This window comes from Oncorhynchus mykiss, chromosome 8, assembly GCF_013265735.2.
Source record: "Oncorhynchus mykiss isolate Arlee chromosome 8, USDA_OmykA_1.1, whole genome shotgun sequence".
Classification (NCBI taxonomy): Eukaryota; Metazoa; Chordata; class Actinopteri; order Salmoniformes; family Salmonidae; genus Oncorhynchus; species Oncorhynchus mykiss.
The window spans coordinates 18,898,675-19,041,910 of record NC_048572.1 but is presented as its reverse complement, the minus strand read 5'-3'; the positions used below and the strand labels follow the sequence as shown (position 1 = coordinate 19,041,910).

Below are 143,236 nucleotides of genomic sequence, written 5' to 3'. Positions count from 1 at the left end.
TGTTACTGGTTCCCACACTTGACCAGCCGACCGCTGCCGGTCAAGGTTGAATCAGAGGAAATCAACTATCCTGTTAAATGGTTCTTTGTAAGCATATATGGTTTCAGAAGTATTGAGATGTTTCAGAAATTGTATTGAAGATCTCATAATTGAAGGGTCATTTTAGATTTCCAGCAAGCTTCAAGTTTGTGTGTCTGTGAGACCATTATTAACGGCATTATACAAGTGCTTATATAATCTGTCATATAATCTGTGTTTTAAACTCACACAGCAACCTATGAGATGATTAGCCAACTGTACATGAGTTACAGAGTGGGGACTGTTACAATTGAGCCTCTCTAACTTGTCATTCATTTTAGTATATGACACACCACATACATCACTACGGCAGAATACAACACATGCAGGGTAATTTCCGCTTGTCTCCTTCTCTGAAAATGCAGCATATGACACAGAGGATCTCATCAGAATACCCACTCTATGACATGACGTCTTTATCTACAGAGTGTGACCCCAAGGACACCATGTGACCTTCTGACACTGTCCAGTATATTAATAACACAGACTGACCAGGTGCATCTGCAGCAGTACGGTCCTCCCTTATGTGTGTCATAATCCCATTTATTTTCTCCAGGAGAATGGGCAGCAGACAGGGGTTGTGCCGTTTATTTAGAACATACTGTTGCAAGGACAGCTGCCTCCTGGCTGGCTCCCAAAGCCCCAGGGTTAGTATATAAAAAAATGAGTTCTGTTTAGATTCATCCCCTCACAAAGAACTAACTTGTTTTTTTATTGTATTTTTTTACTCGCCATCTTTTGCTGTAATTCGAGGAGTGGTCTCTTTTGCATACATTACACTGTGTAGGATGAATTAACTCACACAAGCTAGTCTTTGATGTATATGATTTGTTAGTGGGTGTGGAGAGGTTAGCTAGATGTTTTTAAGGGTCTCCGCCAGGGTAATGCTTTATAGTCTTATATCTCAGGGTTGACCCCACTGTAAACCTCCCTCCCTGAGCAAAGCTCTGCTCTGGCCTGTCTGTCTGTCATAATTGCAGTTTAGCAAGCTCTTGGGTGGACCTTGAACTGCACAGTTCCCGTGAAAAGAGGAAATACCACCTTTGGGCAGTCCCACTCAAAATGCCTGGCACCTGCAAAAACATACTGTGCAATCTGTTGAGTGCAACACTAGCAGGAGACACCCTGCGAAAAATATCAAAACATTTGAGGACAGACACACACAGTCAGTCCACAGACAAAAACATTTAGTTACACAACAGAGAGCAAAGCCTTCTCTACTTTCACAAATTCACACATATTGTTTGCTTTGCCTGAAATCAAAAAAGCCAAAGTACTGTACCCAAGACCCTCCCTTCTCCCCCTGCCCCAGGCTCTAAAGACAAGGCAGAAGGCTAGGTTAATAAGCTAAATGGAGCTGCATAGGCAAACATCTCTTATGGTGGCCTCTGGACTGCCTTGCCTTTCTGTTAATGCCAACACATCTGCACCTCGGCACCTGACCACACATGTTTCTCAGGCCCAGTCTGCCAACTGCTGCCTGGCCTTCCGGACTGCCCGGCAGGCTCTGTTTAGTTAGAGGCTGTGTCTCATTTACACTGCCTACAGTCACATCATAGACAGAAGAAAACATACATTTAGAGGGATACACAGGAAAATACCAGGATGAATGGAAGAGGTAGTATTTGGAATAACATACTGTAACATGTGGCATGAAATAAAACCTTGTGGACCGATTAACGCTCAACAACTCAACGTGGTCCTTGAGAGCATCTGTTGTTGTTGGTTTTCATCCTTTTTCACACTGAAATGGAAATAATGATCTGTAGTTTGTTAGTCCTGACTGCTGAACTAGGAGGTTTGGGTGTTGTTTTATTCAGATGTTTTCACATTTTTATAGTGTGGAATATGTGATTTATTAGGTGAAACCAGGTGCAAAGATATACATACATAAGCTGTCGATATTTGTTCCTACTTCCTTTATAGAGAGGGGTACTGTATAACCAAGTGTGTTCTTAAAAATGTGAAGTGAAATAGAGCTCGAAGAGAAACAAAATAAATAAGCATTTCAATTACCACTCCCTTGCTTTTATAGTCAAGAATCTCAACATAAAATTAAAACATTACTTTTTCTCATTGATTTGATCATGCTTTGCTTTTCCTTTTTGTTATGTCTTTCTCCTCAGGGCCCACTGTGACCAATTAAGGTCCTTGGATCTGTCTGGTTTTATTTCCAAAGTCTCCTTTTTCTTTTACAGCTGCGATTGGAAAACTCCACACTGATGGCGACATTGCCAAGTAACTTTTCTATTTTACTCCTGGCAGGGGGAGGACTGGAGGAGGCTATGCTCTGATCCGGGCTGGGTGGCAAGAGAGAGAAGCAAACGGATTGAGGTGGGATTCTGGGGGAAGGCGTTCCTCCTCTGAACTCCATGCAGCCCACGCTGCTATGGGACGTTCTCACCCACCCAGAGGAAACCAGTGCCTATACAGTACCAGACCTCCAGAAATGCCTTTGTCCAAATGATCAATCCTGGGGCCGACTTCGTCTCTGACACTTTATCTTGGACCTCTTTCCTGCCAAATAATTTCCCCCTTAGCAACACCTCACAGGGCGGGGCAGCGTAGCTAGCTAATCGTCCCTTTGTGGCAGCTGGTGAGTTTATGGTGTGATAAGTCAACATAGCGTGGCGAGTTGGGAAAAAAGTTGAAAGAGACTAATGTATTTGTGGCATGAATATTGTCATACCCCACGTCACTGAGGAGAAGTTAAAGAGAGGCTGAACTCTTAAGAGGAGTCACACCTTAATATCCATCTGCAGCCCACTAGGTATTGGTTGGGGGCAAACCAAAGTCCAAAATGGCTATAGTTGCTACGGTGACAATACACATTGGCCTTGGTCTACAAAAGATGTGAAAATGGACAATGGAAATTCATCATCACAGCACATCATTATCACTTTGTCACTCCAAAGGAAGTAGGACAATTTATCAGTTGAAACTGGATATGATAATAACATTTCCAGTTGCATTTTGAGGATATAAAGACCCTCTATAAAACATCTATAAAGCTCATTATCCAAAAGCCCTTATGTCCATTCCTCCACTCAAGCGTCCAACATTGTCATATAAAACACTGTACCAAGAGTGATTTCTAATCTCAGCTGCTCCAGTTCCAGAGCATTCCTTCCTGGGCATCCCCAGTGTTTCCCTTTCTCCTGTGTCATCATGACTCTCTGAGAGAGTGGAATGGAGCAGGCTGGAGGCTTCAGACCTGAAGTGTCCCTGAGGGACAGCTACAGTCTGTGCCTGCTGCCTACTGCCTCCTGGAAATTCCTCCCTGGATTAAGAGTTCCCCAGGTCTCCTAAACGGATCAGTCGCTGTCGCCACAGAGTTCAAGTGCGAGAGGTGTTGGAATACCTGTCACTATAGCTGCATTCACACGACAAACAGGACACCTCTCATGGTATCAGCCAAACCAACAGTCCCTCACCGTGCAATCTCAGAACACTCCACAATCAGGCCTGTATGTCCGCATACCGAGCCAGCACAGGAATGCTGAAGTCACCCCGTTCCTGGATAGGAGCAGCAGTGTCAGACTCGAAAACTTTAGCAATTAGAGTAAATGCTTAATGGAACGGCACATTTATGTACCTAATAGTTATCAGCCTGGGGGGGGGGGTAGCTGAAACCATTTACTTATCACACTATTTGAGGTTTTTTGTCTAAAAGATCACATTTTTGGACCATTAGTAACCTGGACTGGTCTAAGGACTTCAAAAGAATAGCGTGACCGGGAGGAATTACACCTGTATATCATCATTTCACACATTGTAAAACCCAACTGTAATGATTATGTCTGTGATGGTATTTCTGAATATCTGCTGTCTGAAAAAGTTACATGTTATGTGTTGTGTAAAGTTATATGTTGTGTAAAGTTATATGTTATGTAAAGTTATATGTTGTGTAAAGTTATATGTTGTGTAAAGTTATATGTTGTGTAAAGTTATATGTTGTGTAAAGTTATATGTTGTGTAAAGTTATATGTTGTGTAAAGTTATATGTTGTGTAAAGTTATATGTTGTGTAAAGTTATATGTTGTGTAAAGTTATATGTTGTGTAAAGTTATATGTTATGTAAAGTTATATGTTGTGTAAAGTTATATGTTATGTAAAGTTATATGTTGTGTAAAGTTATATGTTGTGTAAAGTTATATGTTGTGTAAAGTTATATGCTCATCCGAGGGGCCTCCCGAGTGGCGCAGTGGTTAAGGGCGCTGTACTGCAGCGCCAGCTGCGCCACCAGAGACTCTGGGTTCGCACAGAGGCTCTGTCGCGACCGGGAGGTCCGTGGGGCAACGCACAATTGGCCTAGCGTTGCCCGGGTTAGGGAGGGGTTGGCCGGCAGGGATATCCTTGTCTCATCGCGCACCAGCGACTCCTGTGGCGGGCCGGGCACAGTGCGCGCTAACCAAGGTTGCCAGGTGCACGGTGTTTCCTCAGACACATTGGTGTGGCTGGCTTCCGAGGTTGGATGCGCGCTGTGTTAAGAAGCAGTGCGGCTTGGTTGGGTTGTGTATCGGAGGACGCATGACTTTCAACCTTCATCTCTCCCGAGCACGAGTTGTAGCGATGAGACAAGATAGTAGCTACCAAACAATTGGATACCACGAAATTGGGGAAAAAACGGGGTAAAATTCAACAACAAAAAAATAACAATTTAAAAAATAAAAATAAATTATATGCTCATCCTAATAACAGTCAGCCAAATGGACACAAGGATGTTGAATTCAATGTTATCTTGACCAAGTTAATTGCCGATGATGCTATCTGCAGTTACGTCATCTGTTCTGACTCTAGTCTGTACTGACTTTTTTTTTATCTGTCTGTGTATCTTGTTATTCTTTTTTTGTTTGTCTCTCCACTGGGCCTGAGCCAGTTCTCTGGTAATCTCTGGACTGGTGCCCCACGCCTCCACCCCCGCCCCTCCACTTGGCTGTCTGCACATCTGGGCCTGGTGCCAGCGTGTCTCAGAGGTAGGCTCAGTGCCACGGGCCAGCAGGCCAGCACAGGGCCTCTATCGTCTGCTGGCCACCCCTGGACCTGGGCCTGGGCCCATCCAGCCTGCTGCTTCCACCTGCATGATGCTGGAGTCTGGCATTCAGTGTCCTCTACTGCAGTGTCCTCTACTGCAGGGTCACTTCATCCTCTTATCTAACTTATGAAACTCCTTTGTGTTGATTTCTCTAAGGATTTTAAGCCTATCTTGAGAGGGCGTGCTGGAAAAACTGACTGTGCAAAATTAGAATTGTTTTTGAATAAAACATTTATATAACTGCAAACATTCCATGGTGATGTGTTCCTGCCAGCGTGATGATTGAATGTTCTCCACCACAGTTCTAACCCCTGTGATTAAAGAGCCATTGCAGCATGGCTGTAGAGATACATATCAAATAGAAGAAACAGTCAGAAAAGGACTTGGTGGAGTTGGACTCAAAAGTCCAGTAAAGGCATGCTTTTATCGTATTTGTAGTTATTTCTGAAAGCAATTCTTTAATCGGGATAAATAGCCATAGTAGCTGTGGTCTAATTAGATATTGGCCTGCTTTGGATAGGCTTTTCTTTGATCCAGATCATATGCGAGTGCTTAAACCTGTGTTTATACTGCGGGTGCAGCAGGGCTATCGAGGGCCTAAACTTTCAGAACTAGATTCGTGGGGGCCCGCTGCGTGCCCTTTGACTAACAGGTGATGTCATATACCTTAAGTGATGAACTGCTTCCTGAAACCAAAGCATTTCATTCAACCCTATGGACACATTGGGTGTTATTTAAATACATAAATTGTATCGTTTCCCCGGCCTTGCAAAGAAAATACCTGTGAAATATATGTTGTGGTCAGAAAGTAGGCCAGCCACATAGGACAGGCTCTGTTTTCACACATTCACACACAACGCACAACGCGCCTGTCACACGAGGTCCATTGATTCAATTTACTAGAGGCAAAAAGCGTCCATTTCACGCCTGTCACGTTAGAAAAACAGTGAGGTTGAAACGTGGTTAAAAAAACGACCAGTGGATGGGCCTAGTATCTGTTCCACTTATAGTATGACTTCTCTGAACTAAAACCACATTTTCTCTATAGTCAATGCTGAAATAAAGGAGGCCCTCCGCTCCAATAGTCTGGGTCCCACAGGCTGAACAGAGGAGCTATTGTTAGAGACATGAGGCAGACTGACTGGGGTAGGAATATAACAGACAGGTGACAGACACTCACCATGTGCTGGGCTGTTTTAAGCTCAGACCCCCAAGTGAATCACTTCTAGACAGATGCGTTTCAGTGGTTCATTCATTACCCCAGCCAGACAATAAAACATCCGATCCAGGTCCGTGTCTGCTAGACCCATCAGCCTGCTCCCTCTGTGGTTCTACCCTGCCTGCCAAGGATGTCCAGATTCCAAATAGGACAATGTGTGCTGTTATATAACGGCTATTTTCTTATCACAGATAATGCTGTATAAGCAAACCAAGACATCATGTCCTCTCATTTAAATACCAGAGGAATGTGCAGGAGGTCAGGATGGATTGCATTTGGATGCTGATTTGTAAAACAGTCTGGTTCTCTGTTTTCTCATATGTTTTGAGGTTGCTTTGGCCTAAAAATATTGGAATGGTTTTCACAGTTGATGATGCTGCGGTAATCCCTCATTTGGATGTATTTTTGTAATTCAAAACCATCCTGATGTTCAAATTCATTCCTTTTATCATCCTCAATGGAAGTACCACATGTGCTGTTGTTTAGTGGGGGTGATTTGATTGTACCCACCGCGTTGGGGGAACTTTAAAGTAGAGGTATAGCTATTGTTCCTGTCTCAGCTGATGCGTGTCTATTTACTTATCCAACCATTTCTATGAATGACAAAGGCCTCTAAAGTTACAGACTCATTTTAGAGCTCAACCCGTGCATGAGCTTCCTCTGAATGAGAGTTGAGGGAGAGAGTTATTTTTACAGTTCCTCTGGGATGGAGACAGACAGGGCTGAGGATAGCAGTATTATTTATTGTCTTTGTGTTACTACCGGTGTGGTCTCATGGGTTCTTTATAGTATCCTCCATCACATCACTCCTCCAATTCATTTACATCTGGTTATAACAGCCTCCGAAGACTGGACAGATCCTGTGGACACATTGGGTGTTATTAAAAGGCATTACATTCAGTGTATCCCTGGGATAAAGCCAGGTTGCATCCCAAATGGCACCCTATTCCCTATAGTGCACTTCTTTTGACCATAGCCCTATTGACCAGAACCCCACACGAGCCCCACAACAATTAATTTACATCTGTTTATAACTCCCTCTAAAGACTGCCCAGCTCCCCGGGGACAGAGCCAGCTTGCGTCCCAAATGGCACCTTATTCCCTTTATAGTGCACATCTTTTGACCATGAGCCCTTATGGGCCCTGGTAAAAAGTAGTACTCTTTATAGGGAATAGTGCACCATTTGGGACACTAACAGAGGCTGCCAGTTTACGTCCTCATCAGAGCTACAGAAACTGTATTAGATCATCTGTATCATCTGATCCCCTCACCTGGGATATCCTGCCTGGATGACCTGTCTGGATATCCTGTCTAGATGACCTGTCTGGATATCCTGTCTGGATGACCTGTCTGGATATCCTGTCTAGATGTCCTGTCTGGATATCCTGTCTAGATGTCCTGTCTGGATATCCTGCCTGGATGACCTGTCTGGATATCCTGTCTGGATGACCTGTCTGGATATCCTGACTGGATGACCTGTCTGGATATCCTGCCTGGATGACCTGTCTGGATATCCTGTCTGGATGACCTGTCTGGATATCCTGTCTGGATGGCCAGTCTGGAAATTGTGTCTGGACATTCCTCTGATACAGTATGTTCCAGATATCCCACTGTAATCTAGTCTGCCTGACAACCAATCTTTTTAATAGCCGCTCTCCTCTTTAATGGCAATGTTCTGTGCCCGTCTCACCAACTGCTGGCAGACAAACGTAACAGAAAACATGACATTCTTTAACCCCAAAAGATATATTACAGATGTATACAGGATGTGTTAATCTGAACATTTTGCACAGTTTACACTCATTTTAAGGTGAACCAAGCAGTGAGTTTTTATGACCAAAATGATTTACTATAATTTATCTATGACCCAGTTATATAATGAGCCTTCAGTTATGTGATACACCTCGTTAACATCTGAGAGCATGTCATGCTATTTCAGGCCGTTCGAAAAAGGAACAGTATTTCTCATTTGCATTCTCATCTTTCAAATGGAGCGGAGGAATGTAATAGATATAATTATTCAGGGAGTGGTTATAGCCCTACTCCAGGGTTCAGACATCATTTTCAGCTCAGAATAAATGTAGATTAAATGTCAAATTAATTTGGGTATGAAAATGAAGATAGATGGGGATTTGTTTTGTATGAAATACAGAAACCAGATTCATTCAGTTTTCTGGGTAATTTAGTCTGCTAAATGGAGATAATGGCAGTAGGAACTACTGTTTGCCGCCTTAGGGGGTTTAAGGAATTATCTACAAATCTATACCCATGCCAGAAGAAACGTTCTAAAATAGATCATTATACACAGACGTATGAAAGTCTGTATTCATTTATTTACATTTTTTATTAACAAGGCTTTCATTGCTATGTTATGGCTAACAAAAATAATATTGCTTGAGAAAGAATGAAACAGAAATGTATTTGATGCAACATCCAGAAGTTTCAGACTAAATGTTTTGGTCTGTAGTTTGGATCCTGATCATAGTTCAGAGGAATTTGAGCAAAGTAAATAAAAAAGAGTAGAGTTTCCAAAACACCACTGTCTGTGTCAGTGCTTTAATAATCTACCATTCAGCAGATGGCGATAGGGCTTTGGTTATTCTTATCATTGTTGTGACCTTCTTTTAATGCTGTTGATGGAAACCAGTTTGGCAGTCATAAGATAGCTTAAAACAGGCCTCGATCTTGAACAGATTCTACATCTAACCAGAACGTTGATTGTAATGTAACAAGCACTTTACTACAGAGGATTTATGTCTAACGTAGCACAAAGCCTGTCCCTTCACAGTCGGCCCCGACAGCTGTTAAAAATCATATCTGATGAAAAATTGGAGTGAAACAGTAGTGAATTATTGCCTTAAGTTTGCATGTACAGCCATTTTACAAGATCCAGGTTTACCACATAGTATGAAGCGAAAGGTGCTCCAAAAGAACAGGGGAAAATACTTGAAAACACTTGGACTATTAAGCCACCTCCATTTGGAAAATATAATTGTAAATATCATAAGTAAACTGTGGAGAGCAAATGTCTTTTTTGGGGGGGGGGGTGGATTCAGCTAAATGCACTTATAACGTGTTTCCTTAAAGTCTACTGATTACTGTTTACTGTATCTACGTGTTATTTGGTATTTGGGGTGATGTACATTTTTTACATTCCAAAAATTGAGCTGTTACTCAGACCATCGTGCTTTTCTTTTCCACTACACCTCGCTCTCTTTTTCCAACAGTATTTTGAACAGCACCTGATACCAATAAAATGAAGTGTGTTCCTCTCCACGCTACATCAAAAGGAAGAGCTGGACATTTCACATCCACAGTTCAACCAAGTGAATTGGGAGTAGTCCACACTGGTATGTGGGTCTGGCAACAATTAAAACAATAAAAACAACCCACCTAAACCTCTCAGGCCTTTTCCTATATGGCACTGATTAACTGCATAATGAAAAATAAAGTTTGGCCTTGTAACTTCAGTGATATGCAGTTAAGTTCCGAGAGCAGGGTTGATTTATTTATGCCCCTGAAAAGGGGGGCTATTCTCATTGAAATTCATTGGCATGTTGGAAATCACCAATACCAGTAAATGAAAGCGTAATGTGAACAACTGGGGAAGTTCAATTGGTTCAAAAACCTCAAGGTGCTTGGGTTTTACTCTAAGAGCCAAAGGAATTACTTTAATGAGAAAAGACCACAGCACACAACACAGAAATGTACTTTTGTGGCTTCCGCTCTGGACAGGTCTTTAAGTAAGTTAGTATGTACCAATATCAAGATCGTAAGCCTTAACACTCTTTTTTTAAGTGCAGGGTTGACTACCCCAAGTTATGGAGATCATACTGTATGGGGTGTTTTTTCCATTGGCTTTCACTGACTACTGTTAGTTTCAGAAACTATATTTTCTTAGGTAATATTCATTATTGCAATAATGGCACTTTGGTACTATCACAGGTGTGACAGTCACTTTCTGTGGATGGCATGGGCCACATTCAGTTTCCAAACGTTTTCGAACATTGCAGACAGACATGGCATGAATAGAGCCGACGTGATTCCTTATTCTACATGTCAGAGGGGCCTTCGTGTCCCAACACATTACCGTAAAACTGGGATAACCCCAACATATTATGTTAGATTATTAGCATACTGCCTATGAAGTTGATTACCTTAATATACTGAACAAAAATATAAACGCAACATGCAACTATTTTAATGATTTTACTGAGTTACAGTTCATATAAGGAAATCAGTCAATTGAAATAAATAAATTAGGCCCTAATTTATGAATTTCACATGACTGGGCAGGGGCACAGCCATGGGTAGGACCAGAAGTTACAGTAGTCTGAATGTGGTTGTTCAAGGGTCAGCAGTTTTTTCTCCTAATGTTTGATATTAATGAAAGCTGTGTCTTGCTGAGGTTTGCTAAGCTGTCCTTATTAACCAAGGCTAAGTGACCACATTGAAGGTTTTCATTAACACCCTCCTGGTACCACCTTCAAGACAGTCTGTTTCAGTCTCTCTTCAGAGTCTAAGGCCTCTATGAGACCATCATGTCTCCCATGTCTCGCACACCAGCCTGGTCCCATTGACTAGACCTAACATAGTAAACGTAAAATACTTAAATTAGTATGATATGTTACGTTTGGTATGGTTACATAAGACAGAAGGTTAGTAGGGTGGTTGGTCGGGGTGGCTAGGTGGGCATATAACGTGAACGCCTAGCAACCCAAAGGTTTATGTGTGTTCGAATATCATCACAGACAATTTTAGCTGATTTGCAACTACTTATTACTTTTTCAGCTACTTTTCAACTACTTAGCATGTTAGCTAACCCTTCCTCTAACCCTAACCTTAACACTTGACCATAACTCCTAACCATAACCTTCACCCTAATCTTAACCCTTACCTTAACCCATAACCCTAACCCCTAGCATAGCTAAAGTTAGCCACCTAGCTAACGTTTGCATTAGCCACCTAGCTAACGTTAGCCACAACAATATTGGAATTTGTAACATATCATACTTTTTGCTAATTCGTAACATATTTTAAGATGTGCACATTGTAACATATTGTATGAATTGCAATTCATAACATATCATATTAATTGTAATATAGTAACATATCATACGAAATGGATGGTGGACATCCACAAATTAATACATACCATACGAAATGTAACATATCATACTAATTAATACATACCATACGAAATGTAACATATCATACTAATTAATACATACCATACGAAATGTAACATATCATACTAATTGGAGTGTCCCGGATTAACATTTACTATGTTACGTCTACCCCAGTCCAGGTTGTGCTCACACCGAAACCTCCTGACTCAGCTCCTTTAAACTGGTTCCTGGATTAGTGGTCTGTGAATCACAGAAGTCCAGATGGGTTGGTGTAACTGAAGCAGGTAGATCAAAACTGGTTTGCCCTACATTTAGGTCTTGAGGCTCTGCTGAAAAGCTGGATGGAGGATTGTTTTTCCATCTGCTCCTGATAATCTTACATTGGAGATTTTTGCTCTTGGGTAAAATAAGCAGAGCTGGTTTACTTTGTCTTACCTGACGCATGATGTAATTGTGTTGTCGTGATGACAGCTGTGATTAATTGCAGAAGGCTGGGGAGTCTCAGACGTGTAGTTCCCTGGATCCCCGCCAGGACACTGTATACTGTAGGGCCCTGAATAGAGGCCTAAACCTGCATGGGGCTCAGCCCATGGTCTAAATTCATCCCTCATTTTATCTGAATATTTACGTACATTATTTTATTAACCGGATTTACCCTAATCCAAAACATTTCCACAGAAATCCAACCCTGACCTATCAAAGGCCTATGTAAGGATTAAAGTCCTCCAGCAAATAGACACTTTTGTAACAACTAAATACTGTATAGCTCAATCTGCCTGTGTGTATTGGACACACTTACTGAAGTACAGTCCTTTAATACTGCAAGCAGCTGATTGGCAGGGCATGTCCAGGGGCTCTCAAGTGGCGCAGCAGTCTAAGGAACTGCATCTCAGTGCTAGAGACGTCACTACAGACACCCTGGTTCGGATCCAGGCTGTATCACAACCGGCTGTGATTGGGAGTCCCATAGGGCGGTGCACAATTGGCCCAGTGTCATCTGGGTTTGGCTGGTGTGGGCTGTCATTGTACAGTAAATAAGAACTTGTTCTTAACTGACTTGCCTAGTTAAGTAAAAAAATGTTTTTAAAAATTGGACCACAGACAGTTTGAGATAAACAGGAGGTCAAGTAGCTAGTGCATGATATACACTGTAACACTTTCCATTAGAAGCAGGAACTGTGACCATGAATTCTTATCTAATCCATTGTCTGTATCCACAAGCCAACATGTCTTCCTCTCGAGGTTAAAAACATGATGGAACTTCAGAGAGAGCATGTTACAGCCTGATAAGAGTATCAATAACGTCCTTGTATTGACTCAACAATTACACTCCAATGACCACTGCACATTTCACATTCTCGCTCTCACTAACACAACACAAAGCATATTGCTGCCATTGAGAGTTGTTATAACTGAACTGACAGACTTCCATTCAGTTATAATAACTTTTATAGGGAGGCATAGAAAATAAGTTATTGCCCTCACTTCATTAAATATGTATTAAAAGTGAATATGTCTCATCTCTGCTAAGGGTATACATTCCAATGAGAATACTTATCCAAAGCCCAGTACATCCTAAGTATAAGGGTGAAAGTTCTTAGTCATTGTTGGCCCTACTAAACTCATAAAACATTATGCAGACTGGCTCCCTGAGTAAGTGTTTATGAGAAAGTCTCCAGGCGGTTGGAACTTGACAAACAATTTGAAGCAGCACTATTAATATGTCTGTTAGGTCACACCGAGACCAGCTCCCGTAGGTGGAACTCGAGGTCCAGTCTCCAGACAGAATCGCCTCTCTGTAGCAGAGGTGCAATTGTTCCCTGCTAACCCACAGCCAGGGCATGAGGTCATCCCTCCAATGCCAGGAACTGTGGGGCTGTGACATCACAGTTAGACACCCTGAGGCAGGCCTGTCAGGCAGAGGGTACACACTGTGTTCTACTCCAGGTTTAATGGTGTGTAGTAGTGTTTTGGAGAGAGGATGTAGATGGAGGGAATATGGGCTGGTTGGTGAGACACTGAAACGTCATGAACCAACAGACAAACTGGCTACATCACAATTGACTGGCTATTCCCTTTCTTTCTGAATAATGTTGTCTAGATGAGAAAGCTGTTGATTATTAGATTTTTTTTCCTACTACAGTTAACAATATAGTACATCTCACAAAGTACTATTAGGAAAGGAAAAAGGTCAAATGTGTGTAAATTCTATGAAAATATAGTTATACAAAACATTACATCAAACATCTAATGAATAATAAATCACACTGCTGTTTAAATAACAGCAAATATATGAGATGAGAAAAAAAACATAAGTCAAGGTCCTGAATGTCCTGAATGTCCTTTGGTCCAGCCTGAGACTTGATGGCTGATACAGGAAGGGAAATCCACATACTATTTACAAGATGTATGCAAAGCTTTGCTTTTAAAAGTCTAATGAAAGAAAAACACTCTCGCTTTATTTTAAGTTTGAGGAGAAAGTGAGGTAAAATATGACAGGATGGCAACCTATCACGCAAACCTGTTTGAAAAACGGAAAACTGTAAAGCATGAGTCTAGGTCAAACAAAACCTATTTGACTAACACCAATCTTCATATTCAAAGAGTTTAGCAGGAAGCCAATTAGTGAAGGTAACCACTTGAAAAGGTATGATGAGAAACTTTCATTCCTATTGAACCTGCTCAATGCTGCTTGTCACTGTTAGGACATGAAAGGTGTGTAATTGCTGTTTGATTTCATGGCCTTCTCTCATTTTTAGATTGGGGGAGAATTTGCTGAATAAATGAAAGGAAATGAATGTTCTGTCCTTAGCCACCCTTGTTTACGCAGCCCCACCCCAGACTGAAATTTACACCCGGTCAGACATGAAAGTGAGGGTCTTGTGTTTACCGCTCGCTGCCTGACACTAGCCTGGGAGGATTTGTGGGATTGTGCTCTGGGTGCTAATCCAGCAGCTGAGATTTACGGGTATGAGTACAATCAGGCAGAGCAAAGCCAAGCAAAACTGAATGCTGTTTGATTCCTGGGACCAGGGGAGTCGGACAGGGGCCAATTTGTACCAGTTGTTAGTAGGTCAGTTTGCAGCAGGGCCAGGCAGCCGTCTGGCAAGCATCTCCCTTGTTGTCACAGGAGGTTAAGTCACTGAAGTGTCCTAATGAAACCAGGGCATTGTCTTCCATAACACAATTTGCAGAATATAAACAGCAGCAGCACAATCTCAGTTACTTAACATGAGACAGGGTCAACTGTGTGTGTCAAGGGCTCTGCCATTCTGGGTCAAAATGAGTTTTAGCAATGCTTTTACACATAGAAGTCTATGCTGTGCAGTATACTTGTGATGAACACAATGTCCTCTCCAGTGGTCTGGTGATGACTGGAGTGATTCCACTCATTTCTTTATGTTACAAAAGACCGCTGGTTTCCACTCAAACTTCCTTTTAAGGGAATGTAAGGGAAGCTTGCTGGAAATGGCAGAATGCAATTTAATAACCAGTGCGCAATAGATTTTAAAAAGTACTTGAGGTTTGGTTTCCCTGCCTCACAATGTCTCTAGCAGTTTTCCAACTGGTGGGACAAGGCCAGACTCTTGGCTGATTTCAGCCAGACCAACATCAGAAAGAGCCTGGTTGTATAAACCTGACTTAAAACACAACATCTAGGGAAAACCAACACTTTTTCTGTTGATCTGCATACCTACTTAGTCTGTACCTTGGGTTATTGGAAATATATTCATACAAGTACATGTATTGATTATTCTCATGTATCTTTTCAAACTGTAGTTACTGTATGTTTTGGCATAATTTTTTACATTGGTTGCTCAATGAAAGGCAGCTATTGACTCAATCTTTCCATATTGTACGTTCAGTTAACTGTGCACCAGTTGTGAATGCTTCAGATGGAAACAGCTGGAGTAGTGTTGTGTTCATTCTGCCTCTTAGGTAAAGAAATGGTTTCATCTGATTGGGTCAGTCTGTCTTGCAAGAAGGAGACGTGAGTCATTACTGTAATATTCCTCACTGAGGATAGAGACTCACTGCACCACCAGACCAGATAGGTCCCACAGACAGGACTCTGGTTACTGTATTATCTGGTTAACTCTTTGTTTGCTATTGTTTACCTCAAATTCATAATTCTTCTGCGTTGGTTGTATGTTGTTCACCTCTTGTTCATTTGTTCAGAATCATTCCTTTTAGATATGGTTATGATGTCAAAGGTTTCCCAATTAACATCATGCAGGTTGCCCTATTTAGTATTTTCTATATATGAAGAATGAATCTAGGTATTGAGTTAGTCTGTCAGTTATTGCTCTGACATGGTCTACTGAAGGTCGTTAGACCAAAAGCTTGGCACACACCTCAAATTGAATACTGTCCCGTGTTTATCGAATCATTCTGCGATGACAAATTCACGATATTGTTATTGTCTGGAGCCTAGTCCTTCTTTCTAACCCTATCCCAGTAGGGGGTGTAACCGGCCGGCAATTCTGTTTGTTTTTGTTGATTTGATTAAAGACCACTACTGAGCTGTGTTGTCTCCCACCTCAGCTCGGTTGCCATGGTGAGTGTAATGAGGGCATTCCTGGACTGCTTGTCTTGGCACTGGGTCGCTGGCCAACTGCAATCCCATGAATGAGTGCTTTTCAGGGCCCTCAGTCGTTAGCCTGTACCCACCGGCCACAGGTATCTGTGTGTTTTCTGAACAGTTCCAGGAATGCGAGTGGTGGTGATAAAAATCTAATTCAACTAATAAAGGCTTATTATATAACAGCAGCTGTTGATGGAGATGTAGAAATGGAATCCTCAGTTGGCTGGCTTCAGATTCTTCATCCTACTGCAGGTGGTATTTATTCCCACCAAAGGTATTTCACCAGCTTGCCTACCAAGGCTTTTCTCAAACGTACGCAACATCAGCTGTTTATGTTATCACATTGTATTGTAGACTAACTAATGCACTGTGGTGGGATCATAATCAACTGTAACACTAAGTACTATAATGTATTTGAAAAATATTATGGCAGATTACAGACAGGTCTCTTGTTGTTTTGGCTCTTAACTAAGCCAAGCACTGCTAATGTTCTTATTTACATGCGGTCGTGAGGTAGCGGCTGCCTAGCTGTTAAGCTTATTTTTGGGGCAAACATTCTTTCCCCTCCACACTTGTAAGTTCCAAAACCTCATTGCATAAAAGTAATCATGTTTCAAGTGGGTCTCTCTGCACCACACCCTGGCCTTTGACGACCTTAGTTCCGTTATGAAGTCTGCTATGTAAAGACGGGCAGAGAGGAGAGGGTGACAGATTAATGGACAAAGACCCCCTAATGACCGGAGTCCTGGTCAGGAGACAACAAACAGCAACCAGCATAAAGGGGATCTTCTGTGGAATGTTCCAAAAACTTCTCTGTAAGACAAGAAACATACAGCGGGGGGGGGGGGGGGGGGGGGGGGTGTGGCACTGTGTGGGATGTCTAGGCTTATGTTTGGAACTCTGCAATTTGCACATGAAACTGTTCAAATCATTATCTCTTTGGATTCCAAAAAGTACAGAGGGTTCAATAAATCTTGGACTTCCAGGCCCCCATATGGGATTCCGTTCAGGAAGAATGCTAGGTTTCACAGACATGGGTCAGAGAGAGAGGGAGAGAGATGCAGCAGACCTGGGCTCCTCATTCACTGTCATTACCATGGTAGCCCCCTTGGAAGGCAGTACATCTCTGTGGATGAAATTATTTTCTGCTGTTTGTTGAAAGAAGTTCAGCACCGTGGCGCTTCCCTGGGTTGGCCTTTCTAGTGTAAACAGCCAGTCAGTTTCCACAGCCAAGGCTATTTATAGACAACCTCATCTATCAAACTCATTTCTACTTTCCAGCCCCTCTATATTTCTTTCAGCTTTCAGCTGGATCCTTTATCCCCCAATTCTATTTATTTGTTTCATGCTTTCAAGGACAATTTGATTTAGCCATTCCTAGTCTGTGGGTTTGCTCCGTGACACGAATTATGTAGTAAGGTCCAACAGTCTGCGAGAGTCTGGGCAATGAATTACCTCAGTCAGCCTTGGTATTTCAAAGAGCCAGAAACTATAGCCTTCATAATGAGCTCATTTTTTTAGATCTCTGCCACATGTCCAGTTTAAACAGTGGTGGAGGGACGGTCAGTTTGATGTTTCAAAGCAGGGAACATTCCTGGAGCGCGCTGCCAACTGCCAGCGATGGAATTTTAGTTGGAGATGGTGAGGTGGATATGGATATGAAGGGAAATCATATTTGTTCTTATTTGCTTTAGGGTTCAGTAAGTTTAGTGTATAGTTGTTCCCAGACACTTTTGGATGATCAACCTTTCAACTGAAATAGCATGTCAAAACCTTGTTTATTTAATATCTGATTATTTTAATCATTGATAAGATTTTTCAGAGTGAACAATAATGCTATGTAGGTTGTAAAATGCATAGGCGACGCATACCAGGAAATTATTATTATTATTATTATTATCTTACCTCTGAAAAATTAGGTTAAGAAGAATAACATGTAAACTTTTTTGCTTAATATATGGAATAATCATCAGAATCATCTTGTGTTCTATACTCAATCATATTTTTCACTAAGGTTAGCCCACTGTACACTTGAACTTGTAATATTTAACTCATGTTCATAACTTGCTCATTACCCTTAATCAGTATTATAGTGCTGATGACTCAATCATCCCAACAGAGCTCTGTGTACAGAGTAAGCTGGGTGTTGGAATATTAGACATACAGGCTATAGTCTTTCCATCTGTACATATTGTGTTTATGTTGCTGTTGGTAAAGTGCAACAGCTTCTAGCTACCTGACCACCTAGGAAACTCTATGAGCTGAGCAAGGTCCTACCTTGCCTAAACGGGGAAACTGTAAAATTCAACATTGCCTTTACTATTCCAAATTTAGAAGTAACTGTAGTGGATAATGAATGAATGAAGACGCAATGAGAGGAAATGCTGAGTTAACCTGTGTGTTCAGAGGACAGAGGCACTGTACAGGGCGTACTGTGACATCACCTCACCTCCTCTCCTATAACATGGCCAAGGGCTCCCCATGGAAAACTTTCCCAGTGAGGAAATTCTGTGGAGCGCCTTTGGGGAATTCCTTCGTCACAGGGTCCATTCTGGCCTCTTGTGAGGTCATCATATTCCTTACTGGGAGATGAGCAGAGAGGACGAAGTTGTCTTGAGGCAAATCCCACGAGGAATGCACTGCAACAATCTCACAGGAATGCTATGCTGCTGTGGCTGAAAATACGCCCTCCGTAAAAACCGAAGGGAATCCATCATGGTGCACTCCGCCCTCCAGACAGAGCTAGGGAGACGTTGTCCAACTGGAGGCTCTCTTTCCATGCCCCTACAGTAATACGTTGGTGTCAATTTGCTAATGTGTATATGTCTTTATTGAGTATTATTCCACACAAACATTTCAGCAGAGGAAATAATTGGAATAATACTAGGGAAAGCACAGTGGGGCTATAGCGTGTGACAGTGACCCACGAGTCCCCCCCCCCCCCCCCCCCCCCCCCCCCCCTTCTCTTGAAGACGTATTATGATTACATTAAGCTTGAACTAGGTTTGGTTTCCCGTCAGCAGAAACAGAAGCTCAGTTGTTATATTTTTTACCCTAAAGTAAGTGAAAGCAGATTAGGAGGTGTGTCTTATGAAACTAATCCAAAGAACATCTGGGTATGGTTACTGTATTGATCACATTTTTGCTTTTGAGTTTGAATAAGAAATTACATTTCTGTACCTCTCTTCTACTGTATTGGGCCTATCTATTTTTTGTCCTAATCATGCATTCACTGGGATATTTAGGCTAATATTTATATTAAAGGCCAAAGGAAATACTTCCAAGATGGTAAGAAGCTTTGACTAGTAGGCTGGCTACACGTCACCACATAAGCCTGGTTTTCTGACAAGTTTATGTTTATAATTTATCAAGATCATTTCTGAATACTGTGGAGAGCTGGCACGGCTTGTCAAAGACATTCCATTATTAGAAGGAAATAGTGAATAGTTTCCCACATATCGTTGATAAGACAGTCCAGTCCTGTTAAGTTGACATTCTTCTTTTGCATTTCCAACATAAATTGCATGGAGGCAATATAATTTGCTTCTATCCAATCCCATTTCAATCTTGCATGTTGTGTCTTTTCTGGAAGGACACACATATTGCTATAATAAACCTTCAGACCACGGAAAGTCTAATTCCAACCTAGATTAGGTCTCTGGTTTGGTAAAAATACAATCATCATATACAGGGATTTAGGAAATTATTCGGACCCCTTGACTTCTTCCACATTTTGTTACGTTACAGCCTTATCGATTAAAGGGATTACATTTTTTAAAATCCTCCGCAATCTTCACGCAATACCCCATAATAACTAAGCTAAAAACTGTTTTTTTTTTTTATTTTGCAAATTTATTAAATAATTAAAAACATAAATACCTTATTTACGTAAGTATTCAGACCCTTTGCTATGAGACTCGAAATTGAGCTCAGGTGCATTTTGTTTCCATTGATCGTCCTTGAGATGTTTCTACAACTTGATTGAAGTCCACCTGTGGTAAATTCAATTGATTGGACATGATTTGGAAAGGCACACACCTGTCTATATAAGGTCCCACAGTTGACAGTACATGTCAGAACAAAAACCAAGCTATGAGGTTGAAGACATTGTCCATAGAGCTCCGAGACAGGATTGTTTCGAGGCACAGATCTGGGGAAGGGTACCAAAATATTTCTGCGGCATTGAAGGTCCCCAAGAAGACAGTGGCCTCCATCATTCTTAAATGGAATAAGTTTGGAACTACCAAGACTCGTCCTAGAGCTGGCCGCCTGGCCAAACTGAGCAATCGTGGGAGAAGGGCCTTGGTCAGGGAGGTGAACAAGAACCCTATGGTCAATCTGGCAGAGCTCTAGAGTTCCTCTGTGGAGATGGGAGACCCTTCCAGAAGGACAACCATCTCTGCCAGCACTCCACCAATCAGGCCTTTATGGTAGAGTGGCCAGACAGAAGCCACTCCTCAGTAAAAGGCACATGATAGCCCGCTTTGAGTTTGCCAAATGGCACCTAAAGACTCTCAGACCACGAGAAAGAAGATTCTCTGGCCTGATGGAGCCGAGATTTAACTCTTTGGCCTGAATGCCAAGCATCACGTCTGGAGGAAACCTGGCACCATCCCTACGGTGAAGCATGGTGGTGGCAGCATCATGCTGTGGGGGTGTTTTTCAGCGGCAGGGACTGGGAGACTAGTCAGGATTAAGGCAAAGACGGAAGGAGCAAACTACAGAGAGATCCATGATGAAAACCTGCTCCAGAGCGCTCAGGACCAAGACTGGAGTGAAGCTTCACCTTCCAACAAAACGACCCTAAGCACACAGCCAAGACAATGCAGGAGTGGCTTCAGGACAAGCCTCTGAATGTCCTTGAGTGGCCCGGCCAAAGCCCGGAGTTGAACCTGATCGAACATCTCTGGAGAGACCTGAAAATAGCTGTGCAGCAACACTCCCCATCCAACCTGACAGAGCTGGAGAGGATCTGCAGAGAAGAACGGGAGAAACTCTTCAAATACAGGTGTGCCAAGCTTGTAGCGTCATACACAAGAAGACTTAATGCTGTAATCGCTGACAAAGGTGATTCAACAAAGTACTGAGTAAATGGTCTGAGTACTCATGTAAATTTCAGTTTTTTTTATACATTTGGAATAATTTCTAAAAAACTGTTTTTGCTTTGTCATTATTGGGTATTGTGTGGAGATTGATGAGGGGGGGAAAGTATTTCATCAATTTTAGAATAAGGCTGTAACATAACAAAATGTGGAAAAAGTCAAGGGGTATGAATCCTTTCAGAAGGCACTGTAGATGGAATACCTCAGAGAGAACACTTGCAATTTGAACACAATTATGTAAATGTCAAACAGAAAAGGCCTGTGTCCCAAATGATGCCCTATTCCCTATATAGTGCACTACTATTGACCAGGACCAGCAGCGATCTGGTCAAAAGTAGTGCCATTTGGGACGCACTTGGCAGTGGACATGGAGATAACTGGAATCACACTGCGCAGACAATTACTCCTTGGCAGAAAGTGTATATCTGTTTGTATTTTTTGCTAATGGGAACAACTTAACCACAACACCCTCCTCAGTACAGGTAATGGGAAGGTTAGTAACATGGTCAGGTCTGCCACATCCCACAGTACATATCTGCTGGCTACTTTATTTACACTTTCCATTACGTCAACAGCTCTTGACCTCTGACCCTAGCTAACTGCTCCCTGTCACTCCAACTTTAGCACCCTGTCACTTATTCCAAATTGGACTCGCGGTCAGTGGAATCTCTAAGTCATGATCCCATGGGATATACATACTGTACCTGTCCTCAAGGGGGTACAGACACTAAAGGGGAAAATAGCTGTGCTATTGTCGGCACCCAATGTGGAATGTTGAATTTGGAATACTTGCCATGCTTAAGCTAGAGTTTCAGACCCCTTTTAGCCACCATGGAAAACCAGGGAGCATGACATTAAAGGTTAACAGACCTGAAAGTATTTACCTATGTGCCATGGAGTGAGGAATGTCGTAGGGAAAAGGTGTACAGCAGCAGGCGCTGGCTGAGGGGAGAGGGGGAGAGAGGGGGGTGGGGGACAGAGTGAGAGAGAGGTGGAGGGAGAAAGGGACAGAGAGGGAGAGGTGTGGGGGGGACAGAGAGAGAGAGCACTAATGGAGAGCTCCAGGACAACAGCCTAAGACAGGGAATCTGATGCTAATAGACAGCTAAGTTTTACCTCACACAGAGTGGTTTATTGAACACTGCCCTGCGGAGGGGAGTTCAGTTCATCTAGACACCCAATACTGCAATGGAAAGCCACACCACACTGTTATTGGTTCAGGAAATCGAGCACACAGTCAAATACGCAATAAACTGCTACTATTTTGACACGACGGGGTTAAGGAACTGGCAGCCTCTGCTTGGCCACGAATTAATCTGTATTGACAGACAGGGAACATTACCATGTCACACACTGTCCAGAGATAACTTTTTCAGACAGTACAGCCCCTGAGGAGCTCCTACAGTACTGTGTGCTCAGAGCACTTTGGGAAAAAAAGGGAAAGACAAGCTGCTAGTGAAGATTCCCATATAAGGCCACGCTTCCTCCCAGTCGGTGTGTGCATGCAGTAATAGTATGTCGGCTGGCGCAGCCGCGCATTCCTCCAGCTCCAAGTTCTCTCTGGGAGTTTTTCATTTCCGATTCGGTGGCTGGTGAGGAGCAGGGCTGCCTTTCATGAGACTGAGGTGGAGAGTCTGGGGCTTGTGTGATCCTTTTATCAAAAATATACAAACCCAAGAGTCTAGCCGCTGTCCTGCAATCCTCAAGTCTGAGCAGTGTCTAGAGCCTGATGGAGCAAAATAGGATCCCACACCTGGAATGTGAAACACCTTTGCTTTAAAGTCCATGGACTAAACTTTCTTATTGAGGTGAAAGCACATGGCTATAAAAAAGTATATGATTGAAACCAAAGACTTGAACTTCTGAGAAAGAGTCTGTAAACTAGACGGTTTATACAAACCCCCATTTAAGGACTTGGTTGATTAAATCCCAATACCCCTGATTTATTAGACTTGGATATTGCATAAATCTAATACACTGAGTATACAAATCAAAACATTAAGGACACCTGTTCTTTCCATGACATAGACTGACCAGGTGAATCCAGGTGAAAGCTATGATCCCTTATTGATGTCACCTGAATCCGTGTAGATGAAAGGGGTGAGACAGGTTAAAGAAGGATTTTAAGCCTTGAGACATGTGAGACATGGATTGTGTATGTGTGCCATTCAGAGGGTGAATGGGCAAGACAAAATATTTAAGTACCTTTGAATGGGGTATGATAGTAGGTGCCAGGTGCACCAGTTGGTGTCAAGAACTGCAACGCTGCTGGGTTTTTCACACTCAACAGCTTCCTGTGTGTATCAAGAGTGGCCCACCACCCAACGGACATCCAGACAACTTGACACAACTGTGGGAAGCATTGGAGTCAACATGGGCCAGCATCCCTGTGAAACGCTTTCGACACCTTGTAGAGTCCATGCCTGATGAATTGAGGCTGTCCTCAGGGAAAATGGGGAGGGGGGGAGTAAAACGCAATATTAAGGTGTTAGTAATATTTGGTATACTCAGTGTATATATAAAGGTTAAATAAAAAATGTCATAAATCTGTTGTTTTCTTTCAAATAAAAAACACCCCTGAAAGTGTACAGGGATTTTATAATGGTACCGTTTTGTAACAGTGACTAAATCCAGCCATGAACTACACTACAGCCCATTGTTTGACAATACAATTCACCTGTAAGAATAGGTATTGAAAGTATTTGTAGTCACTAGTGAAGAATCCATGTGTGATGAGCTAGGAGAACAGCAAGGCAGCTATTCCCAATAACAGGGGAGGTTTACAGTCTCTGTGGGATAGAACACAACACGTAAAAAGGAAAGTTGAGGGATAGTGCCAAGACTGCACTTTTATTTTGATATGTGACAGCACTTTGATTTCAGACAGGAGGAATGCGGGATGGGGGGGTCTAGAGAGAGGGGGGCAGGAAACTAGGAAAGAATGCCAAGAATGTCCATGTTTGTCCAGGACTCCATTCAGCCATTGGCACGTCACGGCAGCCCTGGGTGTATAAATGCAGGGAGAGCTCCTAGCTTCAGAAACAGAACAACTCCTCCTCCAAGAGAGAGCAACAAGAGCAGCAACAGATATACTACTGAAGCTAAACTCAACTGAGAAAATAACAAGAACAAGACACTTCTTACAAGATCTACTCGATCCGACGACAAACTCCTTAACTACTCGCAAGAGACTAAGGAAGACTTTTGCAGAACCTGAAAACTTATTTTTGTCTAAGATACTCAGAAAAAAACTAAGAAAAGCAAAATGTCTGCTGGAATGAACATGAGACTGATTTCTTTCTTCTGCCTCACTCTCTCCTACCTGGTAAGACCCTTTTACTGAGACTTAAGTTATATGGAATCTGTATTGCTGTGTCAATGCACCATGTACCAGACAGACCGCAATGAGGTGTCAGCATGTCTAGTCCATTACTTCAGCAGTTGAAATGTAAATAGATATATTGTTAACACAGTTATATAAGGCTTTATATGCTCTAGCTCTTGGGGTTGATGTACTGTAATGTTAGTAGTTGTGACATTGTGATCTGGGTCTAACAGAGCTCCTATCTCTTTGCCCCTCAGGCTGTGGCTCAGGAGTGCAGTGGGCAGTGTAGTTGCCCCGATGTAGCCCCACAGTGCCCTCCTGGTGTGAGCCTGGTACCCGATGCCTGCAGCTGCTGCAGGGTGTGTGCCAAACAGATGGGCGAGTTCTGCACAGAGAGGGACGTGTGTGACCCCCACAAAGGACTCTTCTGTGAATTTGGCTCCCCCATCAACCGCCGCATCGGAGTCTGTACAGGTGAGTCCCTCTCAACAGGCTGCTTTGTAGTTATAGTACATTGACTCATATATGTTTTTTTTCCTCTGCTATTGCTTGTGTGACTGGAGATGTGACGTTCTATTCTTATCCTCCGCCTCCCACAGCTAAGGGTGGCGCCACCTGTGTGATCGGAGGGATGGTGTACAGGAGTGGAGAGTCCTTCCAGAGCAGCTGTAAATACCAGTGCACGTGCCTGGACGGTGCCGTGGGCTGTGTGCCCCTGTGCAGCATGGACATCCGCCTGCCCAGCCCTGACTGCCCCATGCCCCACCGCGTCAAAGTGCCCGGGAAGTGCTGCGAGGAGTGGGTGTGCGATGCCCCCCAACACACAAACAGCTTTGTGGGCTCTGTTCTCGCTGGTGAGTCTCAGTCTTAGACACTTGGACATACAGTTACATTGTAGTGATGTAATCTGGTCAGCTTTTGAGTGTGGGGATAAAGAGTCTAACGTCACTTCCCCTTCTCTGCCTGCAGCTTACAGAGAGGAGGAGACCTACGGGCCTGACCCCTCCATGATGAGGGAGAACTGCCTGGTCCAGACCACTGAGTGGAGCGCCTGCTCTAAGACCTGCGGCCTGGGCATCTCTACCAGAGTCACCAATGACAACCGCGAGTGCCGCCTGGAGAAACAGTCCCGTCTGTGTATGGTCAGGCCCTGCGAGTCCCACATGGAGCAAAGCATTAGGGTAAAGACATCCTTCAACCACGACCCAAACTAGCCTACCCATTCACTACAATATAAACACTTCCTCTAATCAAGAATGAAGGAATGGTCACTAATGTTTGTGTTTTAATTTGCTTTGCTCTTACAGAAGGGAAAGAAATGCATCCGCACACCAAGAGTGTCCAAGCCCATGAAGTTTGAGATCTCTGGCTGCACCACCACCAAGTCCTACCGCCCCAAGTTCTGTGGCGTGTGCACCGATGGTCGCTGCTGCACCCCCCACAGAACCACCACCCTGCCCATGGAGTTCAAGTGCCCCGACGGCCAGGTCATGAAGAAGCAGATGATGTTCATCAAGACTTGTGCGTGCCACTACAACTGCCCCGGCGAGAACGACATCTTCGAGTCCATGTACTACAAGAAGATGCTTGGAGACATGGCGTAAATAATTACATCACCAAAGAAGAAAAACAACCAATGACTCTTAACTTGAATCCAACAGATATCCATCTCATCTCGCAGCACAATATTTGTTTTTCTTTTGGTTTGTTATTTCCTCATTTTCTAATTTTGTATTTTGTACAAGGACAGAAACCTATACGCGTATATTCAATGTATATATGTATGAGTAAATTGATGTATGTTTAGGGCCACTTTCCCTAAAGACAAGGGGGCTGCTCTGCGGCCCCAAGAAAAATACTGCACTATAGTTCTACTATGTGACAACCTATGTTTTTGTCACAAATTGGCTGATGCCATGTTCCCCTCTCCCTAAACTGTGGTGTGGATCCAACTAACTGGGCCGTTTCCAACCTCGGAGCACTTAAAGTAACAAAGGGTGAAAACTTTTAACCCCAGTAGTAGAGACACTTAAATCCTTTACCCACCAGAGTGCTACAGCACCAGAGTGCTAGTTGAATGTGTCCTTGTGTATAGTTCACTGTTTGCAGAGCCTGACTGTTGCAGTGTTAATGACAGGTCATGGTTTATCCCATGCTGAAAAACAACCGTCCTCCCAGACAAGGAGCGTAGTGTGCATGCTTTGAGGGTTTGCCACAGCACTGAGAAAAGAGGTGTTTGACTTTGACTGACTGATTCAGGTTGCAAGGAAGGAATCTGTATTTTGTCAAAAAAAGACTGGAGGATTTGTAGCTTCATTCCTTTTTTAGATATTATTGATGCTGTAAATGTTGTACATATTGTTGTACAGTTGTTGAAGTTAATTTAAAGTTAAAAAGTGTTTGTTTTTTGTTTTTTCTCTTGCTTCAATATGTTTATTGATAGCTTATTTGCTGAGTTTGACTGTTCCTGTGACAGTTTTGATACTATTTTATTGAGAAGTGTGACAAAGAAGTTACATGTTTTCACTTTTGTAGTTTGGAATAAAATATTATATTTTTTATATAAACATGCTGCCTTCCTTCCTTTCTTTGCTCCACTCTTTCAGTGTGTTGTTCCAACTGAGCTTGAAAATGTAGCCTACCCTACACAACTGCTCCCCTCATCATACCCCAATGTTGTCCCAAACTTTAACATATGACTTCAACCACTAATATGTTTTTTACACAGCAGTTATGTGTTAACACTTTCAGTTCAACAACAGCAGTCAGACCACTGAAATTCCACTCATTGGATTGTGTGTGGTCCAGGTCCATGCTTTGTCAGACCACCCAGTCTCTAAGCCTAAAGTGTAGTCTGTCTCACTTTTTAGCCACAACACCAGCAGACGTCCGACACGTTTTTCTAGACTTCTCTATTCTCTGCACGGAGGGAGCGGCAGGCTGCCTGTCCTGCCCGTGTGTTTACACACTAACCAGACAGCAGACTGAGGAAACTGACTCTGGCAGTGTCTGAGGAAAGGAGCAGTCTCAAGCAGACCAATTCTGATCTTTTGCACAATTATTGGAAAAAGAGCTGATCCGGTTGGTCAAAAGATTCATCATTTACATCTTCGTAAATTTGCAAAAATCAGATTTATTTTTCTCAAAACATTTGGCAGAAAAGCTAATCCATGCTTTTGACACTTCTAGATTAGACTACCGCAATGCTCTACTCTCCTGCTACCTGGATGAAGCACTAAATAAACTTCAGTTAGTGCTAATACTGCAGCTAGAATCTTGACAAGAACCAAAATCATATTACTCCTCTCTACACTGGCTTCCTGTTAAGGCTAGGGCTGATGTTTTACAACCTACAAAGCATTACATGGACTTGCACCTACCTACAGTATCTCTCCAATTTGGTCCTGCCGTACATACACTTCACAGGAGGTTGGTGGCACCTTAATTGGGGAGGATGGGCTTGTGGTAATAGCTGAAGTGGACTGGTATCCATGTAATTGATGCCATTCACTCCGTTCTAGACATTATTATGAGCCGTCCTCCCCTCAGCAGCCTCCTGTACTACACGTACGCTACGGTGACAAGACGCAAGCCTCCTTATTGTCCCTAGAATTTCTAAGCAAACAGCTGGAGGCAGCGCTTTCTCCTATAGAGCTCAATTTTTACAGAATGGTCTGCCTATCCATGTGAGAGACGCAGACTCGTTCTCGACATTTAAGTCTTTATTGAAGACTTATCACTTCAGTAGGTCCTATGATTGAGTGTAGACTGGCCCATGGGTGCGAAGGTGAACGGCAAGGCACTGGAGTGACGAACTGCCCTTGCTGTCTCTGCTTGGTGGGCTCCCCTCTCTCCACTGGGATTCTTTGCCTCTGACCCCATTGCAGGGGCTGAGTCACTGGCTTACTGGTGCTCTTCCATGCCGTCCCTAGGAGGGGTGCGTCACGTCGTGCCAGGTTTTTTTCGCTGTACTCGACTTGAGTGGGCTGAGTCACTGACATGATCTTATTGTCCAGTTTTGCACCCCCACGGGCTCGTGTGGTGGAGATCTTTGTGGGCTATACTAAACCTTGTCTCGGGGTAGTAAGTTGGTGGTCAGTTGATATCCCTCTCGTGGTGTCGGGGCTGTGCTTTGGCAAAGTGGGTGGGGTTATATCCTGCCTGGTTGGCCCTGTCCAGGGGTATTGTCAGACAGGGCCACAGTGTCCCCTGACCCCCCCTGTATTGGCCTCCAGTGTCTATGCTGCAATATTCTATGTGCCGAGACGCTAGGGTCAGTCTGTCCTATCTGGTGTACTGTGGGAACTTATGTATGCTCGCTCTAATCTCTCTCTCTCTCGGAGGAGGGCCTGAACACTAGGACCATGCCTCAGGACTACCTGGCCTGATGACTCCTGGCTGTCCCCAGTCCCCCAGTCCACCTGGCCATGCTACTGATACAGTTTCTGCTGTTTTGCATGTGGCTATGGCACCCTGAACTGTTCACCGGATGTGCTACCTTGTCCCAGACCTGCTGTTTTCGACCCCCGTCCCTCTCTCTCTATTGCACCTGCTGTCTCAACCTATGAAAAACCAACTGACATTTACTCCTGAGGTGCTGACCTGTTGCACCCTCTACAATCACTGTGATAGTTATTTGACCCTGCTGGTCATCTACAGTATGAACGTTTGAAGATCTTGAAGAACGATCAGGTACTCTTATAATCTCCACCCAACACAGCCAGAAGAGGATTGGCCACCCCTCAGAGCCTGGTTCCTCTCTAGGTTTCTTCCTGCCTTTCTAGGGAGTTTTTCTTAGTCACCGTGCTTCTACATCTGCATTGCTTGCTGTTTGTGGTTTTTGGCTGGGTTTCTGTATAAGCACTTTGTGACATCTGCTGATGAAAAAAAGGGCTTTATAGATCAATTTGATTTGATTGGATTAATTTGTGGGAAAAGATCAGAATTGGTCTGCCTGCGTAAACGCAGCCTTACTGTCATCCTTCCCACTGGGAACAAACTGGTTGAATCAATGCTGTTTCAACATAATTTGTCAACATATTGTGATGTGGAATCTATGAGGAAAATACTGTACATTGGATTTGCAAAAAGTTGTGAAATTTCAACCACAGAATGATGGTAACCAATTTTCAACACGGACAACCCTTGTATGAAATATGTTAAATTTGTACCTTTGAAACAATGTCAGATCTTCAACGTTATATCCACTATCAGAACAAAAACAATGGGTTGGGCAGCATCTCCTACTGGATTTCCTGATAACTACATAGATTCACTGTTGCTATCGAAGTCATTCCAAAGGGCAGGTTAACAGAGTAGATTAAATGTTACCATACTCTATGTCCTATATGATCAATGGTGTGATGCTATTTCGGCCTATATAGCATTTGCTATATATAGCATTTGCATTTGCACTATGTACTTTTAATGTAATCTCTACAATAACTATAATCCAGGTCGTTTGGTTGCAGTATTTGATGAAGCACAGTGATAACATATTAAACTGTTTTTTAAATACAAAATATCTGACATTGTATTCCCGTTTGAACTTCGCTGTGCTTTTAAATGGTTGAAAATGATTTGAGATGACAACTAAACAAAAACATCTGACATTGTTTTTCCATTGGAATTTGGTTGTGCTTTTAGATGGTTGAAACATAGTGATAAGACATTGGGAATTCAACAAACTTCTGGCTGTCTTTTTGAGTGGGTGAATAAAGGTTGAAAACTCATTGATCAACCTCTCAAACAAAAATGACCCACATTTCCACGTTGAAATGACGTGGCACGCCCAATAGGTTGTGCTTTAACACTCACTATCAGTGTCCCGTCACTGGGGAAACTCACATCACACTGAACTGGTCCTGGGTAAACATCTAAGACAACACAGACACCTATGATGGTGATCGGGAAATGGGACTTACCTCATACCAAAAGATAAGCCACAAAAACATTTACAGTAATTGGCTGATTAACACAAATCCTTTTCCTGTCACTGATTAGCAGGGTCTTTGGTTGTTTTCCAGAAGAAATGAAAGAGCCATTGGGTCTAAAACTTGTAAATCCCCCTCAGACTTTCCACAAAGGGCTCTTTTCATCTACTTATTTGCTTTTAAAAAAGAATCTTGACTGAATTTAGCCTTAGTCTGGCTCGTGTTGTTGTTGGGGGGTGACTAAAGTGTGAGACATTTATATCAACAATATAGTGTGTTATGTTTTATCAATGGTATTGAAAAGGCTTTAACTTTGATAACATAGGCCGTAGGCTAGTTAGATTATCGGATATCACACGTGGAAGATTAAAAAATGGATCAGGCCAGATGTAAACTCAAAAGTAAGTGAAAATATTCAATTCCCTTTAATAGTACCTCATGATTTGAACAAAGTGCTTCATCTGTAGTAAACGTTTTCCCTCCAGAATTCTCTCCCTTGTAGCTCTCTAAACGCTCATGCATTTTACACTTCCTTCATTGCCCCTGGATGCTGGGTTTAAAATGTGCCTGTACTACCTCCCAGTGTCTATTCAAAGACCTGGGGTATTCACCTAGACATGCTAAGTTCTTGAGTTTTTGTCTCTCAGTTGTGATGATGTCAGAGTAAACAAATCAAATCATATCAAATTGTATTGGTCACATACACATATTTAGCGGATGTTATTGTGGGTGAAGTGAAATGCTTGTGTTCCTAGATCCAACAGTTGTAACAGTTGTAATAGAACATCTCAAGGATCTCTTTGAAGCTAAATGTAAATAAGGTAGCAACATTTCACAAGGGAGCTATTTTAAAATCCCATATAGACCCCCTATGAATTATATTTTGCTTGAAGGTAGGCAAATCATATGGAACCACACGGGTAGGCTACAATGACCACAAGGGGTCCCCCTCTGCCCAAACGAGGGTCTAGTATTATGAGGAGGAAGGAACTAGTCTAGGGGAAGTTTGAGGTGCAGGGAAATAAAGTAATGAATGAAATGTGATACAAAACCTATTTATTTGTTGCTCTCAATATGTATATTTTGCAGGAATTACAGGTTGAAATAAAGCACCGTACATTACCAGTTGTTGTGGTGTTTTACTGAGTAAGCCTACCTATCAGTTATTGTGGTGTTTTACTTAGTAAGTCTGCTTACCAGTTGTTGTGATGTTTTACATTGTAAGTCTACTTACCAGTTGTTGTGGTGTTTTACTTAGTAAGTCTACTTACTAAGGGGTGGCAGGGTAGCCTAGTGGTTAGAGCGTTGGACTAGTAGCCGTAAAGGGCTGCAAGTTCAAATCCCTGAGCTGACAAGGTACAAATCTGTCATTCTGCTCCTGAACAGGCAGTTAACCCACTGTTCCTAGGCCGTCATTGAAAATAAGAATTTGTTCGTAACTGACTTGCCTAGTTAAATAAAAAAATTGTTGTTATAGTGTTTTACTTAGTAAGTCTACTTACCAGTTGTTGTGGTGTTTTACCTAGATTTGATAGAAATGACATTAGGTCATGCAATAACAAATCCAAAATGTATAGGCCTACACATATAGACATCTGAAATCTGTAGTGCAATATTACCTAGTCTCATTTTACAGCCACTTGTGCCTACATACAGCTATATCCAAACTTAACCTTCTTAGTCCCAAATGAACCACTATATGGCAGTAGCATTTAGGAACCCAAAACATTGGATGGACTTATTGAATGATTAAATTACATTAGGTTACCAACAGAATCATAGGGCAGCAGGGGAGCAGGGAGCTTAGTGGTTGCAGCATTGGACTGGTAACTCAAAGGTTGGAAGATCAAATCCCCAAGATGACAAGGTAAAGAGTTGTCATTCTGCCCCTGAACAAGGCAGTTAGCTCACAGTTCCTAGGCTGTCATTGAAAATAAGAATGTATTTTTAGCTGACTTTCCTACTTAAATAAACAAAAGAAAAAAGCAGGACAACCTATGCAAAACACACAAATACAGAAGGTATTGATATTATTGAATAGGTGCATATTTATGCATTTTGCATCGGTTGGCCTGCTTCTGTGGGTAACCTAATGTAATTTAATTAGAGCTGTGCTCTCAGGAGTGACATGCTTTGCATGTAGGCCTTAGAAACGGCAGAAGTCAGAAAGTAAAAAACAACAACATTATTTTAAACACCATCCCACCCATTGCAAGTTAAAAATGTGGTTGGTTGATTTCACAGTCACTCCACAACTATGCCCTAATGCAGTTGAATGGGAGATGTTTTCAGTTTAGCTTCTGAGGGCCTAGCCAATGGCTGATTTAGCTAGCTAGATTTTTCTCCCCAGACACCACCAAAGAAAAATATTGATTGGATATTTTTTTTCACTTCAGTGTTAACCCTTCCCTTTCCAACACAAACTGAAGAGATGAAATCAGAATATAATTTTAATTATAGAAAATACTACATTTATATTTAAAGAAAAAACAATAAATCCTTAGGCCTGATCTGAAGGTGTAGAAGGATGTTACGGTTCCCCACTGCTACTATTCTAACTCTCAACAGTAAATTGAGAGCCCAACTCAGTTGGAAATTGATCCACATGCCTACAAAAGGGACCCATCACTGAATTGTAAACTAAGAAGCTTTAGACCAATTTCATGGGACCAAATAAGATTCTCATCAACGGGGCTGTAGTGGAGCAGGTTGAGAACTTCAAGTTCCTTGGTGTCCACATCACCAACAAACGGTCATGGTCAAAACACACCAAGACAGTCATGAAGAGGACACGACAACGCTTATTCCCCCTCAGGAGACTGAAAAGATTTGGCATGGGTCCTTAGATCCTCAAAAGGTAATCGCTGTTCTGATATCCAGAAGCTCTTTTTGGTCATAAGAGACGGTAGCAGCAACATTACGTACAAAATAAGTTACAAACAATGCAAAAAAGCAAACAAAATAGCATAGTTGGTTAGGAGCCCATAAATTGGCAGCCATCCCCTCCGGTGCCATTATGTCAATTTCACTATGCTTCATTTGCTCCCACTGTAAACAACACAGATAAACTATCTTGGGTTAGTTATAAATATCTTTGAAAGTAATCAACTGTGTGGGGATCCCTATGGGTTGTAGCCTCACTGGCGCTGTCCATGCTGTCACAGACACTATAATGGCACAAACATAAAGATGAGTCCTCTATCTATCTCTATGGATCATCTTTGCTCAAGGCTCGAACTGAGTGCGTGTGTGAATGATGTCATGGGTCTTAAAGACACAGCGCACTCTTTTATAAAATACGAGATTGCTTCTTCTATGCAAATGCTGTTGATCGGTACATTAAAATATGTCCCAAATGTAAGGAAAGCATATTGTTTTTCATCTGTAGCCCCATGAAATCAGTCCAAACAAACTCAATAAATATTGAATATGCATTCACCTGTATTGTAAATAGGCCAGACTAAATCTTGATTTAACCAATGTATCAATAGACTACAGATTATCAGTCAAATCAATTATTACCATTATGGTATGTAGTTATATTGGTAAAAAATAAAAATAAAAATAAAAACTGTCAAATTGATTGTGTGATTGTATAATTTATTAATTTAATAATGCATTCATTCACACATGTTTTAAATGTAATGATATTGAGCTCAAAATATATGTCTGGATCAAGTACCATTCTGAGACTTTGGCTAACACACCTTATTTATTGTTTTTTTAATCTTGGTATTGTGTTGGTATTGTTTTGGTATCACTTTGGTATTGAGAATCGTAGTGGTATTGAGTATCGTGATACTAAACCTGGTATCGGTATCGAAGTAAAAATTCTGGTGTAGTGATAACACTAGGACCAAGTGTAATGTTCACGTGCAAATCAAATACTGTAGCCAGCGATTACTGTGATGTATATGAATGACATTCCATGAGAGCAGCAATATTATTTTTTAGATGATTTGAATTTATAATGTGTTTACAAGAACATTGATGGATGATAAGGTAATATACTTGTAGTATTCTAATCAGGACTGTTTTTAAGTAATTTACCTCAAAATCAAGGAGAGTGTTCATTAGTTCAAATTATTGTAAATCTTATTCTTACTGGAAAAATTGCAGACTGTGGCTTTAACGGGGAATACGCGCCAACTGTTCCAAATTTGGTCATGTCACCGCCCGTAAACAACGCTCAACCTCCACCCAGTGTGCGTGTGCTTTTGCAGGGAAGATAATAGTGGAAATAGGGCAGGTTCGGGGACTGGATATAATTGTCTTGTTGGCATGAATTATTCTATGTGCATTATTTCTAAATTATTGCGGTGCTGCACACAACCCTGATCTGCTTCCTAGAACGGTGGATCTACCAACAAGCTCACCGTCGGTTTGTAACCATTGCAACCTGCGCTCGTGCTTAACTTCGGAAACTATGAAGAGTCGATTTCGAGATGCACAAGAATGTTACAATTCAGTGGTAACTGTTCCTTGCCATAGGATTGTTAGCTGTATATGAGTAGCATATGTGTCGTGACTTAACAGTAACACTGATTTTCAATGGTTGTAGTGCCCACTATCTTGGTTTATTACTGCAGATTGCACAATTTCATGCGAAACCAGACATGAATATACAGGAGGTGGATCCATATCACCAGACTGTTTACCTGTGTTGAAATATCTTGCATGCTTTGTGCATAGAATGTATGTGAGGAAACGTGCGTAATGTTGACTTTGGATGTATGGGGATGTCGAGCAACTGAGGATCCATAAGAACACATAAGAGTGATTGTCAACCAAAACCGACATAGAAAAAATGAGTCAAGATGAAGGGATATCATTGTCGGTTCCCTCCTTTGGTCCTGGCTCGGGCCCTGGGGGTGCCTGCGGGGACTCTGCTGGCCCCCGGGAAGACAGCGTGAGCGGTGCCCCCATTCCCGACGCTGGGACATTCTGGCACGACTCGGTGGTCAGCGGAAGCATCATTCCTAATATTCTGAGCTGCCCGAAGGACAGTGGCGGCTTGTTGTCTACGGTGAAATGTAAAAGCAGGGCTGTCACGGTGGCATATGTCGTCAACAGCGAGCTCACTCAGCCGCACACCGCAGAGAACATGGCCCTGCATTGCCTGAAAGACGCGTGCGACTCAGTGGGAAGTAAACTGGAAATCATACACTTTGGAAAGATCGACTTTGGAGAGACGTGTGTGCTTGACCAGTTCTATAATGCAGGTAGGAGGTGGTGGTGACATGCAGCATGTATGTGATGGGCTATTGATTGTGTTGCCCTCAAACTATCAGAATCAAAACAAATATACCTTTGTCATTGTCTATTCTTCTGAATCAAACTCCAACCATCAAACCCCAGCCTACAACACATACCATATATCACCAAAGTAGAACAGGTTCACTACTGTTCTACATCCATTGCAGTGGGTGGGAATGGGCCCATGCACATTAATCCACATGCCACACCAGTTGTCTCTAATGGGGCTTCTATTGTGGTTGCCATGAGCACACAGAAAACTGCACATAAGATTGTGTGACTGGTTTTACAAGTCAATGTTTAGAAGTATTAAATTAACTACTTTCCCCAGCCTACTTCTTTTCACAATGCCTATAGCCTAGCCATTTGTCAACCTGGAATCCATTGAGCACTAGAGAGTCTCAATGGGGGAATGTCTCATTTGCTCCACAAAGTGGGGAAGGGGGATAATTTTCCCACACACATTTTCCTTTACCATTATGTGCCCCTAGAAGTGAGGCTCCCTAGCATCATGGATTGTTTTGCTTAGTTTGGGTAGAGGTTCAAATTTCCATTACACTCCAGAAGTAAACTGAACCTTTTGACTTAAACTAAAGTACATTTCCCTCCTTGCCCATTAGTGATGATTGGGGGGGGGGGGAATTGATAATTACATATTGCAATATTATTTTTGGATGATATTACATCTATGTTTGACTTCAAGTATTGATTTGTAAAATATATATATATATACAGTGGGGAGAACAAGTATTTGATACACTGCCGATTTTGCAGGTTTTCCTACTTACAAAGCATGTAGAGGTCTGTAATTTTTATCATAGGTACACTTCAACTGTGAGAGACGGAATCTAAAACAAAAATCCAGAAAATCACATTGTATGATTTTTTAAAGTAATTAATTTGCATTTTAAGTAATTAATAGGCATTTTATTGCATGGCATAAGTATTTGATACATCTGAAAAGCAGAACTTAATATTTGGTACAGAAACCTTTGTTTGCAATTACAGAGATCATATGTTTCCTGTAGTTCTTGACCAGGTTTACACACACTGCAGCAGGGATTTTGGCCCACTCTTCCATACAGACCTTCTCCAGATCATTCAGGTTTTGGGGCTGTCGCTGGGCAATACGGACTTTCAGCTCCCTCCAAAGATTTTCTATTGGGTTCAGGTCTGGAGACTGGCTAGGCCACTCCAGGACCTTGAGATGCTTCTTACGGAGCCACTCCTTAGTTGCCCTGGCTGTGTGTTTCGGGTTGTTGTCATGCTGGAAGACCCAGCCACAACCTTCTACACCTGCTAGAAGACACCTGCATTGGTGTCTTCTACACCCGCATTGCTTGCTGTTTGGGGTTTTAGGATGGGTTTCTGTACAGCACTTTGAGATATCAGCTGATGTACGAAGGGCTATATAAATACATTTGATTTGATTTGACCCACCTTCAATGCTCTTACTGAGGGAAGGAGGTTGTTGGCCAAGATCTCGCGATACATAGCCTCATCCATCCTCCCCTCAATACGGTGCAGTCGTCCTGTCCCCTTTGCAGAAAAGCATCCCCAAAGAATGATGTTTCCACCTCCATGCTTCACGGTTGGGATGGTGTTCTTGGGGTTGTACTCATCCTTCTTCTTCCTCCAAGCATGGCGAGTGGAGTTTAGACCAAAAAGCTCTATTTTTGTCTCATCAGACCACATGACCTTCTCCCATTCCTCCTCTGGATCATCCAGAAGGTCATTGACAAACTTCAGACGGGCCTGGACATGCGCTGGCTTGAGCAGGGGGACCTTGCGTGCGCTGCAGTATTTTAATCCATGACGGTGTAGTGTGTTACTAATGGTTTTCTTTGCGACTGTGGTCCCAGCTCTCTTCAGGTCATTGACCAGGTCCTGCCATGTAGTTCTGGGCTGAGCCCTCACCTTCCTCATGATCATTGATGCCCCATGAGGTGAGATCTTGCATGGAGCCTCAGACCGAGGTTGGTTGACCGTCATCTTGAACTTCTTCCATTTTCTAATAATTGCGCCAACAGTTGTTGCCTTCTCACCAAGCTGCTTGCCTATTGTCCTGTAGCCCATCCCAGCCTTGTGCAGGTCTACCATTTTATCCCTGATGTCCTTACACAGCTCTCTAGTCTTGGCCATTGTGGAGAGGTTGGAGTCTGTTTGAGTGTGTGGACAGGTGTATTTTATACAGGTAATGAGTTCAAAAAGGTGCAGTTAATACAGGTAATGAGTGGAGAACAGGAGGGCTTCTTCAAGAAAAACTAACAGGTCTGTGAGAGCCGGAATTCTTACAGGTTGGTAGGTGATCAAATACTTATGTCATGCAATAAAATGCAAATTAATTACTTAAAAATCATACAATGTGATTTTCTGGATTTTTGTTTTAGATTCCATCTCTCACAGTTGAAGTGTACCCATGATAAAAATTACAGACCTCTACATGCTTTGTAAGTAGGAAAACCTGCAAAATCGGCAGTATCAAATACTTGTTCTCCCCACTGTGTGTATGTATATAAGTAAATATATATATATATATATATATATATATATATATATATATATATATATATATATATATATATATATATATACACAGTACCAGTCAAAAGTTTAGACATTCAAGGGTGTTTCTTTATTTTATTATTTTCTACCTTGTAGAATAATAGTGAAGACATCAAAACTATAAAATAACACAAATGGAATCATGTAGTAACTAAAAAAAGTGTTAAACAAATCGAAATATATTTTATATTTGAGATTCTTCAAAGTAGCCACCCTTTGCCTTGATGACAGTTTTACACACTCTTGGAGTGACCAAACTTTTGATTGGTACTGTATATTTTTTGCAGCTGTAGGTAGCGTTCGCTAGCGCTAGTTGTCTATGCCTGCGTCAAAACTCGGGTATTTTTCATCCTATCATTTATTATCCATCTTCTTTTTAAATAGTGAGCCAACATGTTTTCAACACTTTTATTAACCTGACTGATCAAACAAGCTCTCTTTTGTCTCTGCAGCAGACAGCCTAGTGAGAAATATGTTTGGAACATCAAATCGCAATAAAATTGCAGTATTGAATCGCAATGCATATAGAATCGTAATACATATCGTATCGGCACCTAAGTATCGTGAGGTCCCTGGCAATTCCCAGCCATATTGCCCATTAGTCGGAAAATTAGTGGGAAACACCATTCTCAAAATTGACCGCAAATGTGATTATGCATGTCATGCTATTATAAAAGGTGCATTTTTATGGTGAAAATTATCTTCCCCAAACTTGAAACTCATGTGTTGCGAATGTATGCCAGTTAGGCTGTACATCCATTGTAAAGTGGATTAATGGGCTTCATTTTAAGAATTTTTTGGGCCATTTAGTTGTAATACAAACCTTATGAAAACAAATAAGCCTATGGGCTAGGTTACATGAGGTGTGCGACTGATTTGTATATGTTTTTTTAAGTCGACATTAGCTGTTTCTTGCCTTACTGCACACAAGCTGGGCATCATTCACAAGTAATAATATATAATTCACAAGTGATAGGCTAATATTGCCACCCATCAGACTGTTTTTGATTTAATATTGTCATTACATATACTAAATAATATGAGTGAAATTTGTTTTGATTTAGAAAGGACCAATATCATGCACCAGCTCGAAACAGGGGCAGGGGGAAAAAATACATGTCATCTATGCAATAGGATCATCAATAGCAAATGGAGGATGCTTTTCCCATTGTTAATTTTCATGCCAGCCAGGTAGGCTATACTCCTGTTGTAAAGAGAAGCAATAGGCTTCTATATAGGCTTAGCCTATAGAAATATAGGCTTAGCCTATAGAAAGTTGATGGGATCCTCCTCTTTTTAATAGAGGCCATCACTCTGTTTTCTCACGCAATTGCATAGCCTATAAAAATGTTGCGCAACACGAGCTCTTGGGCTCTCATGAAGTGTTTGATTAGATTTATGACCACTTTTGCATTGATGTCAGAGTGATTAGAGAGACTATAGAGTGCTGAGTACCAGGCAGTTAGCAAGATTGGTAGGCTACTTATGACCATCAGCAGTATCAGAGCTTGGAGAAACCTAATTACTGTGACTAAACAGTCATGTGGAATTTGACTGCCGTCATGACTTGTGACCCCTGGTGAAGTGGGTTTACGGTCGCCGTAACAGCTCTAGTGATGGACCATTCTTGATACACACAGGAAAATGTTCGAGTGTGAAAAACCTAGCAGCGTTGCAGTTCTTGACACAAACCAGTGTGCTTGGCACCTACTACCATACCCCTTCAAAGGCACTTAAATATTTTGTCTTACCCATTCACCCTCTGAATGGCACACATACACAATCCATGTCTCAAGGCTTAGAAATCATTCTTTAACCTGTGTCCTCCCCTTCAGCTACACTGATTTGAAGTGGATTTAACAAGGGAAATCAATAAGGGATCATAGATCATAGATCATAGATCAATAAGGGAAAGATCAGGTGTTTTGTATACTCCATAATACAATAGGACATTTTCTAGGTGAAGAAATCATAAAACACCTGTGTTGTATAGACTTAGCTGACATCACAGCTTACCCGTTGTTGGTTGTCATAACATAACATTATTGGTTGTGTAAACAGAACTCAATATGTTCCCTTTTTTTGGTTTGGCTATTTTCCACAGGGCCTCTGTGGAATTTTCTGTATACTTCTCACGGGAGCTGGGAAGTGGTTCCCAGAAACCCTTTTTGTATCTGTTCAAAATGTCCACAAGCTTTGTTGAAATGACAGAAGCTCCCTAAAGATTGCCAACGTCTTTATCATGTTCCTACAACAGGACATTTTAGGAGTGGAATCACAAGGAAAGAGAGAGGAAAAAAAACTTTTGTATACAATGAACTAGATGCCTGACCACTTCACTCCTTTTTTGGAAAAGCTGAACTGCCATGAATTCCCACATTTTTAATGACATAAGAAAGGAGCATTCACAGAACATGTAAATATGTGCATCAGGAATGTGCAAGTGGAAACATGTTCACAGTATATCAAATAGCTGTTCGGATCCATGTTTGATATTCACATGTTGTGACCTCACTGAGTAAACGCAGCAGTGGCTATTGACATAACCCAGACATGAGATTTTCTGGTCGCCCTTGGTCAGTTCAGTCTAATGATCGGAGACCTCTATGTTGATAAATGTGTCTGTTTTTCTTAATATGTTTTGTCACAAAGTATATTGTACGGTGCATTCAGAAAGTATTCAGAAAAACATTTTGTTATGTTCCAGCCTTATTCTAAAATGTATTAAATCGTTTTACCACCTCATCAATCTAGACACGATAACCCATAATGACAACTAACTTTGTCATCATGGGTTCTTTGCAACTCTGCCTAGAATGCCAGCATCCCGGAGTCGCCTCTTCACTGTTGACGTTGAGACTGGTGTTTTGCGGGTACTATTTAATGAAGCTGCCAGTTGAGGACTTGTGAGGCATCTGTTTCTCAAACTAGACACTAACATACTTGTCCTCTTGCTCAGTTGTGCACCGGGGCCTCCCACTCCTCTTTCTATTCTGGTTAGGGACAGTTTGCGCTGTTCTGTGAAGGGAGTAGTACACAGCGTTGTACGAGATCTTCAGTTTCTTGGCAATTTCTCGCATGGAATAGCCTTAATATCTCAGAACAAGAATAGACTGACGAGTTTCAGAAGAAAGATCTCTGTTTCTGGCCATTTTGAGCCTGTAATCGAACCCACAAATGCTGGTGCTCCAGATACTCAACTAGTCTAAAGAAGGACAGTTTTATTGCTTCTTTAATCAGAACAACAGTTTCAGCTGTGCTAACATAATTTCAAAAGGTTTTTCTAATGATCAATTAGCCTTTTAAAATGATCAACTTGGATTAGCTAACACAACTTGCCATTGGAACACAGGAGTGACGGTTGCTGATAAAGGGGCCTCTGTACGTCTATGTAGATATTCCATACAAAATCTGCTAGATGGGAGAGGTTGAATGGAGCTGAAGGGTGGGACTAATAACAAGATAACCAATGTAAAACATACGGGGTCTGTAAAATGTATATAGGTTCAGAAATGTTGTGAAATAGCACAGTTACAAATATAAATCAAACTGGATGGACATCAGAAATAGAGGAAGGACTAACAACAAACTAAATATAACTATTGTAAAATAGATTGTGTCTGTAAAATGTATATAAGATATGAAGGTAGAAGCCTAAATGTTTATTGGAAGGGTGGTAGGATTTGCGGGGAATCATAAAGGTACAGTGGGGCAAAAAAGTATTTAGTCAGCCACCAATTGGTCAAGTTCTCCCACTTAAAAAGATGAGAGGCCTGTAATTTTCATCATAGGTACACTTCAACTATGACAGACAAAATGAGGGAAAGAAATCCAGAAAATCACATTGTAGGATTTTTAATTTATTTGCAAATTATGGTGGAAAATAAGTATTTGGTCACCTACAAGCAAGCAAGATTTCTGGCTCTCACAGACCTGTACTTCTTCTTTAAGAGGCTCCTCTGTCCTCCACTCGTTACCTGTATTAATGGCACCTGTTTGAACTTGTTATCAGTATAAAATACACCTGTCCACAACCTCAAACAGTCACACTCCAAACTCCACTATGACCAAGACCAAAGAGCTGTCAAAGGACACCAGAAACAAAATTGGAGACCTGCACCAGGCTGGGAAGACTGCATCTGCAATAGGTAAGCAGCTTGGTTTGAAGAAATTAACTGTGGGAGCAATTATTAGGAAATGGAAGACATACAGGACCACTGATAATCTCCCTCGATCTGGGGCTCCACGCAAGATCTCACCCCGTTGGGTCAAAATGATCACAAGAACGGTGAGCAAAAATCCCAGAAGCACACGGGAGGACCTAGTGAATGACCTGCAGAGAGCTGGGACCAAAGTAACAAAGCCTACCATCAGTAACACACTACACCGCCAGGGACTCAAATCCTGCAGTGCCAGACGTGTCCCCCTGCTTAAGCCAGTACATGTCCAGGCCCATCTGAAGTTTGTTAGAGAGCATTTGGTTGATCCAGAAGAAGATTGGGAGAATGTCATATGGTCAGATGAAACCAAAATATAACTTTTTGGTAAAAACTCAACTCATTGTGTTTGGAGGACAAAGAATGCTGAGTTGCATCCACAGAACACCATACCTACTGTGAAGCATGAGGGTGGAAACCTCAGTGTAAGAAGTCATGATGATCTGTGTAAAGGAAAGAATGAATGGGGCCATGTATCATGAGATTTTGAGTGAAAACCTCCTTCCATCAGCAAGGGCATTGAAGATGAAACGTGGCTGGGTCTTTCAGCATGACAATGATCCCAAACACACCGCCCGGGCAACGAAGGAGTGGCTTCGTAAGAAGCATTTCAAGGTCCTGGAGTGGCCTAGCCAGTATCCAGATCTCAACCCCATAGAAAATCTTTGGAGGGAGTTGAAAGTCCATGTTGCCCAGCAACAGCCCCAAAACATCACTGCTCTAGAGGAGATCTGCATGGAGGAATGGGCCAAAATACCAGCAACAGTGTGTGAAAACCTTGTGAAGACTTACAGAAAACGTTTGACCTCTGTCATTGCCAACAACGGGTATATAACAAAGTATTGAGATTAACTTTTGTTATTGACCAAATACTTATTTTCAATTACATTGATGGAAGCAACATTCTTTCTGTAATATTAAGCTGATCCACCCATTATTTAAAAAAAAAACATTAAAAAAGTTATAGAAACATCTCAAGGATGATCAATGAAACAAGATGCACCTGAGCTTAATTTGATCCCTTTTAGTTTAAAGCTGTAACGTAACAAAATGTGGAAAAAAGGAAGGGGTCTTAATACTTTCCCAATGCACTGTACGTGTCTAATGTATTTCTGCAGGGCTCATCTGTAAAATACACCCTGGTCTCAGTATGACTTCCCTGTCAAAATAAAGGTTAAATAAATCAATCCCATCAATAGATAAAGGTCAAACCACATGTTCAAGCCACATGAGGTGAGACGGTGGTGTAGGCTTCTGTTAAAAAGGTGTAAAGGTTTTAAGGCTTTTTTACTGTATGTTGGTGTCGAGGACAACACTCTTGCGGTGACTGCCACCTGTTACTGTGCTGGGTAGAGGTATTAGTCATGTTAAAAATTATTCTGAGAACAGTATTACCTTGATATAAGTAATTGTTTATCCCCCAACTAAAGTCGCTCCACTGTGAGCTGATCTGAACCATTGACTGACTAACCAAATGTGTTTCTGTACCTCACAGCAGGGGCCCAGTGTGTGTTCCATTCAGTTTAGTTGGTCTGTTTGCCATTTTAAGAGTCTGTATCTATTACATCCCAAATCCTACCATGTAAATCTCTAACAAGAAAGTCTGATGTTTCACCCTCACCCGTCCCCTACTCATTTCAGTTCATCCCAAAAGAAGCACTTCTGGAGTAATGGATTCAAAGGTTATCAGTCACTCTACATTACCATATAGCCTTACACATATCACATTCAGCATTGTTTTGACAGCCAGAGGATTCCTGCACAAGATCCCACATGCACTTTGGTCTGACCTGAAGGTTGGCTGGCGGCTGTCGTCCTCTGCTCCCATTGGTTGTCAACTAAGTTGTTTATCCATGCTCATGTGTATGGTGGCAGTCCATGTGGGCCACAGAGCATCAGGTCAGGATAAATTGTATTACCAGCCGCACTACTGTCCAGGGAATCCAGTCTTTATTGGAAAAATAGAGTGGTGTAGAGTGTTGGTTGATCAAAGTACTCAGTCAGGTTTTATCAGCAGTTTGGGTATGTGGTGTCAGGTGTGCCAGCATAAGTTGGCAGTAGGGCACGGGAAGCAGTTTTTGGCTGTGGACATTGGCAGTGTTTGAGATTGATTCAGATTAATATTAGCATGATTAGGCAGTCAGCAAATAAAATAACAGTCATAACCTTTGTAATACATACATTTTATTGTATTTTTAAGTAAATATATCCAATATACCAAATAGCAGTAGGATAAATGAATGATTATTATAACCAATTGGTTTTACCTTAATCCATCGAACTGTCGCTGTTTCCTTCCTCCAATGTGCGCTCTCTCCTTAAAAAATGTGCGCTCTCCTTAAAAATGTGCTCTCTCCTTAAATGCGATCCCTTTGATGCTGTAACACGATCTGTGTGTGTACTACCTTATGCATAGTGCTCTGGCTATATGTTTTGTCCGGTTTGTAAATATGCAAGAACAATGCTAAAAGCCACCATTTCTATTGAAATGAACTACCAAATCTCATTCTTGGTGAGTGTGGACATTTACAAGTGAATGTGAATCTGAGACAAAGTGATGAAAACTGAAGTTGAAATCAATGCTAGGCTAGCAAATGTAAAATACACTGAGTGGACAAAACATTAAGAACACCTTCCTAATATTGAGTCCCCCCCTTTTGCCCTCAGAACTGCCTCAATTCATCGTGTCGTAAGCGTTCCACAGGGATGCTGGCCCATGATGACTTCAATGCTTCCTACAGATGTGTCAAGTTGGCTCGATGTCCTTTGGGTGATTGACCGTTTTTGATACACACGGAAAATGTTGAATGTGAAAAAGCCAGCAGCGTTGCAGTTCTTGACAAAAACATGTGTGCCTGGCACCTACTATCATACCCTGTTCAAAGGCACTTAAATCTTTTGCTTTGCCCATTCACTTTCAATTCATGTTTCAATTGTCGCAAGCCTTAGAAATCCTTCTTTAACCTGTCTCCTCACCATCATCCACACGGATTGAAGTGGATTTACCTGGTCAGTCTATCATGGAAAGGTGTTCTTAATGTTAAGTAAACTCAGTGTGTGCAACAGCTGCACACTACAAGCAGACAGGGATGAGAGGAGAGCATTGCACACCTTAATAGAGCTATTTGAACAGTTATTGCTTTGACCGTGGATATTTGCCCAACAAATAACCGAACCCCAAAATTCCATGACCATCACAGTTATTGCATGACTTCTCAAATGTGTCTTCTTGGTGCTGTTGCCAGGTGAACTGTTCCTGGTGCTGTTGCCAGATGATGTTTGTGTAATTGAAGGTAAATCGGATTAAGATCATTCATTTGACAGAAAACAAATCCCTCTTGTTAAAATCAAGTTCTCTTGGTTCATTTTTTTCTTTTACAAGATGCCAGTCGGGAAGTGTGAGGCTAGTTGAGGCAACTGGCAACGTAGTAAGCAACTCCCTGTGTGTCAACCTGGATGGGATCAATTCTAATTCTGTTCTTGCACTTTCCCCCTGGGCCATGGTACTCAATCTCTGAAATATGCTAGTGTGAACAGAAACTAAAGTATCAAAAGCCGAGGATTCTTTCTGCCGGATTACTCACATTTCCTGTCGGGTTGGGGGCTTGTCTTCTTCCTCCATATTGCACTCATTTCTAAAAATAAAGTAGTATTTCTTATTTTTGGGCAGGGTTTCCAAACTGCTGAATAACCATTGTGAAAGTACCCTGCATGCTTTCCTATGAGAGTTTATTTATAGAAGCAGGCACGGCACGCTCAACTTAAACACCAATATAGTGTCTTGTTCCCTGGGTTGTTTTAGCAGAACAATACTGAACTTAATTTGGGCACTTAAACCTATTTAAGTGGTTTGGTTTCTTGGGCAAATAAACCTGATCTGAAAATAACATTACACATCTGAGTGCTTGAATTACTTTCTAGAAGCAGCTAGCAACACTTGTTGCTGTGTGAATTGAATATTAGTCCCATTTACTTTTTCTTGACTGATTTGTATGACATCTTGGTGCACTGATAGTTCCCTCTTCAAGTCAGCTTCTACTTGACGCCAGGAAACATAATGGCATGTGAACGGAGCACATTAAAGCAGGAAGCACCAGTGACTCGGTCAGTAATCAGGTGAAGCAGATGCCAAGCTACAGGACTGTTTTGCTAGCACAGACTGGAATATGTTCCGGGATTCTTCTGATGGCATTGAGGAGTACACCACATCAGTCACTGGCTTCATCAATAAGTCCATCGATGATGTCATCCCAACAGTGACAACAGGGTATGTACATACCCCAACCAGAAGCCATTGATTACAGGCAACATCCACACTCAGCTAAAGGGTAGAGCTGCTACTTTCAAGGTGCGGGACTCTAACTGGAAGCTTATACAAAATCCCTCTATGCCCCCCGACAAACCATCAAACAGGCAAGCGTCAATACAGGAATAAGATCGAATCGTACTACACCGGCTCCGATGCTCATCAGATGTGGCAGGGCTTGCAAACTACTACAGACTACAAAGAAAACCACAGCCGCGAGCTGCCCAGTGACACGAGCCTACCAGACGAGCTAAATTACTTTTATGCTCGCTTCGAGACAAGTAACATTGAAACATGCATGAGAGCATCAGCTGTTCCGGATGACTGTGATCGCTCTCTGTAGACAATTTGAGTAAGACCTTTAAACAGGTCAACATTCACAAGGCCGCAGGGCCAGATGGATTACCAGGACGTGTACTCCGAGCATGCGCTGACCAACTGGCAAGTGTCTTTCTTCACTGACGTTTTCAACCTCTCCCTGTCGGAGTCTGTAATACCAACATTTTTCAAGTAGACCACCATAGTCCCAGTGCCCAAGAAAGTGAAGGTAACCTTTCTAAATGACTACTGCTCAGTAGCACTTACGTCGGAAATCATGAATGCATACCGCCCAAACAGATCCAGAGATGACGCATTCTCAATCGCACTCCACACTGCCCGAAGGATATACTGCTTCTCCGAGACCAGGCCCAAATCCCTGTAATTTGCTTGAAGAAAAGACTGAAATACAGAAATATATTACACCTATGTGAGAATGCTCATTGACTACAGCTCAGCTTTCAACACCATAGTGCCCACAAAGCTCATCACTAAGCTAAGGACCCTGGGACTAAACACCTCCCGGGCCACCCCCAGTTGGTAAGGGTAGGTAACAACACATCTGCCACGCTGATCCTCAACACTGGGGCCCCTCATGGGTGCGTGCCTAGTCCCCTCCTGTAATTCCTGTTCACCCACAACTGCATGGCCCAGCACAATTCCAACACCATCATTAAGTTTGCTGACGACACAACAGTGGTAGGCCTGATCACCGATGGGGCTGTAGTGGAGCGGGTCGAGAGTTTTAAGTTCCTTGGTGTCCACCTCACCAACAAACGTTCATGGTCCAAACACACCAAGACAGTCGTGAAAAGGGCACGACAACACCTTTTCCCCCTCAGGAGACTGAAAAGATTTGCCATTGGTCTCCAGATCCTCAAATTTATACAGCTCCACCATCGAGAGCATCCTGACCAGTTGCATCACCGCCTGTTATGGCATCACCGCCTGCTCGGCATCCGACCGTAAGGCACCACAAAGGGTACTGCGTACAGCCCAGCATATCACTGGGGCCAAGCGTCCTGCCATCCATGACCTATATACTAGGCAGTGTTAGAGGAAGGGCCAAAAAATGGTCAAAGACTCAAGTCACCCAAGTCATAAACTGTTCTCTCTGCTACCGCACGATAAGCTGTACCGGGGTGCCAAGTCTAGGTCTTGCTTAATCAACAATTAAACAATTAATCAAATGGCCACCCGGACAATTTACATTGAGGGGAGGACCATCGTTCTTAGTGAATTTTCATAATTCCAAATAATTGATTAAAACACACTGTTTTGCAATGAAGGTCTACGGTAGCTTCAACAGCACTCTGTAGGGTAGCACCATGATGTAGCTGGAGTACAGCTAGTTTCCGCCCTCATCTGGGTACATTGACTTCAATACAAAACCTAGGTTACTCATGGTCCTCCTCCACTTCCATAGACTTATACAGTAATTATGATAACTTCCGGAGGACATCCTCCAACCTATCGGAGCTCTTGCAGCATGAACTGACATGTTGTCCACCCATCAAAGAATCCGAGAATGAATCTTGTACTTAAAGCATAAGCAACTTGCTAGAACTGCAGTGCATAAAATGTGGTGAGAAGTTGACTCAAAGAGAGCAAAAGACAATAGTTGAACAAATGTATTTCTTTAAAAATTAAGGAGAAGCAAGAGAGAGAGAGCGCTATATTTCATAGTATTTTTCCCCACTTTCACTTATCTAGCGAATGCAGCTATCTAGATTAGCCTATTCAAACACCCGGCTCAAACAGAGAGGGATGCTATATTAACTATCTGGCCATGGCTATCCAACACTGGAACTCTTCCAATTCAAGGTAAGCTTGACTTGGAATTTTTGCCACCGGGGCCGTCGGTGTAACTGCTAAACTGCTTGCTGAGTGTACATTGTAGCGGGTTTACTAACCTGATAGTTCTAGTAGCTATGTTGACTAGCTATGACGTTAGCTAATATAATGACAACGATGTAAGCTGTGTGTAGCGGTTATGAAAGGAAGGTTTTGGCTTGGAAAGTTGTTTTTGCCTGGTCACAGATAGAGGTTTTGTGCACTGAAGTTCACAAGCGAAGGGGAAAGGTGAGAGGAGAGCGCGTAGATGCGAGAAGGAATTCTACCACGGGCAAAACGATCATGCTGTTTGTATGTGGCTGCTATGTAAGTGAACTGTGTTTGCATGTGATCAGGGGTGTGGTGTGTTTATTTTGCCAATTCTGTTGAAAAACGTTTCTTAAACGGAAGCAAACAGGGATAAACATACCTGAATTTGTGCAATAGATACTCTCATTTGCAACTGTTGGACTAATGAGTACACCCTAAAAAAAAAATATATATATATATATATATATTTTAACCTTTTATTTAACGAGGCAAGTCAGTGTTTCACAAATACTTATTTACAATGACGACCCTGCTTTGTTCAGGGGCAGAACGACAGATTTTTACCCTGTCAGCTCAGGGATTTAGATCTAGCAACCATTCCGTTACAGGCCTGCCGCCCCAGGTAGCTGGGGGAATAGAAAATAGTCATTCAATATGCTGTAATAGAAATAAGGCCATGCTAATTAAAAAAAATCATCCTCCCTCGTCACCGACCGCCACTGTCTACCACGTTTTCCATATGTCTATATGTTCCTAAATCATAATTAATGTAAGCTAATATTTGCCTTGGCTCAAACCTAATCTTACATAAGGCAGAAGTTTCCAAGGAGAGCGCTGTACATAGCCTACCCCACCCATTTTAAGCCAGGCTGTCTTCGCTGGGACCTTTCTTTGTGTCACTACACAGCAGCAGACACACCACATTAAAATAGATTGCTTATTTGCTTTGATGATCCTTTTGGCATTGGCTGTCTTGTGTGGACGTTTGGTTCTCAGTGAGTGAGACTAGCGTTGGGTCTGTAGTGGACTGGAACCCAGGATATACAGTGAAAAGGCGCTCCATTGGAAGGGATCACAAGCTCTATGTAATGTGTATGTTAACATGGAAGGGGAAACTTGGAAGCACATGAAAGGTGGAGTGGGTCTGTTAAATGTTTTCTTTCTGGAGAACACTGTCATTACAGAACACTGAAGCACCGTTTTAGCCCACTTTTATTTGTGCTGTTATCAGTCAGTGGTACCAGAGGGACTTCTGTAAAAACCACACCCCAACCACACCCCATACTTCTGTAAAAACCACACCCCATACTTAATACCAGACAATGTTATTTTGACCTTTTTCTTTTGGAAGATTTTGTGATGTCACAGTCTGGTCCAAAAATGACAATTTGGGCAAATTGAAGATCCTACTCCAAAACAACTGTACAGGCATCATTGTCCCATCAGGAAGCATCAATCTCATCTTATTTCATTTGACACTTAAACAAATTGGTAAATGTGAAGAAACTATATAGTAGGCTACAATACGTTATAGGCATGACATACTGTATGTTATACTGTAGAATTAGGTACAGTTGTTCAGTGTTAAGCCCACTAACAGGCTCTCTGTCCCTCACAGACATAGCTGTGGTGGAGATGACGGACGCTTTCCGCCAGCCCTCCCTGTTCTACCACCTGGGTGTGAGGGAGAGCTTCAGTATGGCCAACAACATCATCCTGTACTGTGACACCAACTCTGACTCGCTTCAGTCCCTGCAGGTAAGCTGTGTGGTTCACACGCGCTCTCGCACACACTCAGGCATGCACACATGCCTTACATAAACATATCTGCAGCCTGTCCTCCTTTTTTCCTCATCACTTTGTCCATACTTTAATCAATTTAATGTTTCTACAATGGATGTAATGTAATGCGGTTCATCAGGGTTAATGACAAAGTCTATATTTAGAATCTGAGTGGGGGACCTGTAATAGCTGTCATTGCTGTTGTAGTGCCAGTTCAACACATTAGTTATTTGTTTGAAGGGAGATGCATTTACACCTAGACAGGAAATGGTGTGTTTCATGAAAAGGAAAGGAGACATTAGGCCTTATGTAAAGTAACATCTGACAGAGGAATAACAATCAACACACAATTTGGTTTAATATTTTACCCCTTTATATCCATTTAGCCGTCTAGTCTTGTAAAAGAGCATTTCGTAGACAGGGAAATGTCATTAATAGACTGACTCATTTCCTTGCATTTGCAGAAGAGGTTTGCATGTGTATCACTTTTGGTGTTGTCTGTGCCCTTGGGCTGGAGTCCTCAGGTGATGTACAGTTGAATAAACATCAGCCTAAACTGGTTTGCAAAGTGAGAGAGCCCTTGCAGCTGCAATGGAATCCCCTAACAAATCCCACCAACAACAACACACAGGCTTGCAAATTAGAGAATGGGGGAGGGGAGACTATGGTTTCCTGTGCATACAGTGCCTTCAAAAAGTATTCACACCCCTTGACCTTTTCCACATTTTGTTGTGATACAGCATGAATTTAAAATAGATTAAATTGAGATTTTGTGTCTCTGGCCTACACAAAATACCCCAAAATGTCAAAGTGGAATGATGTTTTTAGAAATGAATACAAAATGAAAAGTAAATAAGCATTCAACCACTTTGTTATGGCAAGCCTAAATATGTTCAAGAGTAGAAATTTGCTTAATATGTCAAATAAAAAGTTGCATGGACTCACTCTGTGTACAATAATAGTGTTTTTTTTTTTTTTTTTTTAATATATTTTTTTACCCCGTTTTCTCCCCAATTTCGTGGTATTCGTGGTATTTCGTAGTAGCTACTATCTTGTCTCATCGCTACAACTCCCGTACGGGCTCGGGAGAGACGAAGGTTGAAAGTCATGCGTCCTCCGATACACAACCCAACCAAGCCACACTGCTTCTTAACACAGCGCGCATCCAACCCGGAAGCCAGCCGCACCGATGTGTCGGAGGAAACACCGTGCACCTGGCAACCTTGGTTAGCGTGCACTGCGCCCAGCCCGCCACAGGAGTCGCTGGTGCGCGATGAGACAAGGATATCCCTATCGGTCAACCCCTCCCTAACCCGGGCGACGCTAGGCCAATTGTGCGTCGCGCCACGGACCTCCCGGAGTCTCTGGCACAGCTGGCGCTGAGGTACAGCGCCCTTAACCACTGCGCCACCCGGGAGATCTACAATAATAGTGTTTAACATTTATTTTTGAATTACTACCTCACCTCTGTACCCCACAAATACAGATAATTGTAAGGTCCCTCAGTCAAGCAGTGCATTTCAAACACAGATTCAACCACAAAGACCAGGGAAGTTTTCCAATGTCTTGCAAAGAAGGGAACCTATTGGTACAGTGGCAGTCGGTACAGTTTAAGATGGACGATCATTATTTTTTGGAGAATGGACTTATTTCTATTACACCAAATTGGATGACTGTCATTCAATGTAACATCGATAGGTTTAGGCTACTAAATGATACTCAAATTTTCCCTATACCTATCATGAGGTTGCTACAACCTAGCCAATGAATTAAAGTTTACAACGTAGGTGCACACAGGTCGAGGGGAAAATTTGAGGGGATGGACAGACAATGACACATTCAATACCGCCTTGCACAGTCTTGCCTGCATCTAGCTTACCTAGGGTGTAATCATTAGTCCAACAGTTGAATACAAGAGTTTCTATAGGACAAATTCAGGTATGTTTAAAAAAGGTTTTTCAAAAGAATCGGTGGAATGAATACACCCCTGATCACGCGCCACATGTAAACATTAATTCTCTGATCCTTTGATTGGGTGGACAACATGTCAGTTCATGCTGCAAAAGCTCTGACAGGTTGAAGGATGTCCTCCGGATGTTGTCATAATTAATGCGTAAGTCAATGGAATGCGGTGAGAACCATGAGCCTCCTAGATTTTGTATTGAAGTCAATGTACCCAGAGGAGGACAGAAGCTAGCTGTCCTCCGGCTACAACATGATGCTATCCTACAGTGCTGTTGAGACAACTGTAGACCTTTATTGCAAAACCGTGTGTTTTAATAAATTATTTGGTGAGGTGAATATATTTTGTTTAGTTTTATCTAAAAAGCATAATAATAACATTTGAAATGTTTCACTATTTTTATGAAATTCACTGAGGAGGATGGTCCTCCCCTTCATCCTCTGAGGAGCCTCCACTAGTACACTGAACAACAATTTGAACACAACATTTAAAGTGTTGGTCCCCTGTTTCATGACCTGAAATAAAAGATCCCAGACATTTTCCATACGCACAAAAAGCGGTTTGCTGATGTCAACGTTGTGAACAGAGTGCCCCATAGTGGCGGTGGGGTTATGGTATGGGCAGGCATAAGCAACGGACATCAAACACAATTGCATTTTATCATTGGCAATTTGAAAGCACAGAGATACAGTAACGAGATCCTGAGGCACATTGTCGTGTCATTCATCCGCCACCATCACCTCATGTTTTAGCATAATAATGCATGGCTGCATGTCGTAAGGATCTATGCACAATTCCTGGTAGCTGAAAATTGTCCAGTTCTTCCATGTCCTGCATACTCACCATACAGGTCACCAATTGAGCATGTTTGGGATGCTCTGGATCAACGTGTACGACAGCGTGTTCCAATTCTGCCAATATCCAGCAGCTACGCACAGCCATTGAAGAGGAGTAGGACAACATTCCACAGGCCACAACCAACAGCCTGATCAACTCTATGCGAAGGAGGTGTGTCACACAGCATGAGGCAAATGGTGGTCACACCAGATACTGACTGGTTTTCTGATCCACGTCCCTACATTTTTTAAGGTATCTTTGACCAACTGAAATTAACACGAGGGGGACAGAGAGCTGGTTTCAAGCGCAGGGCGCAGCAGGTGTTTTATTGTTCAAGGACCACAGGAGGAGGCAGGTAGCTGGGTCCAGGGCAGGCAGCAAGTCACACACAGGGGGTCCAAAAGGTAACAGTACAGGCAGGGTAAAGGCTAGTAACGTCATCCGGGAGATCAGGAAATAAGTGAATAACAGGAAATCCGATAGGCTAAAGTACAGGCAGGGAATAGGAAAAAGGCGTTGTTAGTTTTTGCTGGCCTGCCTATCATACACAGGAGGAGTAATGCCGGGAAAAACAGAGCTCCAAAGAGAACTGTGTCAAAAACAAACAATACTTCACAAAGATGTGGTGCAAAGAACTGAACTAAATAGTGTGTGTAAATGACATACAGGTGTGGGAACAGGTGATCAGAATTCAGGTGATTGGGATCTGGAGCGTGAGCTGCGTTCAGGGGATCTATGTGTGTGGGTGCCAGCTGGAAAGTGAGCTGCGTTCAGGGGATCTACGTGTATGAGAGTGTGAGTTGGAAGCAGACATTACACCAAAGATGCATATCTATATTCCCAGTCTTGTTAAATCCATTGATTAGGGCCTAATGAAGTACCATGAGACCAATGGTGACTTTAAAACGGTTACAGAGTTTAATGGCTGTGATGGGGGAAAAATGTGGATGGATCAACAACATTGTAGTTACTCCACAATACCAACTAAAATGACAGAGTGAAAAGAAAGAAGCCTGTGGAGAATACAAATATTCTAAAACATGCATCCTGTTTGCAATAAGGCACTAAAGTAAAACTGCAAAACAAACACAACACATCATTATTCATATTATTCACAAGTACCACTATTCATATGTTCAAGCATAGGATAAAAATAAACAGAATAGAGCTAAGCACATCCTAGAGGAAAACCTGGTTTAGTCTGCTTTCCAACAGACTCTTGGAGACAAATTCACCTTTAAGCAGGACAATAACCTAAAACACAAGGTCATATATACACTGGAGTTGCTTACCAAGACGACCTTGAATGTTCCTGAGTGGCCTAGTTACAGTTTTGACTAAAATCTGCTTGAAAATCAATGGCAAGACTTGAAAATGGCTGCCTAGTAATGATCAACAACCAATTTGATAGTTCTTGAAGAATTTTCAAAAGAATAATGTGTAAATATTGCATAATCCAGGTGTACAAAGCTCTCAGAGACTTACCCAGAAAGACTCACAGCTGTAATCGCTGCCAAAGGTGATTCTAGCATGTATTGACTCAGGGGTGTGAATACTTATGTAAATTTGATATTTCTGTATTTCACTTTCACTAAATTTACAACATTTTCAAAAAAACTTGTTTTCACTGTAATTATGAAGTGTCATGACGTTGGCCTGGGGGAAGCTTTATGACAGTCATAAATACCTCTTCCCCCCTTTTTCCTCTCTCTACCCTACTAATGTGACATTTGAAAATCCCTTGGTTAAGATAGAGATTCTGGGAACATCAGAAGGTGGGGGGAAATGAACTATATTCTGGTAATCCAACCAATTGAATATATGCGGTGGTACTTAATGAATATGATGTCAGTTCGGTTGTCATCTCAGACATTCTCATCAATGATAGGATGACATAAACTCTACAGTGGAAAGTCTGCACATTGTAGTTATCGAATTCACATGGAATTGTTGTTCAATTTAAATGTTTGATTATAAAATTATTGGTAAAGAGATTAAATGTAATTTTAGCTTCCAAATGAGAGATTTGGATTTTCTGCTCAATCAGTGGCCCGCCCCTGTGAAGAGACATGGTTTATAAAACTTTTCGCTCCACTATATTAAGCCTTGACGAAAATGTAACCTCCTGTTCCAAGTACGTGAGGTCTGCAGCCTCTGCGTTAAAAGGACTAACATATCAACTACAGAACTAAGCCAACCTCAGCGTGAGCTTTGGTTGCGAATGGTATGAACTTTGAACTCTTATTCACTACAGAAGTGATACCTCCTAGCCGTTGAGTTAGCAACAGCAGCTGCAAACGTGGGCTAGGGAAGAACAGACAGAGTAACCCGTCTACCGCACAACAACGTTACTACAACGTATCCAATTTACCAACAGAGACATTTTTCAAAGGACTCTGTTGGGCAACACGGCCTTCCATCTACCACCAACCTAATTTGTAATCAAGGTATAATTCATTCTGTGTATATGTAATTCTGTGTGATTAGTTAGGTATTTAGTAAATAAATAATTCAACCCAATTTTGTATTGCTGATTCAACTTGTTAGCCAGGGTTCGTGAAGATAACCAAGAATTTACAACTTTCAGATGAGACTGAATTAAGGTGACAATTAATATTGACTGCTATTGATGTAAAATATTTCATTGTCTTTAAGAGTTTATTCAGAAGATAACAGCTCTATAAATATAATTTAGTGGTGCCCCGACTCTCTAGTTAATTACATTTACATGATTTGCTTAATCAGGTAATATTAATTACGGAGAAAGGATTTTATAGAATAGCATGTCATATCACTTAATCCGGCATAGCCAAAGACATGACAGGAGTATTGTGTGTAGATGGGTGATACAAATGTTTTCCATTTTGAATCCAGGCTGTAACACAACAAAATGTGGAATAAGTCAAGCATTATGAATACTTTCTGGAGGCACTGCAGAAATCAAGATACACCACACACACTCTTATAACCTGCAATGCTCTGCCATTGCCATTGCCATAAAAAAAAGCATTATTTTGAAATGGTCGTAGAATCCTCAAAGAATAACCTCTTCAATGAATAGGTAATCAAATAAGCAAAGTGTACCTTTTTTAAAATAAATATTATGTCTGCAATCTTAACGAACTGCCCTCCATCTCCACCTGCCTACACTTTGACTCCCTGCTGTAAAAAAAAATGACGTTCTGTAGTGGTTTTACCAGATTGCTATCAACCTCCCTTATTGAAGGTTAAGAGTAACAATGGCTGTTAACCTTTTATAGAATGTTTAGAATAGCTCCTTAAGAGCCTGAGGTTCAACCTCTTTTGAATTAAAGTGCCTTTTCCCACATATAACATTTCCATGGTTGTTTGCTGGCACTTACACTAGCCTACAGTATGACACTGCAAAAATAAGTGCTAGTGAGACTGTATCAGCATTTCTACTGGTTCTGTTTACAACTACAGGTGTCCATTTATAGCAGGAGTCCATTTATGATGGAAAGATGGCGCTAGTCCATAAACCATGACCAGTGTAATGTTTCAATGATTTTCTACATCAGCTTTGCAAACTCACTTTCTCACCACAATACAGTATTGACATTTCTCTTTTTCTTTTGCAGGATATTATTTGCCAGAAGAACACTGTAAGTGCACAAACTTCTCTCTCTATTTCAAAGCTGTTAGAAGCAAACCTCTCGTTTATTTCTTGCACCTTTCCTGTGTGAAAGTAAGTGCAATAAACAGTTGGTTTTTTTCACGGCAGCATTCAGCAACACAGCATTGTCTGCCACCTTCAGTCCATTTTAATTATCCAATTCAGTATCCCTCTAGTTTGGCTTTGTGCATTCTGCTTTGTGTACAGTAAACTAAAGCATTTTCCCTTACTCAGAGATTATTCCAGGATAGCTTTACTTGGTTGACAGGCAGCCTTATTATCAGGGTGACTGGGGAATGTGATGTGGAAAGCAGCGAGAGAATGAGTTCACTTTCAATTTCACCTCTCATTTTCGATTTCCTGTGTCTGTGCTGTGCCGACACAGCAGTGGTTTAAGCTCCCCCGTCTGTAACACAGTGTCTGCCACTCCTGCCCAGTGATAGCTAGGGCAGACAAGGAGACAACACACAGTCTGGCTGGCTTTCTTATACAGAATAATAGGATATGGTGACATTGATGCACTGTGACATGAGGGGGGAAAAACTGTAAGGTGTTGAAGCAAAGGCATGGACAGGGAGCCTCCTGAGCAGCTGGCCTAAGTGGCTTTATGGAGTGGAATAAGGTGGGTTGTGCTCTAGGAAGGAGGTTGATGGCTGATCTGTGTGTGGCGACAGAGCTTCGGGAGGAGGACTGATTACTGTATTAGAGTGAGAATGCTCTACTGCACTCCATGACTGACTATCTCTCTCCATCTGAATCTACACACCACTTTCCTCTCCTTTGCTCTGAGAAAACCAACACACTCTGCCACAGACAGATATGACACATTAGTGGCACTCTGACCTCGTCTCACACACACACACACACACACACACACACACACACACACACACACACACACACACACACACACACACACACACACACACTACTCAGTCCCGTCTACCCCTCCCCCTTTAAATGAATGGGTTCATCCCATGCTGCCTGACTAGGAGATATAACTCCTTAATTACTGTAACATGCAAACACCCTGGCTTCATCCCAAATGGCACCTTATCTATTCCCTTTATAGTGCACTACTTTTGACTGCAGCCTTATGTAGGGCAATGGTGTGATGTAGGACATATCCCTAGTGTTCTGTCCCTGTGCTCCTTTTGTTGTTTTTGGGACCTGTGTGTCGCCTACCCTCAGAGACTTGCTGCTGAGGTGAGAAGCATCCAGCTACAGATTATGTGCACTAACGTGGCCTGGTCTGCGAACCTCAGTGCGCATATGTGTGCATCTTAGATGGTATTTGTGTGTCTCAGATTGTATGTGCGCGCACAACCTGTAGATGCTTGTTGGTCACCTGTGTCGCGTGAGTCAGTAGCTTTGTTCCAGGGTGTTAGTGTGCTACGCATATACCAGTCACACACTTGCTCTGGTCCAGGGTGTTATATTAACTACTGTTGCTTCTGCAGCTAGTACACACTAGCTAGTACATACTAGCTAGCTAGTAGGTCTACAACACTAGCTAGCTAGCTAGTACACACTAATCTTCATTAAATCAACTTCATTACATTTTTCTACAGTACCAAGCCTATTATTCATTGTCTTCATGCCTTCATTTTAAAGGGTAACGCACCATCCTTTCTGGCACTATTAGACCTGTCTGAGTTCATATGCTGACTCTCACAGTGTCTGTGTCATGAAAAGGTATCTGCTGGAGCCAGACCCTATTAGCTGCAATAGATCCAGCAGACACCTTATCATGCCACAGATGCTGTGAGACATACAAGATGAGACAGGATATTGAATGGTGCCAGAGAGGATGGCGCATTTCCACCCCCAGCAGTACAGTTGGTGAATTTACAGCGCTAGCTAGTAGCACAGACAAAAGTGGTTAGTTGTCAGTATCTTTGTTAGTAGTACTAGGTAGCTGGCTAGTGCTTCTAGCTAGCAGGTAGCTAACTGGCGCTACTAGATAGCCACGAGTTAGCTAGTAGTGCTAGCTAGGTTGTGAGCGCTAAAGCACAAGCAACAGTGGTTGCTTGGTTGAAGTGATTTTTGGCATATCCAAAAATTATCAAAACTAAATGAATCCTGAACACATACAGTGCCTTCAGAAAGTATTCATACCCCTTGACAGTTTGTTGTTACAGCCTGAATTTGTGGAATACACACAATATCCAATAATGTCAAAGTGGAATTAGATTTTTAGATTTTTTTTACAAATTAATGAAAAGCTGAAATGTCTTGAGTCAATAAGTATTCATCCCCTTTGTTTTTTCATTTATTTGTATTTATTGAATCTTTATTTAACTAAGCAAGTCAGTTAAGAACAAATTCTTATTTACAATGATTGCCTACCAAAAGGCAACAGGCCTCCTGCTGGGGCTGGGATTTTAAAAAAACAATTATATATATATAAATATATATATATATATATATATATATATATATATATACATACACACACATACATACATACATACATACATACATACATACATACATACATACATACATACATACATACATACATACATACATACATACAGACAGACAGACAGACAGACAGACAGACAGACAGACAGACAGACAGACAGACAGACAGACAGACAGACAGACAGACAGACAGACAGACAGACAGACAGACAGACAGACAGACAGACAGACAGACAGACAGACAGACAGACAGACAGACAGACAGACAGACAGACAGACAGACAGACAGACAGACAGACAGACAGACAGACAGACAGACAGACAGACAGACAGACAGACAGACAGACAGACAGACAGACAGACAGACAGACAGACAGACAGACAGACAGACAGACAGACAGACAGACAGACAGACAGACAGACAGACAGACAGACAGACAGACAGACAGACAGACAGACAGACAGACAGACAGACAGACAGACAGACAGACAGACAGACAGACAGACAGACAGACAGACAGACAGACAGACAGACAGACAGACAGACAGACAGACAGACAGACAGACAGACAGACAGACAGACAGACAGACAGACAGACAGACAGACAGACAGACAGACAGACAGACAGACAGACAGACAGACAGACAGACAGACAGACAGACAGACAGACAGACAGACAGACAGACAGACAGACAGACAGACAGACAGACAGACAGACAGACAGACAGACAGACAGACAGACAGACAGACAGACAGACAGACAGACAGACAGACAGACAGACAGACAGACAGACAGACAGACAGACAGACAGACAGACAGACAGACAGACAGACAGACAGACAGACAGACAGACAGACAGACAGACAGACAGACAGACAGACAGACAGACAGACAGACAGACAGACAGACAGACAGACAGACAGACAGACAGACAGACAGACAGACAGACAGACAGACAGACAGACAGACAGACAGACAGACAGACAGACAGACAGACAGACAGACAGACAGACAGACAGACAGACAGACAGACAGACAGACAGACAGACAGACAGACAGACAGTGCCTTGCGAAAGTATTCGGCCCCCTTGAACTTTGCGACCTATTGCCACATTTCAGGCTTCAAACATAAAGATATAAAACTGTATTTTTTTGTGAAGAATCAACAACAAGTGGGACACAATCATGAAGTGGAACGACATTTATTGGATATTTCAAACTTTTTTAACAAATCAAAAACTGAAAAATTGGGCGTGCAAAATTAGAAATGTGCTTAATAAGTTGCATGGACTCCCTCTGTGTGTAATAATAGTGTTTAACATTATTTTTGAATGTTTTTTTTATACCTTATCTCCGTACCCCACACATGCAATTATCTGTAAGGCCCCTTAGTCGAGCAGTGAACACAGATTCAAACACAGATTCAACTACAAAGACCAGGGAGGTTTTCCAATGCAAAAAAAAGTGCACCTATTGATAGATGGGTAAAAAAAGCAGACATTGAATGTCCCTTTGAGCATGGTGAAGTTATTAATTACACTTTGGATGGTGTATCAATACACCCAGTCACTACAAAGATACAGGCGCCCTTCCTAACTCAGTTGACGGAGAGGATGGAAACCGTTCAAAGATTTCACCATGAGGCCAATGGTGACTTTAACACAGTTGCAGAGCTTAATGGCTGTGATAGGAGAAAACTAAGGATGGATCAACAACATTGTAGTTACTCCAAAATACTAACCTAATTGACAGAGTGAAAAGAAGGAAGCCTGTACAGAATACAAATATTCCAAAACATGCATCCCATTTGCAATAAGGCACTAAAGTAAAACTGGCAAAAAAAATTGCTTAGAAATTAACTTTATGTCCTGAATACAAAGCGTTGTATTTGTGACAAAACCAACACAACACATCACTACTCATATTTTCAAACATGGTGGTGGCTGCATCGTGTGATGGGTATGCTTGTCATCGGGAAGGACTAGGGAGTTTTTAGGATAAAAATAAGCACAAACAAAATCCTAGAGGAAAGCCTGGTTCAGTCTGCTTTCCAACAGACACTGGGAGACACATTCACCTTTCAGCAGGACAATAACCTAAAACACAAGGCCAAATATACACTGGATTTGCTTACCAAGATGGCATTGAATGTTCCTGAGTGGCCTATTTACAGTTTTTACTTAAATCTGCTTGAAAATCTATGGTAAGACTTGAAAATGGCAATGATCAACAACCAATTTGACAGTGCTTGAATAATTTTTAAAAATAATAATGTGCAAATATTGTACAATCCAGGTGTGCAAAGCTCTGAGACTTACCCAGAAAGACTCACAGCTGTAATCGATGCCATAAGGGATTCTAACATGTATTGACTCAGGGTGTTGAATACTTATGCAATCAATATACTGTATATTAGTGTTTTATATTTCATACTTGTTTTACAAATGTCAGAATTTTTCTTCCACTTTTACATGACAGAGTATTTTGTGTAAATCATTAACAAAATATGACAATTAAATCCATTTGAATCCCACTTTATAACACAACAAAATGTTTAAAAAGTCAAAGGGTGTGAATACTTTCTGAAAGCACTGTAGTTAGCTAGCTAACTCTCCCAACTTTGACCATGATGATACTAACACACTAACATAATGCCTTGGACCAGAGCTAGTGCGCCGTCTGCTATGTGCGTAGCACACTGATGCCCTAGAAGATGTCGAGAGTTCAGGTTGCACGCACACATACCAAAAATACAATTTGAGACGCATGTGCTGTCACGTTCTGACCTTAGTTCCTTTGTATTTGCCTGTGTTTTAGTATGGTCAGGGCGTGAGTTGGGGTGGGCAGTCTATATTTGTTTTTCTATGTTGGTTTTTGAGTTCGGCCTAGTATGGTTCTCAATCAGAGGCAGCTGTCAATTGTTGTCCCTGATTGAGAATCATACTTAGGTAGCCTGGGTTTCACTTTTGGTTTGTGGGTGTTTGTTTCCGTGTGAGTGTAGCCCAGAATAGCCCAGTGCGGGCTATTCCACCTCGCCGCACTGGTCTGGCTACGGGGAGCATTCAACCAGGTAAGGTTGGGCAGGCTCGGTCTATCCGGTGCCACCTCCACGCACCAGCCCTCCAATGGCAGCCCCCCGCACCAGGCTGTCTCTCCATCTCCTCCCTACAGGTGCTCCCGCCTGTCCAGCGCTGCCAGAGCCTTCCTCCTCTCCTGAGCCGCCAGAGTCTCCCGTCTGTCCTGAGCCGCCAGAGTCTCCCGTCTGTCCTGAGCCGCCAGAGTCTCCCGTCTGTCCTGAGCCGCCAGAGTCTCCCGCCTGTCCGGCGCCGCCGGAGTCTCCCGCCTGTCCGGCGCCGCCGGAGTCTCCCGCCTGTCCGGCGCCGCCGGAGTCTCCCGCCTGTCCGGCGCCGCCGGAGTCTCCCGCCTGTCCGGCGCCGCCGGAGTCTCCCGCCTGTCCGGCGCCGCCGGAGTCTCCCGCCTGTCCTGAGCCGCCAGGAGCCGCCAGTCAGCCAGGAGCTGCCGGAGCCGTCCTTCACTCCGAAGCCGCCGGAGTCTCCCGCCTGTCCGGAGCCGCCGGAGTCTCCCGCCTGTCCTGAGCCGCCAGAGCCGTCCTTCACTCCGAAGCCGCCGGAGTCTCCCGCCTGTCCGGAGCCGCCGGAGTCTCCCGCCTGTCCGGAGCCGCCGGAGTCTCCCGCCTGTCCGGCGCCGCCGGAGTCTCCCGCATGTCCGGCACCGCCGGAGTCGCCCTTCACTCCGGCGCCGCCGGAATCTCCCGTCCATTCGGGACCCGTGGCGTGGGTCCCCAGTCCAAGGTCGGCGGCGAGGGTCGCTGCTCTAAAGAGGCCACAGAGGCGCAAAAAAACTATGGTGAAGTGGGGTCCACATCCCGCGCCAGAGCCACCACCGCGGACAGACGCCCACCCAGACCCTCCCCTATAGGTTCAGGTTTTGCGGCCGCACCTTTGGGGGTGGGGTACTGTCACGTTCTGACCTTAGTTCCTTTCTATTTGTCTGTGTTTTAGTATGGTCAGGGCTTGAGTTGGGGTGGGCAGTCTGTTTGTTTTTCTATGTTGGTTTTTGAGTTCGGCCTAGTATGGTTCTCAATCAGAGGCAGCTGTCAATTGTTGTTCCTGATTGAGAATCATACTTAGGTAGCCTGGGTTTCACTTTTGGTTTGTGGGTGTTTGTTTCCGTGTGAGTGTTTGGGCCACACGGTACTCTTTCGGTTTTGTATATTTCACGTTTATTATTTTGTTCCAGTGTTCAGTTGTGTTTTTGATTAAATCAATATGGACACTTACCACGCTGCGTTTTGGTCCGATTCTTACTCCTCCTCAGACGAAGAGGAGGAAATCCGTTACATGTGCTTTGCGATTCGCAGACCAGGCTGCATCAACGAGCATTATCTGCAGTTGGATGCTTCTCATTGGCTGACGTTGCCAGGGATAAGGACAGTCTCAATGGCACTTAGCAATTAAAACATTTATAAATGTGTGATGTGTTGTCATCATGTAATCCGCTAGAGCATGAATCACGCAGTGTGTGTGGCTCAATATAGGGTAGGATGTTGTAATCTGTGTCTGCATCTAACGGTGACAAGCCATCACAGGTTATTTTGGAGAGAAATGGCATGACGGATGTCTTAAATATAAGATTGCAGGAGAGGAAGCAGTTTTACTGTGGAACATTCCAGTTTCTACAGGCAGACGTTGAGCATCTTCACTTCCTTTTGTTGCAAGTGTGAGTTGCAAGCACACCGGATGTGTTCTTGAAGATGGAATTGAAACAGAGAAGTTAAAATAGCCACTGACTGTGCACTCAGGATTCATCCCTTTCCGTAACCTACTGTAGCCTACATGTTCAAGTATATTAGGATCCATCAATTCAAACTTTTTAAGTGCTGAGTGTTGAGTATACTGAACATGACAGACTAAATTGACATCAATGATAGATTTACTGCAAATACAGTTGCAAATACAAATACAGTAGTAAGACAGACGTGGTTTGAATTGATTTCCATGAGCAACGTGAATGGAGTTTTAAAGCTAGTTCTGCCCTGAGGGCAGTGTGAGCAGCCCGGTTAAACAGATCCTTATGCCACTCTCATTACTGATCTATCCCCCAGGATACTGGCTCTTTAGACAAACTCAATTATGTCCATGGGTACAACCACACCATTGTCCCTGCAGATCAGATTCTCCTCCTTCTGTCACAACACTATGTCACAAAATGACCAGCATGAGGCAGTCCCATACCACTGTCCTCCCATTGTATATAACTCATGCAGTCAACATGCAATGTAATATAATCTAACAGAAACAACCTATGCATTAGCACGGTACCAGACCTGTTTGTGTTTTATAATCATCCAGCACAAACATATCTGGGACCAGGCGACCTCTGTATGTTTACGACCCAAGACATTGCTGCTTTCTGTTTCCCTCCAGACATGCTCAGCCAACTACTGTTTCATCCCGTACATGGTGACGCCGCACAACAAGGTGTACTGCTGCGAGAGCAGCCTGATGAAGGGCCTGACAGAGCTGATGCAGCCCAGCTTCGAGATGCTGCTGGGACCAATCTGCATGCCCCTGCTGGACCGCTTCGTCCAGCTGCTCAAGGTGCCCCAGGCTAACTCCTGGTGAGTAGTAGAGGGATGTGTAGCCTGGGATGCTAGGCCTAAAGCTCCTGCTGATTAGGTTGTTGGGGTTAGAAATAGGCCTAAGTCACATGTTTGCTGTTCTCACACCTTGATGGGAGTGAAACAGGTGTCACCTCGCTAGGGAAGTTGTGAACATGCACATCAAGGTGATGATTACAGAGCTATTATTGCCAACAGAGGTGTATTATCATGAACTAAAGTGTACTGTATAACAGCTGGATTTTGTGTTGTCTTGTGTAATTGTCTGTGGTTGATTAAGCAACATGGATGACTAGCTGGTGAAGTGCGGTATGACTGTAGCCATACTGTAGTTTAATGGCGTATTCGAAAGTCTTGTTACCCGATAAGCTTTACTTAATTTAAAATGTGCAATGTTTTTTTGTTTGTCTGTTCTTCTTTTCATCAGATATTGCACTTCATGAGTATTCCTCAGAGTCCATTGTATTATCCAATTCACTCCTTTTGGATAATACATGATGCATTACTTTATTTGGTGTGTCCCTCTGCAACACTTTGGCTTGCATAGCAATCTCAGTTTTAATGTTAGCATTGCCTAGTTCTGTCCTAATGGTTAAGGCTTCTCCCTCTGCCAATATTCAGCAACAGCCTCTCTTCTAGGAATATGGAGTCATATTTCAGAGAGCTGAGATAAAAGTGCAGCTCCAACAGTACAGAGAAGAATACTTTGAAGGGGCTTACCAGGGAACACATTCATGAGCTCCTCATTCAGCTGCCGCGAGGAAGTAAATAACTGACATATTGCATATGTTTAAGAGGGTAGACTATTTATAATGGTGTCAGGCAAGGCAAGATCAAAGACACTGTAGCCTATATAAAAAGTTGCCTCAGAGGAATAGATACAACCGTTTATAACTGAAAAGAATGTATCTATCCCCATTCCTCATATTTATTTCCCCAGAAAGTCACATCAATACATAATAATGGTTTATTTGCAGAAAACTTGAACTTCTAGTGTGAAATAACATTTCTCTGTGAATCTCTCCGGTACCCCTTCACAGCCAATACTTCAGAGAAACCATTCTCAACGAGATTCGGAAAGCGCGGGAATTGTTCACTGGGATGGAGCTGGCCTCAGAACTCAGCCGAATTCAACAACGATTGGACAACGTAGAGTGCCTTTCAGCTGACATCGTCATCAACCTTCTTCTGTCCTACAGGGACATCCAGGTACATTTAGCCTTCTTCAGCTTGTCAGATGGTATCGGCATGGGCCATTTAGATAGACTTGAAATGTCTCAGCATAAATGTTTTAGGGCCTCCCTCAATCCATTTTCTAACTAAATCATTCTTCTGAGATCATTTTATCTTGGGCTTCCAGTGGAAAGCTGCAGATTACGTTTTTGTCATCTTCCTGTGGCAAATCTGCAACTGCACTCCAGTCTGTTCTCTATGCATTGCCATGCCATTCACCCTACACCCTCCCATCCTGCCTGTCATAGGCAGCCACCCGTCACATTAATAAATGATGTCAACAACAAGAGATACAAGGAGAGGCTGAATTATTCAACATGATTTAGATAAATATATACTGGACAAAAAATGGTGGAAGAGGGGACATTTGTTTATTGAAGTACTTGAAGAAGCCGACAATGTTCTTCCCAAAGCAGTGACTTTGTAAGGGAACAAGGACATAGATATTTTAGGTTTCATGTAAACTATAGAAACCAAGATGTGGCTGATTGGGTACATGATTTTCAATCCAACAATCTGTTTTTCTATGCTTGTTTGTAATGTAGGATTATGAATCCATAGTGAAGCTGGTGGAGACCTTGGAGAAGCTTCCTACATTCGACCCTGTGGCCAATCCCCATGTCAAGTTCCACCATGCCTTTGCACTGAATCGGTAAGTCCCCCAGTATGTCACACCTGTCTTTTTCTATACACACACACACACACACACACATAACATGCATGTGCTGAGCATGTGTGTCTGTGCTCTGAGTCGGAACATCCCACATGTTCAGCTTGGAAAGTATTTCACTGCCTGATCTTTAACGTGCTGCCTCACTTGTAAACGCACACTGGGTTTCCAAGCAAGTTGCTCTATCATTTCACATGCTCAAAGAGACGTATTAATAAAGCTGTTGCACATTCTTTGCATAATTGGGAAAACATTGAATGGCCTGAAAATAAAGATGGTTGCCATGAGTCTGTGTGTTTGTTTAGACAGCAGCCCATTTGTCTCCCCAACTAGAGGTGGTGCATGACTCAGCAGTTTAGTGCACCATAGCGAAATATTGCCATTATCCTGCAACAATGAGGCATGGATGATTATAATTAAATCTCTTCTTTTAAACATGTCTGACAAGCAGAGTTTTCTGTTGAGTAATTGGTGAGAAAACAGCAGCAGCAGGGATGTAGATGTCGAAACCTTTCCTGTTGCACTCCCTCCCTCCTTCCCCTCCATGTTTGACTGTTGGATGACTGGAGTGGGCTAGGCTGACTCACTGCTTAGCTTCGCCCCCCTCCAGTTGCCGTTCAGCGGCACACTAGTGTGAAGTGAAAGCTGGGGAGCGGAGAGCAGCCTGAGCTGCAGCCTCCATTAAAGGTGCCCTATTCCCATTCCCTCTGGATAGGCTCCATGGAAAAAGCTGCTAGTTCCTATGCTTTAATTAACATCCATCTGTCATTAATTAGCTGGCTAGCTAGTTCACCAATTCACTGTTCAAGTCTTCATAATTTGCACGTCGGAATTTACAATTAAAATTGGTTAGTTCAGCTTTTCCTCTAGCTAAACAGCTGATAAACACAGTTGTATGAATGCTAGCTCACTAGATTGTGTCAATCGTTAGCTAGCTAGCTTGACTAGCGGGCTGATAAGAGCAAACTCAGCATTGTATGTCCAAATTATTGAATTGAAAATGCATGTCAAAGTAATTTGTTGAGGTCCATGTGGCGACGCAAAATTGGCCTAGCGTCGTCCGGGTTAGGGAGGGTTTGGCCGGTAGGGAAATCCTTTTCTCATCGCGCACCAGCGACTCCTGTGGCAGGCCGGGTCTCTGACCATTGGGTCTTCCCTCTGCTGTTTTCAGGAGGAACCTCCTGGGGGACCGTCAGAAGGCCCTGGACATCATGCTGCCCCTGGTGAAGGCTGACAACCAGGTGGCCTCAGACATCTACTGCCTGGTGGGACGCATCTACAAGGACATGTTCTTGGAGTCCCACTTCGCTGACAAAGAGAGCAGGGACAGTGGCACGGCCTGGTGAGAGCTGCACACACACTGGTGAAAGCCTGGCTGCTGATGAGAGTCATTACCTCTCACTCCCCTCTCACTCCTCACTAGCCAGAGTAGCAACGACCACCTCTCAACTACAGATAATGAACATCTATGTCATCTGACATGGAGCAGAGAGGCTGCAAGGTCTGGCAGAAGTTCATTTGAAACAGCACCACCACCAGTGATAAATTGAAGATAATTGCGATCTTCCTGGAATGGTTATGTCTCGCATCGAGACGATTTATGGCATCTCATTAGAATAACTCCCCCTCGGGCAACCTTGTCCTCTGTTCCAACCCAGACAATGTCTTTGGAGAGCCTTCTCATGTTATTCACACTCATTCCTTCAGTGGAACAGATTGCTCATTAAGTAAATTAGGGTTTTTATCTGCGAATGCCAAGCTTTGTGCAAGTGGTTCCTCTGTGCACCCTGCCAAATAAGGCTGTAATTGTTTTTGGATGCTTTTTACAAAACTAGGGAGATGAAAAGTTCTCACTAAGGAGTTCTCACTAAGGACACTTATGTCTGAACATCATGTCTGATTTAAAAATTAAGCATAGTGTGTAATATTGGTGATTCTAAGTTAGCTTCTCTGTCGTTCCTCTCAGGTTTAAGAAGGGGTTTGAGTCTGAGCCGACACTACACTCTGGCATCAACTACGCCGTTCTACTCCTGGCAGCGGGACACCAGTTTGACGCCTCCTTCGAGCTCCGCAAAGTCGGTGAGTATTGGCTAACACTTTATTCTCCTTGATATCTAATGTTTTGCCTTGAGCTGCCTGAGTTTTGTGCTGTTTGGCTCCCAATCCCCTGTGTTTACTGTGACATCTGAGGCTCAGAAAGTAGCACAGGAATGTGAGAAACAGGACAGACAATCCTGGGAATCAACCGTGGGCCTCCTCCAAGTCGCTGCTCCCCCCCCCCACCCCCCTGCTCTCCTCTAATCTGCCCTGTCCTGGGCTGCCTGAGCAGGACATGTAGTGGCAGCTTCCCTCAGCGAGGCCAAAAATAACAACCATGCCCCATTATCGCTCTGCAATTTAGTAGCAACATGGCAAGTACCTACTAAGATTCTCCAATCTACATTTCAGGTGAAATGCTTGACATAAGAGTAAGCTCTACAGTGCCCAGCCTATTCCCAAACCCCTGCTGTGCAGTACATCCCATTGTGTTCTCCTTCGCTAAGTATCTGATCTCTGTGAAGAATTATAAACTGGGTGGTTCAAGCCCTGAAGGGTGATTGGCTGACATCCGTGGTATATCAGACTGTGTACCACGGGTATGACGACAACTTTTTTTTTACTGCTCTAAGGCACATCAGGGGTTTGTGATATATGGCCAATATACCACGGCTATGGGATATGTCCAGGCACTCTGTATTGAGTTGTGCGTAAGAGCAGCCCTTAGCCGTGGTATATTGGCCATATACCACACCTCCTCTGGCCATATTGTTTAAATAACACATGGTATAAAAAATAACACAAAATAGGTCAAAATAGGACATAGTATCTCGAAACGTTGCACAATAAAACGGAAGGATTCAACAGTGTGGAGTATCTTTCTTTTATATGATAATAATACACAGGAGGTCGGTGGCACCTTAATTGGGGAGGACGGGCTCGTGGTAAGGGCTTGAGCAGAATATGTGGAATGGTATTAAATACATGATTTCTTTGTGTTTGATGCCATTCCATTTGCTCGGTTCCAGGCATTATTATGAGCCGTCTTCACTCAGCAGCCTCCACTGTTATAATATGTCCCTGACCTGACCTTGTTGTTCTCTCCAGGAGTGAAGCTGAGCAGCCTACTGGGGAAGAAGGGCAGCCTGGATAAGCTGCAGAGCTACTGGGATGTGGGTTTCTTCCTGGGGGCTAGCATCCTGGCCTGTGACAACACCAGGGTCATACAGGCCTCCGAGAAACTCTTCAAATTGAAGGCCCCTGTCTGGTGAGCGAGGATGTTCTTTATTTTTTACATTTAAAGCTCAACATATAGTGAACTTATTTCAACCTATTTTGCACAATTTAAATGTGCTTTCGTCTTTCGTAGTCAGTCAGTGGCCTATTTTCTTTTGGTTCTCAAGATTTAAACAATCTATTCAAACTTATTTAGCTCTGTTTAACTGCCTTTTCTTTTCCTGCAGTTGAAGGCCTTTTACATTTCTTTTAAGCTATCATCTGTGTTGACTGCAACCCAGGTATCTGCGCTCTCTTGTGGAGACCATCCTGATTTACCAGCACTTCAAAAAGCCCTCTGTAGAGCAGCTGCCGCCCAAACAGGAACTGGTGGACTTCTGGATGGACTTCCTGGTGGAGGCCACAAAGAAAGACGTCTCGTCTGTCCGCTTCCCGGTATGTGTCGCATGCTCTCTTTGCCTTCCTTCCTGGGATTCTTCACTGTTTAGACTTGACCTTGACAGTTAGACATATACAGTCCCAGTAAATAGTCATTCCAGGATTTTTCTTTATTTTGTAGAATAATAGTGAAGACATCAAAACTATGAAATAACACATAAGGAATTGTTAAACAAATCAAAATATATTTTATATTTCAGATTCTTCAAAGTAGCCACCCTTTGCCTTGATGACAGCTTTGCACACTCTTGGCATTCTCTAAACCAGCTCCATGAGTTAGTCACCTGGAATGCATTTCAATTAACAGGTGTGCCTTGTTAAAAGTTCATTTGTGGAATTTCTTTCCTTCTTTTGAGCCAATCAGTTGTGTTGTGATAAGGTAGGGGTGATATACAGAATGTAGCCCTATTTGGTAAAAGACCAAGTCCATATTATGTCAAGAAGAGCTCAAATGAGCAAAGAGAAACAACAGTCCATCATTACTTTAAGACATAAAGGTCCGTCAGTCCGGAAAATGTCAAGAACTTTGAAAGTTTCTTCAAGTGCAGTCCCAAAAACCATGAAGCTCTATGATGAAACTGTCTCTCATGAGGACCGCCACAGGAAAGGAAGACCCAGAGTTACCTCTGCTGCAGAGGATAAGTTCATTAGAGTCAACTGCACCTCCAATTGCAGCCCAAAAAAATGCTTCACAGAGTTCAAGTAACAGACACATCTCAACATCAACTGTTAAGAGGAGACTCCGTGAATCAGGCTTTCATGGTCAAATTTCTGCAGAGAAACCACTACGAAAGGACACCAATAATAAGAAGAGACATGCTTGGGCCAATAAACACGATCAATGGACATTAGACCTGTGGAAATCTGTCCTTTGGTCTTTGTGAGATGCAGAGTAGGTGAATGGATGATCTCCGCATGTGTGGTTCCCACCGTGAAGCATGGAGGAGGAGGTGTGATAGTGTGTGGGTGCTTTGCTGGTGACATTGTCAGTGATTTATTTAGAATTCAAGGCACACTTAACCAGCATGGCTACCACTGCATTCTGCAGCGATACCCCATCCCATCTGGTTTGTGCTTAGTGGGACTATAATTTGTTTTTCAACAGGACAATGACCCGAACACACCTCCAGGCTGTGTAAGGGCTATTTGACCAAGGAGAGTGATGGAGTGCTGCATCAGATGACCTGGCCTCCATAATCACCCAACCTCAACCCAATTGAGATGGTTTGGGATGAGTTGGACCACATAGTGAAGGAAAAGCAGCCAACAAGTGCTCAGCATATGTGGGAACTACTTCAAGACTGTTGGAAAAGCACTCCTCATGAAGCTGGTTGAGAGAATGCCAAGAGTGTGCAGTGCTGTCATCAAGGCAACAGGTGGCTACTTTGAAGAATCTGAAATATAAAATATATTTTGATTTGTTTAACACTTTTTTGGTTACATCATGATTCCATATGTGTTATTTCATAGTTTTGATGTATTCACTATTATTCTACAATGTAGAAAATAGTACAAATAAAGAAAACCCCTTGAATGAGTAGGTGTGTCCACACTTTTGACTGGTGCTCTACATCAACCATAACAGTGGTACCCGCTGGGGCAGTTTTCCTACACTGTTTATTTTCTCTGCTTTATTGTGAAATGTCTTGATGTCCTATTGGTTGTCCTTTTTTCCAGGTGTTGATATTGGAGCCCACTAAAGTCTACCTGCCTTCGTACTTGTCCATAAACAACGATGTGGAGGAGAACACTGTCTCCATCTGGCATGTTTCCCCTGATGACAAGGTAAGTTACTGACCACAGGAAGACTGTGTGACAACTGCCTTGTGTCTTTGCTTTGTGTCTCAGAAAAGGAGTACAGCCCTGCCTGTCTGTCTAAATGTCCGTCTCTCTCTGTCTCTGTCTCTCTCTGCCCTGACACATTTTAATCAGTCACCAGAGGTACTGATGTTCATGTTTTTCTGATCGTTCTAACAGCACAGGGGGGTCCATGAGTGGAACTTCAGGGCCATGTCAGTACGGGGTGTCAGGTTGGTGATCTCACAGCTGTCCAGCTCTACACACTCATTGTAATGTATGGGCAATAAAGACTGCTCTCTACTCTCCTCTCTCCTCTACTCTCCTCTGTAACTTATGCCAACAACATAAAAGATTATAATGTGGCCACCTGGTTCCCAAGGCAATATTAGTCAGAGATGGTCCCTCAATGCCTCTCCCTCCTTCCCCCTCCAACTGATCTCCCACTTCAGAGGGCCTCTGTGAGATGTTGCTAGGGAGCGTATTTTTGTTTTTGCCCACTCGCCCTCCAGTGTACTAGGAGACAATGGCAGTTCCCTTGGCTGCAGCAGTGTGCCATGGTGGGCTGAATTCAACCACTCATTCTCTGCTCTGGTCCACTCCGCTCAGCCCTGGCCTTAGTTAACTGGCTTAAAATCTCTGTTCGCTCAGCTGAACACTGGTGGAGACTCAACAGTGTGTGTGTGTGGGAATGAATGTTCAGAGTTATATTCATTCTTTCAGAGTTACTGTAACTTGTTGTATGTGATTGAATGAAGAACATAGTTAGGTTGTAAGAGACTTGCAGTTCTGGTGAAAAGAAAAAGCTTCTGCACTTAGAGACTACTGGAATGATTTCTCAGACATTTCTGGCTACACCTAGACATCCAGTCTATGCCAGCGTTCTATAGATGTCATGTGAATTCACCTGTCGTCTTTTCTCTAACTGTCAACTCATCTTCCTCAGTATTTCCAAGTTTGACGAGCGCAGTGCCTTCCTGTATGTGCTGCACAACTCAGAGGACTTTCAGATCTACTTCTGCACAGAGATGCACTGCAAAAGGTCTGTCTGTCCCTCTGCGCCGTGATTGCGCCATCTCACAAGCACATGAGCTGTTCTCCAAGGGAGTGTCTGTACTGTAGACTTGTGACTCTCACAAAGAAGAACCAAAGCACAGCTAGCCAGTCTCAATAGCTCCACAGTGTGATTCAGTGAGTCAGTGCTGGTGTGATGGGGGTTTGTGAGTGTGTGAAAGGCTGCTTGTCTGGGCTCTGTGTTATTTCACGACTGCTCTTGTGACATATTTTTAAGTGCGGTGAAGGTTCTGGTGTTTGTCTGGGTGTAAATTGAGTATTTCATCTCAAATGTGGAACGTTACTGATGTGACTGCTCTGTGTGTTGCAGGTTCTGTGATCTGGTCAACAGCATCGCAGAGGAAGCATGGAAAGGCCCGGAAGAGGGGGAGTGTGACATTGACGCCCTAGAGGTGAAGGAGGAGAGAAGGATACTCCTTTTCTAGCCACATTATTTTATTTCTATGTTATTTCCAACAGGATTACCTGATGTACAGTATATGTATACAAGGTCTAGGATGTATTCAGCAGAAACAGTCTCTCCGATTGTTTTTCAAAATCTATATAAAACCAGATACAGGCCATGTAAAGTGTTGAAATGGTTCCTACAGTGTGAAAGTGGGTCACGCTGCTCATGCAATAGAAACCAACAGACTGTACTGTATGAAAAGCAACTGTCCCTCTATTCACCTGTTCTCCCAGTGGTGCGACAAAACAATTACCTGTGAATAATTACCCAAAACAATGACACAGCCTCTTCCTGCCAAACACTAGCATGGCCCAGATCAGATGCCCCAATAGTTTTTTGAACACTGTTTGATCTGGACCATACCTTGCAAAGCTCACATTTCCCTTTGTTTCTATCAGTTACTACCCAACCACAACTGTCACTTTATAGCTCACCTGTTCTTAGATATACCTCTATATGTCCCTGTTATAACTCTAGATTGTAATGGGCCTTGAAGTTAACATGCAACAAAATGTCATCTTTAACATAATGTCCTCCTGTGCTTGACTCTTCAGTACGACTATGAGTATAATGAGCATGGAGAGAGGGTGGTTCTGGGAAAAGGGACGTTTGGAGTAGTGTATGCCGGCCGGGACCTTAGCAACCAGGTGCGGCTGGCCATCAAGGAGATACCGGAGAGAGACAGCAGGTAAGAGAACATGTAAACTAGACTTTCTCCAAAAAGACCCTACCAATCAGCTTCTACCATTCCCCCCAAACCATGACTCTTTCACTGTCTTTTTATCACGCACTTTGCTAATGGAAGGCTGTATAGCAAAAGTCCCCGTGTCGTTATGTAAAGTGAGTGAGTGGTAATTCAGAGCATAACAACTGAAGTGGTTTCCTGAGAGTGGTCATTTGATTGGCAGATAGAAGGGGGCGCCAAAGCAGTCGTTAGAGCCGTCCACTGTGTTAGCTCTGTGCTAGACCTGCTCTCCTGCGGTGTGTCCTTTCCTTGGGACACCAGTGTTATACAGTGCTGCTTGAAAGTATGTGAACCCCTTGTGCAATTACATATTTTTGGGGTTTTTACCATGAAATCTTCATCTAATCAGAACCAGTCTTTTTGTTCTGACAAAACAGGTTTATATTTAATGCCATATGTTGGTGTAGAGGAAATCATGCGTGTAGTAGAAAAACAACATTAAAAAGGAATTAGTGCAGTTGCAAAAATAAGTGAACCCCAAGTTGCATTGGTTAAATCAAGTAGGTAAGTAGAATAAGGTGGGTAAGTAAATACTTGTGTACCAAATGAACCAATCAAAGGAGAGATTGTCAGGAAAGAGTTTGGATGGGACTCTGATAAATAGAGATAAGAAACCTGGTCAGTTTGGTGTTACCCATCCAGGTCAACACAAAGCACACCATGCTGAGAGGAAAGGAGATCTCCAAGGATATCAGGAGGAGGGTTGTGAGAGCACATCAGTCTGGGAAAGGCTATAAAATCATCTAAAAAATATTTGAGCCCCATCATTCCACTGTGAGGCAAATCATTTACAAATGGAGAGCATTTAACATGACAGCAACTTAGCCTAGAAGTGGACACTCTTCCAAAATAAAAAGAGCCACAAGAACAATAATAAATCTGGTAAAAGCCAACCCACACATAAGATCTGGAGATTTGAAGACCTCCCTTGCTGCATCTCAAGTGACTGTGCATGCTTCAACAACAATAAGAAGAACACTGAATATAAATGCCTCTTCTCTCAAAAGATAACTTTGCCAGAGACCACCTGGACAAACCTGAAGGTTTCTGGTAGTTCATTCTCTGAACCGATGAGTCCCAAATGGACTGTTCTGGTCATAATCAACACCGCTATGTTTGGTGAAAATCCAACACTGCCTACCACCAAAATAACCTTATCGCAATAGTCAAGCATAGTGGTGGGAATGTCCAGATCTGGGGCTGCTTTTCCTCCTCTGAACCTGGATGACTCCACATCATTAAGGGAACCATGAATTCTGAGGTATACCAGGAGATTCTTGAACAGAACGACAGGCCATCAGTCAAGGAGCTAAAGTTGGGCCGGAAATGGGTCTTCCAACAAGACAACGACCCAAAGCATTCAAGCAAATCTACCAAAGAATGACTCAGGAGAAAGAAGATTTATGTTTTGGATCGACCAAGTTAAAGTCCTGACCTAAATCCAATCGAGATGGTGTCACAGGACCTGAAGCGGGCAGTTCATGCCAGACACCCCTCAAACCTCACTCAATTGGCTGAGTTCTGTAAGGAGGAGTGGCAAAAATCCCTCAAAATAGATGTCAGAGACTGATTACTGGCTATAGGAGACGTTTACTCCAAGTTATCACTGCTAATGGAGGTGCCACAAGCTATTGACTGAAGGGGTTCACATATTTTTGCACACATCAAATCTGAGTTAAATAAACCACTTTTGTTAAATAAACAATGAAAATATATAATTTACTTGGAATGTCTTTATTATGAATTGGGGTTTAGATAAGGATTTTATATGTTTATTTTAATATTTTATAGCAAAACTAATGACCAGCACTGTAGGATTCACATACTTTCAAGCAGCATTGTGCTATAAACCTGATCGAGTGACTTGGCAATGAAAAGAATAGGGGGGAAATGGTTGCCTAGCAACTAGTGTACCAAGCACTCTACTCCACTTCCTTGCATTGCGTTGCGCTTCACTGCCTTCCACCATCTCTGGTATACTCATTGTTCCAACTACTCCTGGCTTATTATGGGACTCCTTCAGAGCCCAATCAGCCTTGAAAATTCCTCTGTCACGCATTGTTCCACTCATCACATTACAAGTCATTAAAGGGCTCTCATGGGCTAACTCAAATGTGTGAATAATTATTATTAATCATTAAGAAGAAACTCTGAAGTATCCTCTCAGGGGGGAAAACGATCTAAGTGTCTGATTCAGTAGAATATTGGGAGAATGTATCTAGTCTTATTATTTATGGTGTGAAGTTTGAATATTTATTTCTCAGTAAAGTGTCTTCGTCCTCTTTAGTTTTATTTGACCATTGTGTGTGTGTGCGTGTGCGTGCGTGCGTGCGTGCGTGTGTGTGTGTGTGTGTGTGTGTGTGTGTGTGAGAGAGAGAGTGAGTGAGAGAGAATATCCTGCTCTTCCTCCTGGGAGATGTAACAGCGGATGTTCTGTCCAAGGTACTCTCAGCCCCTCCATGAGGAGATTGCCCTTCACAAACATCTGAAGCACAAGAACATTGTGCAGTACTTGGGCTCCATCAGCGAGAATGGTTTTATCAAAATCTTCATGGAGCAGGTTCCCGGAGGTAAGAGGGCTATCCGTGCAGCATTAGAAAGGTAAAATTATCTAGTCAATGCCCAACCATTTCTTATAAGACAATGTTGCATCTTTACTCAGTGAAAGACAAGAACAACATTTCCTCCACTACACCTAGAAACAAATAAAAACACATATCTTGTCTGATTTATGTAATAGGTATCCTGGCTTACTGATTGAATACACTACCGTCCTGCTGATAGTAAACCAGAATGTATTGATATGTATTCGACTTTGTCCTGTGGTTTGCCTGCAGGAAGCCTGTCTGCTCTGCTGAGGTCTAAATGGGGCCCTCTGAAGAACAACGAACCCACCATCGGCTTCTACACCAGACAGATCCTGGAGGGACTCAAATACCTCCATGACAACCAGATTGCTCACAGAGACATCAAGGTGAAGCCTGGTCTATTTCAAAGCCTTTGGCCAATGTGCAGTATGCGCCTAGACAGTAGGGAGGCCACATTCATGTCGGTGGTACAGAAATGATTTGATTTGTAAGTGGCGCCTGGCTCTAGTATGATGACTTCCCCTTATCATCCTACCGGAAGGTTAACGTGACGTGGCATAACTCAATCTCAGTCATAAATGATAAAACACACTGACCACACTACAATCCCATAATAGAAACATTAATTTAGGTTAGCATACTCTTTTTCACATACCCAGGACAAGATAGGCCTCTAAATTCTGCCTCATTTAACAATAGTGTCTCATCAAATGACCGTAACAGCCATTTACGTCAAGTGGTGAATATAGCCCACTGTAACAACTGTTGCTGATTGCCTTCTAGGAAATACCTTAGATTACTAGGCTGTTATCATAGTCACTGGGTTAAGTCTAATGAATGGAGATTACTTAGAATGGAGCTCTTTTATAATCCTCTTGGTTGTCTTTATATCCACAGGGTGATAATGTGCTTATAAACACATATAGCGGAGTTCTGAAGATATCTGACTTTGGTACCTCTAAAAGGCTGGCTGGGATCAACCCATGGACTGAGACTTTCACTGGTATGTACTGGTCTGCCTGACTGGGTTTATAACAACTGCTATGTACTGGTCTGCCTGACTGGGTTTATAACAACTGGTGTGTACTGGTCTGCCTGACTGGGTTAATAACAAATGGTATGTACTGGTTTGTTTGACTGGGTTAATAACAACTGGTGTGTACTGGTCTGCCTGACTGGGTTAATAACAACTGGTATGTACTGGTCTGCCTGACTGGGTTTATAACAACTGGTGTGTACTGGTCTGTCTGACTGGGTTTATAACAACTGGTATGTACTGATCTACCTGACTGGGTTAATAACAACTGGTATCTACCGGTCTACCTGACTGGGTTAATAACAACTGGTATGTACTGGTCTGTTTGACTGGGTTTATAACAACTGGTGTGTACTGGTCTGTATAACCACTGAGCTTCCTCTCCCTACATTGTCAAAAAATGCCTTGATGGAACAGGTTGTTTGAAAATGGGCTGAACCCTCAACCAAAACAGTGATCCCACTTACTATTTACAATTATAGTTCTGCTGAGATTTAATCTCTAAGAAACTATTTGTGTTGTGTGTTTGAGGATTTATCTTGTTTTAGCTCATCATCCTGTAAATTACGTATCTCAGAATAGCCTGCCGTTGATATTCAGAGTGGTCAGGTCAAGATGCCAGGGTTATGCCATCGCTGACATTGTGGCAGCCAATGATAGCACAGCTTGACCCATTTGTTACGACCATCTGATTGGAGCATAGAGATGCATCTTGAAACCATCCAGTGCAGTCAGTTTGTCCTGTTTAAGTTGTGCGTCAATGTGTCTCTCCCAGTTTCACCATAGCACTTAGCTTACCTTTTTAAAAGCTCTTTTGAAGCTCCACTTACAGTAGGCTATAATTAGACCTAAATAGACTCACTTCATCTAGAGTTACAATATGTAGTTCTTCTTTGTTGATTAGGCTATACTACTGAAACAGGCTAGCATTTAGAAGAATTTCACTTGCACAGAATTAAACTTAGCCCTAGAGCTAGGGTTGCAAAATCCAGGAACTTTAATTAAACCAGGATTTCTGGAAAACCAGGGAATTTATAGAATTTTCAGGAATTTTGCAGCCCTACCTAGAGTTCAACCTCATTAAAGTCACCTTAACCCTATACATTTTTACCTCCATCCCGCCAGTATCCCTGCACATTGTAAATATGGTATTGGAACTGACCCTACATATAGTATGCTTACTTTCTTACTTATTGTGTTCCTATTTCTTCTTATCTCTCGTGTGTTTGTTTTATTATTGTATTGTCATTGATTATTGCATTAAATCTTGAACTTGAAAACCTGATTTTCTTGTATCAGCACTGATATGCACATTTTTACAAATGCAACTTGTAACTAGTAGCTAAAATTTGTATAATTTCCTGTCTGTTTGGTGTGTTGTTGTTTTGCAGGGACACTACAGTACATGGCCCCTGAGATCATAGATAAAGGCCCTCGAGGCTACGGCAAGCCTGCGGACATCTGGTCTCTTGGCTGCACCATCATTGAGATGGCCACTGGGAAACCACCCTTCTACGAGCTGGGCGAACCACAGGCCGCCATGTTCAAGGTCAGAGTTCAGAGGTCAACGAAAATTCAGTTCATTGACCTTAGTTCACTTTCCATTGGTGAATTGTGTTTTTGTCTGGCTGGCTTAAAATGTAGTAGTATCTCCATCAAAATGATGGCTTTGAATGATGAGTTCACCCTCATTCTGTTGTTAATTGTGATGTATGGTTCTGCTGACTTATTTCTCTCCGTAGTGATGTCAGATACAGAAATAGATCAAATAAAATCACATTGTATTGTTTGCGTACACATATTTGCAGATGTTATCGCAGGTGCAGTGAAATGCTTATGTTTTTAGCTCTAACAGTGCAGTAATACCTAGCAATACAAAACAATACACACAAAATATATATATATATATATATATATATATATATATGGGGGTGGCAGCATTATGTTGTAGGGGTGCTTTGCTGCAGGAGGGACTGGTGCACTTCACAAAATAGATAACATCGTGAGGAAAGAAAAGGATGTGGATATATTGAAGCAATATCTCAAGACATCAGTCAGGAAGTTAAAGCTTGGTCGCAAATGGGTCTTCCAAATGGACAATGACCCCAAGCATACTTCCAAAGTTGTCACAAAATGGCTTAAGGACAACAGAGTCAAGGTATTGTAGTGGCCATCACAAAGCCCTGACCTCAATCCTAGAGAAAATGTGTGGGCAGAACTGAAAAAGCGTGTGCGAGCAAGGAGGCCTACAAACCTGACTCAGTTACACCAGCTCTGTCAGGAGGAATGGGCCAAAATTGACCCAACTTATTGTGGGAAGCTTGTGAAAGGCTACCCGAAACATTTGATGCAAGTTAAACAATTTAAAGGCAACGCTACCAAATACTAATTGAGTTTATGTAAACTTCTGACCCACTGGGAATGTGATGAAAGAAATAAAAGCTGAAATAAATCATTCTCTCAACTATTATTCTGACATTTCACATTCTTAAAATAAAGTGGTGATCCTAACTGACTTAAGACAGGGAATTTTTACCAGGATTAAATGTCAGGAATTGTAAAAAAATTAGTAGAAATGTATCGGGCTAAGGTGTATGTAAACTTCCGACTTCAACTGTATATACATACATACATAAGTATGTGGACACCTGCTCATCAGACATCTCATTCCAACATGGGCATTAATATGAATTTGGCCCCCCCTTTGCTGCTGTAACAGCCTCCACTTTTCTGGGAAGGCTTTCCACTAGAATTTGGAACATTGCTTCCATTCAGCCACGAACATTATTGAGGTCGGGCACTGATGTTGGGCAATTAGGCCTGGCTCGCAGTCAGCATTCCAATTCATCCTAAAGGTGTTCGATGGGGTTTCTTCCACACTGATCTCGACAACCATTTCTGTATGGACCTTGCTTTGTGGCGTTGTCATGCTGAAACAGGAAAGGGCCTTCCCCAGACTGTTGCCACAAAGTTGGAAGCACAGAATCATCATGTATATAGTATGCTGTAGGGTTAAGATTTCCCTTCACTGGAACTAAGGGGCCTAGCCCAAACCATGAAACAGTCCCAGACCATTATTCCTCCTCCACCAAACTTTACAATTGGCACTATGCATTGGAGCAGGTAGCGATCTCCTGGCATCCGTCAAATCCAGATTCACCCTTTGGGACTGCCAGGTGGTGAAGCATGATTCATTGTGCTTTTCTTTCATAAACAATAACATTTCTAAGTGACCCCAAACTTTAACGGTAGTGTACATAGGGCAGCAGTCTCTAAGATGCAGGGTACAGTACCAGGTGGTAGCTGGCTAGTAACACTGACTAAGGTTCAGGGCAGGGTACAGTCTGATAAACAATGTTTTTCAGTCTCTCCATCACAGTTTTGATGCACCTGTAGATGGTTGCGGGGTGAACGGGCCGTGGCTCGTGTGACTGAGGTCATCGATGATCTTCTTGGCCTTCCTGTGACACCAGTTGCTGTAGATGTCCTGGGGGGGAGGCAGTGTGCCCCCGGTGGGCATTAGGCTGTCTGCATCACCCTCTGGAGAGCCCTGCGGTTGTGGATGGTTCAATTGCCGTACCAGGCGGTGATACAGCCCGACACAATGCTCTCAAAGGTGCATCTGTAGAAGTTTGTGAGTGTCTTAGGGACCAAGCCAAATTTCTTCAGCCTCCTTCGATTGAAGAGGCGCTGTTGCGCTTTCTTCACAACACTCTGTGTGAAGGGACCATTTCAGATCGTCAGTGATGTGCATGCCGAGGAACTTGGTGGCCCTGTGGATGGGGGTGTACTCTCTCTGCTGTCTCCTGAAGTCCACGATCAGCTCCTTCATTTTGTTGATGTTGAGGGAGAGGTTATTTTCCTGGCACCACTCTGCAAGGGCTCTCACCTCCTCCCTGTAGGCTGTCTTGTTGTTGTTGGTAATCAGGCCTACCACTGTTGTGTCGTCAGCCATCTTGATGATTGAGTTTGAGAATGCACGCAGTTCTGGGTGAATAGGGAGTACACAAGGGGGCTGAGCATGCACCCCCATGTTGAGGATCAGAATGGCGAAGGTGTTGTTGCCTACCTTCACCACCTGTGGTTGGCCCGTCAGGAAGTCCAGGATCCAGTTGCACAGGGCGTGGTTTAGACCCAGGGCCCCAAGCTTAATGATTAGCTTGGACAGGACTATGGTGTTGAAGGCTAAGCTGTAGTCGATTAACAGCATTCTTACCTAGGTATTCCTCTTGTCCAGGTGGGATAGGGCAGTGTGATGGGGATTGCGTCGTCCTTGGATCTGTTGGTGCGGTATGCAAAGTGTAGTGGGCTTAAGGTGTTGGATAAATTGGAGGTGACATGATCCTTAACCTGTCTACGATACTGGTTCCCAATTGGGAATCAACCCTCCCACGTGCAGCTGAAACGGTGGCGCATGGAACGCAAAAATATTCTTAAAAATATTTAACCTCCACACATTAACAAGTCCAATAGCTCAAATGAAAGATAAACATCTTGTTCATTTAGCCAGCAAGTCAGATTTCTAAAATGTTTTACGGCGAAAACATAGCACATATATATGTAAAACCACCACCAGACACAGCTCATTTCAATAGCCAAAACATGCAATCAACAAACGCAGGATTAAAAAATAAATCGCTCACTAACCTTTTGAAAATCTTCATCAGATGACAGTAATATGACATATTACACAGTACATATTTTTTTTTTTCAATAATATGCCATTTATATCCATAAATGTCCATTTACAGTGAGTTCACCTTCAGAAATTACTCAAAAATGCCCGCAGGAAATCTATGTAGCGCGGCAAGATAACGTAAATAGACATCATAAACTTTGACTAAATATACATGTTCTACATATAGTTAGAAAGATACACTGCTTCTTTATGCAACCGCTGTGTTAGATTTATTTTTAACGTTACAGAAATCGCACACTATTCCATATTGTGAGACAGCGCTCAGTTCCAAGCTACATTTCCACGTAATGTTGGAGTCAACAGAAACACAGATTTAAGCATAAATATTCCCTTACCTTCGATGGTCTTCGTTCAGAATGTTCTGGAAGGCTTCATACTTACCCAATACATCGTTTGGTTTCAAGTCTTGCGTCTTTGTATTAGCTACTGCTAATAACATCAGCTGAAATGCACCCAAAACGTCCTCTGGTCCGGATAAGTTGCGCATCAAAACTTCAAAATTACACATTATATGTCGACTAAACAGGTCAAACTAAGTGCAGAAGCAAGCTTTATGATGTTTTAGACGTGCAAAACAAACTTCAATTCAATCGGCCATCGTCTGCCCTTCTCTTCAGTGCTGGAAACAAAGGAATGGCTGTGACCAATTCGCGCCCATACGCACAGCCTATTCTCTCGTGGCACGCACTAATTTCACTCCCATAGGGTCAATTCTCGCGCGATTTGAACGATTTGAAGCTCTAATGAAAGAGGACATCTAGCGGAAGAGATAGAAAGTGTCCGCAGAATCATAGCTGGTTGGGAAGGGTGGGGGCCATGACGTCAAAGTTGCTCCAACTTTCATGGCCACAAAAACTAGTTTGGAAGAATGCCTGCCCTGTGAGTTCTGCTATACTTACAGACATAATTCCAACGGTTTTAGAATCTTTAGAGTGTTTTCTATCCAATAATAATTTTTATTTGCATATATTAACAATTTTTGAAAGATTTTTTTTCCAGTTTACTAGGGGTACCCAATCTCTCCAAAGGGGGCGTATGTCTGCCATATCCTCAACAGGTTTTTAACTACCCTCTCAAAACACTTCATGATGACAGAAGTGAGTGCTACAGGGGCGATAGTCATTTAGTTCAGTTACCTTCACTTTCTTGGGTACAGGAACAATGGTGGACATCTTGAAGCAAGTGGGGACAACAGACTGGGATAGGGAGAGATTGAATATCTTATTATAATATTGAATATCTCCTTAGACATTCCAGCCAGCTGGTCTGCACCAGCTCTGAGGACACGGCTTGGAATGCCATCTGGGCCGGCAGCCTTGCGAGGGTTAACACACTTAAATGTCTTACTCACATCGGCCACAGAGAACGAGAGCTCACAGTCCTTGTGAACGGCAGTGGCCCATGTCTCCAGCTCAGTGTTTTCCTCGAAGCAGGCGAAGAAGGTGTTCGTGACTTGGCTGGCTTTCCCTTTATAATCCTTGATTGTCTGGAATCCCTGCCACATACATCTTGTGTCTGAGCCATTGAATTGTGACTCCAGTAGTAATAATAGTAATAACAGTAGTAATGTCATTTTGCCTCATTGATTGCCTTATATGGAGGTCAGAGCTGGTCTGTTTGTACTCGTCCATGTTCCCGGTCACCAATTTCATGCTGCCATCTTATCTACGGTTTTTGGTTTGGATAATTTCTAATCGTCACAGTGGTAACAACATCCTTTATGCACTTCCTGATGAACTCAGTCACCTAGTCAGTGTATACGTCAATACTATTATCGGAGGGGACCCGGAACATTTCCCATTCCGTGGGATCAAAACAATCTTGAAGCATAGATTCCGATTGGTCAGACCAACATTGAACAGTCCTTACCACAGTCCTTCCTGTTTAAGGGAGGGGAGGGCCTTTTAGCCATCCCGGAAGGGAGTGTAGCAATGATCCAGAGTGTTTGATGCGCAAGTAGCACAGAAGTGTTGATCAAATCTCAGTAGCGTTTTCCTCAGATTTCCTTTATTCAAGTCCCCAGCTACAATAAATGCGGCCTCAGGATATGCGGTTTCCAGTTTGCACAAAGTCCAGTGTAGTTCATTGAGAGCCGTCGCAATGTCGGTTTAGGGGGGAATATACACAGCAGTGATCATGACAGATGGCTGTCCTTACACGCCTCCAGGCACATTCCTCCATGGTTGAATCACCAGGACAGTACTATCCCAAACATAGCATGCTGTCAGCACTGTGTTTGTAATGGAAAAAAGCTAAACTTTTTGTGGTTATTAGCTAAAAAAAAATAAGTGTGATTGGATTACATACTTATCCAACTGTGAGATTAGACCTAGTACCTGGAGATAGACTGTGTAATACAGTCTATCCTTTGTGTTGTTTTAAGTCTCTGTTCCACTGATGAGCCCTCCTCAAGCTTTTTCCACTTGTATAAATCTGAAGTGGAAATTTCAAGTGTTTCCCTCATCAGCAATATTACATAGACCGGACATATGTAGTCCATTAAACACTAGAGCTAGTGATTCAACTGGGTGGTCTGCGGAGTGTGATGGAGATGCAGGACAGAATGACAGACATGTCCATGAATTACAGTAGTAAATTGCTGTGGATTTTGCAGTGCTTTTAAACCACTGTTTTGTAGCAGGTTGTATAGATCGCTAATGCAACACATGTAGCCATCTTTTAGAAGACTTTCAGCAGTTATTCTGTCTGTCTCATCCTGTGTGACTTAAAGTGCAGATTCATCATTGGTCAATGGTTTTACTATGCAATGGCTTGTTGTGCAGATGAGAACGCATTTGGCAACAATCCTCACATAAAATTTCCTGCACCACTTTGGAAGGTCTCGACTGGGAGGGGCATTACATTCCTAATCTCAAGCCTACATTCCGGAAGCAATGTTTGGAATTTGTTTGTAGTGCCTATCATCAGACGAGCTTCTTGCCTGGAGTTGCTGCATTTTGTCCTTCACTGTCAACTTGACCTCCTGTACTATGATGGCATGAGCTCACCTGCATAGTGTTACTGTGCCACAGAGCTATGGGTTACAAGAGATCAGTTTACCCACTAACTAATGTCACCTCAATCAAGCCAACTCTCCTCTGACTGACTGCCATCTGAGGTCCCCTTCATATTGTCCTGTATGCTCTTAGCATATGGAGCATATTGTCCTGTATGCTCTTAGCTTTAGCATGACTTGGTAGGTGATTTGGCTAGGTCACTTGACTTGTTGTTTTGACTTGACTGCAGGTTAGACCCTTAGCTCTAACATGGCTGGGTTTCATCTTGGCTGCAGCTGCAGGTTAGGCCCTTAGCTCTAACATGGCTGGGTTTCATCTTGGCTGCAGCTGCAGGTTAGGCCCTTAGGTCTAACATGGCTGGGTTTCATCTTGGCTGCAGCTGCAGGTTAGGCCCTTAGGTCTAACATGGCTGGGTTTCATCTTGGCTGCAGCTGCAGGTTAGGCCCTTAGCTCTAACATGGCTGGGTTTCATCTTGGCTGCAGCTGCAGGTTAGGCCCTTAGCTCTAACATGGCTGGGTTTCATCTTGGCTGCAGCTGCAGGTTAGGCCCTTAGGTCTAACATGGCTGGGTTTCATCTTGGCTGCCGCTGCAGGTTAGACCCTTCGCTCTAACATGGCTGGGTTTCATCTTGGCTGCCGCTGCAGGTTAGACCCTTCGCTCTAACATGGCTGGGTTTCATCTTGGCTGCCGCTGCAGGTTAGGCCTTTGGATCTAGCATTATTGTGCTGTTTTATTTTGGCTACAGGTTGGCATGTTCAAGATCCATCCTGAGATCCCAGATTCCATGTCAATGGAGGCCAAGGCCTTTATCCTACGCTGCTTTGAACCTGACCCCGACCAGAGGGCCACCGCTCTGCACCTGCTCACTGATGAGTTCCTCACCGTCACCAGCCGCAAGAAGAGGGGCAAGAGTGGCTTTACAGGTAGCTAGGACAATGCGTCACCGGTTAATCAATGAAGTAGTTCGTAGAATATAGACATATCTGAGTAGAAAGACAATTGCTATTAGATACTTTATGTTTTAGATACTTTTTTGTTGTTTCTGCACAATTCATGTCATGGAATAAAAAAATCTCTGTTTTTCTCCTCAGCTCTGACACCAGGAGGTTCAGGTGAGTTAATTTGAGCGCCTTTCTGAGCTGCTTCCTCTTTAGAGCACGCTGAGTCTGCGCCTAACGACATTAGGCTAAACCAATTGTCATGTTGACTACCCTACTCTGAGATGATTCATTCACAAAAGTAGTACTGTAATGTAAAAGAACCAAAAGGCTCTGGTTTTCTTTGTGTAACAGTGGTGTAACTGTGCCCGCCTGCCTATACCTGTCTCTGTGCCCTCAAGAGTACCTGCGCAGCATCTCTCTGCCAGTGCCTGTGGTGGTGGAAGACACCAGCAGCAGCAGCGAGTACGGCTCTGTTTCCCCTGAGAACGACCTCAACACCAACCCCTTCAGCTTCAAGCCCAGCACCAAGTGTTACAGTGATCGGGACGTCAAAGCTACCCGCTCCCTGTTCCTCAGGTAACACAACATACAGTCAGCACCATATGTATTTGTGAAGCTAGCATTTTCACTCCAGAATTTTGTGTTTGAGATCAGAAAAACACACTAACACTGCACCTCTGCCATCTCAATTCATCTGACAAAAAGCAATGCCAAAAAAACTAAATCTGGAGGAAAGAGATGAACGCTGACTCTGTACATTATCTGGAAATAATGGACAATGTAGGTATCTTGTACATCTACGGAGTACATTAGTTCCAGATAATGTACAGAATAATTTATCCCATTTATACCACGATGCCAAAGAATGTCATGTAATATTTGGAACTTTGTTGTTCTCCTGTATAAATATATATTTTTTTTAAACCTGAGGTCTCTTTAATCTAACCTGTGTTCGCCACCAGTATCCCAGTGGAGAACTTTGAGGACCACAGTGCTCCTCCATCTCCTGATGAGAAGGACTCTGGCTTCTTCATGCTTAGGAAGGACAGCGAGAGGAGGGCCACTCTGCACTGCATCCTCACTGAGGACAGAGACAAGGTGGTGTCCAACCTTGTGGAGGCTCTCAAACAGGTCAGTAAGCATCTAGTCTAGTAGTGGACAGGGTGAGGGGTAACCTGGGCCCAGTTCTGTTTTTTTCCCTGGTATGTCACACGGCATGACAATGACCATAGTAGTTGGCAAGACAGCACAAACAGATCTGGGACCAGGCTAGATGAGGGGCTTTCTCAGGGTAAAACAAAACCCTTATCATATGTACTCCTTTCGTCACCCTCCTCTCATCACCCCTCTCTCCATCCGTCTCTCCCCTGTCTGTGCAGGGTTCTGAGACATCGGACACTAAGTTGAGACATCAGCATATCTCCACTCTGGTGGTCAGTCTGGGGGATTTTGTGCGCATGGCGGACAGGAAGATCATAGCCAACACCCTCTCCCAGCTCAAACTAGAGCTAGACTTTGACAGCACGGCCATTAGCCAACTACAAGTGGTGCTATTTGGGTTCCAGGATGCAGTAAGTGCCCTTTCTTCACCTATTAGTAGGTATCTCTATAAGCATTACATGGCCTATGATAATTAAAATATCCCATTGTCTATTTGTCCACTGTGAATGGGTTGGAATTGAAATTGTCCTTGTATAGACCAAAGGCTCTGGAGACATTGAAGTATGATTCAAGGAGGTTTCGTAAACTGTTCACAGCTGAATTATGTCACCATGCTGTTGTTTAAACAAACAGTTCAGACAATAGACTGTGAAACACTTTTGACCTTTAAGAAAGGGTAATAGAAGGGAAATGTGTCAGCTTAAAGCACATAATTTAAAGAGGCTGATTCTGTCCTCTGCCTCTCAAATACAATTATGCAAATGAAATGACACTAGCCTGTAGCTGCCTGTGGGAGGCAGAGGTTGAAGCTGCCTCAGTCAATACTGAGCTCTGATTCCCCCTAGTGGATACATATGAAACCAGCTCTGGTCTATAGGGTACATTGTCTGCGAAAGATTACTATCAATTCACGATACAAACTTGTTTTTCACACTTGGATTTTCCAGAATGCATGGCTTTTTATAAATGTCTGTCGCTCTTTTTTTTTCTGGGAAATGCTGTTTCCATAGACTCATTATATAGGGGGATATCTCAGATATCTGCAACCACCACACGCAACGTAAACAGACACCCGCTGGAGTTAAGCCTGTTTTCCTTTCCACGAATGTGTGGATACTGGTAGATGTGGATGCATACATATCCGTAGTAAATGTGTAGCTGTTTATTAATGGATGGATTGTCTGTCTGTCTTTCTTTCTTTCTTTCTTTCTTTGTGATTGATTGACCAATGCGTCGCCAGGTAAACAAAGTACTACGAAACCACAACATCAAGCCCCACTGGATGTTCGCCCTGGACAATATCATCCGTAAAGCGGTGCAGACTGCCATCACCATCCTGGTGCCAGGTAATAGCTGTGCCTCCAGCCGCAGAGTTTTAAATTACATTTTAACCAGGACACACACTGGTTGCCAGCTAAACATAAGAGTATGACTTTGAACAGTGCCCCAATCTAATCATAACATATATGTGTAACCTTGGATACAGAAATGCACTAGATACTATGTAAATGGGGCATTTAACAAGAATATGTGTCTACCAGTCAGATGTCATTATAACAATTGCATTTAAAGATTATTTTAATCATAGAGGGATCTTTATTGAGGCTTGTGATGTTGCTGTCTTAATCTTTCATGTTACCTCTTTCAAGGTGCAGTTTAGCTGTTGGATATGAACTAGTTTTCATGATATTGCTAGTATTGCTGTAAAGGTGTAAAGATATATCACGTGTCCTTGCCCAGAGCTAAGGCCCCACTTCAGCCTGGCCTCGGAGGATGACCCGGCCGACCAGGATAACGTTGACGATGACGTGGAGCCTGAGGATAACTCCGCCCATCAGTGCAGAGCCCCTCCCAACACTGCCCATGACAACACGGTTGTCACCTCCGGCGTGAGCACGCTCAGTTCCACCGTTTCAAACAGATCCCATAATGCCCAGTGCTCCGTCACCATGGAACTAGGCAGGATGAAGCTGGAAACCAACAGGTGGGTCATCGTGCTGTCATAACAATGATAATGACTGTCAGACACAAAACCAGAGATTTATTCCAACAAGTCATGAGCAATCTTTGCTACTAACTCCACATCTGTGACCAATCAGTAGTAGATATTGCCTGTAGCTTCACATTATTTCCTCACCAATGTAAATTATGTTATGTAGAAGGGCCCTAACACAGGGGCCTAAACACAAAAATGTTTATTTTCATCATGGCGCCTGCAGTAGCCGTGTTTAGTAGTACTGTGTTTCCTCATTGAATGACCCTGTCTCCCCCTCCCCTCCTCTCTCCCTGCTGTGTCGCCCCAGGCTGATGGAGCAGTTGCTGGCGAGGGAGAGAGAGTACCAGGCTGTTCTTCAGCATGTCCTGGATGAGAGGGAACAGGAGATCAAACTACTGAGGATCCGCTCAGAACCCATCGGTGAGCACATCCCAACATACACTAGTACACACCTTTATCTGAGAGCACAAGAGCATTAAAAAAGACTGCTTTTTAAATGCCTAATGGAATTATTTGTACAACACAAACATCAGGAAACAGACAATATATGATTTGATATGTCTACTATGATTAGTTATAGTTGTACTTATGTGTGTGACAGATATGCCTACATCATCTGTGAGCCAGAAGAGCCGGTCCACTGTGAGCCATGGTGACCCAGAGCTGATCAAGTGGCTGAGACTCCATGGGGCTGACGATGACTCCATGGACAGGGTAGGTCCTGAGGAAGCCCCGCCCCCAGCCACGTCTGTTTTAAATGGGTACATTATGTGAACAAACTCACGTCCATGTAATCTTATACTAAAGTAAACAGTGTGCATTGTTGTAAAGCTGTTAAAACTAATGGCCTGGGTGTACCTGGAGGCTATTCATTGATTGTTAGTACTCTTTATGCATACTGTATGTGTAAAACCTTTACTGTATGTGTAAAACAGATACACAGTTGAGCACCATCTGTTGGCCGAGCTTAATCTCTTTAAGGTACCAATGATTTTACCCATGATCCATCTTCCATTTTGTAGATTTTGACCGAGGATTACACTTTAGATGACCTTCTCCAGTATGTGATGAGAGACGACCTGAAGAGTTTGGGATTAAGGTATACAACATACAGTATTCTCCAGTATTCTCTCCTACACTGTCAAATATCCAGCCATCTCAAATACCTGATTGAAACACTGTAATATCTCAAGTCCGTCTTCATCTTTCTCTTGTTTTCCTCCTCAGAGGTGGGATGCTGTGTAAATTATGGAAGGCCATTACAGACTACAGACAGAAACCAGTGTGAGGAGTCCTCGTGTGGAGTTAGCTACCTCCACAGTACAGGATCTTCACCACAAGCACAACAACAACAACTCAGTATTCTCCTCAACACTCACCACTGCACTTTAATCTCAGTATTTATCAGACCAAGACTCAGTCCTGATGGGGGACAGTTCCAGTGTAGTTTATCATTTATTGAGTATTGACACATGAGTTGTTTTTTGGAAATTCCTATTTTCAAATGGAGTTAAGTGCCACCGGTTTTATAATGTTCAACAGTTATGACACCTGTGCCAAGATTTACAGGGCAAATCATGAAACATATCTGAGAATTTAACCTTTAAATGTTATTTGGTTGTAGAATGTTCTCCTTACTATCATGTGTTTACTGTCATGAGATTGACCATCTTCTAAAACAAGCCTGAGAGACAAAATACAACGTAAACTGATGTGTTTGAGCTGCTGTACATTATCTTGATAAACAGCATTGTTATTGCTAGTGGCTTCTTATCACTATTTGATTTAAATGTGTTTTATGGATATGCCCTGCTCTCATTGTCATCACTGCATGCCTGCCCTTTTGTACTTGTTTAACTGGTGTTGAAGTCTTTTAAACATCATAGCGCTTGACTTTTGTTCAAGTCATTTTTTTTACGTAATTTACAATGTTAGGTATATTTTGTTATTTTTTGGGGTAAATTATGCAAATATATAGCACATTTTATTGACAGTAAATTACTATTTTCAGTGACACAATTTACAAATGGCTAGATGTCCTATCAAATATGTAACGCGAATTTGTGTTTGGAGGTTCACAGCAAAGCTGGTGCTGTTATAAGCCTTCTCACTTAAACCCTCATATCCGCCGCCCCGTTTGACCTAGAGACTCTAAACTTTGTAATTAGCTGTCTTTCCTCGTGCTGAACAAATTTGCCTCAAGGACCCATAAGGTGCGTCAGGATAGATTTTTTTCCAACCTTGAAACTTATTCACATGAACCATAGGACCGCATTTTTGTTGAAATGTGTCCGTTTTGTTTCATATTCATGATAGATTGATGACATTATTTGTGAAAAAACATATTATTGTGTAAACAAAAATGTGTCTTGAAAACTTAACTGTGAAATAAAGGGTAAACTGAAATAATGCTTAGGGACTATTATGGCCCTTACATTTCTACAACTGAACACAAATAATGTGTCCTGGTTTTAAACTGTTAACAGGTCTAGTAGTCTAATAATATTAAATAGATATTCAGTTCTTCTTAATCCTGCAGATATCTCTCTATCATAGGGAGATGTATAAAACCAAAACTGACTGAATGTGAATCATCAATGCTAAGGGATTGGTAAAAAGATGGCTGAGTTATTGATAAATCAGGAAATCGGAATTACGTGTCCATTTAAACAACTGTAGATCCACTCCACAGTGGCCTATCAACGTGAAACTTGTCATCACTATCATGGACATCCCTAACATGAACCACACTGAATTTGGTATTGATATTTCAATAAACAAGGAAACTATTAACAACTCATTCTTTGCATATGTAATGCTAATGCTCAAAATCATCTTCCCCTTATGAACCATATGTCAGATTAACTCCAGATGTTGTATTTAGACTCATGGTTGCACATAAAGGATAGATGGTTCCTACATGACAGAGTGCTTGCTTTGTTACCCAACCGATCGTGTCCTTTTGGTCATCCCGTGAACCCTATCTATCCATTGCTGCTTGCAGCCACATTTGGTAATTTTGTTCCATTGCCAGTATCAATAAAATCTGTCGGAGGACCCAATTAATATTTTACTCTGTAAAATGTATGGAGTTTTATTTAGCCTGCTTTCATTTGTAGCCTATATCTTATCTTTAAAAATGCAAATGCTTTAAATCAAATGTATATGTTTGAATGAAAATCATAACTGAAAACCGATTTTCATATTGTTATACCACCAACCTGTTCCTTTTTTATTTAAAATATTTCTGTCAGAAATAAACGTTTTGTTCAAAGGTTTCCGTTTTGTTTCATATTCATGATAGATGTATTACTTTATTTGTGCAATAACACAAAAATGGGTCTTAATGTAAATGTGAAATAAAGTGTCAGTTGAAATAATGAACTGAATACAAATAATGTGCTATGATTTCAAAATATTCACAGGTCTAATAGCCAAATAATAGTGAGTAAATATCATTTTTATTACTCTTGCAGACGACATATATCTGTCATAGGAAGTTGCATAAAAGCAAAACTGACAGGTGTGCAGAGACTGAACACTGTGACGTCAATTATTTCTTTTGGCCTCCAATCGGTGTGGATGTCCTGCGTTACAGATGTTGTGCGCTCCCTGCGCAGTGTTATCATGATACGGACAAAAGGCCTTTAGCACCGCATGTTTTTTAAAGAAGCAAAGGTGCTCACCTGTGATTCGAGATGATTGGATATGAAACAATATGATGCTTTTTCTTTTGCGTTATATGTTTTTTTGTGTTGAAATACGGGCCTCTCATCCGTCGTGAAAATAGCTGAGAGGGATGCCATTTAACTGCGTAAACATAATGGCTTTGGCTAAGCATCATCGACTCATTACGTGTGTGCTGCTGTTCTGTATAGTGACTAGCATTCAAACCCGGTTCTCTCAAACAGACTTGAAATCTAAAATATCGGGGGTGGAGGAGCTCTTAGAGGAATTCCGCAAGCAGCTCCAACAGGACCAGACGTATACCAGGGAGGAGGAAGAGGGAGTGGACGTCTGTCTGGCTGATTTCAACGCCGTAGAGGAGCACATCATCCGAGCGACTGCCTCCATTGAGCAGGGAGCCACCTTCCTCTCGGCTCCTGACCGGGTGTACAGTTGGAAAGACTGTCTCCATGCCTGCTGTGCAGACCCTCACTGCACTGTGGCGGTGGTCCAGGAGGACATGAGACAATCGGACGACAGCCTCAGCTGCTATTTGTTCAGCTGCACCTATAGAAATAAAAACGTTTGTTCATTCGCAGCACAGGCAGGGTTTAGCACCTACAGTCGGGCTCACAATACAACAGGACACCTCATCTCCTCCAGTGGCAATGGAGATGTGAACAAATTGGTCAATCTGATTAGGAGACCCGAGGAAAACCCTAGAGTTGACGATGGCACTCAAATGCCGGGTGAGGTTCTGTCTGCTGTTAATTATATTGAATATAAATCACAGGTTTTCAATAAGATACAATATAAATGCATGTGTATTGCTTATGACAAATCATTCATAATACATAACTGGTTGCTGGTAATTCTGTTCTCACAACCACTAGCAATTAATAATTTGCTATTGCCCCCTGCTTCTAACATGAGATTTAATCTGAGTGAGTCCAGGTGTGTTTGACAAGGTTAGTTCTGACTGGGCTGTTTCCAGACATGGACGAGCCGCCCCGCAGTAATGCTGGCCAGGATGTAGTTATCCAGCTGCCCACTGACTGTGCGGTACTGGACGGCCGGGACAGTGTGGACGACTATGGGGTCACCCACTACGAATGGGCGCTGGTGAAGGGTGAACCGGCCATCAACATGAAGGTAAACACTAACACTGAAGAGTGCACTGAAAACAATGAAGCAGGTGTCATTGGTTAAAAATGTGAGGCAGGTAGCCTAGCAATTTAGAGGCTATCCAGCAGCCGGAGCGTGGCCCGGGTCTGCCCAAAAAATTGCCGGCAAGTGAGCTGGCAATTGGAGGGTTGTTGGTTTCAAATCCTAGATGCCATCGCCTGCCGGTGTGCCCTTGAGCAAGGCACTTAACCCCCAACAACAACAGCTCCACGGGCGACCAGTTGCTGGTAACCTCCTCTCCAACCGGTATGCATGTGTGTCCTGTCTGAAGATGGATGACGAGGAGGAGACCTGTCTGACGATTGTGGCACGTTTTGTGAGAATGGAGATGCCAGACTAGTAAATTGGGCTAACAAACAGAAGTTAGGTTTTGTAGAAATGCCATCAGTGCATGTTCTGCAAACAATACAGTGGATGAAGGCGCGGCATGAGCGTGGTGAACAGATAGACGTGGTTATGGACAGCGAGGAAGAAGGAGAAGAGCTGAGTGGAGGGAAGATGTGTGTTGAGGAAGAATGGTGCCAAGTACAACAAACCGTACTCTGCTGTCTCTGATGGCTCCATAATTGAACCTGACGAAATGAGGATGAATATCTGCGATGGCAGGTGTGAAGAACTCTGAGTCTGGGACTCAGATGGTCATGCAAAGGATGATTCTGGCCCAGTAGGAGCGAGATTTTGTGGGGAAGTTGATCCCTGCCTTTTGGCTGACCCATATGTAGTCTCAGGCTGGGTAGAAAACAAATTGGCTACTGTTAAATCGGTGAAGGTAGCTTGAAGTAGACTTGTGATGATTTAAAGTCTTTCTTCCACCTAGAGGGAGCGGGCGCTTCGTGTCACACGCCTCGTGACAAGACCTGTGACTTGCTTTGCTCTCCAGAGCAGGGCGCCTTTGAACAGAGTGGTTACTGGGGTGGTGTTAAGTGTTGAGGTGGAGTTACTGAAATGGAATATTCCCTGTGTGTGATGCCCGCTGTTTGGTGCGACGCAGACCCGGTGGCGAGCGTGGTGGAACTGAGAAGACACTGTCTGTCCTTTTGGGTTTTGAAGCAGAGCCTTTACCTGAGAAAGCCATGTTAGTATATGTCAGTTATCCATTGATAGCATTTATGCCGAACCCACTAATGTATTTCAGACGCCAAGCTTATGGTCATGTTGCAGTGGTGTGTAGGAGGGAGATTCCGAGATGTGAGCAGTATGCAATGGGAGGGCATGGGACAAAGGAATATGTAGTATTGGTGGAAAAAACAGTGTGTGCCAATGTTGCTGGGGATCAGAAATGCCTGGTGTGAGAGAGACAAGTTGAGGTTGCCAGTGTCAGAGTAGAACAGAAGGTGTCGCATACTGAGGCAGTGAAGAGAGTAGAGGATGATGGGTAAAGGGTGAGTAGTAGGCCTAAGCCGATACAGAGTGGTATGGCTTCTTAGCATTCATTGCCATGGTTATCAACTGTACTGCAGAATCACAGAGAATAGATGATGTGGTGGCAGCTGCAAAGACTTGGGTGTACAAGTATTACTGCAGAAGTTACAAGGTGTGTTGAACGAAAGTAGTGGAATGGGTATTTTTTTTAATTTAAAAGCGAGTAAGGGGTTTGTTGGTGCAATTTTTCCCCTTTTCATTTTTGTATCACAAAATGTAACGAGGTCGACCATACACTCCCGCTCAGTAGATGGCGACATGCACAAACAAATGTGCCAAAGCCATGATACCAAAGAAGACGTGTACTTCTGAGGGCTTGGGATGAAGCAGAAGTCACGTTTCGGTTGGACCTTGTGTACAATTGACCAATAAAGTGATCTTCATCTTCATCTTAAAAGATGGGAAAACAGAGTTTAGAAGAAAAACGTTCTCCTCAGAGTTGTAATCTCGAACGTCATAATGTTGCACTGTAGGTAGCTCTGACATGGTAGGTCTGAGAATCACGGCTGTCTCTTTGTTATAAAGTGAGCCATACACTTGAGGTATAGAGTATGGATGCTGTGTTTGCAATAGAATACTGAGGTGTAGGCTAGGCTATAAAACAGCTCTAATTTAGAACACACACAGTTAGCAACTAACCTGATGTGTTTAGTTAGTCATGTGTAGTTAGTCAACATGGATGTTTGCATGGTGCAACCAGAGATCCATGATACATTGCTGCATATATGCAGATAAGAGGTTATTATATCCCAACCTGACCCAGGGACAAGAGCCCTATTGTGGGCTAAGAAGTGATGTGAGTTTTTAGTTATTGTGGAAAACTCGTCATAAACATGACTCTCTTAACAAACTTGGCTCTGATAAATGCTTTGTGTCGTTATGACATGGCGTCCATGAAACCAGCCCAATGTTTCCAGTAGACTGTGTCTTTGCTTTCTGTCTAACATTTGATCCCTTTACCTCTGTAGGTGACCCAGCCAGGGTTACTGAAAATCAGTGATCTACAGGAGGGTTCCTTTACCTTCCAGATGACTGTCACAGACACCGCGGGACAGAAGAGCTCAGACAATGTCACTGTGACAGTGCTGGCTCCAGAACACCAAGCTGAAGGTGACAAACACTTCAATCGCCTCTCTCACTGAAAGATATTACCAGCCAGATGTGCCTCATGTTCATCTATCATTAATTAGTGGATCTCGCTTCATTTCTGGCTAACATCAATAGCAATGTTTTGTTGTTGTGGTAAAATGTATTTGTGCTTTTCTGTGATCCTGTTGCCTGTAATGAGTACGAATGCATTACAGACAATGAACTTTGCACTGCAATTAAATCCTTGCCTCCATGGATTGAATCCATTGGATAATGAAAGCGAGTCTGCTATTTAGTGCTCAAACGAATTGAGCAGTGCTCCCCTAGTCAAATGTCTGGCTGCCTGATATGGCCATATCCATATGAGCAGGCAGGGAATAATTGTAATCTATTCACTGCATTGAGGGGCCATGGATGAGATATGCACATATGGATGAGATAAGAAACTCAGTCTGGCGTTCAACTTACTCTTGAAAGTTGTAATAGTAGACAGCACAAGGTGCAATTTTGAAATAGAGACCTATTTAAACTTGTTAGAAATGTCCATATCAACTAGCCCATGTCAGCTAACGTTTTTCAGCTAGGTGTTTTAGCCCATTTTGTTGTAATGTTTGAGTCAACGAAATATCACATGAACACACACAAGACATGACAAAATGTGTAGAATTGCAGGAAATGAGCTTTAAAACTTGTCTGGAGCTGTAGATCACTGTCACAAGGCCTATATAAGATGTGTCTAAACCTATAAACCATGAATATCCTCAAAGACAGATGTTACAGTAACGTAATGGGAACAATATACTATTATTATCCATTTTTTTCTGTCTTATCCCGAATTCCAACAAACATAAGATGGGTGAACTATTGAATACACAGAACAGCACTTTAACAAAGCATCCATAGGAAGGCTTTCAAGTATACCTGGGGACTGTCATACCATGACGGGAAGCAGAATTGTCCAGAACGCTCTGACGAGGATTTCTGCCAGAGCTGTGAGTCACTCAGTCTGTCTTCCTCACATGGATAGCCACAGGGAGGCAGGAGCTCCTGGAAATGGTTGACTTCACTGTAAAAATAAAGGTTAACCCTGGGAATTGGCCTACATGGATAGGGCTAAATTGAAATGTTTCTTAAAGAATAAATAGGAAAAGCATATGCATAACCATGGTAGCAATAGAAAGGGAATAGTTTGGAGATAATGGGGAAATTATTAGACCAAAGGAGAGGACACAACAGTTCACATGACGCAAGTGTGCATTTTACATTTACTGTACTTTTTTCCCACATTTGTTGATAATGAAATCTTCTGGGTACATTCAGTAAGATGATAAGACAGTTCCTGGAAAATGTGGGATAGGTGCAACATAAGACCAAAAAATGACAAGGGTTTGAGTGAGAGGACAAACTGGTGTCTCTATGTGGCCTCTCCACAGTGTGCACAGTTCCTAAGTCATTTCAATGCATTTTATGACTCAAAGAAGAGTTTTCAACTCTAATTTTATTTTTTGAGCTCTCCTAGCTGTGCCGTTGAGGAACGAGAGCAAGCACACTTGTAGTTGCTTCGTTTGGAACACAACCCTGCATCCTCCACCATCACATGATTGTTTACGCAATTCCCCAAAACTTTCCATTATAAATTGCAATCTGGATCAGGTGGGCATCATTTGAAAGCTTGTTTTGTTGCCAACATGACTAGCTAAGTTATACAATACAATCTTACAGTGTTAGGCTTTCACAGGGCAATTCAGAGAAACAGGTCATCATTTTGGTGCACATAGAACGAAGTCATGCATGCATTCAGGTGCGTGCATTCAGGTGCGTGCATTCAGGTGCGTGCATTCAGGTGCATGTTCTGCGGCAAATTTTCTTCACAATAAACAAACAGGCTCATTCTGTTCAGAACAACCCAGTATGACGACATGTCATATTGTAACTGTACATCAAACATAGTGATCATAAACGTTGACACTGTATATGACATGACTTTTATGATTTGGAGATGTGAAGAGCATATTTGGAATCAAGGGTGGTCTGGCTTGCTTGTATGACATCAAAGCAGTATTTATTATAATCCTCAACATCTCATCTTTCAAAATACATGGAGTCATCTTAATTTACAGCATTTCCCTCAGACCAAAACAAAGTTGCCCTACTACCGAGAGGGATGTGGATAACTTGTCGCGAGAGGTGTTCAAGTTCAGAACATCTGTCACTCAAAACCCACACAGCAGCTGTCAGTCAAAACCCATGTTCCCGTACAGCCACTGCATTCCAATTTAAGCTCTTATTAGTGCCTAAATCTGCCATTTTCAACCTGTACAGTGCCTTGCGAAAGTATTCGGCCCCCTTGAACTTTGCGACCTTTTGCCACATTTCAGGCTTCAAACATAAAGATATAAAACTGTATTTTTTTGTGAAGAATCAACAACAAGTGGGACACAATCATGAAGTGGAACGACATTTATTGGATATTTAAAACTTTTTTAACAAATCAAAAACTGAAAAATTGGGCGTGCAAAATTATTCAGCCCCCTTAAGTTAATACTTTGTAGCGCCACCTTTTGCTGCGATTACAGCTGTAAGTCGCTTGGGGTATGTCTCTATCAGTTTTGCACATCGAGAGACTGACATTTTTTCCCATTCCTCCTTGCAAAACAGCTCGAGCTCAGTGAGGTTGGATGGAGAGCATTTGTGAACAGCAGTTTTCAGTTCTTTCCACAGATTCTCGATTGGATTCAGGTCTGGACTTTGACTTGGCCATTCTAACACCTGGATATGTTTATTTTTGAACCATTCCATTGTAGATTTTGCTTTATGTTTTGGATCATTGTCTTGTTGGAAGACAAATATCCGTCCCAGTCTCAGGTCTTTTGCAGACTCCATCAGGTTTTCTTCCAGAATGGTCCTGTATTTGGCGCCATCCATCTTCCCATCAATTTTAACCATCTTCCCTGTCCCTGCTGAAGAAAAGCAGGCCCAAACCATGATGCTGCCACCACCATGTTTGACAGTGGGGATGGTGTGTTCAGCTGTGTTGCTTTTACGCCAAACATAACGTTTTGCATTGTTGCCAAAAAGTTCAATTTTGGTTTCATCTGACCAGAGCACCTTCTTCCACATGTTTGGTGTGTCTCCCAGGTGGCTTGTGGCAAACTTTAAACTACACTTTTTATGGATATCTTTAAGAAATGGCTTTCTTCTTGCCACTCTTCCATAAGGCCAGATTTGTGCAATATACGACTGATTGTTGTCCTATGGACAGAGTCTCCCACCTCAGCTGTAGATCTCTGCAGTTCATCCAGAGTGATCATGGGCCTCTTGGCTGCATCTCTGATCAGTCTTCTCCTTGTATGAGCTGAAAGTTTAGAGGGACGGCCAGGTCTTGGTAGATTTGCAGTGGTCTGATTCTCCTTCCATTTCAATATTATCGCTTGCACAGTGCTCCTTGGGATGTTTAAAGCTTGGGAAATCTTTTTGTATCCAAATCCGGCTTTAAACTTCTTCACAACAGTATCTCGGACATGCCTGGTGTGTTCCTTGTTCTTCATGATGCTCTCTGCGCTTTTAACGGACCTCTGAGACTATCACAGTGCAGGTGCATTTATACGGAGACTTGATTACACACAGGTGGATTGTATTTATCCTCATTAGTCATTTAGGTCAACATTGGATAATTCAGAGATCCTCACTGAACTTCTGGAGTGAGTTTGCTGCACTGAAAGTAAAGGGGCTGAATAATTTTGCACGCCCAATTTTTCAGTTTTTGATTTGTTAAAACATTTCGAAATATCCAATAAATGTCGTTCCACTTCATGATTGTGTCCCACTTGTTGTTGATTCTTCACAAAAAAATACAGTTTTATATCTTTATGTTTGAAGCCTGAAATGTGGCAAAAGGTCGCAAAGTTCAAGGGGGCCGAATACTTTCGCAAGGCACTGTATATATGGATACCAGTGTAAAGGGCTACATAAATGAAACGTTGATCATATTGTAATATAATAATACAAATAATAATAAAATAGAGGGCTGTAGGTTTCCTGTGTGGACTTGCGTGTACTAGGTTGGATTGTAGTTTTCAACTGGATCGTACTAAGATGGAGTGTAGTTTGAGACTTGAGTGTACTAGGATGGATTTGTATGGATGCTGTACAGTCTGGAATATCAGAGCAAGGAGGGCTGCAGTAAATTAATGATGAGCAGGTGAATGTGTGTTAATACTGTGTCTGAGAGCCCAAGATGACCCTACCCTGTCCTCTACAGTTGATGGGAACAGGAAGGCAATGACCCACCCTGCAAGTCTACCCAGCCCACACAAGCCTGTGGCCCAGCCAGAGGAGACTGAGGACCACTCCATGGCCCAGGGTGGACCCAGGAAGACCATGGAGGAGGCCAGACCAACTCCACCACAAGCCCCACAGACTCCACAGTCTGGTGACTGGAGCAAGGCAGTGCCCCGAGTCCTACCACTGCCAAGTCACAGTGAACAGGAGAGCCCTGTCCATCAAGGTGCTGTCATTGTGTAGCTATTATCTAGCTAGCTATTGTGTATTTACTACCTAGCTAGCTATAACCCAGTAGGCAATTCCATGCACATCAAAACACCATATAAACAGATTTAAACACAAATCTGTAATGGTTAACATGAACTACAACTGTGAAGGAATTAAATCCATTTGGCATGTCTGCACATCATTCTGGTTGGCCAGAGTTTTGTCTGTGCTAGCGGAGAGCGGAAGGTTCTTTGTGTGACAGTAAGTGCAGAGAGAGGCAGATTCTCCCCTGCAGGCAGCCATTGAGCCTCCCCCCACCACCAAACACACAAAGCTGATCTGGAAACTTTGGGGCAAAGCAGAATGCAGGCCACAGGGGCACTGTGAGACATGAAGGGCTGGGACAGGAGTGAGCCTGACAGGGGTCCTTCATTCCCATGTACCCCCTGAGCGGTGGAGCAAAGCACTCCTCTGTCCTCTGATCCCTGGGTTAGGCTAGCCTGAGACAGATGAGGCAAGGTACTTCTCATTTTACCTTATCACAGACCACCTGCCAAAATCTCTCCCTCCACCTCTCTATGTTCCACCTGACCAAATCACTCCCTCCCTCTCTCTATGTTCCACCTGAACAAATCTCTCCCTCTCTCTATGTTCTACCTAACCAAATCTCTCCCTCTCTCTGTTTCACCTGACAAAATCTCTCCCTCTCTCTATGTTCTACCTAACCAAATTTCTCCCTCTCTCTATGTTTCACCTGACCAAATCTCTCCCTCTCTTTGCTCTCTCTATGTTTCACCTGACCAAATCTCTCCCTCTCTATATGTTCTACCTAACCAAATCTCTCCCTCTCTCTATGTTTCACCTGACCAAATCTCTCCCTCTCTTTGCTCTCTCTATGTTCCACCAGACCAAATCTCTCCCTCTCTCTGTCCCAGCAGAGCCCTGTGCAGAGCCCCCTGCTGTGGGGCCATGTAAAGGCATCTTCCCACGCTGGTTCTATGACCCTGTGGCTGAAGAGTGCAAGCACTTCATCTACAGAGGCTGCAAGGGCAACCACAACAACTTCCTGCAGGTGGCAGACTGCGTCAATGAATGTATAAAAAAAACAGGTGGGATTTTGCTAGTAGAGTACATTTTTGAAGAATTATCTGGATTCTGATGTGCATCATCATTACATATTGTATGAGGTGTATAGAATATAGGAATAGAATTATGCAAATGAATAATGGAAACAAAATTATTCAGGTCCCGCTAACAAGCAAACGACATTGGCACCTCCCCCCACCACCAAACACACAGAGACAGGTACATTTAATTATCTTGTGATAATTACTCCTGAACATGATCATTCATGACCTTAATACAATCTCTCACCTGTTTCAGTCTTACCCAGTACATTTCCTGCGGAGGCCCCTAAAGTGACAATGAAGTGGCCAGAGATCAAACCACTACCAGAGCGTGACATGCTCCCAATATCCAAACCACATTCAGTAATGGGAGGACACCCAGGGCCTGAGTCTGGTCTGTTCAGCACCTGCTGCTTATCTGTTGATCTTTATTACAAAGGCTGTTTTGAATTCAAATTAACATTTTACCTACACACTGAAGAAGGCTGTAAAACCGAAACGTCTGTATGCTATCCCTGATGCAGTGAAAATAATTAAAACATTGAATAACGAAGGAACCTTTATGCAACATCTTCTTGAGTCCAAACCCATTACATCCCTTTGTTTGTCTGAATTGGCGGGTTTTACGCACCAGCCAAGCTTCTGGGAGAGCGCCATGATTCTCTTCTGATCTGTTCTTCATCCTTATCAACTTATTAAAACTCTGTAATATTATGTTATACATGCAGAAATACAGATCGTATATGACAGTGTCTGTGACTTGTCTTTCTCTCTCTCTTCTCCCATGCAGGTGCTATACTGCCATTGGCTCTAGGCCTGATCATCACGGCTTTGCTGCTGCTCATGATTGGCTGTCGCCTGCGGTTGGTCCGCCACAAGCTGAAGAAGGCCCGACCCCTCACCACTGAGGAGTCTGATTACCTCATCAATGGCATGTACCTGTAGCAGCATAGACAGGGATGAATGCTCCACAGAACTAGAATGAGAGGTTCCAAGTCCCTTCAATTCATTCTATTTATATGGGAAACCCCAACACTGTCAGTCAACTGTTGGCCAGGTGGAGTCTTCATGATTACCGAACAAACTTTCTACATCACGACTGTGTACGACTTCTTCAGGTGCACTCGATTTAGATAACTCGACGTGCGAGGTAGGCGGCGATCACTCTTTGGAATGGTCTCAAAAGTGCAAACTCTACCCACACAGCACTCCAGGTGAGATAAATCAAACACAGCTTTTAACAGGAAATACATGTTTTTGCCACTTTTGTACACTCACTTAGTGTACAAACTGATGGTTGTCTGCACTTAGGTTTGGAAAGAGATGCTTTCCTTTTTTCTTTCATGATTTCTTTCACCCTTAAAGATGTTATTTTAATATTACAACAAAATGTCAAAGTCATGGATGTATATTTTCGTGGAGATATATAGTACTTCATCCATTATGTAATACTCTTGCCACTGTTGTGCTATGATGCTGTATATCTATTAGACTTGGCGTAGAATTACAATTTTTACCAGACTATTTTGAAATATGGAGATAGCGAGATATGTAATTTATTGTAAATTCCAATCATTACTGAAAATGATTTTGTTATAAAACCAAGTAATTCCAGAAAAGCCCATATCAAGCCATAAAGCATTCTAGGATGTGTCTGATATGGTATGTTGTTTTTCTTTATCATCTATGTAGTTTCAATGTTGATGTGTAGATAGATGTATCTCAAAAGTCTGTATGCACACAGTTTGTGTGAGATAGTAAAGTTAACTCTTGATCAATATGTCTTGTGATTCTGTGCCAAAGGCTTAGGAGTATTTTAAATTGGTAAGAGATGCAATCTGAATATACAATGTGGATTCTTCCATCTCTGTTCAGCTATTATATTCCACCTTTTGCCACTCCTGTCATTTGCCGAAGATGTGGCAAGAAGTGGAACGTTAGCTAAAAAGTCTGGTACACAGACTAAATTCTTCCTGCTCTACCATATATTTTTAGAATGGCTAGGAAATGGCAGTATAGAAGCCGTCTTCAACAGCATAGACAGCTTGTAGCAATAAACACTCCATAGCACAAAAACATAAGCATATTTTTATTTTCATTTTTGCCATTCCAGAAATTGTGAAAGCCATAGCTCATCCAATATTCAATTTTTTTAAACAGACATTCAATCGCTTTGCATTAAAATGTATTTTGGCAACGCACCGGCTACCTTGTTTCACACACACACACACACATATATATATATATATAATATATGTATGGCTCTGCTTTGTTTAGTGTCGGCAATCAGTAAAGCTTGCAGTCTTGTCATGGACACCAGAGGCAGCACACAATAAATCATGGGGGAAATCACAACCCTGAATGTGTGCACGTGTTCACATGTGTGTATACACACTCACTCCCATATGTAGTTGGACAGTGAAACTAACATTTTAAATGTGGCTCTGTACTTCAGCATTTTGGATTTGAGATCAAATGTTTCATATGAGGCAACATTATAGAATGTCACTGTTTATTTTAGGGTGTTCTCATATTTGTTTTACTAGTTTAGAAAGGAAAGCACTATGTATCTTGTCCCCCATTTAAAGAAGTCATAAGTATTTGGACAAATGGGCTTATAGTAGTCAAAAGTTGAGTATAATTCTTAACGCTTGACTACATCAAGCTTGTGACTCTACAAACCTGTGATGCATTTGCAGGTTGTTTTGGTTATGTTTTGACCAATAGAAACTGAATGAAGAATGTCATTTTCATTCAAAGTGAGTAATGAAGCTGTTTCTGAACCCTTCTGAATGAATCATGAATAATGAGTGAGAAGGTTACAAAGGCTGCAACAAAACAAAACATGCTAATCTCTCCCCATTACCAATAACAGAGGTTATAATTTAGGGGTCTTTGTACCTGTAAACTTCTCACTCATCACTATTCACAATTTGTTCAAGATCACCCATAACATCCACATGAATGTAGAATTGTTAAGAAACATCTTCTATTCTTACAATAAATGACTCATAAATAACCCAATACATCATTGCCCATTCACTTCCTATTAGGCGACGACGCTGATATATGTTAGCAGAGCAGCAGTACAGATATCTACAGTCAGATCTTCAGATGCACTCTAAAGTAAGTGGCTGAATAATCTCTTCATCTCAGGCTTTCCTCATCAGAACAGTCTTTACACTCAGCTTTGTTTGGAGCTGAAATGCATTATTGTGAAATGGTTGATTTGCAAATCAAGATGTAACCACAAAAACTAAATCTTGCAGCAAATCAAAAGGAAAATTCACAACCAAAAAAATGCAGGCCAATATATATATATTTTAAACAACACTCGACACATTCTTCTGTTCAATCTCCAGCAGTCGTTATTCTGACCTCAGGGGTTATTCCTCAGCATGATACTCTAGTTAAAGGAGAAAAAACAAAATCACCATGGTTTGTTGTTTTCAAAGAAATCCAATGGCTGTTGTTGGAACCCAAAGTAGTCTCCTCCAGGTTCACATTGAAATGTGGAATATGGACAGTCTGTCACCTCAAAGTTCATCCCTGTGAGAAAGAGGCAAAACATTAAGAAATGGACATAAAGAGGAAATACACTATGTCAAATCATATCCACCTCCTCTTGTCATGCAACCATAGGTTAGAGTTAGACACTTCCATGCACAAACTGTTATAGAATGCCCCACACCATGTGCAAAATCCAAATGTCCCTATGGTTATTTGATTTCTCCATCTCTTCAGATTTAACCAATGAAGAACTAGTATATTATGCAGTAGGGGTGAGTGGGGTAAGTTGAACCATTTTTTACATTCAGCATTACTCTGTCAAGGGGAATATAGTATTCTTTCTAACAAAGATATATATCTAGATATATTTCAGGATGAGGTTTCCCTGGAAATAATCAGCATATGTAAACAAAACAGTTCTGAAAACATTGCTTGTTCTTTTAGCACAACTTACCATAGATATGGGGTTAATTCTGTACTGAATAAAATATTACCACTACCTTTTAAAAAAAAACTCTTTATTTCCCAAACGCAATTCAACACAATTGCTTTTTTGTCTTTTAATAATTTTAAGCATATTTTAAACACAGGCTTATATTCTACCTCATATCTTAGTGATAATGCCTTGCATTAAACCTGGGAAGTAAACACTTCAATCTGCTCAACTTTCCCCAAGGAAAACGTTTTGACTATATTAGCCCACACAGCTACAAGGATTGACTGTCATGCTATGTTTAGGACCTCATATTGTAGCTTATATAGACCCCATCTGATGTATAGATTGTTAGGGGTGTCATGATGCTTGCATCTAAACCAGTGTAGGTAATAAATAAAACTAAGGAATTAGACATTTTTGGACCTAACATGCTTACCACTTTTTCCATGTGGTTTCTTCCTTCAGACTCCATGAAATTATGACCTGTCCTAAATATTTGGTCAAATTATACATTTTGTGTATGGTTTCCTTAGAAACAAGGGTGACTCAACTTACCCCACGCTTTCCTATAATGAGGCTAAATGTCACTTCCCCTCAAGAACAAGGATGATACTTCTTGCATGAGAGCATGTCAATTGTATCATTGCTAAATACCAACCATCAAACATATCAAATAGTATTTACATGAGATTTCAACTCTGAGAATCCATTGATATAATTCCAAAGTATCCACACATGGTTTGTTTCACACCACACGTGCTTAGCTGAACAGCTTTAATAGCATACAAAACAAAAATGTGCAGCCAGTTGCCATAGTATGGAAGAATCAAATAACGATGACAAGCAGGAAACTCAGCCCCATGATGTACTCCAGGCCACACCATTTCACCGTTGCCCACTGTGTGAAGGAGAGAGAGGGGAGAGAGTAGGAAGTCACTTCCACCTGGACCACTGCTTCTCTTTGTCTGTTAAAGGCACGTAAATCACCCCCATCAGGGGCTTCATCTTGGTGCTGCCGTCCTCCAGCTTGTCGTACTGCTCCAGCATCTGGTTCCCTCCAGCCGGCCCCACGGGCAGAATCAGCCTGCCGCCTGGCTTCAGCTGGTCCAGGAGCTGGGAGAGGAGATTTAAGGACACTCACTGGGTCAGAATAAGATACCCTCCAAGGCAAAACATTTCAAATTTCCCACCCCATCAGACTAGTCTTCTCAGACATGCTGTTCACATTAAAGGGCGGCTGAAATGACTGATTTAGCCCCGATTTCAATCCTGACTTACTGAGAACAAGATTTACAGTTGAAGTCGGAAGTTAACATACACCTTAGCCAAATACATTGAAATGCAGTTTCACAATTCCTGACATTTAATCCTAGTAAAAATTCCCTGTTTTAGGTCAGTTAAGATTACCACTATATTTTAAGAATGTGAAATGTCAGAATATTAGTTGAGAGAATTATTTATTTCAGCTTTTATTTTTTTCATCACATTCCCAGTGGGTCAGAAGTTTACATACACTCCATTACTATTTGGTAGCATTGCCTTTAAATTGTTTAACTTGCGGGGAACGTTTTGGTTGGCCTTCCACAAGCTTCCCACAATAAGTTGGGTGGATTTTGGCCCATTCCTCCTGACAGACCTGATGTAACTGAGTCAGGTTTGTAGGCCTCCTTGCTCACAGACGCTTTTTAATTTCTGCCCACAAATGTTTGTTTATAGGATTGAGGTCAGGGCTTTGTGATGGCCACTACAATACCTTGACTTTGTTGTCCTTAGTCCATTTTGCCACAACTTTGGAAGTATGCTTGGGGTCATTGTCCATTTGGAAGACCCATTTGCGACCAAGCTTTAACTTCCTGACTGATGTCTTGAGATATTGCTTCAATATATCCACATCATTTTCCAACCTCATGATGGCATCTATTTTGTGAAGTGCACCAGTCCCCCCTGCAGCAAAGCACCCCCACAACATGATGCTGCCACCCCTGTGCTTCACGGTTAGGATGGTGTTTTTCGGCTTGCAAGCCTCCCCCCTTTTCCTCCAAACATAATGATGGTCATTATTGCCAAACAGTTCTATTTTTGTTTCATCAGACCAGAGGACATTTCTCCAAAAAGTACCATCTTTGTCCCCATGTGCAGTTGCAAACCATAGTCTGGCTTTTTTATGGCGGTTTTGGAGCAGTGGCTTCTTCCTTGCTGAGCGGCCTTTCAGGTTATGTCAATATAGGACTTCTTTTTTCTGTGAATATAGATACTTTTGTACCGGTTTCCTCCAGCATCTTCACATGGTCCTTTGCTGTTGTTCTGGGATTCATTTGCACTTTTTGCAACAAAGTACATTCATCTCTAGGAGACAGAATGCGTCTCCTACCTGAGCGGTATGACGGCTGCGTGGTCCCATGGTGTTTAAACTTGCGTACTATTGTTTGTACAGATGAAATTGCTCCCAAGGATGAACCAGACTTGTGGGAGGTCTACAATTTTTTTTCTGATGTCTTGCCTGATTTCTTTTGATTTTCCCATGATGTCAAGCAAAGAGGCACAGTTTGAGGGTAGGCCTTGAAATACATCCACAGGTACACCTCCAATTGACTCAAATGATGTCAATTAGCCTATCAGAAGCTTCTAACGCCATGACATTATTTTCTGGAATTTTCCAAGCTGTTTAAACACACAGTCAACTTAGTGTATGTAAACGTATCACCCACTGGAATTGTGATACAGTGAATTATAAGTAAAATAATCTGTCTGTAAACAATTGTTGGAAAAAATGGCACTGTGATAGACTGTATCCAGTTTGCTGAGTAGAGTGTTGGAAGCTATTTTGTAGATGACGTCACCGAAGTCGAGGATCGGTAGAATAGTCAGTTTTACTAGGGTAAGTTTGGCGGAGTGAGTGAAGGAGGCTTTGTTGCGAAATAGAAAGCCGATTCTAGATTTGATTTTTGATTGGAGATGTTTAATATGAGTCTGGAAGGAGAGTTGACAGTCTAGCCAGACACCTAGGGATTTATAGTTGTCCACATATTCTAGATCGGAACCGTCCAGGGTGGTGATGCTGGTCGGGTGTGGGCAGCGAACGGTTGAAAAGCATGCATTTGGTTTTACTAGCATTTAAGAGCAGTTGGAGGCCACGGAAGGAGTGTTGTATGGCATTGAAGCTCGTTTGGAGGTTAGTTAGCACAGTGTCCAAAGAATGGCCAGAAGAATACTGAATGGTGTCATCTGCGTAGAGGTGGATCAGGGAAAGGTAATAAGGTGGATCATACCCTTATCTTGCAAATATCAGTTTTAGACGAGACTGACTTTATGACAAAAATGATCCTACCGTAAATTAATAGGCAGAGCGTTTAATTGCTTAAATCACTGAACAGGCGCATATTTTAGAAAGGCTTCTATTTGAGCCAGGCCTCTATTTCCTTAATGTCCAGAGCTTTTGCTTATTTGCATAGTTAATTGTTTCCTTCCAGCATTTGAATCCATTTCTTCATTTCCTGCACTAATGTGTTATCATTTACACACCGTGTCACGTTTCTTTTGGGTTAGTATGCCTCCATAAAATTGTATTTTCAGTAGTTCTTATTTTCACCACTAGAGGGTGATCTGGCAATTTCTATTGTTCTGTACTCCCAAAATTGTTGACTGTTTTTGTGCGTGCCAGTTAGATAGCAGTTCTCAGCCAATGGCAAGCAGTTTATTACTGGCTATAAAAAGGGATGATAGCCATAATTTTTTTATTTAATGCAACAAATCAAACCTCGTAAACAATTCATGGTAATCTTGTAAACAATTTATTTAGACCAAGCGTTGATTTACACATTGTAGTAAATTTCGACAGTAGAAGTGTTTTTCCGACTCATATCGATACCACCGTTTTGAAACAGAAAAGTTGGTTTTCCACTCAGTCGCTCTTTAACATGCAATGTCTAGCCTGAGTAGCTACAACTAAATAGACCAGGGGACTGTTTGACAAAATAGCACAGTATAGAGCACACCAACATTCCCTGAGACTGACTGACCAAAGCCCACAATCACAAATTTACATGTTTCATCTAACAGAGTTAGTCAGTGCTGTTGTTGATCTCTACTCTGAACACAGCATTCCTAAGGATGGTGGATTTAGGTGATGTGGCTTCTATTAGCCGGGACCCCTTTGATTCCTTCAATTGTGTTTTTCTGTGGTTTGGGAACTTACTGCTTGTGGCACGTTGGGTGCTGCCGCGCCCACGTGGATGGCATCATAAGGCGCCTCCTCTGGATGGCCCATCCGCCCGTCTCCCACTGGAACACAACAAACAGTCACCAGCTGTCACTCACATGCTGCCAGCCACCCCGCAGTGCCAACATTATAGCTGCCAAGCAGGCCGCACACTGAGAAGCAGAATGCCAGGGCACACAGCAGAGCTGTGAGATGACGGCTCGGCCTCATCTCTGGCCTATGAGGCTAATGCTGGTTGACTGCAGGGCACGCTCATTGACTGCAGGGCACGCTGGTTGACTGCAGGGCAGGCGAAAGCAGATACTCTCCTTTCAATAATTCAGCAGAGTGCTGCACCCACATCAATTAAGCTGCTTTGTGTTGCTCTCCCAAGGAATGACCAATATTCATTAGACTCCTTTGAAACATTCCTTATTTTACAGTCAGTGCATCGCCAACCCTGTTTTAAGCTTATACAGTGTCTAGTGGAAGTCTACATTTTAAAGTAGATTTAAGTCAGAGAAGGTTTGAATAATGCTGCCCATCAATGATTCTCAACCAAATTGACTGATGTTTTTGACAAAATCAATGGATATATGTTGCCCTAAGAGTTGTGCAAGGTTGGTAGAATCTTATTCTAAATGATTAAGAGCTCTAATGGCTGCCAATGGTTCTTCCACCAAGTGTTAACTATAGGGTGTGGAAGCATATGCAAGCAATACATCTTCATTTTGTATTAACTTGGAACCTTTTTCACTTTGAAAAAATGTGGAGTAGGTTGTGTAGATCGGAAGGACAAATATCAAATAGAATCCCTTTTTAGAATAAGGCAGCAAAATGTGAAGACTATACAAAGGGGTGTGTAGGCTTTCACTAGTGATTATTTTATATTTAACTGACACATTTGTACAATACATATTAATAACCCAACAATACAAGTCACCAAATTAGAGAGAAAAATGTCCATCTTGCTTTGTTGCTTTTGGGACTTACCTATTAGTTTGACTCGACCAGATGTTATCAAGCTGGGGTCATCTTTCTTTACATTGTTAATAGAATCATCTACCAGTTCCTTGATGTGGTCAATTCCTATCACCTTGCCTTTGGGACCTACCTGTTAAATACAATAAATTAGGAAGGTCTGTGCCATCAAACATGACACAGAACCCAAAATATCCCCAAAACCTGAAATGGACAATTTACCAACTGTCCCACCAGAATACATTACCTAATATGTTATGCGTTTACCCATCATCATGTGTAGCTCACCATTCGTGCAAAGCATGCAGATAGGATTCCACTGCCAGACCCAACATCCAGAGCTTTGGCCCCATCATACAGCTGATCATGCAGTAGCTCCAACGCATAGGCGTGCTGGGGGAGAGATCAACATACAACTGCATCAGCACTGTACTTGTAAACCTCTGGGTATTGCTCAGTTGGTATAAATGATAAGAGCAAGGCGATCAATGTTTGATACGCAACAATTTAAACAAATATTAAAAGTAAAAGCTAGACCTACCATGTGTGGCGCACTGATGGTTGCTTGATAGCCTTTGGGTGCAAAGTGAGGGATAGTTAGTTACTAACATTCACCAATGGCTGGGTTATTGAATTTGCACTACACTACTTTATTATACTACAAGAAATAGGCACACACCTATTGACTGTGGGGAGTCCATGTAGGGGTTGCTTCTGGAGAAATGGCCTCGGTCTGTGGCCAACATGACTTCATAGACCTTGTCTGACTTGATGATCCCATTTTCTGAGGACACAGGAAAACAGTGTGATTCTCCACAGTGGACAATGGAGAGTCACAGACTCACAAACACTGCAGTGCCTTCAGAGTAGACTAATCCCCCCACAGGAGGCTCCACTGACAACTGGTACAAACACTAGGAAGTGCCCGCGACAGCCGGTGCTGCTGCTCTCATTAATACTCCCCCAGACCCCGGGCCCCAACCTTACCACTATGTTGCTCAGTGGTCACAAGGATACATTACACCTGCATTCCCAACAGTTTTAGATGAACAAGTAAGAATTCTGTCCCTTTAACTTTTTGCACATTTTGTTATGTTACAATCTTATTCTAAAACCTTACTAAAACCTTACCAACCTTACTCAACACACTCTACACACATAATGACAAAGCAAAAACTGGTTTGTAGAAATGTTTGCAAATGTGTAAAAAAAAAACAGAAATACCTTATTTACATAACTATTGAGACCCTTTGCTATGAAACTCAAAATTGAGCTCAGGTGCATCCTGTTTCCATTGATCATCCTTGAGATGTTTCTACAACTTAATTGGAGTCCACCTGTAGTAAATTAAATTGATTGGACATGATTTGGAAAGGCACATACCTGTCTATATAAGGTCCCACAGTTGACAGCGCATGTCAGACAAAAACCAAGCCTTGAGGTCAAAGGAATTGTCTGTAGGATTGTGTTAAGGCACAGATCTTGGGGAAGGTACCAAAACATTTCTGCAGCATTGAAGGTCCCCAGGAACACGGTGGCCCCCATCATTCTTAAATGGAAGAAGTCTGGAACCAACAAGACTCTTCCTAGAGCTGGCTGAACCGGCCAAACTAGGCAATTCGGGGAGAAGGGCCTTGGTCAGGGAAGTGGCCAAGAACCCGATGGTCACTGACAGAGCTCCTCTGTGGAGATGAGAGAAACTCTGCAGCACTCCACCACAGGCCTTTATGGTAGAGTGGCCAGACGGAAGCCACTCCTCAGTAAAAAGCACATGACAGCCCGCTTGGAGTTTGCCAAAAGGTGCCTTGACCATGAAAAACAAGATTCTCTGATCTGATGAAACCAAGATTGTAGTCTTTGGCCTAAATGCCAAGCGTCACATCTGGAGGAAACCTGGCACCATCCCTATGGTGACGCATGGTGGTGTCAACATCATGCTGTGGATATGTTTTTCAAAGGCAGGGACTGGGACACTAGTCAGGATCGAGGGTAAGATGAACAAAGCAAAGTACTGAGCAATCCTTGATGAAAACCTGCTTCAGCACGCTCAGGACCTCAGACTGGGGCGAAGGCTCACCTTCCAACAGGACAACGACCCTGAGCACATAGCCAAGACAGCAAGTCTCCGAATGTCCTTGAGTGGCCCAGCCTGAGCCCGGACTTGAACCCGATCAAACATCTTTGGAGAGACATTAAAATAGCATTGTGCAGCGACGCTCTCCATCCAGCCTGACCGAGCCTGAGAGGACCTGCAGAGAAAAATGGGAGAAACTCCCCAAATACAGGTGTTCCGAGCTTGAAGCATCATACCCAAGAAGATTCAAGGCTGTAATGACTGCCAAAGGTGCTTCAACAAAGTACTGAGTAAAGGGTCTTGAATAATTATGAAATGTGATATCAGTTTTATAAATTTACAAAAATGTCTAAACCTGTTTTTTGCTTTGTCATTATGGGGTATTGTGTGTCGACTGAGAGGGAAAAACAATCATTTTTAGAATAAGGCTGTAACGTAACAAAATGTGGAAAAGGTGAAGGGGTCTGAATACTTTCCGAATGCACTGTATATGCACACAATCGGCTAGTAGGTTCATGTTATGTTTTTTTATTCACTTGAAAGACCAACTCTTACAAAAACGTCATGTTCTGAACCCACGGTGTGTGAAAATCATTGTTTAGCTTAGAGAAACCCTGGAGGATACAAAGAACACTAAAGTCAGGAATTAGCATGCATCGTGAGTTTGACCCGTTTAAATCCGGCTTAGGCTAACTTAAGGTTTGCAGCTGGTGAGTAGACCTAAATGGGTCAGCATGCACATAACAGGGGAGGATGGGTGTTGCTAAAAATTTACCCAGAACTCAGCTTTTGGGAATAAAATATTCCACCACTTCAGCATCACATTTTACCCCATGTTTATGTATCCCTGGATGCAGTGTTGTGCATGTTATGTTCTCAACATGAAATGTGTCCCCTTTTATGTCTATACAATATCACAAATGTAAACAAGGAACAATAAGGTGCATGTAAACCCAAAGGGATTTTGGCAAAACCAGCCCTAGTACCAAAGTATCTGCTGCAGTGCTTTGCTGGACACTGACTGTGTAAATATAGCCAACTAGATATGCTTGCCAAATCATGTTGGACACAAATATAGGCAAGCCAACCAGCTGCTCTCTGCAGTCTGCACCAAGTCTTCAGGAGATCTCTCGTTTTTTAACAAAAATATCTTCCTATTAAATGGGTGATTTTGAGCAATATGTTATTATCTATTAGATTTCAATCTAAATCAGCTAACTTTCAATGAGCTAATCCACTTCCTTACTGTATGGCACACACACAAGAAAACAGACAGACATTCGAAAAACAAATGTTAGCTGGTTCACAGCAAGATTAACTACCACAGTGGTGTGTCAGGTGTGACTACAAATTGAATGAAATATTGCACAACTACCTAGGAGTGCGGAGTGTGACCAGTAGTAGTAGTCTGTTGTTATAACAACAGGGTGTGATCATGCCTCTCTCCCAAGGAATGGCACATCCTAGCTTGTTCGCAAACTACTACACTACTGTCCATCTTCGCTTCTGTTGTAAAAACATAGACATATATACACAGTCGAACTTCCCATGTATGTAGTTAGTAGGCTAGCTCACTAATAAACGGTTTCAGGATTCACATTTCTCCACATATGCCATACATATCCCATGAACTGGCTAGCTAGCAAATTAGCTGTTTCTTTTTTGGTTCCGCAACACTGCTGTTGTAGGTAACAGCAGGTAACTAGCGTTAGCTACTACCAAGCCAAAAGAGGTTGGGGAAAACAATAATGTACATTATTGCATTGGTGGCATATAAAATATCGGAAGCTCTATAAATACGACTGCCTTGAATTAAATGAAGCCACTAGTTACTGTTAACACGCAATTATTAACTAGTATACTGTGCTGACAGGTGCAGATTTGCCAACACCCGCCTGATATTACTGTAGCGTGACTACAGAGGAACACATTGGCTGTGGTAACTAATGGAAACAGTGTGGTGTCCCAACGGTTAGCTAACGCGGTAAAAACTTTAGTAGCCTCCCATTTCTAGCCTAGCCCGACCGTTGCCACCATGCTTTGGAGAAAGCAGCAATTCTTCTTTCCCCATTAGATCTCTAAACCAAAATGATTAATTATCCACTTTATATAATGAGTAAACTTACTGCGAAGGTTGTTTACAAGCTCTGCGTGGCTGGCTCCTCCTGATTTCCAGGCCATTATTACACACACTGCGGAGCAGGTAGAGAGCCTCTGTCAGTGCCGCGCCTGCGCCAACTCCTTTGCCTACGAAACTGACAACCTCCTAAAAAGATGGAGGGGAAACGTCACGCGACATAACTCGCAGTGTGCAGCTTTTTCCACACGGTTAGTCCCTGAATAAATTGTGTTGACATATTAGTTAAAAAATACGATATTTAATATTTAATTTGTTTTTTTTTGACGACTCAGAAATGATTGCCGGAGCATGTAGCTATCTTCCACGTTCACCCACTAGAGGGGCGTGAGAACTTAACTCATTAATGAATTAGTGACGTGTTTACAAGGCGTTTAACGTTTACTTTAGTTGAGTTTGTCCTAATGGGCCACCATATGAGACCTGGCGGGATTCAGGAAAATTCATGTTAAGGGGACTTGTTTTAATTTAAAAATTAAACAGAAGTACAAGTAGCTACGTTTAAGATTATTATGATGGAGGGTATCAATGCAAAGTACGTGTCACAGAAAATCAGTAAAACGAGATGGAGACCGGTCTCATCTTCGTCTTTACAGCAACCAGACATCTTTGCTACTGGGTCTTGGGATAACGAGGTGGGTTTGCTAGCTAGCCAAACCGCTAACTTTACCGTTAACTAGCTACTGTCGGTACTGTCAACACATAACGTTAGTTTGCTTTATTATTCTCTGTAAATAATAACAAACATGTCACTTTACTTCCCTACATTGCAGAAGCCCAGTGTGCTGCCACTAATGTTAGGGCAATTTGTGCATAGCTAACGTTAGCTACTAGCTAACTAGTATACTTAGCTACCATCAATCAGCTGTTGAATATATATTTTTGTCTGATTGAATACATCTCTTTTTAAGGACAACAAAATTTCCATTTGGTCCATCGGGGAGAATGGGATCTCCGGTTTGGACGATGAATTTGAGGGAGACCCCCAATTAGTATGTGAACACAAACATAATGGGGATGTTTTGGATCTTCAAGTAAGTTTATCAACTAGGTCTAGGATATTAGACTGACATTGTTGTACTTGGTCCTCATTTTCAAAATATAATGCCATAATTGAATGTCAATCTTACACTTTTAGTTTCTGGATCAAGACAGAATTGTAACAGCATCATCGACTGGAGCAGTGATCATCTTTCGGCATCACCACAACAGCCAGGTATGGATGTTATTTCACAAGACATCATCATAATGAAGATACACCAACAATCATGGATACACAATTACAAATGTCAAGGTAGCTTGTGGAGGACCTTGTGTTCAATAGCACCTGTATTCTCTTCTCAACAGACACTGTCTGTTTCTCAATTGTGGGAAAGAGCACATCATTATCCCTGCGACAACGCTCCATGTACTGGAATTGTGTGTAACAGCCCTGAGATTGTCACGGTTGGGGAAGATGGAAGGATCATCCTCTTCAGAGCGGACCAGGAAGGAGTGCTGCGCACTATAGGTCTGAGAATGAAACAATACTTTAGTAACAATACCTCATAGACAATTGAATTCTCCCCGGGCAGTGGACATTGTTTTCATCAAGGTTGCATTTTGAACTTGCAATGGCCTACATGCTAATTTCCAAAAGTCATGAACTGGAACTTCAAATAAAATCCCACCCTTTAGCCAAGATAATGCTGACAAACTATTTTTTTCTTAATTGTCAGAAAATGCTGATAGTAGCACAATCCATGATGTGACTTTCCTAAGGACTACGGAGATCCTTACTGTCAATTCAATTGGCCAGCTCAAAATATGGGACTTCAGGCAGCAGGGCAATGAACCATCGCAGATTCTTTCACTGTAAGCTGTTTAAATATTTGAAGAGCGAATGCAAATCAGTTTTTCTGGTCCTACAAGTTTGTTGTGTAATGTCCTTTATGTATTTTGTTTTGCCTGCAAGAACTGGGGACAGAGTCCCACTGCATTGTGTGGACAGGCACCCCAACCAACAACACATTGTGGCCACAGGGGGGCAGGATGGCATGCTCTGTATCTGGGATGTGAGACAAGGCAACATGCCCTTTTCACTTATGGAGGCACACTCTGCTGAAAGTAAGATATTTATGGAAGTAATTTATTTACTAAAACAGCAAGTCTATCTTTGGTTCACAGGTTAACTGTTTTTTTTGTGCTCAGTGTGGGAGGTCCATTTTCATCCATCAAACCCAGACCACCTGTTCTCATGCTCAGAAGATGGATCACTATTGCATTGGGAGACTTCCTCAAATTCAGACACACCATCCTTCTTACAAGGCAAGTCATCAGAAAGATGTTTTAAAGGCTCACAGAGCAGGATGGTTGTGTTTATTGCCAAATGGTAGTATTTGAAATATCAACATGTTTATTTGGCAGGATAACATTATTGTAACACCAATCATTCATCATCCGAATTTGACTTTTTCTGTTCACCAGGTGGACGGAACACAAGCATAGTTTCGCGCAGTGCAATAGCCCCAGCAGGTGGGAACCAGTCCCTCATCAGTTCCTGGCTCACTGGAGACTCAAGTAAGGGACGCCTTGAGACCACTCACATGCTGCCCAGCCAGACCCTGTCTGTGAACAGTCTGGATGTGCTGGGACAATGCTTGGTGTGTGGAACGGACGGAGAGGCTATTTATGTCAACAGACGGGTCCCAATTTAGAAAAACGTTTTGCTATTAACATTAATAGACATGCTGGCTGGACTTAATTTACCTTTAACTGATTGTTAAAATCTGTTTTCAGTAAAAGGTCTCACTTCTGAGGATTAGATAACCTCAATCATGTGAAATTGTTTTTGATAGTCCTAAAGGAGTTTGAAGAAATTGTAATCATACAGAGGTCTTTTATTACCACTCAAATATTACTCTTGTACAGGAAATTGTGCTCTGCTTGATTTGTGGGGAAGTCATATTGGTTGTGTTCATGTCATTTAACTCCGGTGTTTTGAAATAAAATGTCTGCATAAAAATATGTTCTCTCTTATCCAATTATGTGTCACTTTTCATAACAGACAAGATATACAGTATGACAAAGAACCATTATATGGACCACATTTTAAGTCTTATGAGAGATTATTTATAGAATCCATGTTGTTTAAATGTTGTACTTGGAGGGGGGACGCTATCACAAGGGATGGTGGTGGTGGTGGTGGTGGGGGGAACAACCCAGTGAACCAGCACATCCGGGAAACTTGTCTCTGTCAGACATCACAGGAATATTCAAGCCACAGTTGGGACTAACACGGAGTAGCATTAAAGTGAATTCCTTTCAAACGTCTAAATCAGTAGATGTACTCATAGTTGATCGCACTTTCTAGTTGATTTGAAATCTGGAAATTTGATTAGGAGAATAACACTGCTGCCGGTAAGTTCATTGACAACAACCTGCTAGTTATAGCTAACTTGGATGGCTAGTGGTTGTTTTGCGACGCCGACGGCCGAAGACAACCCGCAGTAGCCGGGCCTTGTTATATCTGTGGTCGGGCTTTGCTGTCTGGTTTAGCCAACGTTAGCTGGCTGGCTGGCTAGCTATTTAACTGAAATTGAGTCAGGTGCTAGTTACTTTTTAGCGTTAACTAGATAAAACATTGAATTGTATTCTTCGGTTACTTTTTGCTTTGTAAATTAGCTGTCTGGAAAACGAATCTACTTACATAACATTCTACAGTCAGTAACGTTTATAGGTACATGTTTAACCATATTTGGTTGCTAACGTTAACTATTGTAAGCTAGCTAAGTTAGCCACCAACACCATTCGTTAGTTCCATTAATAAGGTTGTAATTTAAAGCTACAAAAGTAAACTATTACACTTATCTTCCATAATGATTTGTCTGAATATATTAATTGACCACCTGTAGGGTCATTTCACTGCTTCAGTATCTACAGAGAGGTTGCATTCATTACTATTAGCTAGCTGCACCATGTTTATGTTTTGTCATCCCCAGGTACTCAGCAGGATGCAGATGTAAAGTAATTCGTCTTGAACCATCTCTTGGCCCCAGATAACCTCGCAGTGACACTGCTGTGTGCTTCTATCCTGTTCTTTCCTTTGGCTGCCAACCTACATGTTCTTACATGAAGAGAGGGGAGAAACCCGAAGGATATCGACAGATGCGACCCAAGACTTTCCCCGCCAGCAACTACAGTGGCAACAGCCACCAGATGCTGCAGGAAATTCGGGAGAGTCTCCGTAACCTTTCCCGGCCTTCTGACCTCCCTAAGGTAGACATGGGGGGCGCTGGAAAGGTGTTGCCTGAAGATCCCAGGCAGCAAGGGCGCTGCAGCAACCCCAAAAACCCCTACCACAAGGCCTTGCAGGAGATTCGCAAGTCCCTGATGCCTTTTGCCAATGAGCCCAGCTCTTCTGGACAGACTGCAGAGGTTAACAAACAGATGCTGCTGGAGCTGCTGTCTGCTGGTTTTGAGGAGGTAAGGAGGAAGAATGTAAAAGTGGAAACAGTACTTCAGCTAGGTAGCACGTTAGTACTGTGTAGTAAATTAAGTTATTTTAATTTTAATGAATATAACTAAAATAATTCAGATGTTTAAAATCAGTCAAGCAACGTCCATACTGACAGTTGTGGAATAATCTGAATACCAGTGTTTCCCCTATATTCGTTCAAATCGTTGCCACCATTCTAACAAATGATTATATTTTAGAATATTTTTTATTCGGATGGTGCAACACTTTCAGTGTAAACTTAAAGACTAAAACTAGATATAAAGTATGCAGAAAAGATCATGGCGATTATATGTATATATATAAAAATAAAGAGAATCTTTGACAACTAACATTCACCAAATTAAAGACTAGACAGTCAGGGAGAATGTAAAATTCCAAAAATGTCTTGGCATGGAGCCCCCATTCATTTTATGTTTGAGTCACTCAGATAGCATAAGAACACAGCATAAGCCATGGCAAAATATGTAGAATTTCATGAAATTAGCTTTAAAACAGCAACATTTTGTCTCTGCGAGCAAGAGAAGGAACTCAAAAATGTTTGCCCGGGGTTCACGCTATTGTCCATTACCACAACCCCCCCCTTACACACACACACACACTATGCTAACTTTGCCACCGCTGCAAAAAAACATCTTAGGGGAAACGCTTTATACCATGAACAACTGAATTGTTCAAGCTATTGCACAAAATTAGTAATTGCAGAATGTTTTCCCTTTGTTGGTGGATGACGGGAGACTGATGTGAAATATGAAAGCTATGCAATGTGGAATGACCAGCTTTAGCTGCATGCTCAGGGTGTCATGATTGTCTGTGACTTTTAGTCACTAACTCTACCTACATGTACATATTACCTCGACTAACCTGTGCCCCCGCACATTGACTCTGTACCAGTACACCCTGTATATAGCCTCGTTTGTTGTTTTACTGCTGCTGTTTAATTATTTGTTACACGTTAAGTAAAAAATATAAAAGTATTTTTTTCTTTTTCTTAAAGCATTGTTGTAAGTAAGAATTTCACTGTAAGGTCTACCTACACCTATTGTATTCGGCGCATGTGACAAATACATTTGATATTCAGCCCTGAGGCAGAGATCAATGAAACCAAGTATGTCAAAAAGCTACTGATATGTCTGGTTCGAGAAACCTTTTATTTCAGGTATATGTAGTAGTATATGTATTGTGTGCAGGAAATGGTGATCCGTGCTCTGAAGCAGACCAACAGTCGCAGTGTGGAGGCAGCCATAGAGTACATTAGTAAGATGAGCTACCAGGATCCTGTGAGGGAGCAGATGGTGGCTGCCGCCGCCCGCCCTGTCAATGCAGGCATGAAAGCCCCCGGTAGGTGTCTGTCCTCTGGGACCAAACCACTCCTTTACCCATCGTTGTTCACGGAAACCTGGCTACCATTGTTCCAGGATCTATGACTTGGCTATACTATTTGTCTCTGGAGATACAATCAATTGTCAATGAGGAAACAATATTCTGTTGTACAACTCTGGTTTGGGGGAAGGGCGTGTGTTTCAAATGAGAATGTTGTACAAGGCACTGCTTTGCTTTCTTTTATATTTCAGTAATGTCTATCGCAAACATAATTATTCATTTTTATATGCTGCCATGACCTGTAGTTTTTCTTCCCATCATTGCAGGCTCATCTCACATTCAGCAGCCTGTGCTGAGGAGGCAGAGCTGGAAGGGTTCCAAGGAGTCTCTGGTTCAGAGACATGGCCCCATGATGGTGGAGGGGATGATTTACCATTCAGACAGCCCTGGACCCCAGGGTGACATGGCAGGACGAGGCCCACCCCCAGCCTTCCCACAGGGTCACCCTGGCAACAACCAACGGGTCAACCCTCCCCTACCCCCTCAGGTGCGCAGTGTCACCCCTCCCCCAAACAGAGGTGCAACCCCGCCCCCACCTTCCTGGGACAGTAACCTCTCCACTAAGCGCTTCTCTGGCAACATGGATTACCTCGTGCCCCGCATCTCTCCTGTTCCCCAAGGGGCCTGGCCTGAAGGCTACTCAGCCCCCCAGAACCAGAGGGGCATCAGCCCAGTGCCCATGGGCCGTCAGCCCATCATCATGCAGAGCTCTGGGGGTAACAAGTTCAGCTTCCCCTCTAGCTGGTCTCAGAACGGCTCCACTCAGCCAGACTACATGGGACACCAGAGTGGTGGCAGCAGGCAACCCCCTCCCCCTTACCCAGTGAATCAGAGCAACAGACAAAGCCCAACCGCTCAACAGATGCAGGCCGGAGGACCTGCCTCCTCCCCATCCTACATCAACGGGGGTAACCTCCCCCAGTCCATGATGGTGCCTAACCGGAACAGTCACAACCTTGACATGTACAACATGGGCGTGCCTCAGTCCTGGTCCCAAGCCCCCCCTGGCCAGCCTCAGTCCTCCCCAGGTAGTAGTAACCAGGACGTGTCCCCGTCATGGCAGCAGCACACCATCCCTGTCCGATCCAGCTCCTTCAACAGCCACCAGATGAGCAACAGGCAGGGTCACCCGGCCAGCTCCCAGCCCTCTGCCACCACAGTGACAGCCATCACCCAGGCCCCCATCCTGCAGCCTGTGAAGAGCATGCGTGTGCAGAAGCCTGAGCTACACACTGCCGTGGCCCCCGCACACCCACCCTGGATGTATCAGCCCCCTGCACCTCCCACTACATACCAGGAGCCGCTACCACCAGCACCCATGCCCCAGGTACCCATGCCAGTAGCAGAGGTGCCTAGTTACCAGGGTCCTCCACCCCCATACCCCAAACACCTCCTCCAGCAGCCTGTTGCACACTGCCCTGCCTATGACCCAGGGCCCAAGCCCAGTTCTGGGAGAGAGGAGGCTGCAGAGGAGGAGGATTGTAGCAGCACTGCTAGTGACAGGCCAGAAGGCCCAGACTTTGCTGCTGTGGAACTAGAGAAGGAGAATAAACAGATCACCACATCTCCAGTGCCTGTGCGCCGGAACAAGAAAGACGAGGAACGACGAGGAGACCCCAGAGTGCCTCTCTACTCTCCCCAGGCCTTCAAGTTCTTCATGGAGCAGCACGTTGAGAACATCCTGAAGAACCACCAGATGAGGATCCATAGGAAGAAACAGCTGGAGAGTGAGATGCAGAGGGTGAGAGTACACAGTCACTGCTTATAATGTCCCTGTGAGTTACATTTGGTCTAAACAATGGTATAATCTAAATACATTTGGTCTATTCAATTCGTAGGAATACAGGATATTTATTTATTAGCTGAAAGGCCTACATTTTCACTGTAATGGATTTGGTATGTCCAATCACAGTCAACCTTAAGATTCTGGCACCCTCTTCAAATATGTTGTCATGCAGTCCTGGCTTTCAATCTTCCTGATTCTTTACTATTTATTTCCTGTTTTATATTTTCATTATTTTTAATGTTATATTTTTCCCTTCTGCTTAGCTGTCTCTTTTTCTCTCTTTTTCTCTCCCTGCTGTCACTAACAGCTGATGTAGAAGGTAAAGGTATCTCCTATCAATGCTGTGTCCTGAATAGTCCACACAGATCAGTGACCAAGTAAGCAGCTGTTGAAAGATGGGCCACTTTAATTGAACAGCATGATGCCCTCTGCTGACTGACCACATCACACCAACTCCTTAGGGAGATGCATGCCTTCCCATCTACTTTCCATGTTTAGTGCTCCGTCCAGCTTAAATTATACTTGCCAAGACAACCAGCCTTATTGAGAACGTCTGCTGTATCTCTTTGGTTGTTTTTTATCTCTTACCTTTCTAATGTGTTTTTAATGCTTACTATTTTGTGTTCCTTGACCTGGGCCAGCATTCTGCAAGGTTAAATCCATTGCTTTGCTAATACATCTGTGGTTGTCTTATTTTGTGTCTCATTTGTGTCTCATTCATGTTCTGTGGTTCTCTTAAGGGCCTGAATGTAAATTGTCATATTTTGCAATTTAGGTCAAGTTGTCAGGGGATGCCCAGGAGCAGATGCGCATGATGCTGTCTCAGAAAGAGTCCAACTACATCCGACTGAAGCGGGCCAAGATGGACAAGTCCATGTTTAAGAGGATCAAGACCCTGGGCATTGGTGCCTTTGGAGAGGTGTGTCTAGCCCGGAAGGAGGACACAGGAGCCCTGTACGCCATGAAGACGCTGCGCAAGAAGGACGTTCTCCTCAGGAACCAGGTGGCCCACGTCAAGGCAGAGCGAGACATCCTGGCTGAGGCTGATAATGAGTGGGTGGTGCGGCTCTACTACTCCTTCCAGGACAAGGACAACCTGTACTTTGTGATGGACTACATCCCCGGAGGAGACATGATGAGTCTGCTGATCCGCCTGGGCCTCTTCAAAGAGGAGTTGGCTCAGTTCTACATCGCTGAGCTCACTTGCGCCGTGGAGAGCGTGCACAGGATGGGCTTCATCCACCGCGACATCAAGCCAGACAACATCCTCATAGACCGGGACGGACACATCAAGCTCACCGACTTTGGCCTCTGCACCGGCTTCCGCTGGACACATGACTCGAAGTACTACCAGAGTGGTTAGTATGATCCATGTTTTATGATTCTTGTTGCTGCTTCAATCCAAGAGGATGTTTTGGTCTTTAGGGTAACACTGTTCTCCCCATTTTCATTGTCAGTAAAGCCAGGCAAATCTTTGTGTCGTGTCTCTCTGCAGGAGACCATGTTCGGCAGGACAGCATGGACTTCAGTAAGGAATGGGAGCAGGACCCATCTAACTGTCGATGTGCAGACCGGCTCAAGCCCCTGGAGAGGAGGAAGGCGAGGCAACACCAACGCTGCCTGGCTCACTCCCTGGTGGGGACACCTAACTACATCGCTCCAGAGGTGCTGCTAAGGACGGGTAAGCCTGTGAAAGGGAAAATTTGAATCCGCTCTGAAGTTGAAAATATTATCGGTGATGTTTGAATGACCAGTGCACGTGCAGGAGTGGAATTTTGAAAGGTTATTATTTGTCTCTTGTGCATCATGTTATTGTGTCTAACATGTGACTGTGTTACTTCACTGTTCAAGGATACACCCAACTGTGTGATTGGTGGAGTGTTGGTGTCATTCTGTATGAAATGGTGGTTGGGCAACCTCCTTTCTTAGCAACTACACCCCTGGAAACCCAGCTCAAGGTAAATCAACCAGTTAAAAACTGAGCATATCTCATGTTGGCCTGGTTTGTTAAGTGCTGTTGTCCTCTGCTCTATGTTTAAAGCTCTGGTTTGTTATTCTACCCAGGTGATAAACTGGCAGACCACCCTGCACATCCCCCCTCAAGCAAAGCTGAGCCCAGAGGCATCAGACCTTATCATTAAACTATGCCGTGGCCCAGAGGACCGCCTCGGCAAGAACGGTGCCGACGAGATCAAGGTGCAGCCCTTCTTTAAGACCATCAACTTCTCCAACGACCTGCGGCAAATGCAGCCGGCCCCCTACATCCCCACCATCGCTCACTGCACAGACACCTCCAACTTTGACCCGGTGGATCCAGACAAGCTGTGGAGCAGCAACAACGAAGGTGAGGGCAACCACAACGACACCCTTAATGGGTGGTTCAGGAACGGCAAGCACCCCGAGCACGCCTTCTATGAGTTCACTTTCCGACGCTTCTTCGATGACAACGGCCACCCCTACAGCTGTCCCAAGCCCATTGGCATAGAGTATGAGGAGGGTTTTGATGGGGACGAGGCAGACTCTGAGGCCCTGACACAGGAGGAGGGAGACCAGGAAGAGAGCAGCAGGGCACAGGGCCGTGATTTGGTCTATGTGTAGTATCGTTTAAGAACATGTTTGGTCTGCTGGACTGTTTGCACATAATAGGTCTGGGAAACAGGTTTCTGGTTTGTCAGAGAGCGAGTCAGGATGTGTGTGTGTGTATTCAGTGGCATATTCTGTGGGGCAGAACAATTGGGAACAGATATAATTGTACCATTCAAGCAAATACACGGTACATATAACTACAGTATAGTCCCTCTACACTACAGTCTACAAGAGGAGGGTTTAGTCTTTTCACACTACAAGTGTATTCATGGGGTTGAACATGGTAAGGTTCATATGTGTTGACTCTGAACAGACTTAAATTAATTGAAAGAAAATATCAGGGTTTTCTTCGAAAGAATTACAAACCCTGTTTTAAGCCTTAATTTATTCAAGATTTTATAAACTGGTGATGCTAGTTGATATAAGTATGAGATTATTTTTGGGGGGAACTTGTTTTTATTGGAAATGTTCCTAATTTATATTTTAAGGTCTTGCAATGGGGATATACTGTAGTAGTGATATAACTGGTAGGATTTGCAGGGATAAGTAACTCTTGAATTATTAATTCCTGTGCCTTTGATCTTCTGCTCTTTCACCAAATACTGTATATGGGACTGCCATTTCAAACTAGACTAGCCTGAGTTGATTTAACTCGGATTGTGTGTATTTTTTGAATTTATACATAAAATGTATTTATAAATGTATAAATATTTTCTCTATTCTGTTGGTTAGTTGATATTCATTAGGGCAGGCCCTCTTCATTATTCCCCTCTAAAATCTCTTTCCTCTGTAATTTTTGTCATTCCACAGTGTTTATTTTGTTTAATGTGGCCTTTCAGCACCAAGGAAAATCTGAAAGGTACCTATTGTTGGAGCCGACAGGGTCTGTTATGCTATGTACAGTAAATGTTATTATCTTTCATTCACTTCATCTGCTTTCATCACTTCTTTCATTCAGTCTCTCAACCAAAGCACTAGGCTACGCTGTGTATGAGCTCACTGACATGGCTGACCTGTTAATGAAGGACTGACGCTGTTGTAATGGGAAACTGGATTATGAACAGGCACTCTTTAGTAGCTCATGGTGGATGGATGGGTCTCCACTCCATCCCATCATTTAGCCTTTTATGTGTTTTGGAAAGCTATGAATGTAATTATGGAATAGGTACACTGACATTGCTGCACTGGTTTTGATGACATAATTCGATTTTAGTGTAAATGTATTTTGGGGAGGTTGGGTGCAGGGAACGGGAGTGATTAATAAACAATGTAAAGCACTTCCACGAATTCCATTTTATTGTCACATTCACACCTGACACCACTGGAACTATCCAATATACAGGCTGGCTCTACTAGCTATACAAATCAACAATGCCAGTATCTTCACCCAAATGTGGAGTCTGGTGAAGAGGGTCAAAGCCCATGAAATACAATTTACAGCCATATTATTTACACTTTTGGTACATGAGGGACAACAGTAGTAGTTCTGCTGCCGTTATTGTTCTGAATTCAGTTCAGGATATGACGCTTTCACAGCGTCAAACATTAGAGGCAGCTTTGGTGAGGTTGTTGTAGCTGTCTTGTCAGACGAAAATAAACCATATTTATGTAGCTACCAGTATTGTATATATTTGAGCCATTTTCGAAACCTTGGGGATCAATTTGTGTTTCAATCCGTGGGTGCGGTTCTACACTTTTTTTTTGTCGTATTTTTCTTTCCCATCAACAATGCAACAGGTGGGTCTAGCTAGTTAACGTTAGCACTAGAGCTAACTAGCATGCTAAAGACGTTTGGGAGCTAGTTTGAAGTTGCATTTTTATGTGCCAGTAACTTTGTGACAAATACTTTTGCCAGTTGTATTACTGGTATTGTTTTTCTAAATCGTGGTGCTGTTTGCTCGTTCATCTGAAACGTGTTGGCTATCTAGCTGAGTTAGTTAGCCAGCTAGCCAAGTTATGTAAGCTAACATTCAGATAGAGCTGGCACATCCTTATGTCTGTTGATGTTTTGTTTTTACAGAGATTCTGTTGTCATCCCTTCTGGAGAGAACTGTACTAACAACTAATGTTCTTCATCATCTAGAATGAGTCTGCATGAGATAAGTGAAAACGTGAAACTTGCTCGAGAGTACGCCTTACTTGGGAACTACAGTTATGCTATTGTTTGCTATCAGGGAGTACTTGAACAAATTAAGAAACACCTTTTTACATTACGGGATAGTAGCTTCCAACAAAGATGGCAAAAGGTAAAATATAAGACGTTTCACTTTCAAAACGAAGTTGAATTTAAACCGAGTTTTGGTCAGACAATGTCTGCAAATGTCACTTCGACCCTTTCTCTTGACATCTCTTACAGGTATGGCAAGAGATAAACGAAGAAAACAAACAGGTTGAAGAAATAATGACAACTCTAGAAAATTTTAAACTGGAGACCACCCCAACCAAACCACCAAGTAATAAAGATGGCATTCGTGACAAATGGCCTGTACAAGTAGAAGGCAGGTACTGCATGGACTCATTTCTCACACATTTTTATTCTATTGTATAGATTTACTGGCCCATTCATAAGTGGATATTGCACTTTACAGGGAAAATATATTTAAACTGTTTTCAGGTCTTTACATTAGTATCTGATTGGGTATGTAGTTTGGTTAGTAAGCTGTTTGTCTGAATAAAATAATTAATGAGTGGGATTATTGCTCAGAGTACCTGATAGTAAGTAGTCTGCTCTCTTTCTTGCAGTGCTAAATGTTACCTTTTTAGTTTTGGCCTACAAAATAGCTGAACATTAATGTATTATTTGGAGTGCCACCCGGTACTTAAATCTGCACAATAGAGACTGGCAGTAGTCTATGTACATAGTCATTGAACACTGGTCACTTCAATATTGTTTACATACTGTTTTACCTACTTCATATGTATATACTGGATTCTAGTCGAGGCTCATCCTATATAACTACTGCTGTGCACACCTTTTCTATACATCATGTACATACTTTTGATCATGTAGTGTATGTGGACACCTGCTTGTCGAACAACTCATTCCAAAATCATGGGCATTAATATGGATCTGGTCCCCCCCCTTTGCTGCTATAACAGCCTCCACTCTTCTATAAAGGCTTTCCACCCGATGTTGGAACATTGCTACAAGAGCATTAGTGAGGTCGGGCACTGATGTTGGGCGATTAGGCCTGGCTCGCAGTCGGCGTTCCAATTCATCCCAAAGGTGTCCGATGGGGTTGAGGCCAGGGCTCTGTTCAGGCCAGTCAAGTTCTTCCACACCGATCTCGGCAATCCATTTCTGCATGGTTCTCTCTTTGTGCACAGGGGGATTGTCATGCTGAAACAGGAAAAGGCCTTCCCCAAACTGTTGTCACAAAATTGGGAGGACAGAATTGTCTAGAATGTCATTGTATGCTGTAGTGTTAAGACTTCCATTCACTGGAACTAAGGCGCCTATCCCGAACCATGAAAAACAGAGAAACAGACACCTTTGGGATGAATTGGAACACCGACTGCGAGGCAGGACCAATCGCCCAACATCAGTGCCCGATCTCACTAATGCTCTTGTGGCTGAATGGAACCAAGTCCCTGCAGCAATTTTCTAACATCTAGTGGAAAGCCTTCCCAGAAGAGTGGAGGTTGTTATACCAGCAAAGGGGGGACCAACTCCATATTAATGCTGATGATTTTGAAATTAGATGTTCGACGAGCAGGTGTCCATATACTTTTGGCCATGTATTGTATATCTACGCAACCAATAAGATGTTATTTGATTTGCTTAGGTTGATCGAGTAGTATTCCCTTCTTTCCTCAAAGATCCTCGCCTCTTCCGGTTAGGGGGCCCCCGGTTCCCTACAAAGAGAGTAAACATCACAACAACCGCCTGTATGTGGCTGGTGTGCGGGCTCCGCATCGCCAGTCACCACGCGGGCCCAATGTTGACAGAGCCAAACCTTTGAAGAGCAAGGAAAAGAATGAGGCCCTAGCCACACCAAAAGACGACAAGGTGAACAAAGTACCATTAAGGATTAAAATATGGATGGGAAGGTCCTTTGTTACACCCCCCTTTCACATAATACAGATTTAATTCTCCTAGATTTTCTTAGGTTTACAATTAAAAATATATATTTTTATTGTATTACTGTCCCAGGAACTGGCACAGGGAAAATGCTTTGCTGGCATTACCCTATCTTAACTATTTGCACTGTAGACCAAAAATGTGTCAATCTTCTTGTTACCTAAAATCATCACCTGGTTCCTGGCTTAGAAAAAAACCTCTGCCACGCGGCTGCATTGAGACCCTCAAGACTGACAAATAATCCTTTGTTTGTTTTGCAGAAAAAATTGGAAGTTTCTGAGAAAGATGTGAAGAAGTTTGATGGGCAAGGATATGACAGACCTTATTGAGGCCCTGGAGAGAGACATCATATCACAGAACCCCAATGTTAAATGGTGTGTGTGACTGGCTATGATTTATCAACTGTCCTGAACAGGATAATTCTAAAAACATACAAAATGTTTCTCTTTGTAAGGATTGTCTAACAGGAAATACTTGTTTGTTTAATGCCTGTAGGGATGATATTGCAGATTTGGAAGAAGCAAAAAAGCTTTTAAAAGAAGCTGTTGTGCTACCCATGTGGATGCCAGAGTTTTTCAAAGGCATACGAAGACCATGGAAGGTATACATGGAAGCCCAAGGACCACTTGATTAATAAGTTATTTTGATTGGAAGAGTTGATACGATGCCTTGCTAATATGTGGTGTATCTATGTGCAATATTTTCCTAGGGTGTGCTGTTGGTGGGTCCTCCAGGCACAGGAAAGACTCTTCTGGCCAAAGCCGTTGCGACAGAGTGCAGAACCACATTCTTCAATGTTTCATCTTCTACTCTCACTTCCAAGTACAGAGGGGAGTCTGAAAAACTGGTCCGCCTTCTATTTGAAATGGTAAGATCCTCGTCAGCTTCCCTGCCCAGGCAGAATATTTTTTTCCTAGAAGAAAATCTGGTGGTATGATGTGAAAGGGTGGTGTTTTTTAGGTGTTGTGGCTCTAGTCAGTGTTTCTTTTCTCCTCTGGACAGGCCCGGTTCTGTGCTCCCACCACCATATTCATCGATGAGGTTGACTCCATGTGCAGCCGCAGAGGAACGTCAGAGGAACATGAGGCTAGCCGACGGGTGAAGGCAGAGCTGTTGGTCCAGATGGATGGTACACAAACAGCAGCTACTCTGCTTATAGAAGGACAAATTAATTACATGCACAATTCATGTCTATATAAAAATGTTTCTTGCCCAATAAATTATTGTACCCTAAATACATAGCAGTAATTGAATTTTGCTATAGTTTTTTATGCTATCGTTCCTAGGATATTATGCTGTTGTTTAGGTGTGGGAGGAGCATCAGAGAATGAGGATCCCTCTAAGATGGTGATGGTGCTGGCAGCCACTAACTTCCCCTGGGACATTGATGAGGCTCTGAGGCGACGTCTGGAGAAAAGAATCTACATCCCTCTGCCTTCAGGTCCACAAACACTGCTCACTGTAAATCGTCTATCATAGTCCAAGACATGTAGGCATATGGACAGCAGTATTCTAGAATATTTGTCTGTTGGCTTTCATACTTTTTGAATTCTCAAACAATTTATCCAACTGTCAACACATTCAAATGAATAGAGGACGCTTACCGAAACTGCATTGGTTGGGAATCATGGGGAGGTGCGCGTTCGGGCTGTGCGTTCCCCTTTGGATGGGTGCTTCAGAGCCACGTAGCTATGTCACAATGGGACACCGGACTATCACGTGTCAGTCTGGACTATGATAATTTACACTTGACAGTGCTTTCCAGTTAAACATCTAAAATCTTAAAGTATATACATATACACACACACAGTGCTTTCGGAAAGTGTTCAGACCCCTTGACTTTTTCGACATTTTGTTACATTACAGCCTTATTCTAAAATTGTTTCAATAAAATTAAAAACTCAACAATCTACACACAATACCCCATAATGACAAAGCGAAAACATGTTTTAGAATTTTTTGCACATTTTAAAAACAGAAATACTTTATTTACATAAGTATTTGGACCCTTTGCTATGAGACTTGAAATTGAGCTCAGGTGCATCTTGTTTCCATTGATCATCCTTGAGATGTTTCTACAACTTGATTTGAGTCCACCTGTGGTAAATTTTATTGATTGGACATGATTTGGAAATGCACACACCTGTCTTTATAAGGTCCCACAGTTGACAATGCATGTCAGAGCCAACAAATTGTCCGTAGAGCGCTGAGACAGGAGTGTTTCGAGGCACAGATCTGGGGAAGAGTACCAATTTTTTTTGCATTGAAGGTCCTAAAAGAACACAGTGGCCTCCATAATTCTTAAATGGAAGAAGTTTGGAAATTCCTAGAGCTGGCTGCCCGGCCAAACGAAGCAATCGGGGGAGAAGGGCCTTGGTCAGGGAAGTTTCCAAAAACCCAATGGTCACTCTGACAGAGCTTCAGAGATCCTCTGTGGAGATGGGAGAACCTTCCAGAAGGACAACCATGTCTGCAGCACTCCACCAATCAGGCCTTTATGGTAGAGTGGCCAGATCGAAGCCACTCCTGAGTAAAAGGCACATGACAGCCCGCTTGGAATTTGCCAAAAGGCACCTAAAGGACTCAGACAATGAGAAACAAGATTCTCTGGTCTGATGAAACCAATATTGAACTCTTGGCCTGAATGGCAAGCGTCACATCTGGAGGAGGCCTGGCACCATCGCTATGGTGAAGCATGATGGTGGCAGCATCATGCTGTGGGGATGTTTTTCAGCAGCAGGGATTGGGAGACTAGTCAGGATCGAAGCAAAGTACAAAGAGATCCTTAATGAAAACCTGCTCCAGGGAGCTCAGACTGGGGCAAAGGTTCACCTTCCAACAAGACAACAACCTTAAGCACACAGCCAAGACAACGCAGGAGTGGCTTTGGGACAAGTCGCTGAATGTCCTTGGGGCCCAGCCAGAACCGGACTTGAACCCACTCAAACATCTCTGGAGTGACCTGAAAATATCTGTGCAGCGACGCTCCCCATCCAGCCTGACAGAGCTTGAGAGGATCTGCAGAGAAGAAGGGGAGAAACTCCCCAATTACAGGTGTGCCAAGCTTGTAGCATCATACCAAAGAAGACTCAAGGCTGTAATCACTGCCAAAGGTGCTTCAACAAAGTACTGAGTAAAGGATGAACAATGGAAACAGGATGCACCTGAGCTCAATTTCGAGTCTAAATACTTATGGAAATAAGTACATTTGTTCTCTAAATTTGTAAACATTTCTAAACCTGTTTTCGCTTTTTCATTATAGGGTATTGTTTTACATTGAGGATTTTTATTTATTTAATCCATTTTAGAATAAGGCTGTAACAAAATGTGGAAAAAGGGAAGGGGTCTGAATACTTTCCGAATGCACTGTATATATTCATTCACAATGGCGTACGTGATGTTTGCTTGTTTTCTCTGCAGCCAAGGGCAGAGTGGAGCTGCTGAAGATAAACCTAAAGGAGCTGGAGCTGGCCAATGATGTGGACATGGCCAAGATAGCAGAGCAGATGGAGGGCTACTCGGGAGCAGACATCACCAATGTGTGCAGGTAAGGCCTTTTACTTTTTCAGGTTAGTTTTTTCTTCAACAAATAGAAACCAGTCACAAATAAACAATAGATTAGTCAAGTATGTTAGTTCCAATAACTCAGCGAAGACTATCACCACTGATTTGAAAACGAGATGCCTCTCAAATAATGGAATAAAGAACCACTCTTAACCTAATTGTGGAAAGTAATGTTATTTGTGTTCCATTGCCTGGAGTGAACCCTCTCTCCATGACGTCTGTAGGGACGCCTCTCTGATGGCCATGCGGCGAAGGATCGAGGGGCTGATACCAGAGGAGATCCGTAACATCTCCCGAGACGAGATGCACATGCCCACCACCATGGAGGACTTTGAGTCTTCTCTGAAGAAAGTGTCCAAGTCTGTGTCAGCTTCCGACCTGGAGAAGTATGAGAAGTGGATTGTAGAGTTTGGCTCCTGCTGAAAGTTAATCAGGAAGCCTGCAGCACCTCAAATCTGCAGAGGAATTAGGAGGCTCAGTATATATTCTGGGAACAATACTTTAACTCGTCTTCCTTTTCTTTGTAAATGATTTATATTTTAGGCTAGGTGATTCGACATGCTTTAAAGTAGGGTAACCAACTGCTTCTCTTGGTAAATGTCTTCCTGGATACAGTCCATATACCACACCCAGAGGTGCCTTGTACTGATTATAAACAGGTTATCAACATAAATAGAATGGTAAACATTTATATTTATGTCATACCGGTGGTATAGTCTGATAAACACATGGTTGAAATGCTGTTTCAGCCAATCAACATCCAGGACTCAAACTACATGGTTTACAATATGCAATTAGTCAGCCTCGTGGGCATAACAAAATTGGTAGAAAACATATATACATGCATAAACACTAAGAATTTTGTTAATCAAGTTTAAAGTAAAATAGGACTTGCATTGACAAGGCTTCCATGTGCTTTGTGTAGACTTGAGTGAATGTCACAAGAACATTTACAGAAACATTTTTATTGAGCAGGATTTGGGAATTCAATGTACAGTTTGATTTGAATGAAAATACATGATGCACACATGCCATGCTCCCATGCGTTTAGTAAAACACAAGATTGAAATTGAATTGAGGCACCATAGAAGCAAAATGTAAAATAACTAAGTTCTAATTCACCCACTCAAGTTCAAATCAGCATGCAGTTTCCTATTATGAAGTTGTTTCATTGACAGCTAACTGCATCCCATACTATGGCTACTAAGTCAATGTGCCAGGGCCCCATATGTCAACCATGAGCCTAATCTTGAGAATCACATTGATACAATTTTATTTTGGTCATGCCTAGCCTGCTTTGAGGCAAACCAGCCAATAAGCTATTGGGAGGAGTAGGTTTGACTATTCTTAGACTAAAGTGTATAAGGTCCTATTAGTGTAGCTTCAGATGTCTATGTTGACAGTGCACGGCCATTGCGAGTAATTCACATTGCAGAGAACATCCATTGTCATTCACTCATATTGCAAAGAACATCCAGTAACCATATTCATACATTTCAAGGCATAAAGCAGGAGTATATTCAGAGTGAACAGAAATGGACTGTATAGACAGGACACTAAAGCAGTTAATGTCTGTTCTATACTTTCCAGGTCTATCTGCAATGTTCTGTGACAGATCATTCACCTACAGGAACTAACTGCCATCTGTCTCTATCAACTGAAATGGTTGGAATGAGATCTTCTATTTGCTCAGTCTCTGTTCGACTCATAATGATGGGTGCAAGACTAGGACCACCTGTCCTTTAATGAACCTAAGCGCAGGCCCGTCAAGTTCAAACAAAATGTAATACCAACGTAAAAATGTTTTGACATTTTACAACAAATGCATTGGTGAGGCTCTGACAATATGATGCACTGGTTCAAATACAGTAAATAAAAACAGTTTGTCTTATGATTTAAAGTTGCATGCAAACAAACACCAAATCCTCAGTTCAATCCTCCAGTCAGAATGATAAAATATGAAATGAGCAATCAAAAATAAACCAATAGGAAGTCAGTATTTCATAATGCAAAGTAGAATGGTTACAGAGGCACTGTGAGGTAACACAATCATAATATGAAAAATAATGCAGTATGCAGCTCTGCTTCCACTAGTAACATTTCAGATTCCTTCTTTGAGAGGAGGGTATAATGTTTGAGAAATAAAGCTAAACATGTTATTTTTGCAATGCATGTGTAATAAGTGCTACAAAGAGATTATGGTTTCTCTAACCACATAATGCCTTGTGTTTTCAACAGATGCAATCAGACTCTTCAGTTTTCAATGAAGGCCTTTTCACCTCCTCTACCTCTATTTCAATGTTCTCCAGCAGGGTGTGTTTCTCATCTTCCGGCATCAGAGTCACAGGATTTAAATGTAAAATTCCCCTAGAGGAAAAGTACATTATCATGAGCATCACAGTTAAGAAATGATAGAACAGATGTGCCTAATTAACTTGTCACCAAGGTAAAACATCCTGCACACTGACCTGGCAGTGTTTAATTTAATTCTACAACAATCATGTAAGCAGGTTCAACAGGACCTGTGTGAAAACGTACTTGTGTTCGCATGTTGGGAAGAACATGTCCAGGATCTTGACAATGACCGCTGACCCAACCACACCAATCACTACCACCCACATGACCAAGAAGAACAGGGGCAAGGACTCAGACCAGAAGCGTCGCAGGCGGTCCCTCACCTCCTCCACCCATCGACACATGGCCTGCAAACAGATTTTAAGTCCAGAGCACATTGTAGTAGAGGAATTTTGCAATATTCGATTTGGATCCAATGTCCAATTTACTTACACTGTAAGAAGAGAGAGATTCTTTGAGTGGTGCCTCTGTCTGCATCTGATCAGACAGCCCTCCCAAGTCATCACCCTCATTGTTATCATACAGCAGGTCTGGGTCCATGCGGAGGGGAGTCTCCGGGAGCTTGCCTGGGGCAGCAGTCTCCTCCTGGGTGGTGTCCGCATGCTTCAGAGGGTAATGACTGGTGGTCTGGGACATCACTTGGTATTCAGCTGAACAGAAGAAAGTGGATCATTATCATTCACAAATTGATTTAGGAACATTGCTTTAGCAATGGAATTCAGTTATCTTGTCCATTTCATGTGAGAGTATGAAAAGTGAACGAAAATGGCTGTTCTTGCATACCTTTTTTAGGATTTGTTGGATCTGTGATGACCACATCATTTTCCCTTGGGATCCTGAAAATCTCGCTGTGTCCAATGGGATAGGTGTTGGTATACTGCGCAAGCGTCTGGAAATTGGGGCTCATCAGTATCTTCACTTCACACATTTCTGGCTGCTGGACCTAAATGATAGAAAAGGATGCACAGATTTTCCATCATTGTACCACCATGGTGCAAATATGCTCATTTAGCTGTTACATAAATATCCTAACACCATTATTCTATTATCTTTTTCTCAATCAACTAACTTTACCTTTTTCCCCTCCATCTCGATGACCTCGCTGAACACTTGGAGAGCCACCACCTCTTCTGAATCACTCCACAAGCGATTCTGGCTCACCATCACCCGGGTGACAGTGGAGACATAGTCACCAGATTCAAATTCACTTGTGCCATTGGTGGTATCCACTGTAAACAAAGTGAAAGGCTGTTTTACATCAGGTGCAGAATGCTGTGCTGTAGCTAAGTTATATGCACCAGAAACATTTTCACTACTCACACAGCAAGGCTTGGCAGTTCAACCTGGTCACCCCTGACAACTCCACAGGGATGTCATTGATGAGCACCTGCTCTTCATCCACTGAAATATTCAGGTTGATCTGAAAATTAACATGTGTATACGTTATGTTGTTATTCAATATAATTCTGACAGGCTTAATCATGGCCCACTACGTCATAGTATAGCTTACCTGCAAGTTGTTGGACTCCTGCACCTGTGTATCATTCAATGTCCCTGCTGTCACATTGATCAGAATACTTTCCTGTGTGAGAATCAAGAATAGGAAAGCGGCCATTAATTATTATGATCATGATATAAGTTAGCTAATATGGTAGGCAGCAAGGTATTCACCAAAACATCAGAACATTCGAGAGTGACATACTTGAGCGCATTCTAGCTTGCTAGTATTACGCTCATGCAACCTGGCTAACAACATAAACATTAGCTAGCTGCAATGAGTCAGATAGCAACAAAAGGTAACGTTAGCATCCATTAGCCAAATAACGTTAGCTAGCTAGCTACCAAGATTAGCGTTACTTTTATTTATTTTTTACCTTTATTTAACTAGACAAGTCAGTTAAGAACAAATTCTTATTTGCAATGACGGCCTACCGGGGAACATTGGGTTAACTGCCTTGTTCAGGAGCAGAACGGCATATTTTTACATTGTCAGCTCCGGGATTCGATCTAGCAACCTTTCGGTTAACTTACTGGCACAACGCTATAATCACTAGGCTACCTGCCCCTCAATTCATGTAGCTATCTAGTGGTAGAGTAGTCTCCTACCGTGTTCAATTGTCGAGGTGAAGACTCAGCGAAAATGAATGACATAAACAGTACACATAGAGTATAAACTGATGTTCGTTTCATCGCCATCTTCTAGCTGTTGTATGATCGTGGAGGAAACAACACCCCCGGCCCAAGTGACACCGAAATCAATCAAGAGCGCGTGCGCAAGCATGGCGGTTCTTCTTGAAACAACATTTGGTGATATAGTCATTGATTTATTTACAGAACGGCCTAAAAGTAAGAAAACATGCACCAACGTTAATGTCTGGTTACACACAGCCTACATTTGATAACGACATTTGCTGAAATTAAAATATCAACTGTTATTCTACTGCTAGCAAGATTGCTAACCATTGCCAATCTATAGCATATTGCTAGCTAGCTAGTAAAGCTAAATGTTAGCTAACTTGTTAGTATTATATTTCAGATAACTCGCTAACATTTCAGAAACATAGGATTGCCATGGATACGCTTAATATGACAGTTTACTCAGTGTTGATGTGGTGGATCATTGAAACGAAGGCCGGGAGAGAATTCCTAGCCCAAAACAACCAAATTCTCAAACTAAACGTGAATCAATTCTCAATTGCGGTACGGTTCTAGAAGTTTATAACGTAGGTGCACACGGGTCGAGAGAAAGATTTGAGGTGACAGACAGTTGTAGTAGGATGTCCATACTACACAGTGGTTGGTGCATACTCTTGCCTGCATCTGGTAGGTCTAGGCTCTGGTGTAGTTGTCATTAGTCCAACAGTTGTAAACGAGAGTTGCTATTGGACAAATTAATATGTTTATCCCCATTTCGTTCCGTTTACGAAACGTTTTTCAACCGAATCGGCGGAATGAATACAGCCCTGATCGCGCACAAACTGTTCACTTTCATAGCCACATACAAACAGCTTATTGTATTCGTTATCGCATCTACGTGCTCTCCTCTCACATTTTCCCGTTGCTTGTGGACTTCAATGCACAACACATCAGCTGCCTGTGACCTACCGAATACTTTTCCATATCATAACCGCTACATCGTTGTCACCATATTAGCTAAAGTAGCTTCATAGTCAACATAGCTAATAACTAACGCGTTAGTAAACCCCCTACAATCATGCAGTATAGTCAGTAAACACTTTAGCGGTTAGACCGGTGGCAATACATTTGTAACACCAAAAGCTTACCTTGACTTGGAAGAGTTCCACCGAGGTAAAAAACAGTTTCAAGTTGGATATTCGCGCTTTCAAACCACTTGAGCCACAGACTCCAAATAAGTGTCATGATGCTGGAAAAATTGCGCACAACATTGCACAGGTCTTATTTTCACGATTTGGACATTAATTCGCTTTCCAAAACTAATAAACGTGGAAATGTGAGTAGCATTTTGTATACCCAGTTGAATTAGTTAGGGAGCGTAAACAAAGTACAAACTTGTTTACATTCGAATTTCAATAGCTCCTTGGTCATGTGACCTACTTGACTCAAACAAGGTTCAGAATGTCCACTGACTACCCTTCTATATTGCACACCCTTTGGTTCGTTCATTTTCGTCTCACACGTTCTTACATGAATTTTTCTAAATTTCAATAGCTCCTTGCTCATGTGACCTAACTTCCAACAAGGTTCAGAATGTCCACTGTGGGCCTACACATTGCACACCCTTTAGTTTGTCCATTTTCATCTCACACGTTTTTACATGAAATGTAAAACATTTACAATTTCAATAGCTCCTTGGTCATGTCACCTACTGACTTCAAACAAGGTTCATAATGTACACTCACTGGGCCCACACATTGCACACCCTTTAGTTTGTCCATTTCCATCTCACTCGATTTTACATTAATTTTTCAGAATTTAAAACTTCAATAGCTCCTTGGTCATGTGACCTACTGGACTCAAACAAACTTCAGAATGTCCACGGACTAGCCTTATATATTGCACACTCTTGTTTGTGTTATGTAAAATCAGACAGTAGAACGTACATTTTTTATAGTTTTAAATTTCAATTGCTCCTTGGTCATGTAAATTACACACCTATGAAGCGTGCAGTGGATATACACCCATATTGCATAACCTCTAGTCATGTATCTTCTATATTGTTGTACATTAATATTAGTTTGACAATTAGTGGGTTCAGTGTTGTGTTAAACCTTTTCTTTAATATTTATCTATAATAATTGGTAGTTCTAAATACTTATTTTCCCTGTTTTATTTTGCCACAGTATTTAACAACAGTACACAATAGGAGAGAGACAGATCCTTTCATCGTTAATATCAACCATAGAGGAAAAGGGCAAAGTACGAGAGTCATGTTATTAATTGTCCAAAGCAGGGATGGAGAGTGAGCTAGTGAGATAGGCTGCAGTGGGTTTGCTGGGCAATACATACAGTGCCTTGCGAAAGTATTCGGCCCCCTTGAACTTTGCGACCTTTTGCCACATTTCAGGCTTCAAATATAAAGATATAAAACTGTATTTTTTTGTGAAGAATCAACAACAAGTGGGACACAATCATGAAGTGGAACGACATTTATTGGATATTTCAAACTTTTTTAACAAATCAAAAACTGAAAAATTGGGCGTGCAAAATTATTCAGCCCCTTTACTTTCAATGCAGCAAACTCTCTCCAGAAGTTCAGTGAGGATCTCTGAATGATCCAATGTTGACCTAAATGACTAATGATGATAAATACAATCCACCTGTGTGTAATCAAGTCTCCGTATAAATGCACCTGCGCTGTGATAGTCTCAGAGGTCCGTTAAAAGCGCAGAGAGCTTCATGAAGAACAAGGAACACACCAGGCAGGTCCGAGATACTGTTGTGAAGAAGTTTAAAGCCGGATTTGGATACAAAAAGATTTCCCAAGCTTTAAACATCCCAAGGAGCACTGTGCAAGCGATAATATTGAAATGGAAGGAGTATCAGACCACTGCAAATCTACCAAGACCTGGCCGTCCCTCTAAACTTTCAGCTCATACAAGGAGAAGACTTATCAGAGATGCAGCCAAGAGGCCCATGATCACTCTGGATGAACTGCAGAGATCTACAGCTGAGGTGGGAGACTCTGTCCATAGGACAACAATCAGTCGTATATTGCACAAATCTGGCCTTTATGGAAGAGTGGCAAGAAGAAAGCCATTTCTTAAAGATATCCATAAAAAGTGTCGTTTAAAGTTTGCCACAAGCCACCTGGGAGACACACCAAACATGTGGAAGAAGGTGCTCTGGTCAGATGAAACCAAAATTGAACTTTTTGGCAACAATGCAAAACGTTATGTTTGGCGTAAAAGCAACACAGCTCATCACCCTGAACACACCATCCCCACTGTCAAACATGGTGGTGGCAGCAGCATCATGGTTTGGGCCTGCTTTTCTTCAGCAGGGACAGGGAAGATGGTTAAAATTGATGGGAAGATGGATGGAGCCAAATACAGGACCATTCTGGAAGAAAACCTGATGGAGTCTGCAAAAGACCTGAGACTGGGACGGAGATTTGTCTTCCAACAAGACAATGATCCAAAACATAAAGCAAAATCTACAATGGAATGGTTTAAAAATAAACATATCCAGGTGTTAGAATGGCCAAGTCAAAGTCCAGACCTGAATCCAATCGAGAATCTGTGGAAAGAACTGAAAACGGCTGTTCACAAATGCTCTCCATCCAACCTCACTGAGCTCGAGCTGTTTTGCAAGGAGGAATGGGAAAAAAATTCAGTCTCTCGATGTGCAAAACTGATAGAGACATACCCCAAGCGACTTACAGCTGTAATCGCAGCAAAAGGTGGCGCTAAAAGTATTAACTTAAGGGGGCTGAATAATTTTGCACGCCCAATTTTTCAGTTTTTGATTTGTTAAAAAAGTTTTAAATATCCAATAAATGTCGTTCCACTTCATGATTGTGTCCCACTTGTTGTTGATTCTTCACAAAAAAATACAGTTTTATATCTTTATGTTTGAAGCCTGAAATGTGGCAAAAGGTCGCAAAGTTCAAGGGGGCCGAATACTTTTGCAAGGCACTGTATACTGAAGATGTAACCACAGTAATGGTGGCCAGAAAATCAATGAATGAAAATTGAATATTGAAAAATTAAACAGAAATTGCAGACCTCTAATCTTTCTAACATGTCAACTGACACTTTACTTCAAATAAGTACAAATCATTTCACAGTGTTAACTTTCTCTTTATCCCTGGTTGATGTACATTTCAGAGCCTC

General features: G+C 42.5%; 7 protein-coding genes, 1 long non-coding RNA gene and 1 pseudogene across 15 annotated transcripts; 6 read left to right on the top strand and 3 right to left on the bottom strand.

Moving 5' to 3' along the window:
* Window positions 1-24,142: 24,142 nt before the first annotated feature.
* Window positions 24,143-27,041, top strand: LOC110529541 (CCN family member 2). The gene is made up of 5 exons (XM_021611797.2): window positions 24,143-24,474; window positions 24,732-24,948; window positions 25,074-25,328; window positions 25,444-25,655; window positions 25,782-27,041. Exons 1-5 carry the CDS (start codon window positions 24,415-24,417, stop codon window positions 26,076-26,078), a joined length of 1,041 nt encoding a protein of 346 aa, XP_021467472.1. The 5' UTR covers window positions 24,143-24,414; the 3' UTR covers window positions 26,079-27,041.
* Window positions 27,042-34,586: 7,545 nt separating this feature from the next.
* LOC110529540 (mitogen-activated protein kinase kinase kinase 5) lies at window positions 34,587-93,634 on the top strand. Of its 4 annotated transcripts, none has more exons than XR_005052827.1 (30): window positions 34,587-35,629; window positions 50,572-50,711; window positions 57,135-57,158; window positions 65,046-65,239; window positions 66,280-66,448; window positions 67,018-67,124; window positions 68,314-68,484; window positions 69,109-69,221; window positions 70,287-70,446; window positions 70,697-70,850; window positions 72,531-72,638; window positions 72,831-72,883; window positions 73,597-73,692; window positions 74,035-74,116; window positions 74,727-74,860; window positions 77,360-77,487; window positions 77,755-77,891; window positions 78,403-78,508; window positions 79,933-80,090; window positions 87,004-87,181; window positions 87,350-87,370; window positions 87,598-87,775; window positions 88,162-88,330; window positions 88,579-88,770; window positions 89,601-89,706; window positions 90,101-90,344; window positions 90,664-90,776; window positions 90,958-91,117; window positions 91,379-91,455; window positions 91,584-91,617. XR_005052827.1 is itself a non-coding variant. In XM_036984928.1 (30 exons), the coding sequence occupies exons 1-30, from the start codon at window positions 34,863-34,865 to the stop codon at window positions 91,642-91,644; spliced, it is 3,702 nt and encodes a 1,233-aa protein (XP_036840823.1). In that variant the 5' UTR covers window positions 34,587-34,862; the 3' UTR covers window positions 91,645-93,634. The 4 variants fall into 4 exon arrangements, 3 of the variants coding, with proteins under 3 accessions (XP_036840823.1, XP_021467471.2, XP_036840822.1); XM_036984928.1 differs by having other exon boundaries at window positions 34,587-34,878; window positions 90,958-91,070; window positions 91,584-93,634; XM_021611796.2 differs by having other exon boundaries at window positions 90,958-91,070; window positions 91,584-93,634.
* Window positions 93,635-93,804: 170 nt separating this feature from the next.
* On the bottom strand, window positions 93,805-98,752 carry LOC118965498. Its single transcript, XR_005052826.1, has 2 exons — window positions 98,640-98,752; window positions 93,805-94,589 (listed from the first exon to the last, which is right to left on the bottom strand). It is a non-coding gene; the product is annotated as an uncharacterized LOC118965498 (long non-coding RNA).
* On the top strand, window positions 94,126-106,355 carry LOC110529537 (low-density lipoprotein receptor-related protein 11). 2 transcript variants are annotated; one of them, XM_021611790.2, is made up of 8 exons: window positions 94,126-94,771; window positions 95,017-95,174; window positions 97,598-97,739; window positions 101,980-102,225; window positions 103,148-103,318; window positions 103,455-103,514; window positions 103,593-103,730; window positions 104,127-106,355. In XM_021611790.2, exons 1-8 carry the CDS (start codon window positions 94,156-94,158, stop codon window positions 104,279-104,281), a joined length of 1,686 nt encoding a protein of 561 aa, XP_021467465.2. In that variant the 5' UTR covers window positions 94,126-94,155; the 3' UTR covers window positions 104,282-106,355. The 2 variants fall into 2 exon arrangements, with proteins under 2 accessions (XP_021467465.2, XP_021467467.2); XM_021611792.2 differs by lacking the exon at window positions 103,455-103,514 and having other exon boundaries at window positions 104,127-104,555.
* LOC110529539 (protein-L-isoaspartate(D-aspartate) O-methyltransferase) lies at window positions 105,413-116,913 on the bottom strand. Its single transcript, XM_021611794.2, has 8 exons — window positions 116,662-116,913; window positions 113,141-113,245; window positions 113,003-113,034; window positions 112,750-112,854; window positions 112,474-112,594; window positions 111,478-111,563; window positions 108,226-108,395; window positions 105,413-106,885 (listed from the first exon to the last, which is right to left on the bottom strand). The coding sequence occupies exons 1-8, from the start codon at window positions 116,714-116,716 to the stop codon at window positions 106,873-106,875; spliced, it is 687 nt and encodes a 228-aa protein (XP_021467469.1). The 5' UTR covers window positions 116,717-116,913; the 3' UTR covers window positions 105,413-106,872.
* Window positions 116,914-117,090: 177 nt separating this feature from the next.
* Window positions 117,091-119,678, top strand: LOC110529538 (nucleoporin Nup43). Its single transcript, XM_021611793.2, has 8 exons — window positions 117,091-117,307; window positions 117,584-117,706; window positions 117,811-117,888; window positions 118,020-118,182; window positions 118,391-118,526; window positions 118,627-118,778; window positions 118,863-118,979; window positions 119,139-119,678. Exons 1-8 carry the CDS (start codon window positions 117,185-117,187, stop codon window positions 119,366-119,368), a joined length of 1,122 nt encoding a protein of 373 aa, XP_021467468.1. The 5' UTR covers window positions 117,091-117,184; the 3' UTR covers window positions 119,369-119,678.
* A 160-nt stretch (window positions 119,679-119,838) lies between these two features.
* Window positions 119,839-128,201, top strand: LOC110529533 (serine/threonine-protein kinase LATS1). 3 transcript variants are annotated; one of them, XM_021611786.2, is made up of 8 exons: window positions 119,840-120,071; window positions 120,653-121,136; window positions 122,358-122,508; window positions 122,817-124,291; window positions 125,112-125,694; window positions 125,832-126,017; window positions 126,188-126,294; window positions 126,401-128,201. In XM_021611786.2, exons 2-8 carry the CDS (start codon window positions 120,783-120,785, stop codon window positions 126,932-126,934), a joined length of 3,390 nt encoding a protein of 1,129 aa, XP_021467461.2. In that variant the 5' UTR covers window positions 119,840-120,071; window positions 120,653-120,782; the 3' UTR covers window positions 126,935-128,201. The 3 variants fall into 3 exon arrangements, 2 of the variants coding, with proteins under 2 accessions (XP_021467461.2, XP_021467462.2); XM_021611787.2 differs by lacking the exon at window positions 119,840-120,071 and adding an exon at window positions 120,125-120,390; XR_002474403.2 differs by lacking the exons at window positions 125,832-126,017; window positions 126,188-126,294; window positions 126,401-128,201 and adding an exon at window positions 124,644-124,713 and having other exon boundaries at window positions 119,839-120,071; window positions 125,112-125,170.
* Window positions 128,202-128,443: 242 nt separating this feature from the next.
* On the top strand, window positions 128,444-135,623 carry LOC110529535 (annotated as a pseudogene).
* Window positions 135,517-139,676, bottom strand: LOC110529536 (glycoprotein integral membrane protein 1). 2 transcript variants are annotated; one of them, XM_021611789.2, is made up of 9 exons: window positions 139,521-139,676; window positions 139,029-139,262; window positions 138,433-138,504; window positions 138,243-138,342; window positions 137,997-138,151; window positions 137,706-137,865; window positions 137,355-137,572; window positions 137,106-137,269; window positions 135,517-136,934 (listed from the first exon to the last, which is right to left on the bottom strand). In XM_021611789.2, exons 2-9 carry the CDS (start codon window positions 139,116-139,118, stop codon window positions 136,799-136,801), a joined length of 1,095 nt encoding a protein of 364 aa, XP_021467464.2. In that variant the 5' UTR covers window positions 139,119-139,262; window positions 139,521-139,676; the 3' UTR covers window positions 135,517-136,798. The 2 variants fall into 2 exon arrangements, with proteins under 2 accessions (XP_021467464.2, XP_036840820.1); XM_036984925.1 differs by having other exon boundaries at window positions 139,029-139,661.
* Window positions 139,677-143,236: the final 3,560 nt, after the last annotated feature.

Coding starts and splice junctions, on each gene's coding strand:
- LOC110529537 (XM_021611790.2), top strand. CDS start 94,156: ATGCCATTTAACTGCGTAAACATAATGGCTTTGGCTAAGCATCATCGA. Junction 95,175..97,597: donor AACCGGCCATCAACATGAAG/GTAAACACTAAC, acceptor TTACCTCTGTAG/GTGACCCAGCCAGGGTTACT. Junction 102,226..103,147: donor GGAGAGCCCTGTCCATCAAG/GTGCTGTCATTG, acceptor CTGTCCCAGCAG/AGCCCTGTGCAGAGCCCCCT.
- LOC110529540 (XM_021611796.2), top strand. CDS start 35,215: ATGAGTCAAGATGAAGGGATATCATTGTCGGTTCCCTCCTTTGGTCCT. Junction 73,693..74,034: donor ACAGAGATGCACTGCAAAAG/GTCTGTCTGTCC, acceptor TGTGTGTTGCAG/GTTCTGTGATCTGGTCAACA. Junction 80,091..87,003: donor CACAGGCCGCCATGTTCAAG/GTCAGAGTTCAG, acceptor TTTTGGCTACAG/GTTGGCATGTTCAAGATCCA.
- LOC110529536 (XM_021611789.2), bottom strand. CDS start 139,118: ATGGCGATGAAACGAACATCAGTTTATACTCTATGTGTACTGTTTATG. Junction 138,343..138,432: donor AGGAGTCCAACAACTTGCAG/GTAAGCTATACT, acceptor GTTAATTTTCAG/ATCAACCTGAATATTTCAGT. Junction 137,866..137,996: donor TCGAGATGGAGGGGAAAAAG/GTAAAGTTAGTT, acceptor TCTATCATTTAG/GTCCAGCAGCCAGAAATGTG.
- LOC110529533 (XM_021611786.2), top strand. CDS start 120,783: ATGAAGAGAGGGGAGAAACCCGAAGGATATCGACAGATGCGACCCAAG. Junction 121,137..122,357: donor TGTCTGCTGGTTTTGAGGAG/GTAAGGAGGAAG, acceptor TATTGTGTGCAG/GAAATGGTGATCCGTGCTCT. Junction 125,695..125,831: donor CTCGAAGTACTACCAGAGTG/GTTAGTATGATC, acceptor GTCTCTCTGCAG/GAGACCATGTTCGGCAGGAC.
- LOC110529538 (XM_021611793.2), top strand. CDS start 117,185: ATGATGGAGGGTATCAATGCAAAGTACGTGTCACAGAAAATCAGTAAA. Junction 117,707..117,810: donor GGGATGTTTTGGATCTTCAA/GTAAGTTTATCA, acceptor TTACACTTTTAG/TTTCTGGATCAAGACAGAAT. Junction 118,980..119,138: donor CACACCATCCTTCTTACAAG/GCAAGTCATCAG, acceptor TCTGTTCACCAG/GTGGACGGAACACAAGCATA.
- LOC110529539 (XM_021611794.2), bottom strand. CDS start 116,716: ATGGCCTGGAAATCAGGAGGAGCCAGCCACGCAGAGCTTGTAAACAAC. Junction 113,246..116,661: donor GCTTGTAAACAACCTTCGCA/GTAAGTTTACTC, acceptor CTGTGTCCTCAG/AAAATGGGATCATCAAGTCA. Junction 108,396..111,477: donor CACCCAACGTGCCACAAGCA/GTAAGTTCCCAA, acceptor CTCCTCTCCCAG/CTCCTGGACCAGCTGAAGCC.
- LOC110529541 (XM_021611797.2), top strand. CDS start 24,415: ATGTCTGCTGGAATGAACATGAGACTGATTTCTTTCTTCTGCCTCACT. Junction 24,949..25,073: donor CCGCATCGGAGTCTGTACAG/GTGAGTCCCTCT, acceptor CGCCTCCCACAG/CTAAGGGTGGCGCCACCTGT. Junction 25,329..25,443: donor TGTGGGCTCTGTTCTCGCTG/GTGAGTCTCAGT, acceptor CTCTGCCTGCAG/CTTACAGAGAGGAGGAGACC.